Source organism: Carassius auratus, chromosome 14, assembly GCF_003368295.1.
Source record: "Carassius auratus strain Wakin chromosome 14, ASM336829v1, whole genome shotgun sequence".
Classification (NCBI taxonomy): Eukaryota; Metazoa; Chordata; class Actinopteri; order Cypriniformes; family Cyprinidae; genus Carassius; species Carassius auratus.
Window position 1 is genome coordinate 4,497,384 of NC_039256.1, and position 144,179 is coordinate 4,641,562.

The 144,179-nt window shown below is 36.9% G+C and overlaps 6 protein-coding genes and 1 pseudogene across 9 annotated transcripts; 2 read left to right on the forward strand and 5 right to left on the reverse strand.

Annotated features, from left to right (window-relative positions):
* The first annotated feature begins 262 nt into the window (after window positions 1-262).
* Window positions 263-2,178, forward strand: LOC113114450 (transmembrane emp24 domain-containing protein 11). Its single transcript, XM_026281383.1, has 5 exons — window positions 263-481; window positions 1,153-1,244; window positions 1,347-1,472; window positions 1,564-1,710; window positions 1,879-2,178. The coding sequence occupies exons 1-5, from the start codon at window positions 334-336 to the stop codon at window positions 2,026-2,028; spliced, it is 663 nt and encodes a 220-aa protein (XP_026137168.1). The 5' UTR covers window positions 263-333; the 3' UTR covers window positions 2,029-2,178.
* Window positions 2,179-3,100: 922 nt separating this feature from the next.
* On the forward strand, window positions 3,101-9,022 carry rnf212 (ring finger protein 212). Of its 2 annotated transcripts, XM_026279646.1 has the most exons (13): window positions 3,101-3,225; window positions 3,800-3,912; window positions 4,204-4,265; window positions 4,410-4,484; window positions 4,571-4,627; window positions 4,741-4,799; window positions 4,878-4,937; window positions 5,962-6,017; window positions 6,167-6,236; window positions 6,600-6,642; window positions 6,733-6,787; window positions 8,244-8,316; window positions 8,418-9,022. In XM_026279646.1, the coding sequence occupies exons 2-13, from the start codon at window positions 3,804-3,806 to the stop codon at window positions 8,566-8,568; spliced, it is 870 nt and encodes a 289-aa protein (XP_026135431.1). In that variant the 5' UTR covers window positions 3,101-3,225; window positions 3,800-3,803; the 3' UTR covers window positions 8,569-9,022. The 2 variants fall into 2 exon arrangements, with proteins under 2 accessions (XP_026135431.1, XP_026135432.1); XM_026279647.1 differs by lacking the exon at window positions 4,204-4,265 and having other exon boundaries at window positions 3,117-3,225.
* A 13,204-nt stretch (window positions 9,023-22,226) lies between these two features.
* fgfrl1a (fibroblast growth factor receptor like 1a) lies at window positions 22,227-81,798 on the reverse strand. Of its 2 annotated transcripts, none has more exons than XM_026279648.1 (7): window positions 81,331-81,798; window positions 75,226-75,322; window positions 52,350-52,622; window positions 29,892-29,969; window positions 26,562-26,846; window positions 25,548-25,901; window positions 22,227-24,026 (listed from the first exon to the last, which is right to left on the reverse strand). In XM_026279648.1, the coding sequence occupies exons 2-7, from the start codon at window positions 75,287-75,289 to the stop codon at window positions 23,620-23,622; spliced, it is 1,461 nt and encodes a 486-aa protein (XP_026135433.1). In that variant the 5' UTR covers window positions 75,290-75,322; window positions 81,331-81,798; the 3' UTR covers window positions 22,227-23,619. The 2 variants fall into 2 exon arrangements, with proteins under 2 accessions (XP_026135433.1, XP_026135434.1); XM_026279649.1 differs by lacking the exon at window positions 81,331-81,798 and adding an exon at window positions 75,441-75,633.
* Window positions 81,799-83,650: 1,852 nt separating this feature from the next.
* On the reverse strand, window positions 83,651-87,554 carry rnf4 (ring finger protein 4). The gene is made up of 8 exons (XM_026279651.1): window positions 87,455-87,554; window positions 86,803-86,899; window positions 86,544-86,670; window positions 85,877-85,953; window positions 85,742-85,754; window positions 85,401-85,524; window positions 85,186-85,237; window positions 83,651-84,764 (listed from the first exon to the last, which is right to left on the reverse strand). The coding sequence occupies exons 2-8, from the start codon at window positions 86,812-86,814 to the stop codon at window positions 84,615-84,617; spliced, it is 555 nt and encodes a 184-aa protein (XP_026135436.1). The 5' UTR covers window positions 86,815-86,899; window positions 87,455-87,554; the 3' UTR covers window positions 83,651-84,614.
* Window positions 87,555-89,405: 1,851 nt separating this feature from the next.
* On the reverse strand, window positions 89,406-94,617 carry LOC113113465 (selenoprotein T2-like; annotated as a pseudogene). Its single transcript, XR_003293590.1, has 6 exons — window positions 94,322-94,617; window positions 92,996-93,106; window positions 92,777-92,903; window positions 91,757-91,844; window positions 91,507-91,653; window positions 89,406-90,252 (listed from the first exon to the last, which is right to left on the reverse strand). The product of XR_003293590.1 is annotated as a selenoprotein T2-like (transcript).
* A 1,200-nt stretch (window positions 94,618-95,817) lies between these two features.
* On the reverse strand, window positions 95,818-99,291 carry rab33a (RAB33A, member RAS oncogene family). Its single transcript, XM_026279652.1, has 2 exons — window positions 98,731-99,291; window positions 95,818-97,915 (listed from the first exon to the last, which is right to left on the reverse strand). The coding sequence occupies exons 1-2, from the start codon at window positions 98,992-98,994 to the stop codon at window positions 97,469-97,471; spliced, it is 711 nt and encodes a 236-aa protein (XP_026135437.1). The 5' UTR covers window positions 98,995-99,291; the 3' UTR covers window positions 95,818-97,468.
* A 778-nt stretch (window positions 99,292-100,069) lies between these two features.
* LOC113113467 (matrix-remodeling-associated protein 5) lies at window positions 100,070-112,742 on the reverse strand. The gene is made up of 7 exons (XM_026279653.1): window positions 112,466-112,742; window positions 110,638-110,864; window positions 109,968-110,097; window positions 109,435-109,825; window positions 105,853-109,143; window positions 104,263-105,166; window positions 100,070-102,514 (listed from the first exon to the last, which is right to left on the reverse strand). The coding sequence occupies exons 2-7, from the start codon at window positions 110,823-110,825 to the stop codon at window positions 100,606-100,608; spliced, it is 6,813 nt and encodes a 2,270-aa protein (XP_026135438.1). The 5' UTR covers window positions 110,826-110,864; window positions 112,466-112,742; the 3' UTR covers window positions 100,070-100,605.
* Window positions 112,743-144,179: the final 31,437 nt, after the last annotated feature.

Consider the following 144,179-nt stretch of genomic DNA (forward strand, 5'->3'; position numbering starts at 1 on the left):
TAATAAATGACATCTGGTTTGATATTTTTTTATCTAATGCACAACATTTTCAAGTGTGGTTTGATAATAGATTTTGAGCCCAAGTATACAGGCTAGATTGTTTTAATTACTACATATTAAGTTATATATCTTTTTGAAGCAAGGCATGTAATAAATTGACTATTTCCATCAACATATTTAGGTCTCTCCCTAGTCTTATCATGACTTTCTATTTACCTTGTTTAAACATGACTTTACAAACAGCAGCTGCAGATTTCTCACACTAAACCTGCTGAGAACATAAAGCTTTACTAGTGTCCTGTTATTATTATCTGTAGCTTTGTTACCTTAAAAATGAACTGTTTTACAGCAATGTATATGAGGCTGACAGGCCTGCTGCTAGCCAGTTGTGTCATTTTGGCTCCGGCAATGTATTTTGATTTAGGGGAACAGGAGGAAAAGTGTATCATTGAGGAGATTCCAGAGGACACACTTGTGTCAGGTCAGTGAAGATCAATCTTGCTGTTATACATATTTGCTCTATATTACACAATATGAAACAGTTATTTGATCCTAAATAGTCCCAGAACACTTTTCCTCACATGCTGCTTAGACTAACAGGTGATTTAATATCCAGGTTGAAAATGGAATCATACTTTTAATATGTGTAGGACATTTATGTCTACTTTTTGTATGCAGTCCAAACATCAAGATAAACTCTAAAGGCAAACATAGATAAATTGTGTACATTTGGTTTATTCTTATCAAGACAATGACAGCTTGTTAACCACATTAGGTCAGAGACTATTTGGGGGCTTATACCTACTAAACTGAACCAAAATACTGTAGTTCAGTTTAATTTCAATTAAAGTGTAGTATCACAAGTAAATAAAATTTGTCATAACATGGCATTGACAATTAAAAAGGAACTGAAATATAATGGTTGTGGAACCTGCACAGACCATAGTTATTCCCTTCACAAAACTTGAATTAAATCACAACACAATGATAAAAATGATCCATTTAATTCTGTATTCCAGCAGCTTTCAATAGGGTATTCAGTTTTGTGAGTCATGGAGTAAAGGTACTGTAGTGCTCAAAGCAGCTACACTGGTCGTGGAGTACTGTAAAATCATTGTAATAAGGACTATAGTATCATGTTCCTCCCTTCAGGCGTCTTTCTGCTAGAGTACTGGGATGAAAATAAGAAGACCAATATCCCACACCTTGGTCTGACTGTGACTGTGAGAGATCCTAACAATGCGGTCTGAAGCATTCAACTCTTCATGCATAAATGAGAATCATACAATAAACTCTTAATTATTACCATCTGCAACGATTCCTCTGATACATTCTGTCACATGCAGGTGGTCTTGTTAAAACGCTTTGGGAGATATGGAAAATTCACCTTTAAATCCCATGCTTCAGGTCAACATTTCTTGTGCGTGCAGTCCAACTCCACCAGGTTCTCTGTGTTTGCTGGAGATCGTCTGGTAAGTTGTGAAATGCTGTGATCTCATATATTAAATTTAACATCCTTAAAATATCATCTAGTCATGCTCTTACTTTTCTATTTATGTACAGAAAGTGCATTTAGATGTCCAGATGGGCGAGCATACCATTGATCCTAATGCTGCAAAGGCAAAAGACACCATGAAAGCAATGGAGTACAATTTGCAACATCTCATTGACCAGATGCGTTACATTAGCAGGCAGCAAAATTTCCAAAGGGTAAGCAAACACAGGCAGGACGGTCTGACAGCAAAATGTTACCATATTAATTGCTTGCCAGGATCAGAATAAGAACCAGACCAAGTGTCATCTGTCCACATTTTCCAAGGTGCACTTACTCTCTGGTGATTATGTGCTATTTGTATCTGTTTATTTTACTGCAACCAGGAACGTGAGGAGAAGTTTCGCCAAATGAGTGAGGAAACAAATGGAAACGTTTTGTGGTGGGCCATTATTCAGACATCAATACTCCTCTCTGTTGGAATCTGGCAAATGAAAAACCTCAAAAACTTTCTCATTGAAAAGAAGTTGGTTTAGCTTTATGAAATGCCTAAATGTGTGTTTGGATTACTGTAACATTGTTTGAAGCATTTTGATAAATGTGTAAGTCTAAATTAACTCGTCTGAGCACAATACCCTGCAATGAGCATGTCATTCTAATCAGTTCAACTGATTTTAATAAATTAATAATATAGCCTTAAGAAACCTACAGATTGTATTATTTGTATTTGTGTGTGTGGGTGTGTTTTTGTGAAATATCAGGACACAACTCTGTATAATGACATGGGTATGACACAGGTATTACAAGGAGAGGGTGACTTATGAGGACATAACCCTTGTCACCATTTTTCAAAACGCTTATAAACCATACAGAATGATTTTTTTTTTATTTATTTATGTTTTTTTTTTTTTGAGAAAGTAAAAATGCACAAAGTTCCCTGTGAGGGTTATGGTTAGGTGTAGGGTTGGTGTAGGGCCATAGAATATACAGTTTGTACAGTGTAAAAACTATTACGCCTATGGGATGTCCCCACTTTTCACAAAAACAAACATGAGTGTGTGTGTGTGTGTGTGTGTGTGTGTGTGTGTGTGTGTGTGTGTGTGTGTGCTATTCCACTCTAACAGTGTGTTTAACCTTGAATGTCATAAGGGTCTCTTTTTATTATTCTTATTATTATTATACATCATATGATAGTTGAATGAATAAGCATTTAATTTATGTTTTGTTACGATAGGAAAATATTTGGCCGAGATGCAACTATTTGAAAATCTGGAATCTGAAGGTGCGAAAAAATAAAAATTTGACTTTGTGGTCAAGGGTCACATTTATTAAATTAAATAAACAATTAAAAATCTACATATTTGATTTAGTTTCCAACGAAATTTCAACCCCTTTAATTATTACAATTATTAATAATACAATAAAACTATCAACACTAAAATAAAAAATAAAAAAGAAGAAGATACAATAACAGACATATAAATTATGTTGGATTGTTTTAACAATAAATGTTCAATTCATCATGATTATGAAACTACGGTCAGCATTTGCTTTATTTATTTATTTATTTAGTCTTTTTTTAATGAGTGCGCGTGCGCGATTACGTCACCGTGACGTTGTCGTTTAAAAAGCGTCAGAAAATCTGCTAATCTGTTTTATGATAATTAGTAAACATACAATTTTAATGTACACGCGACTGATATAGATTTGGGTAACGTGCAAAACAGTTACAGGTAACGTAACGTTATGTGTTTTATTCTAGAGTTTAGTGACCACAGCAACTATGAGAGACTTTCGTGAAGTCCTCATGGACATTTTATACATTATTTTGTATGACGTTAGTTGGCTCAAACGCTATACATCCACCTCTATTTTTAGTCCCGTTTGATGTTCATTTAATCAGTTTGTCTTCTTTTCATATTTTAAATCAATCATACTTCCCTCAGAAGTAGAGAAAAAAAGTGTTTTAAACGGGAAAAATTACTCGATATTATACTAACATAGATCGGTTTGCTATGAAATAATATGTGTGACCCTTGCAACACATAGGCTGTGTCTCAAAACCGTATAAGTGGTCTAACGTTACCTAGAGAGTGTTCTGGCAATAACGGGTACATACAACATTTTACTGGCATAACTTACAGTAGGCTACATGGTGAAAGCAGCAGTTTTGGTATTAAAGGCAGCTCTACAGAAATTTTAGATATGTATAGCGCCTAATAACTACCAGAAAGGCTATGTAATGTTAGTTAGACAGTTCAGCTTAGTTTAGCGCACAGCTTTGATGATGTTGTTGTACGTAAACAGAATAATGTCTCACTGGATCTGCTGTAACTCCTGCTTCGTGTCTCCTGGTCCTGAGCGTCAGCTGGCTGTCACAAACTGCGGTCACATCATCTGTAATGTTTGCTTTCAGAGAGGTAGCACACTCAAATAACATTATGCATTATATATAACATGATTATTTACATTGTATTTATAAATAATATTATATTATACATAATTATAATAATTATCAATATGATATATGACACTATAATTTAACAGTAACATTTTATTATATTAAAATTATATATTGTCAGATTTCAAAATGGTATAAATGGTGCTGGCTTCACGTAATAGTCAGAACATCAATTAAATGTGTGCATATACTTCCCTCTGCTGGAAGTAATATCGTTCTACAGAGAGGGTGTATTTGTTTTCCCCTTTAGGAAAACAGGGTGTCTGCCTCATTTGCAAAGCAACGTGTCAGATCTCCCCACTGTCTGATAAAGTAAGATACAAGAGATTTGTGTGTGTGTGTGTGTGTGTGTGTGTGTGTGTGTGTGTGTGTGTGTGTGTGTGTGTGTGTGTGTGTGTGTGTGTGTGTGATAAAGATTCATTTTAATGAGATGTGATCTGTGTATTGTTCTCGCAGAGTAGCTCAGAGGTGCAAGAGCTTTTCTCAGATATCAGTGCAGTTGCAGTCAAATACTTCTCAGAGATAAGCAAGGTAGTACTATTCATGAAATGAGTAGATTGCAGGCTATTGTTAATCATGAATTTAAGGCATAAAGTCACATTTATTATGCTTTGTAGGTTTTACAATTCCAGGCCAGACACCAGAAAAGATTACTGGCCCACTATCAGCAGAAGGTGAGAGCATCTTGTCCTTAACAGGACTAGCTCTGAGACTTGGATAATTGTAGATGTGGTTGATGTTAATATGGCTTAGTTAATCCAGATCGAATTAATGTCAAATAAAACAGATCGAGAGAATGAAGGAGGATGGACTGAAAATGCAACAAGATATGCAGAAGATGTCCAAGTATGTATGATTACTACATTAGTGCAGCCATTTCTATTTTATTTTTGCATTATTTCTATTGTTTTCTATTTTGTGCAGGAAAATTTCAGAACAGAATGCTTACATATCCAAGTTAGAAATGACTGTTCAAAATCAAAGGTATGTCAACATAATAAATGAAAAGAGATAATATCCCTTCATATCAAATGAAAATATTCCTTCATATCAAAATGAAATCACATTTCTGTAAATTGGTATATATATGGTGTGTGTGTATATATATATATATATATATATATATATATATATATATATATATATATATATATATATATATATATATATATATATATATATATATATAATAACTATAATAGCATAAGGTGTTACATTGATTTATATTAGTATTATCTATCTCATTAAATACAAATCCTTTATGGCAGTCTAGTTCCAGTCTTTAGTATACATGGAAATTACTTGTCTCCAGGGTAATTTGAGCTTTATTCTTAATGTTTTTTAAAACATTAATGCAACTCACTCAGAAAATTAAAAATAAATAAATAAATCTACTGAAAGATGACTCACCATCAGGCCATTCAAGATGTAGATGAGTTTGTTCCTCATCAGAGCAGATTTGGAGAAACACTTCCTCACGTGCAGATGTAATGCTTAATTAATCCAAATATGTTCTGATGAAGAAACAAACACTCATCTACATGTTGGGTGGATTGAGGCTAAGTACATTTTCAGCAAATTTTCATGTTTGGTTGAACTATTTCTTTAATTATTTTATTCAAAAAATGGTACAGTAAATTGATCAATAACGAAAGTAAAGAAATTTATAACATAACAAAAGATTTCTACTTTTGAAAATGCTGTTATGAACTTTCTATTCATCAAAGAATCCTAAAAAATATTAAGCATCAGTTTTCAACTGTGATAAGAATTGTGAAGGATCATGACACTGAAGATTGGAGAAATGGCTGCTGAAAAGGCAGCTTTACAAAGGAAATATATTCAAAATATATTCAAATAGAAATTAAAAGCCAGAGGCAGCGAATGCTTTTCATATCCACTGTAAATGGGGCATGTCTTCTTCTAAGACAACATGTGATACCCGTAGAAGAGAACACTGTAAACATGTACTGTATTAATGTAACACGTGTCTCTGAAATCATTCCAGTTCAAGACTGGCTTTACAGTCCAACCGAGATTTACAGTCATCGAGTCAGAGACAAGGTGCGTTTAGCTTGCTTGTTTTTAGATTAACAGATTGTTCAGACTGTTACAGTCTTGTAAGCAGTTCAAACTATTTTACCCCTCGTAAATCGGTCAATTTTCTGAGCAGTTATACCATTTCCGAAGTGCTGTTCCTCTGTTTATTTCAGCCTCCCCAGTGACAAAAATTCCCTATTCTTCCCCACTCTCGATGTCTCGATCCTTGTCCTCTGCTAGCCTGTGAGTAAATGTTCAGCTTCCATCTCTAAAGAAGGTTTAAACTAAGTTGCCATATGTAAGTAAACATTTAGAACAACATTTAAAAGTCCCTTTGTTTCACATTTCACATGGGTTCATAATTCTCTCTTTTTATATTTGATTCAGTAACACTAAACTGTTTCATAATCAACTGTACAGAACAAAACTGACGTGATAGAGAAATGTATCCCTTTTCTGATTACATTCCAGCCGACTTTGTTTGATGGTTTCTAATTCCCATGGAATGTCTATGAAATATTATCTGTTATGGCTGTTTTCTCAGAAGAGTCTGGGCTTTAATCACTGAATTATTAATTGTGATTGATTGTGATTGTTCTTTCTCAGAGCTGACAGCATAGAAATCAACAGCAGGGGGCACTCTCACAAAGTAAACTCCATTTATTTTTCTGCATACTGTGTCATTTACTGTAGAGTATAGACAGCCCTGTTGTGATTATATATCTGTTTTTCCATCTAGCCAGAAGTCCTGAGTAGAATTTGTCTCAGAAGCTCACCGAAGGACTGCCGCATAGGTTTGTCATTGCAAAATCATTGCTGGTTTTTGTTTCAGTGTTGTGGATATTCTTGGCCAATGCTGGGGCAGGCTGTATAAACCACTTAGACTAGTCTTAAAAAGTTAGTCATCTCATTTTTTTTCTTTAAAGCTGGTCAAAAGTTATAAAAAGTGTGAATGATCTAATTTGAATAAAATAATACCATTTATCTCTTTGCAAACTACTAGTTGGTCGAATTAGTTCTTAAGACACCGTCTTAAAATAACGACTATGTTTATGCAATTTGCCCCTGATAATTAACAGCTTGTTGTGGCCAAAACAAAAACCAGTGTTTTTAATATTTACATTTTATCCATTTCAAGAAGAATTGTTAGCTAATTTATTAAAAGCAACCAACTTGACACAAAATAGTCTTTTAAAAAAAGACTTTACAATAAATATACCAATCCAACCTAGTACTATTATTAACCAAACATTTTCAGTTACTGAAAAAAAAACTTAATAAATAAACTTTGGTAAAATACATTTTCATTATCTAAAACTAGTAAAAAATAATAATTGCAACACACTATTGGAGTCTGTGATACATGATATATGATAATACCATGTTACAAAACCAGAAATCGAGGTTTAATAAATAGATTCAGTCTGTATTAAACTTGAAAAAATGGCACTATATGGGAGTGCTGAGAAATAAAAATCTAAATACTAAATATGAAATACTAAAACTAACATAAAAACAAAATAAACAGAAACTAGTAAATAAATAAAATAAAACTAACAATGATATAGTGAAAACTGTAATAAAAAAAAGGGGGAAAGTTTTATTTAATAATCTGTTGTAAGAGATTAAAACACATTAATTGGGTTATACTGTTTTGGACTGTTAGTTGGAAAATATGTCTAAAATATATCAATCAAATGTCTCTACAATAACACTAACTACAGTGAGTATTTCTATATATACATGTACACTTGTGTTCAAATGGCAACTGATTGAAACAGAATGCAGTTGTTTCAAGTTGAACTACAGTCCATTTAACTCATGAAATCTGACAAAACACACACACACGCACACACACACACACACACACACACACACACACACACACACACGCACACACACACACACAAACCCTGTGTAAAACAATAACCGAAGACATTTATCTGATGCATGTTTACATAAACCAACAATTACCTAAGAGAGCAGACAGAATGCTAATTGTTTCATGCTAAATAACTGTCATATCAATACTTCAATCCATTTAATAAAAGACTAAACACTGTATTTACAAACTTTCATTAAAAAGCAATTGGTTTTGATAATACAAATTACATTTTCCCATTGGCAGATATATTCCTCTAAAAAGAGTGGATAGCACTTTTGACATGTCATTTCTCAATGATATCAACAGCCCATTTATACAGTGTCTCTATATACTTTGTTCTGCAATGAATGGTCTCCTCCATTTAGGTTCAGTTCTTCACAGAGCATCAAGTCAGAGCCCTATGGGTAGCCATTCAGCACCATTCAGCGCCACTGTCAGGTATTTCTACCACTAAAGAATGACTCCACTGTCTTGTATCCTGGAATACTATTCTATCTAAATATGGACACCCAGAGTAACAGGAGAATTATCTCTTGCAGTAGGCAATTCTCCATTGGTCTACGGGAGCCGGTGATGAATCCATCCCATAATGTGGCCTACCGCAGAGAGTCAGCATGGGAAACGCCTGTGTTCAAATTACCCTCGGCCTACAAATACGGCTCTGTGTCCTCCCTGGGACCCCCACCATGACATACACTCCGGTCCAAAAGCAATACGGATAATCACATCTCATAATCTCATATGTCACAAAGCTGTGCTATTTTTACCGGATACTTTTAGGCAAAAGGCATCAGGCCTATTAATGTAATCACTATCCAGGCCTGTAGTCAAACACAGTGCAGTGCTGACCTGTAACTGACTCTGTTATGATGCCGCAATGCATTAATGCTAATGAACAGTGAACATCTGTGCTTTTGTTTCCATAAATGTATTGTAGTAATTAATCACAGACCCTCGTTGAACAGTTTGTGAGTGTGAATTTTAATATACCATTTTAGCGCATGACTCGCATTGTGTTAGCAGCATGTGCTGTTAATCCGATCCAGAGCGTTCTCTGCAGCATGTTTCCTCGAACACACTGATGCCATTGTACTGAGGTGTTCAAACCTTGTTCGCATTGATTAAAATGATGCATCTGATAATATGGCTTGAGTTTGTTTGGGTTTTTCTGTTGTTTCTTGTTTGTTATCTTGGTATCTCATCAAAGATGAAGTTGTGAGAGTCATCTAATCAAATCTTGGGTTCAACCAAACAAATCAGCTGGGGTTTGGAGGTGGGCTGTGTATGGAAAATGTCTGTGTACATATTTCACACTACCAGATAAATATGAGCAAACAAGGACTAACTGAAGGCCTGCTCGAAACTTGCTAATGCTAAAGTCTTTAGGATTAAAAGGTCAAAGTCCCACCTTGAGTGTAAGTTTATTCGATTTTTAAGAGAGTTTGTTAGAGCTTTATCATCCAGCAGGCAAAAATCATATTTTTTTTTCCGATGGGGCAACATTCAGTTTACATAATCAAACTGAAATAGAATATTAATGTTTTAGTCCTTACAACGATATATATATTTATTTATTTATTTATTTATTTATTTATTTATTTATTTTCACTTTTAAGCATGTTGAAATTTATGTATACCGGTTTATAACTATTAAAAATATTTTTGTCATATGTGAAACAAAGGTCAATGGGTTCCAAAATGTTCCAATAATGGACTGCACCGACTTTCATAGTTTAAAAAATAAATTAAATAAAACTCTTTTGTGTTCTACTGACAAAGGAAAGTCATAAAGGTTGAGTGAATGACAGAATTATAATTTCTGGGTGAATGATGCCTTTAAATATTTGAACAAACCCTCAACTACAAGTTTAAACAATAGTAACAGCAATGCTTGACTTGGCAAACAGCACTGTTGGTCACTCCCCTGCTGGTCTCACGGCCAGGGTGTAGGCTAATCTAATGTAACATTTGGAAAACTAGCCATAATGCCCATAGAGGAACAAGTAAATGAGGAATATTTACAGTCGCAGCGCTCCTTCCTGCTGCAGTCCCAGAGCTCTTATTACTTATGGAAAAACCGCAAGAAGCTAAATGAGTTCCAGCACCTTCAAATGTCAAATGCCACAAGGTACTCCAAATATTTTATATAGTCTAAAAAACAATTCTTATAAATCTAGTGACTGCATGCAGTAGAGCTGATGAACACTTTAGCTCTCAGTAAACCTGAAGAGCTGTGACAGCGTAAAGTGTGCAGTGAAAGAAGAGACGGTTATTCCTTGAGGGCCTTGAATGATCAAAAGACAGGAGAGATTGTTCCACTGTCATATCTGCCATGTTGCACAAGCTGCTGAGAAAGATGGCACAATTACGCTGAGTACAGCTCCTTAAAAGTTTGTCTTTGATTCGTTTAGGAAGTGAATGTCTCAAGGGGACAGGATATTAAGAAGACAAATGTTTTTAAAGCCGCAGACGCAGGTGATTACGTAATTGTATGGTTTTGTCTTATTTAAACCAACAGTTACATAGTTTCTTATTCTAAATAAACCATGTTTTTAATGCAAACATCCTTATTGTTCCTATGTAAATTTGACCAGTAGGAGTTTAATTATACATAGGAGTTCTATTATATATATGGACATTTATATGCAAGCGTGTACACACACACACACACACACACATATATAGCCTATAGTATATATGGTGCATGCTGTATATGGTGCATCCAGTAAATGCAAAATGTTCTAGTGATTTGCTGTGCACTATGCATCACTTCATATTACACTTCTTCTCACTCTACCTTTAATAGTCTGTGTTTCCTCTGGTCATTCTGCTAACAGCACATCTGGTTGCCGTTTTCTCCTGATGTGGTGGTGTACTTTCATATGGAGTACTGTGAGTGAGCGTGTGTGTGTTTACAATAATCACTTCCCACAATTACTACGACTGAAGGAGAAAAAAAAAAAACCTTGTTGGAGGCAGTTAAGTTTCCAGGCTGCTCACCTCTTTGGAATGTAAAAGAAACTCACAAGAAATCCCAGATGAAGCCGTACCGGTGTGCACAGACCCTTCAACAGTTTGATAAAGTTAAAAGTAATGAAGACAGAACTGAATTAGGCCTGCCTCACTTATTAAAGTGGCATGTTTGGATTCAGTAGGGGGAGCTTAAGGTCCCGTGCGTATGAAGTGCAGTATGAATGTTATAATAGGTTCATCTGAGACTTTGGCACACACACACACCTGGAACTCATTAGCCATCCATATGCAGAGAAACAGGCTATCAGGAGGACTCACCTCTCCCCAACTCCATCTCTGGGACTGAAACTGCAAAATTTCAACAATTGTACACAGCTTATATAGCACTAAATGTGGTGGGCTAGTCGATTTTCAAGGTGACTGGAATGGTGGTGGTTTTGTGCATTTCATTGCATCACCACAAATCAAGCAGCGGTTGGGCATAAAGTTTCAAATGGCTAACTATAGCTCGATTAAATGGCTGTAATTGAATGCCTGGTCACATATGTTTGCCTTATGAACTTTGTTAAAGCAGTGGCATGATTGAACAGTGGTCTAACTGTGTTGAACAGACGTTGAGGATGCATTATGCGCTTCATTAAAAGACATGCAGTTGTGTAATTTCACTATTAGGATGAAGTTGACAGTGAATGTGAGAGACAGTATGGAAAAGACTCACTATTTTTGGAATAGCAAACTACCATATGCTACGCATACTATAATCTATGCAGATTATGTGAATGTTGTGAATGTTTTTGTGTGGTACACTGCATCCCAAAATGCACTTACATGTGCTCAATATTTATTTTCCAGTGTGACAACTGAACCAGAAGAATCTGGACCTAGGCTTATTTTATACCACCAAAAGACACAATGTATTACACAAAAGTGAGGTAAAAATGCAGAAATGTTTATATTTCTATATTTATTTATAAGTGCTTATTTCTTTATTTTTGCATACCACAATAGTAGGTAGGCCAGTCCCTTTACAACTAGCTGTGTGTGTGTGTGTGTGTGTGTGTGTGTGTGTTTAACATCTAAGCAGGTCCTAAGTACACCTTTATATGAAATTTGTCACTGAAATATTGTTAAAGTATACTGCTGAATGTACTGAAAAAATATATTATATAACACAACAGTTACAATTATAATCAAGAATCTGATTTAGTATATTAGTCATCTTATCTAATTAACTGTACTTTATAGCATGACAAAAGAGTAGCCTATTAATAAAAACACTTATTTTAAATGTTTTAAGGTAGCACTTTTAATTTGTACTCTCTTTAAGTACACTAAGTACACTTACAAGTCTCCTTTCTCATTAATATTATATTATAACTTCTAAGATTAGCAGCACAAGTTGAACACTTCTTTTTCAGACAGGGTTTTCTGTCTAGTATATGGAAAGCAGTAAAGTCTTATTCTGAACATGTTAGTTGAACTCGGATAATGAGATACACACATAAAACATTACTGTGTTGGTACAATGGTATAGTGATAGTATCACATGGTAATATCATAGTACTTATGATATACAATGTGATTTATAAAGTACCTTTTTGTAGTTTTTTTTGAAATAGTTGTAAGTGAAAACACATTCATTACAGACATATATCAAGCAGTCTTGAGATTAGTGTAGAAAACACATGAGCTGTGAAGAAAATTACAATGAAGAAAGAGTGAAATTTTCAAAAACATGCCACACAAAAATCACAGAGTGAAAAAAGAAATGAAACTGTCATCCAGTAACCACAGAAGAAATAACATCATCATGGCAGTATGTTAGCAAACACGACACTCAAGCACCACATCAAAGACGCCGACACACGCAATGAATCGTCAGACTGACACACAACATGCTAGCCACCAGCCAGAATAAAAGCAGTGACATCAAGCCCTAATTACAGTGTTATTCTAGCTGGAACTCTCAAAAAATATCGACTTTATGTTTTACATTACAGAATCTGAATCTGAATTGAAATGGCAGTGAAGTTGAGTTATTTGCACTGAGCCAGGGTAAACGGAGGGGAATATTTAGATGTAATGCATGTCAAGAGACAAATACATTACCAACAGGAACATTAGGAAACTATGTGTCAGGCACCACTGAATCACTGAATCATTTAAACCCCTAAAGCTTGACAGAAACACATGAAACCACATGATGAGCCTCATATTTCATACCACATACCATAAACTGAATACTCCACTTAGCTGACAGGTAGATAATCAGTCCATGAAAAGACCCACATATGATCATTTATATCTTCAGGGAACATCACTAATAAAAAAAAAAAAAAAAAAAAAAAAACTATACACTATTACGAAGACTATTACTATTACTGTTTTAAATTATTTTTTCATATGGTATAAATCAAAGTCCCTCAAGTACCTAATGCATAATTAAATCACTATTACTTTTGGTTAAAACGTAATATGTGGAGAAAGATTATTAAAATACATTGTTTATAAATTATTCATAGATTAATTCATTCAATAATTATATATTTATTTAATAAATAACTAATACTTTTTTAATATATCTTTTTTTAGAACAAATAATACTTTGTTAGGTTAATACGTTTAATTATATAGGTAGATATTAGTAATTGCTAACACTTTTTGCAATTAACAGTTTGGTAGATTTGCATGTTAGTATTTATTATTATTTTGAATTACCTTTCATTCCTATATTTAAATTTTAATTTTTCCTATCATGTATTTTTGTTATTTGTATTATTTTTTTTTTGTCATTAACAATAACAAAAGTGATTAATAACTGATTATAAAAAACTAGTACTACTACTGATAATGATAATAATAATAGTACTAAATACAGTAAGTATATAATAAGAAGGTATTAATAACTTCAATAATTAGTCATTAAAACACATACTTTATTAGTAGTATTAAGTAGGCTGTTAATTGATTATTAGTATTTTAAAATAATAAAGAGTTTTCAGTGTCTTGAGTTATTTATCTATACTCCTCATTCATTCTCTCTCTCTCTCTTTCTCTGTTAGGGATTTCATGCTTCATCCAAAACATGGCAGGTGATGCATGTGAATGGAGAGCGATTATCATCACTCGGCCTGCCGTGATCTGCCCCGGCTGGTAATTCACCGTCTTGTGTCGTGTGTTTCTTGAGTTGCCCAGTGCAACCGTTTCCAACAGTACGTCTGTTTTGTCAAGACATCCAGCTCTCTAAGAGGGGCGAGGTGCGAACAGACAGTATTGTACATGTGAAATGTGCCTGAACTCCAGGGCTTCAGAGGGATTTAGGGTAATTTCCTGTACCGGGTCCAGCGAGAGAGAAATTCAGCCCTCGGGCAGGCTGTCATTGTATCACGAAGCCTGAGAAAAATATAAATCAGACTTCCTTTGTACAGCCCCAGGGTGTACAAATGAGTTGTGCTGCTTAAATGAGATAAAGAAAACAGTTTGAGAGTTGGCATAAGTGATTGTCCAACGTTAAAACAGAGAGAGTCTTTGTGCTTTCAGCGGTAATGAAGTGATTTATGTTCCATGCTTCTGACCCCAACATATTGAAACGCTTAACCAAAGCAGGTACAATATAATTTATTGATTTGTATTAGGCTAAGTTAGCTAAGCTTTTATTAGGCTAAGTTAAGCATCTTTTCTGTCAGAGTAAACACAGAAGCAATTTTCTTGAGAAACAGAATTCCCGAATTAAACTTTGGTAAGGTGTAGACTACTTTAGCCTGAAATGACAACAAAAAGATGTCAACATTTAAAATTGACCTTGTTCCACACAGCACAAACGTCAATGTTAGTTATCAACACAGTCATGAATCGGCCCCACGTCATCAACTACTCATTCTAGCCACAGCTGTGATTAATGATATTGTAATTTCACAATGCGGCCGGTCATGACCTGCTGTCCTGTGAATAATTACAGGAAATAAGTTAAACGATGAGGATGCCCTTGGATGGTCGCATTTAATGCAAACAGTGTGTGGTAACACCTGTCAAACACAATGACGGCACTTCCTCCACGCCGAATCCTCTGGTTTCTTTCAAGGTGCTAAAGGGGGTTTTATCTGTGTGAATGGCTTTATGGAACTTCCTGTTTAATTGTTGGCACGTTTCTCCCAATTGCCTAGGATGATAAGCATCTGTATTATAGATCGAGGCATTTCAGATGTCTGTTGTGGCTTCAGAGGTGGTCTGAAGGAAAAGATGGACAGGTAGGGGTTGGAAAAGCACAGCGCTCGTATGTTTTAACACACTTGCACAGATGTCCCACATGTGAATGGCTTTGATGACCCTGATTTCATCCCGGGCTTTCATGATGTCAGCGGGGCTGTAGAAAGATTCCTTTCCTCTAAGGCAGCTTGGCAGGATGTGTAAAGAAAGGCCGAAAGACAACACCGAGATTAAGCTGCTTTTGTCATGGTTCTGTGGCGGACTTTAAAGGCTTTGGCTCTGGTCCCATATCACAGACACTTTTTTTTGTCCCTCCTCTCGCTCTCTGCATCTTTTTCTTTTTGTACGCAAGGTAAACATTTAAGGAGAGCCACTGGCAACGAGAGCGGGTGTGTGTGTGTGTGTGTGTGTTTTTTACACTCTTTCAAATGGCAGCTTTGTTGTTGAGGGAGCCATTATGACTGTTTGAATAAGGAGGAAAGCAAACAGAGAGTTCATTCATTGAAAGAATCAGCCAGGTATTCCCAGGTGTTGGTCTTATAGACACTCACGGTTTCTGTGCCTCATTGAAGACGCTCACTCATCGCTATACATGAAGAACTGCAGGAGCAGAATGAAGCGATTGAGAAGCAGCGGTAGTGCTTTCAAAGCTGTGTGGTATTTTAGCTTCCTGATTACGCCAAATCCTTCCTGATCTTAAGCATACAAATGCTCAATTTGCAATGGCTATATATATATATATATATATATATATATATATATATATATATATATATATATATATATATATATATATATATTTACACTGCAAAAAATGACTCATCTTGCTTAGTATTTTTGTCTTGTTTCTAGTAAAAATAAAAAAATAAATAATAATAATTTATATATATATATATATATATATATATATATATATATATATATATATATATATATATATATATATAAATCAATAAAAATACATAAAATAAAAATTCAATCAAGATACCTTTCCTATATAAGCCAAATGACTTAAGATATTTAGTCTTGTTTCCAGGGGGAAAAAGTACAGTAAATTAAGTGTATTTTGCTTAAAACAGGTAAAATTATCTGCCAATGGGCTAAGTAAAATATTCTATAAAACAAAAGTATTTTAGTTAACCCACTTGCAGATACATTTACTTGTTTTAAGCAAAATGCACTTAGTTTAGTTTTTTTCCCCTAGAAACAAGACTAAATATCATAAGTCATTTAGCTTATCTAGTAAAAGAATCTTGAGTTAAGAATTGTTAAATATTTTGACTAGAAACAAGACAAAAATACTATGATAAGCCTTTTTTTCAGTGTATAGTATTACACTAAAATATAATGAATTAAAAATAATTCATAATACTTTATAATAATCTTTTAATAATAATAAAAAATCAACACTAGAAAAAAATATTGTAAAATTTACAGTAACTTACTGACAATTTAGGTTGTCAGTAAGGCTATAAATTAACAAAAGTACTGTGAATCATCAACTGCTACTGTAAATAACACAGCATTTAACAAAATGCATTTACAGTACGGTACAGTAATACTATCGTGTTAATGTATTTTATTTAAGGAAAATCATTGTCTTAAATTAGCAAATTACCATTTAATTTAAACAACAACAAAAATAACAACAAAAACGTCTCCGCTTACAAATGTAACCATGGTTCCCCAACGAGACACTGTGTCCTCTAGGGGTCGCTATGGGGGGAACAGATTATCGTGACCCGTGTCTGAAGCAAACATTGAAAAAACACCAATGATTTGGCCGGCGACAGCCTCTGATGTCACTACCGCCAGGGCTATAAACAGGCACAGGGAGAACACTTCATTGACTTCCTCATCTGAAACATGCGTCCAAAGCATGGCAAGGAGCTAGAGGATGCAGTGTCTCGTTTCCTACATTTGTAACCTGAGATGTCCCTTTCAAGAGAACTTCAAACTGCGTCCTCTAGGGATCGCCATGGGGAACTGTATACCCACGCCGCCATGCTGAGGGGAGTGCAGGCCAAAATCATGGCGAACACTAAGTACCAACTCTACCATTTCCATCTGAGTTGCCCCTGGAACGTTTAGACAGCCGTTTGTGACAGTACCCCTTACGGCCAAAGGCCTACATACCCAACTTAATTGTTAGGGCCTCGGCCCGGGGTAGAGCTGAAGGCTTGGAATCAGGAATGATTCCATTAAAGGGATAGAGCTGAGAACCTAGCATTCTATGCTAAGTCTTGCCTGCCACACAGGGGATACTTCTTGCTTCTGCATAAGCTTGCTGAAGGAGCTGTCTCAACAGATCTCTAGTAGCAACAACCTGTTTAGATAGGTATCTCAGGATACATAGGTGGAGTGGCGCCCAAGATGAACTCAAGAGATGGCCCGAAATAACCACGCCTCAACAAATAGGATTTTAGAAAGAATCCACAATACTAGCTTGCAAACTTACCACAGTGTGGATTTCAGAAAGTGCACAACGACATCACGTGCACACTTACCATAGCATGGATTTTCCATATACAGAAGTATATACAGTATATACAGAAAGGGTTACATACCCTGGGGGAGGAGCGCGAGTCGAGACACTAGCCTTCTGTGTCCGTCTTTGATCCTCAGATCGAGACAGGCCAGGACCCCTATGTTGTTCGGGCTCAGACCTGGACCTTAGTGGAACGAAGGGTCTGAAAGCAGTGGAGCATGCCTTCGTCTCCCTGAACTTCTCGATCACTGTCTTAATGATAATAATCACCTCTATCCTGGTCTCTTAGCAGATCAGTCTGATATGCTTGTTAGCGCGCTTCCATGGCAAGTCCAACTTTGCCGTGGCGCGATCCATAAACTCCAACAGCTCTACATACGCAGGGCAGGAGGATTGAGAAGGCTCAGCCTCAGCTTCTTCACCATCCTCAAATATCTCCTGCTTTTCCTGGGTAAAAACCCAGCAGAGCACTAACCTCAGTATCAGAAAGTGTTAAAGATATAACATCATCCTACCGAGGCTCTCTCTCGTCCACTGCCAACGATCATGAAAGGGAAAGTCCCTCTCTAAACCATTCAGACAGATCCACCTTTAATTCTCACGAGATCATTCTCCTCCATTCTCCTCCATGCCTCCTCCATGCCTCAATGACGCAAAGATTGTGTGTGTCATCGGGTCAAATAACGCTGACATGGATGCACACATTGTCTAAATGCTTGCTAGTAGTCACCATGACAGACAGAGAAAGCTCACTCTTACCAGTTCTTTCAGATGCACGGTTCAAACAGAACAGTCAGTGAAGACGAAGAAGAGAATGACGTGTTCTCCTGTCGCCTGTTTATAGTCACCACCGGTAGTTACGTCAGAGGCTGTCGCCGACCAACTCATTGGTGTTTTTTCATTGTATGCTTTAGACACGGGTCATGACGAGGTATTCCACCCATAGCGACCCCTAGAGGACACAGTTCAAAGTTCCCTTGAAAGGGCACTAATATTTATGCTGTGTTAATAATGTGAGTAGAATTGTTCTGGGAATTAATTTAATTTGAGTCCACTAAAACAGAATATATACATACATATATACATATACATATATATATATATATATATATATATATATATATATATATATATATATATATATATATTTTTTTTTACTGAATTAACTATAAAACCACTGATTTAACTCATTTAATTAATCTGATTTAACAGCATACATACATGCAATAATGAAATTAGCAAAGAACTTATCACTGCATCAGAAAGTGCCTTTACATAAAGCAACAGCATAAGATTAATGTTTCTCTGCTCATCCTTGACTTAAACACAGGCTCTTTAGCTTTATTCTGCTGTAACCCCCAAACCACAGATAACAGAAACCCTATTAAATCTAAATCCCTATTTTTTTTGTGAAAAAAACACAAAATACATAATGTAACACTTCAGTTTAACATTTACTTCACTGATCTGTCTTTGAATTTGCATAAAAAGTTTTTGTAAGTGCAATGAACTTACACTAATATTTGAGTGAAATTAGATTTAATAATTAGTTTAATATTTAGTATACATTGCTTAATTACCTGATTTTACTGTAAACTATATTGACTTGCAAATCGCAGCCTTAGATTAAATCAACTGTAAATAAAAGAACACCAAATAATTCATTAAATACTGTGCATAAAACATTTTGAGGTGTATAATTACATAATTTAAACACAGAGAGATCATTTATCATCATATTAATTTAAATACTGGTGACATAACAAAATAATAAAAATGTTATATAAAATAAAATAATAAACAACTAATGACCATAATGGTGAAGAAACAAAGCATTGTCAATTAAATGTCAACATTATCTAGAGCTATGTGCTACTCACCTACTATATATAAACTACCATTCAAAATCTTAGGGTCATTTTATTTTTTTAAGAAATTAATGGGCTACTTTAATCAGCAAGGACACATTATGATGAAGTGACTGCAAGGACATTTATGATGATACACTAAAATTAAGTAAATCTATATATTAAAGGGTTAGTTCACCCAAAAAGGAAAATTATGTCATTAATGACTCACCCTCTTGTCGTTCCAAACTCGTGAGACCTCCGTTTATCTTCGGAACACAGTTTAAGATATTTTAGATATAGTCAGGTATACTGTCCATGTCCAGAAAGGTAAGAAAAACATCATCAAAGTAGTCCATGTGACATCAGAGGGTCAGTTAGAATTTTTTGAAGCATCGAAAATACAAAAAAAGCAAAAACTATGACTTTATTCAGCATTTTCTTCTCTTCTGGTCTGTTGTGAGATTTCAAAACACTGCAGTTTAGTGATATCCGGTTCACGAATGAATCACTCAAACAAACCAATATCCCGGAGTAATTAATTTATTCAGACAGTACACTGACTGAACTGCTGTGAAGAGAGAACTGAAGACAAACACCGAGATGAACAAGATAACGAACGAATGACTGACACATTCACGAGTCAAGAACTATTTCTGTCAGACACGTCTGATTCTAGAATCAAGGAGCTGATGATTCTGCGCATGTGTTGTGTGATTCAGCATGGAGCAGACTGACACAGAGAAAAGAACTGATTCTTTTGGTGATTGATTCTGAACTGATTCTGTGCTAATGTTATGAGCGCGGGTAAACAGAAAGCTTGAATCAAGGGCAATCATTGCCAATGACGCCATTAGGTCAAGAGCAAAAGAACCGGTGAACCGTTTTCTTCAACCAGTTTATTGAATCGAACTGTCCGAAAGAAGCACTGGTGATCCGAAAACCAATGCAACTGGTTCTTGACTCGTGAACGAGTCAATGTTTTGTTCGTTATCTGGCTCGGCTCGGTGTTCATCTTCAGTTCTCTCTTCACAGCAGTTAAGTCAGTGTACTGTTTGAGTACATGAATTACTCCGGGATATTGGTTTGTTTTAACTCAGAGGGAGTGTCAGCCATATCAAAAAAGGTAACAGCTTAAGTAATTTATGGATTAATGCGTATTGGAGACGCGAAGCATTTCAAACGATTCAGTTAGATTTGGTGAACTGGTTCAAAAAGATCCGGTTACATCGAATGATTCGTTTGTGAACTGGATATCACAAACTGCTTTGTTTTGAACTCTCTCACAACAGACACGGAAGAGAAGACAATGCTGAATGAAGTTGTAGTTTTTGCTATTTTTGGACCAATATGTATTTTTGATGCTTCAACAAATTCTAACTGAACCTCTGATGTCACATGGACTCCTTTGAAGATGTTTTTCTTACCTTTCTGGACATGGACAGTATACCGTTTACACAGCTTCAATGGAGGGACAGAAAGCTCAGACTAAATCTAAAATATCTTAAACTGTGTTCAGAAGATGAACGGAGGTAAAATTTAAATGTTTTTTTTGGGTGAACTATCCCTTTAAGCAGCACAATGATTGATAATAATAAGAAATGTTTCTTAAGCATCAAATCAGCATATCAGAACATCAGATATATATCTGAATATCAGATATTTCATTTTCTCATCCAACTTCATCCGAGGTCGTTGTTTTACCTTTTTTTGTAAAGGGTATTTGACTTTCTTTGCACTTCGCTTTGAAAACATTGGGTTGGCACTTCTACCTTAGTTACGTGCAAACTTTCCAAAAAGCATATACATTTTTATTTTTTAGAAAATGACAGATCGTTTCGCTAGATAAGACAGTTATTCTTTGGCTGAGATCATGTAGAGCCATTTGAAGCTGCAATGAAACTGCAGTTAGGACCTTCAACCCACTGGATCCCACTTAAGTATATAAAATAAATTTTTCCTCAAAAACCTTAATTTCTTTTTGAATGAAGAAAGACATGAACATTTTGGATGACATAGAGGCGAGTAAATTATCAGGAAATTTAATTTTGGAAGTGAACTAATCCTTTTAAGGATCCGCTGCTAATCCAACCCGATCTCACGGCAATTAGTACATTTTTCACGAAGTGGCTTATTCGTACGAATTCGTACGACCACACTCGTACAAATTCATAACATTTTGCCAAATCGTATGTATTTTACAGGTTGCACAATTCGTATGAATTTGTACGAATGACCTACACCTAACCCTTCCCCTAAACCTAACCGTCACTGGGGTTTAGACAAATCATATAAAATCGTATGAGTGAGGTCGTACAAATTCGTACGAATAAGCCACATCATAAAATACGTACGAATTGGTCGCGAGATAGCATTGGCTAATCTTCGCAGGACATGTTCAGAGGTCATGTGCAGTCATTCCCTCAACACATCAGAGCTGTTTTGGCAGCACCTGCACAATATTAGACAGGTGGTTTTAATGTTGTGGCTTTTGTATAATATTTTGTTACTCCAAGGAAGTATGTATAAAATTAGACAAATTTAATGCTATTCCAAATAAAGATACAAGTTGTTAAATTTGTAACAGCAGACATTTTGTGACTTCCAAAGAAAATGACACTCAACACATTTTCATACCTGGTGAACAAGAGCTTTATCATTTTATGATAATTATAAAATGATTTTAATGTTTCAATGTGACAAACATATATATATATATATATATATATATATATATATATATATATATATATATTACATAAAAACAGGCCAGACTGTACAAGATTGTCCATACAGAGATAACTAATTATAGGACCATTGTGTTATTTTTTCCCCCCCACAGCACATAAATATTTAACGCTTGATATACTGTATGCTACATAGCTTACACTGCAGCTAAGGGAAGACAATGCTAAGTATACTCATATTTGGTTTAAAACATCTAGATAATGCCCAATTCAAAGCATCAAAACATTGCTTACAAATAAATTAACTATGTTAGAATCACTAAAGTTTGACAAGGTTTCCTCTTTTGGCTGGCTTTCTTAAAATAACAGGGGCAATGAATTACAAAAAAATGTTATGCTGAAGTAGCTAGCAGTGCATTCCTGTATTCCCGCAGTCCTTTCAGGATCGACCTTTTATCATGAACAACACGGTAAACACATGCACGGACAATGAGTTTCAGTCTAACGTTTGTTTTTGAAACTCTGACTCACTTCTGTAAATATTAAAGGGGAGCCATTACATGAGCAGTCAAAGGCATTTTACACAGTCTTCATTATAGTGGTCAAGCTTATGAAAATACAACTCCTCTTTCACATAAACGAAAAAAAAAAAAAAAAAAAAAAACAAGGCCATAGGGGAACTATGGGATTGCGGTACCTCTGGTTATTCAGACCAGGCCCTGAAAATAAAAGCACAAAGTTAATGAAAACACAAGGAACCCTTGCCAGTACACACAATGTCAAAATCTCATCATATCTTTAGTTACGATATAACCAGAGCTCAAGGATATTCTCTTTTCCCATTAAAGATACAGTTAGAAAACTAGATTGAACCTACACCATTTCTTAAAGTTGAAACATGGTATATACCATACCTGCAAAAACAACACGCACATACGCTCTCATGCATTCAGGCGGTCTTTAAAGATATAAACCGTTACAGGAAATAAACTTTAATGGGATCTCTCAATATCTGCAAACTATTTTCTTATGCATGCAAACGAATGTTTCGCGGAGATTTGGTGAGAATCCAAAAAAATCCTTTTGGCCCCATCCACAAGAATAGTCAATGGGCTTATGAAAAAATCGTTCTAAAACACCGTAGCATCAGCAGTTTGAAAGCGAATTGAAGAGACAATACATTTGTGTCTTTTGTCCCATACAAATCTGCAAAAGTGTTTACTCTGTCAGCAGTTTCTGCGAAAACATTTCTCCATTTCAAAACAGACTCAAATATCGTCATTTGTTCGCTAGCCTTGCCCTTTTCCACCCTACTGTTCATAATGTCTTTATGCTTGCGGTATTCAGAGCGAGGGACTGGTTAGACTGCAACAACGTGGCTCAATTGTCTTTCCATTCACTAGGTTTTGAGCAGAAATGTTTGTTTGAGAAAGCCCTTGCCCATTCTGGCCAAAATGCTGCCCTATTTTGGTGACAAAATGTTTGGTCAGAGACTGAAGAGATATGTGAAGAATGAACCAGAGTACTGTAAGTATGAAGGCTAACATTGGTAGTGGATGTGTTGGTGCTGGTGAATTTTGCCGTCCACGTGTGAGTGGGTGTGTGTGTGAATGTCTGAATAGATCTTTGGATAGACTTTGGGAGCAGCTTGGGCCAGCAGAAGCTGTTGTTGTTGCTGTTGAGCCAAATACTCCTCGTAGGTGACAGAGCCGATGCAGTCTTTATCGGCAGCCGCGAGCGCCCGCTCTCTAGGTGGCTGCCGGTGGCCATTGGGTAAGGTCTGGGCTGAGATTATGGCTCCTGAGGAACAATGCTTTTTGGACTGGCAGAACCAGAGCAGGATGGTGCCCAGAATGAAGATCACTCCTGCCGGGATGCCGATAATGACAGGCCAAGGAAGGCTGGGAGGCAGAACAGACGGGATCGGGGAGAATGGCGGCTTTGGGTCTGGATAAGGACAAAGATGAGAAAACCACAATATAAAGAACAACAAAATTGACAGTGCAATTTAGCAGTGTCAGATTAACTTTGTAATGAGGAAGAGTATCGCACGAGACATTTAGGCTGGAAACACACTTAATTCCTAAATTATTATGGTAATGTATGACATCACGACCAAGAGCACATCAACACACCTGCCCAAATCTACATGCTTATCTAGTATTGACCACTTGCAGGAATATGGACTAAAGGTGCATCTAAAAAATGTAGAATATCATTGAACATTTTTTTATAAAAAAAAAGCGAACCTTTTTATATTCTATATTCATTTCACACAACCTGAAATATGTTTTGTTTTAATTCTAATACATAAAATTAACATTTTCGATCAAATAAATATTAAACAAAATAAGGAAAAATATATTGAATAATATTATTAATAATAATATTCATACATATCAAACTACACTCTAAAAAACGCTGAAAACAGCATTTTTAAGAGTGTACTATATTATTGCTAATATAAAATAAAATACAATATTAATTGTCTTTTAGCCTAACAAAATTAATGCCAGTATCACCAATATGATACTGATAGTAACACCTCCATTAAATCAGTAATTATAGGCACTAATTTATCATTTTTGTATTTTTTAGCCCTAACATAAATCTGTCTTACCTTTATATACAGTATATATTTACACAACTGTTCAAAAGTGTAATAATAATGCATGCTTCCTGAGCACCAAGTCAGCATCTGAATGATTTCTGTAAGGACCATGTGACACTGAAGACTGGAGTAACAGCTGTGAAAATTCAGATTTGCATCACAGGAATAAATTATACTTATAACTATATTTAAAGAGAATACAGGGACCCACTTTATATTAAGTGGCCTTAACTACTAAGTACTTAAATTTTAATTAATAATTTAGTACAATGTACTTATTGTGTACATACATGTTTTTACATTGTACTTATATTTAAAAAAAAACTACATGTTATTACATCTGTATTTAATTTCTGTAATTACATTTATAATTACACTGTTGACCCATACTTTACACCTTAATCCACCCTTAAACTTACCCATACCTCCAACCCTCTCCCTAACCTTACCCCTGTCCCACCTCAATAGCAGCAAAAGTGTTTTACAATACAATATGACACGATAAGTACATTGTACTTATTTTTTTATGTAAGTACATAGTAGTTAAGGCCACTTAATATAAAGTGGGACCGAAAACAGTTATCTTAAATTGTATCAATATTGCACATTTATATATCTATAAAACATAAATGCAGCATTGGTTTTGAGATTTCTTTCAAAACATAAAAACCAAAAACATTAAAAAAAACATTACTTCAAATACGTTATTCATAGTGCATGTTTGTTCATGCTTTTAGCCATTGCTACAGCATGAGAAATGATGATTGTTTTGGAACAAGAAACCTTGACTAAAAAGCCTATTATAAGTGAACTTCAAGGAAACATTAAAATGCTACATCACAGAGAATAATACTGACCAGGAAGAACAGTAAGGAAGGCACTGCGGAAGCTGTAGCCCATGGTATTGGCCCCAAGGCAGATGTACATGCCAGCGTCCTCCTCCTTGGCTCGAGTGATAAGTAGCTTGTTCAAATAGGAGCCGTCTGGTCGTGACCACACATCACCCGTGGGCAACACAACGAAGCGATGGTCTCCGACCTCAATGGTGGAGTTGTATTTGCTCTCACCTCCTGGTTCGACCCTCTTTAGCCACTGGATAACCGGCTTGACGTCACTGCGTACTTTACACTGGAAAGATGTGGTGCCACCGTAGTCTACTGTAGTGTTTACTGGATGAGTTCCTGTCAAGATGGGCTTGGAATTTGTGCGCTCTGTAATGAAATAAGGACAATTTTATTTTCTAATCAGTATTTAACACAATTACGGGTCTATAATGCACAGATTGTTTTTCTATTTTGTGTCCTAAGATAGTTTTAGGCTATTTTGAGTATGGAAACAAAAATCACATATGACTCTACAGAAAGCAAGATTAATTAACCTCTCCCTGTTAGGATATGGTTGTAAAGTAAGCAAATGCAGCAAATTAATTTGAAGCAGCAATAAAAACCAGAAGCTGCAAAATAATTTGGTTGAAATAAATTGTATAATATGTGTGTGTGTGTGTGTGTAAACATACACACACACACACACACACATATATATAGAATTAAATGAAACAATTCCTTATCATGGATATAAAATAATAAGCCATTTACTGATTGAGACAGTTTGGCTGATGCTGCAGTGTGTTAGTGCTGCTAATAAAGAATGCTAACGTTATTTGTTAGGAATGATTGGGTCCTAAACTCTGACAGCATGCCAGACAGCTGTTAATCCCCCTTGAAGAGCCTTCAGCAACGAGAGAAATAATGTTAAACTGTTGTTAAACTGTTGCTGCATGTTCATTCTTTCAGTATACACTATATAAGTGAATCATTAAAAGCTCCATCACATTCCAGGACAACATCAAAGAGTTGAGGGGGATGACTCACGGATGACTTCCACTTTATAGGTGGCGTTGATCTCCCCAGCACGGTTGGACACATGACACGTGTACTTGCCGCTGTGCTCAGGTGTAAGATTCTTCAGACTGAGAGTCCACTTCTTCTTTCGGCCTTCGCCCACCTCCTCGGGCGTCAGAGGCCTGCTGTCTTTCAGCCAGACGATGTCAGGTCTGGGGTTGCCGCTAGCGGTGCACTTGAGCCTTACTGAGCTCCCCACTGGCCGGGCGATCACACGCTTTCTCATTTTGGCTGGCTGTGTGAAGCGGGGCCGCACTACAAAGAAAGACAAAAGGTTAGACAGCACTTTAGTTTTTTGAAATACAGTAACTTAAAATCTGATTGGAACAGTATTCTCAGGTTTAAAGCCTACTTTAATGGTGCCATAGAATGCAAAAATCACTTTTATAAGGTGTTTGAACTGTTGTGTGGCCACAGTGTGTAAAAACAACCAGCCTATAATGGTAAAAACCCACTCACTCATTGTTTTATAATTCCAAAAATCATAAATAGTCTCTCTACACAAGCAGATCCAGACTATAGCCGGTGAAAGTCCCGGCCATTTATGACGCTCTCTACTCTATTAGCATATACACAGCCCTGAGTGAGAAGCTGCGGTCTGCCATTACTGTTCTCTTGCTGTAGCTGCTTGGAGACAATGTCAGTGCCATTGAGCTATTAAAAGTGTTGTGTGTTGGGATGCACTAATGAACATAGGAGTCTCCATAAACTGCTGTGAACATAGTGGTTATCTTTCATTCTCGAAGGAAAAGTCCCGAAACCCCTCCCCGGAAAAGTCCTATACTTTGTGCTAACATTTTACACCGGACTGCCTCACAAACAAGGGTCAGTTTAGCGCTGGAGTTGTGGAAAGATTGCTTCTGAAAGAGGGATCGATACCAAACCTTTGTGCGCAAACATCCAGACTACAGACAAAGTAAGCATCACGCATAATATTTTGTTTTCCAAAATAGTTTTTTGGCTCTCTGTAAGGCTAATGTTGCTAAAGCTACCATTGTCTCTGACTGTTTTCACTTATCCTGCCTTCACGTGCTACCAGAATGATCATGAATAGGAATGTGGTAGTTAAAAATTGCTTTTGGAAGTAATGTGTGAGATCAGTAAAACAGTCACAGTGACACCGGTATATGCTCTTGAAGCTCCACACTTTTCTGAAAAGGAAGCAGGGTTGCCAGGTTATCGCAACAAAACCCTCCTGCAGACATGAAAAGCAACCCTTGGCTCATACCCTAAATGTGGCAATTTCAAGAAGTTATAAAAAACTATCTGTGGGGCATTTTGAGATAAAACTTTGCATACATACTCTGAGGATATCAGAAAACAATTTAAAATATTCTATCAATGCATTCTATGGCACCGGTGGGGAAGTCGTGGCCTAATGGTTAGAGGGTTGGACTCCCAATCGAAGGGTTGTGGGTTCTAGTCTCGGGCCGGACGGAATTGTGGGTGGGGGGAGTGCTTGAACAGCTCTCTCTCCACCTTCAATACCACGACTTAGGTGCCCTTGAGCAAGGCATTGAACCCCCAACTGCTCCGCGGGCGCCGCAGCATAAATGGCTGCCCACTGCTCCGGGTGTGTGCTCACAGTGTGTGTGTGTGTGTGTGTGTGTGTGTGTTCACTGCTCTGTGTGTGTGCATTTCGGATGGGTTAAATGCAGAGCACAAATTCTGAGTATGGGTCACCATACTTGGCTGAATGTCACTTCACTTCACTTTCACTTTATAAAGGTGACTTGACTTGACATCACAATTATGAGAATTTGGGGCAATACTCAGAACTCTTGCTCTGCATTTAACCCATCCAAAGTGCACACACACACACATTGGGAACACACACCCGAAGTCCTTTAAAAATGTAAAAAAAAAAATATTTTGATTTTGGTGTAAAACATTAATTAATATTAGTTTATTAGTGGAATAACAGTTCTATGACATTTGTCCAATTTAGTTTTAATTTCTAAGTCCGAAACTAAATAAAAAATAAAATGATCATGCCTACTACTTAAATAAATAAAAGCAGAAAGACTGATTCATCATAAGAATTTACACAACACCACTAACATTACAAAGAAAATAAAGCATAAAAGAGCGGACATGAAGTTCTTGTGTGGGCAAATTTACTGAGCAAAGCAAAACACCATGAATGCAATCAGACAAAGCAAACAGCAGCTCCTCTGCAGTTTCATTCTATAGTTCCCTGCTGACTGTTACAGCTCACAGCAGACTCTGAACAAACACCCCAAAAGCAAATACAATAGTGAACTAAGCAACTCCCACTAGCAGCCATCATAACTGCTATGCAACACAGTACAAAAACAAGCAGGTCAGGCCCTCTTTAAACACCGCTGAGTTTAGCGCTGCTCCGATATCAAATCAGATGGCAGCTGTCAGAAGCGAATGGAATGCTTCCCCCCTCACACTTCACATAAATAGCCTGCTCTTTGGCTTGTCAAACGTAATTACCAAAGCAAACACTGGGCTCCAGAGGTAGGAGTGTGTGACTCCAGGGAGTAATGAGCAACAGGAAATATTGTGGGGACCTTCCAATCCCAGACCACAGGGCTACCTGTCAGTATCTGGGAAGATTCAGACACATGTGTGCAGGTTTGGAGACGGGGATTGATGGGAAAATAAAGGGGTGACCAACTGTACGTGTTGTCCAAACCCTCTGTGACAGGCTCAGTTTCCACTGGCCACATGTTTATCCATCAGGCCACACATCAAATGTAGAGCACCAACACTCATCCAGCAAACACCATGCTGTCATATTTTGTAAGACCATGGTGCTTTGAGTACTGTAATATACTAATATGTTACAACAAAACAGCAGCGATGCTTTGCTACAACTAGATCTCATTACTACTGCACAAAATTTCATTGTTACTATACTACAACAGAACAGCAGCACTGCTATGCTTCAATTGATGTCATCGCTACTATATTACAAACAAAAAAGCAGTACTGCTGTGCTGCAACAAATTTTAAAACTACACTACAAAAGATGTCACTGCTACAATACTACAACAAAATTGCAGCATTGCTTTGCCACAACAAAAACCATCGCTACTGTACTACAACAAAACGGCAGCACCGCTATGCTACATTTAAGTTCTACAGTTCTATTTTTTCCCGCTCTTTAAATTCTAATGCAATGTAAAACTAATAGTTGCATTTCATGAAAAGCAGCTTATGAAACATCTTGGCAGCTGCAGCGCATATTTTCAGTGACTTTCTGGGCAGCAATTATAAATACCAGGAATGAAGGAGATCAAAGGGGATCAGAGGACTGTAGCACCTTACCCAGTTTTCCCGTCAGGTCAGTCGAGTACTCGGTTTCACCAGCTGGTCTGGCACCTACCCTCCCAGCACTGGAGTCATCTAGAGACAGAACGATAGAGGGAGAATGGAGTATTTACATATCAAAACAACCAAAAAAAAAAAATGAGAATCAACTCTGAGATTGTTCAATAGCGTTACTATAATTCTCCGGCCAAATCACTGCAATCCTTCACCACCTAAACCGAAATGAACATCTGTCTCTTGGTCAGCTGACTAGTAAGCAAAACATGATACTGTAGCTGAGAGCTTTTAAATACCAACACTGCATTTTAGGGATTGAGAGTAATCCGGATGTGTTCTTGTTCAAGTTTACTAGCTTGTTGATACAAGCCAAAAAGATTATTTTCACTGCTGACATTTCAAGATACATCATCTTGCAGAATTCATGATCAAATTCAAAGAGTATGTTTTAGGGCTAAAAGTGACTAACACACAGTTTACATGCATTAACTAACAGGAAATAAAAGCCTTTTAAATGAACAGGTACAAAAGCAGAAGATGTTACATCATATCTGAGGAAACAAAAAATTAAGATCTTTGAAAATTTAGAAAAGCCAAAAGGATTCTTGGTTTATGTTTCATTTGTGCATTTGATGGAATTCACAAAGATCTTCACTCACAACCCAGCATTTATTGTGAAATACCAAACCTTCTAATCTGAGAAGACATGATAATGAAAATCTCATTAATATTTGTAAAGGCAAACATCTGAAGTCACGTGTGGTGAAGAGTGAAAACCATGGCTGGAAATCTGTGGCCCTTCTGCTCTAGTTACAGCCCCTGCTCATCCGTTCACCACATGACTGGCATTTTCAGGCCTGACAGCCCTTTGAAGCTGTCGGCGGGGAGGTTTGATCCGAGAATGTACACAGTTTAACACTCCTGCAGGAGAGGTTCCAGTTCGGGCAAAGGAAAACAGCTCATTGCTGGGCTAACAGCTTAATTACTATGGCTCATACCCTTCATTGAGCCCCTCAAGTTATGGTCACTCTACACATAGCTCTTTTGTTCGTGTCAGGCTCACGCTCATTGCAACCATCAAGCGTGCATTTTCATTGGCACCTTAACAGCGGTTTTAGAACTACACCTAGGTTTTTCATTTTAACTTCATTTATAAATGTAGCTTTCAGGCAAAAAAAAAACCCTCCAGAACTTTCTTAACATATATAGCACTCTGTGAGCTCATAAAACATGCACACCTACTTCAAGACTTCAAACTGGCTATAAAGGTGTGTGAGGAAAAACTGAGCATGATTCATGGAAAGTCAACAAATCTTGGGTTGTCGGGTTTCTAAAACAAACAAACTCCTGTTTCCCTTTCATTAAGATGAAGTGACACCACAGCGTGCTGCATTTCACACATCTAGGTATGTTCATAATTTCGAACAAGCTCAATATGACTGAGATGTTTGCATAACCCTTCAGTATGTTTTCTTTCATGTCTGCAGTGGAGACGGCAGTAGAAAACATGCTTTTTTCCATAGGAAATCTGAGCACAGAGTTTCTGTTCCACTGGGTTTTCACCAGTTTTGTGGTCTTCTTCTTGTAATGTTCATTGGTGAGGTTGTGGACCAGGTACCCTCTTTTGCTCCCTGGCAAGGCTGGGATTTTCTGTAGATTTTGGCTAAGGCCACTGGTCCCTCGCTAAGAATGAAACGTCCAACTTGGCTGTGCCACGTCCGTCAGGGGCAGCAAAAACCCTCTGGTGTCCAAGATTTATTGCACTTGAATGTTCTGCTTACGACCTCCAGTGCTGTCAGAATGGTTACATCGATGAAGTTGAACAATTACCTCATGTTGTTCTGGAAGCAAAGCAACCACCTTCGCTCAAAGCAAAACAGTGTTTCTGAACACAACATGCTAATTAGGCTGTCATCCTTTACATCTATGGTGAAGTCAGCCATGAAACTGGAGATGGTTTGGAGACAATCCTCGTGAGTGAAACCTTAACAGGAGAGACAATATAGGGCTCTAGCTGATAGCTGTTACCTTGGCTTTGATTTACTGAATTCCAGCACTGGCTTATGGAAACCATTACCAACTCTGCTGCTACACAGCTCTATATTAACAGCCAGCTCTAAACTGTGAAAATTTATGGGCCGTGGTCACAGCAGAGACGTTACTACATTACTGACTACAGACTAACCCGAGAATGAATAACACTAAGAAGTTGACAGATTAACTGCCTGCCGAGCATATTTATGTTTGATCGCACCAATGTATCTTTTGGCCACTGCATACTTGGGAAATAGAAGAACTATGCTAGTGGATGTTTCACAATACGAAAAACTGTGACCTGGCCCAAATGTCTCTATTTTTACATGAGTCAACCTTTTGAATTCTGTCACCATGAACGTAGATGGCTGTATGATGGCTGAAACGTTTACACAACAACACTTAAAGTCAACATGAAATTAAAATGAAATTACTATTTACTTTTTTAATACACAAACAATGGTTTATTTTGAATGTCTTTGCAATCCTGTTCTACTTGGAAATATGTAAGTGCTGTAAAATGAGTTGTGAACATCCTATATATATATATATATATACAGTGTCTTGCGAAAGTATTTAACCCCCTTCATTTTTTTCTCATTGTTATGTTGCAGCCTTATGTTACACTGTTTTAAATTACTTTTTTTCTACATCAGTCTACACTCACTGCTGTCAATCACTTAAATCACGATTAATCATGTAAATGACACAATACATGTACGCGTATGGTGTATATTTATTAGGTATATATAAATACACACAGTATATATTTTGAAAATATTTCTGTGTATATACATTTATACATTAATATTCTTATATTTTATATTACATTTAAATATATTTAATATTCATAAACATATTTCTCTTAAATATATACATGCATTTATTTGTATTTATATATACATAATAAATATGTACAGTATACACACATATATTGTGTAAACAAGAACTTTTATTTTGGATGTGATTAATCATTTGACAACGCTTATATATATATATATATATTCAGAAGCTGACATTATGGAGCAGGCCTTTATATAAATTTACACAAATTACATTTTTTTTATTTGACCTCTAAAAACAAATTATCATTTAAATTTATTGGTCACATTTAGCTATTCTATGATGTATATATAATATATATATACACACACACACACACACACACACATATATTTATATATATATATATATATATATATATATATATATATATATATATATATATATATATATATATATATATATATATATATATATATAACAGCATATCGGAGTGTTTCCAGTAGGTAAAAGGACTGTTGAGATCATTCACCAGTTTGCTCCAGCGGCTCCAGCATTGATCTGCTCCATAACAAGCTCATAATGAGTCAGCCTGATCACCTACAGTCATTCCTGCTTTGGCACAATCCCTAACAATCCCACTCCTGAATCCGTTCTTCAGCTGCGGAGACCCAGGCAGATTTAGAGAGGCCTTCTTTCCTGGAGCTGAGGACTGACCCTGCATTAAGTGTTTCCGTTTCTCTTTTAAGGATTACCGGAGCAGAGCAGAAAGAAGAGTGAAGACTCTGGCTGAGACTGTGTCGACCCTCAGGGCTTTTATGAATACCAGCTGAATTCACATTACAAAAGGAAAAAGTCAAGGAAGACCTGGCTAGTGTCCTACCTGGGCAATATGTGGTATTACATTTATAGAAATAACAATATCAAAACAATCTCTGTTTCTTAAAACCTTCTTGCTTGCTGTGGAAACAGTGTTGTTACAAAATTGCGTTTGTGTAGAGAGAGAGAGAGAGGGAGAGAGAGAGAGAGAGAAAGAGAGAGAGATATTGAGGAAAGAAATTTGAACTGCCTTTGAAATCTACATTTTCTACTTCAAAAACAAAAGTTTTTTTTTTTTTTTTTGAAAATGTAACTTACGTCTCCTGTTTCAAATACTCTAGCCAAGTACAAATTTCCTAAAATAACAAGTATATAATTGAGGCTTAATTACTGCAGTAATTACACGTTTAAAAGGTAAACTGTGGAACTGTCATGAGCAGTTCATACACTGTCCAGTGTACTTTGGCATCATACGTGATTCTATACATTTAAAGCATCAGGGTTGTACAAACACTGAAGTAGAACACTATGAAAGAAACATCAACAGTTCAAATGTGGATCACAAAAGAATGTTTGGGTCTGAACTAACAAATCTTCCAAACTTTCCACATTAAAGGGCCCGGACCCCAAATACAGCCCCATTCCCATGATTGCCTCACAATGTCAAGAGCAAACTGAAGGCTCCCATTTGTGTGTGTCAAGATGTACATCTTTGTTCAAACTCTAAATGTGTGCAGAGCTCTAGAGCGGCTTGTAACAACAGAGGTTTTTGATGGCATACGATTGGTGGGCTCAGTGGTAATTGCGGCCACCTGTGATAGAATAAAGAGAAACCTGCCTTACAGTCTGTGTTGTGGGGTGGGAGAGCACACAAAGTTCAAAAAGGTGCTTGCGCCAATTCCCATCACCCCTTAAAAATTGATTGTGAAGATTTAGAACTTATTTGTAGTAACTGATTTACTCTTTGCCAGCCTTTGCACGGCGCACCAGTTGGACAGCACATTCCCCTCGTGTCTGCATTCAGCGTCTGCTTTATATCATGTTCACACTTCATTTATATGTCACGAAATATGAAAGCTGAAAAATGTCCAGCTTTCTATCGGCATGGATGGACTGCTGATCTCAAACTATGTGGGATCGTCACGGCATGAGCTGTGGGAGGACTAGCTAAGACAACCCTACGCCCAAAGCACGGCCCATTCAAAGAAGCATTCATTGTGCTACTTCTTACAGAACAAGCTTTTAGCAACAAGAAAGCCTTCACTGTGGCATGCTGTGAAAGAGAAAGACGTCCCATCTTGAGTCTAAAGCTCTGGTGTTTGTACACTAATTTAGCGGGGGAACAAAAGTACTTGAGAAACTTTAGAAGACGGCCGTGTAACTCTAAAACACATCTATAAAACATCCCTTTGAAATGACAGGGGCAAGCTGGCATCCATTCTCCACAGTGCCAGGTTGAAAGCAGCTTAATGGCTTCTCTCCATGCTGAGCTGTCAAGACGAAAACAAGTTTGTATGGATGGCGCTGAAGAAGATTCGTGGTACGTTTGCAGGGGGTTGGCACAGGATCCCGCTTCCACTGTCCACCATTGGCGTCCCAGCTGCCTGCCTGTAACTCTAGCAAACATCAAGGACAAGACGGAGCTTTACCGAATTAACATATCTCACATATTGATCGTGCGGTGCTCTCTTTGAAACCGACACCTCCTCCCCTGCACTTTGAACTGGCCTCGGTTCTGCCCAAATTATTTCTGAAAAAAAAAGGCTCTTAAAGGAGCAAGGCGTGGGAGCGTCAGTTACTCGCCGGCTAAATTAAAATCAAGTAAACAGGAAACTGCGCACACTCTAGAAGATGTTTGGAAACAAGCTGCATTTCACTGATAAATCAAGGAAAAAAATAAAAGTACAAGACTATTTTATCTGTTTCCAGAAAAAAATGATAAATCTGCTCTTAGTAATAATACTTTGCTAGACAGGACCGAGGTACAAAAAAGTTTTGGAATTGCATTGGGTAAATCACTCAATCCTCTTATTTCATTGCATCTAATTCATAAAGCACTTGTGTTTGCAGCCTCTTGGAAAGCAAGATCAATTGTGTGAGTCCATTTATGCCTTCAATAAATAAATTGAAGTAAATGTGCAAACTTTAAAATGCTGTTGCAAAATGCCAGAAATAGTATTGCTTGATGTTGTCATTCAACACATACTTTCAGTGTGAGACTGCAGCAACACCTCCTCACCTTTGAGGCTGTCAGGAGGAGTTGACAGATAAAGATATGGTGCCAAAACTGTTGAGTTTCTCCCTCCAGAGCCTTTTTTCTACCCATCCTCTCTCTTTCTTGAGCTTTTTGCATACTTGTACTGTGAGTTCCAGAGCACATCACATTTAGAGAGAACATAATACAGTGAAGGGTTTAAGACCACATCAAAGCACACCTTAAAAAAAGGGGGAAATATTGGCGACACTGGCTTCATTCCACGAATGGTAAATTTAACTACACAAGTCTCTTTTTGTTAACACATTTAAGGAAACCTTTGCATAAATTGTTGGTGTGTTGGTTATGGACTCAAAACAAAAAACTGTGAAAAACTACTATTCATCCAAACTAATCACGGTCATCCATCAAACATACTTCAGGCATCAGTTTCAGGTTGCTGACCTCAGTGACGGCTTTGATTGATTTAAATGTTTAAATATGACTTATAAACAGATTTTTGAAGATGTATCAACATTTGCAATGAGAGTAAAAGTACTTAATGCCATTTAAATATTTTAGCCAAAGGCTCAAGGTTTGGCTGCTTAGCATAACTTTTTTAGTTAGTTTTCTAACTAAACTTCATCATCCAGATTTGCTCAAAATTGGTTTTTGGTCTCACTGTACATACAATAATGATACTACATATTACAAACATTACACAAACTGGTAACACTTTAAGGCGCCCTTGTTACACGTTACATGTACTTACTATTATAATTTATAAATTATATAAATTATGCATAATTACACGCAAGTAACCCTAATCCTAACCATATAATAAGTACGTGTATAACTTGGTAATTAAATGTAGAACTACAGTGTAACAGGACACCTTACAATAAAGTGTAACACACAAACACATAACTGTTCAAAAGATTTAAGGTATAAATCTGTTTATATTTTGATATACTTGGTTTCCTATAATACTGACCAGATGGTAATAATTAATAAGGCATAATTAATCTGGGTGGGTTGTGTCTTTTCTTTATAACAGCTCCTTTTCCGTAGACTCCCATACCATAGAATTTATCTATTGAATTTTGGTATTGATACATTTTACTTGCCATCCTTATAATTATATTTATTTTTACTTTATTTGCAGATGCTATTCATCCAAACCAAGCTATTGTGTTATACCTTTAAATAATCTCAACTATGCTGATGTAAACCATTTGCAAAACACCAGGGCTTAACAGAAAATTCTAAATTTTCTTTCTTACAAATAAGTTCCCGTCAAGCCAAAATTATTTTTGAAAGCTTTTTAAAGTGTGAAATGGTCTTTTTATTTTTATATTTTTCCATGTCAATTCAGGATAGTCACTAGTGAGTAGGGCTGTCACTTTTTATTTGATATTCGAATATGCATTCGAACATGAAGTGAAATATCTGTAATCGAACTATAAATAAAATATCCGGGTTTTAAAATGCCATGTGTAGCGCAATTTTTACAGTCTATGATATTCTAAGTTGATAACCCGCTGTTTCAAACATTAAGTAAAAAATAATAATTATCCAGATAGTCCTGTTTATGACTCACTGGTAATACATTTGTAATTGAATCTCCATTATGCTACGGTGGTTTTTTTTCTCGTTTCTTTTTTTTTTTTTTTTTGCGGGGGGCGGGCACATAGATATTTGAATATATTCGAATACATTGCATGATATTCGATATCCGTTTGAATTTGATTTTTCTAAAAAAAGTGACAGCCCTACTAGTGAGGGATTTGGCACTGTGTGCCAGAGCTAGACATTCAAGAATTGTCATTAATTTATTTTCCTGCAGCTCCAGAGTAAGTCACATGACATTTATGGCTCAGGTGATTGGCTCTTATTACGCTTGCAGCAGAACTGAACGCCCAAGAGCACAGATGACAGATTTTATATAGCATCTATGCCTTGTGCCAGGTGAGAGGAATTAATGGGTTCAATGCAAAGAGGAGTTCATTGCAGTATGTAGTTAATGACCATATTTATACTAGAAAATGTTTGGCAATTATGATAATTATTTCTGTCACACAGAAACACATCTATTACAGTTGAAACAAGTACTTTACAGGAATAGCAATGCATAGTAACAAGATGCTACAAAGAGTCTTCAAGTTCTACTTCACGATCAAAGCAAAAGCATCATTACCATATTTCTAAAGGGACAAACATGCAGTGAACAAAACAATACCAAATAGCAGGGCACTCCAGTGGAAGAGTGGAACAAACACAAAAAAAAGATTGTGAAGACTTCAAAGCGACTTGTCTACAGACCCTGTATCCTCTCCTCAAACACATCTAAACTAATTGGTGCATCTTTTCTCTCTGACCTCACTCTACTTGTTTCATTTCTTACAGGTTGCACGACTACGGAGGCGAGGCGCGGCATTCAGTGACCGGACTTACAAAAGCCTACAGGCAGACAAATAAAGGCTATGTCTAATGAGAGAGGATTCTTCCACTACACTAGCTACCAACCACAGAGAAAAGAAAAGCTATTATGGATCTTTAAAAGAGTGGAAACTCTGGATAGGTGTGCAGACACAGGCCTCAAAAGGAGTGAGGCACCTCCCTCTGTGACAGACCTTTGGTTTCTTCTCTGGGAACAATGAAGGAACAAGCTTAATCCAGCTAGCTTATAATGAGCTATAAGCTTTCTTTTCACAGCAAAAATGTCCTCCCTTACTATGGTGCTAATCAGGGACAAATGCCCGGTCCTTTTCAGGTCTGCCGAACCGCATTTTCAAGTGTCCTAGGTTGAAGATGAGATGGTTTTGAGATCCGTGAGAATGGTTGGGCTTTGGCTCGACGTATAGAAGCTCTATGTTCAAGAGACGCCATTCACAACTCATCTTTCCAATTGCGCAGGAACAATGGAGAGTTTGCAATTGTGCATTCGGGACAGTAAAGCAGGAATGAAGTCGGAGTTGCTTTCAATGCTAAGATTGCTAAAAACAGGCTTTTTGGTTGCAGTGTTGGGGCGCTGGTGTGGCTGTTTCGACACTTAAATGCGTCCACGGTCTGCAGTGGACCAGAACAACAGCCCGGGAAAAACAACAAAGAGCTCAAACCCCATTCACACTGTGAAAGGACTAGCATCCAGCCGATGAGGCATGTAGTGAACAGGCTTTTTTCTTTCCCTCCACCACACAAGAAGCAAGAGAGGTGTATGAGGAATCTATTAAAGCAAAATGACATGTAATCGGCTTATGAAACAAGGCAAAATGAAGTATTCTGGGGCCTAAACCTCACATTACAGTTCAGCTCCTAGTGGTGCTTCCAAATAACTCCAGGGGGTTACAAAAAGACGGCCATTACAGAGATGAGGGATCTACAAAGCGCAACAAATTAATAGACCCTCTAACAGGAAGCTTTATTCAAAACAGCACCACAAGAAACATTAAACAACCCAAAACAACCTAATATCAAATGTTTCATTTTTACACTTACACGTGTTCTTATTTATTTAGTGCTTGGCATGTGAATATTTGTTTTGACAATGATTCAAACTGATTATTTACTGATTCTTCACAGTATGATCAGGATATCAGTCTCATATGCTACAGATATTATGAAAAGATTATGCATTATTTCCAAAAAATACTTTAGAACTGTAACTGGAGAAACAATTTGCATATTGAATAAAAAATAAAAATAAATCAATAATAAAAAAGGCTTTACATTCTCAGTTTTAAAATATGAACTTTGGATAAGAAATAAATGTACATAATTTATTCAATAAAAATTAAGATTAATATCATGTCGGCAAAGTATCAAGCAGATGCTTAGTTTGCATAACAGATAAAATTAACAGTAATTTACGTAAAAGATCAAACTAATAGTAAATTACCTGTCATATACAGGGAAATAATGAGTGCATTAAAATAAGCAAGGTCAAAGAATTAACTATATATTAATGGTGTGTAACACGCAATTAACAAATAATCATCATGTCAAAGCACGTTTTGGGGTATTTTCTCCAAATATTCTAAGAACATTAATTTAGCATTTGCCACATCTGTTGTAAGGTAGTATAACTACTAAAGTTATCGTAATCAATTATTAATTTTACTTTTTGTTTTAAATGCCAATTTCTATTACTGAATTAAAACATCATAGAAGCACCATTTAGTATAACGTCATTTGAGAACAATATATTCAGCATGTTTTTAAATCGTGTCAAAATGTTGCAGAACTCCTTTGACTCATCAATCATTATTTCTTATTCATCCAAGGGTTCCTCTTCATCTGAGATTCCTAATCTATGACTCCTTGGAGTCCATCATGTCTCTTATGTGACTCATATATCTGGCAGACCTATCTGAGGCGCGTCTCATCAATTCTCAACCCTGCAGATCGGAATGCACCTCCTCTTTCTTTCTCTTTCTGGTGTCTGTCTTCCACAGAAGGTGAAGCGATGCAGAACGCCCGTGCTGGCTGGATGGAGGCCCCGTTAGACTTGCCTGCCTTTGCAGGACTTTCATAAACAGGGGGGAATGAAACGTAATCCCAGGCCTCGTGCATTCAACCCGGCCTGACTGCTTCAAAGTTTTGTTTGTGTTTTTCCCTTTCCGGCTCTTTGAGTGTCTTCCTCCACCGGTGCCTTTGAAACCCAAGCTCACCCCCACCTGTAACGGGACAGGCGCCATGTTTTCATAATCGTATGTTTAAAATGGCATCTTTATTTCCTGAGCCCTATTTCCGGAGGAATTGTTCACAAACAATGAGAAGGAGGAGGATTTGCTTGTGGTTCGGCTGTGATATAAAGACAGTTGAAGGTTTAACAACAAATGTATCTCACTTTGAAAGAAATGATGCAATGGCAATTATTGTGGATAAGTATTTAGCAGTGTTTTATACACAGATCTTTTGTGAGCAAATTCCAGATAATCTCTTCCTCAAATTATTATTATTATTTTTTTGGGGGGGGGGGGGGGGGGGGGGGGGTTAAAGGGTTTGAAAGGCCACTAATCTTGGTTATGATAAACACATACTATAAACCACGATCAAAGAAAGAGATGTTTTGTATTAGATTCTATCAAACCAGACTCGACTCAATTTGTATCTTCGTTGTAAATTCACAGACTTGAAATTCGAACAACATATTTTTATTTCCTCTATGTTTTCATAAGCCACTATTTTTCATTATCTCTCTCCTTTGAACCACGCCATTACAAAAAGGCCTGTTTTTCATCTTGAAGAAAACTGTGTTGGGGACATTTTATTCAACTTCACGCATACATGTCACTTGGATGGGTCATGGTGCCATTAGTCACATGACTATTCAGGCCTTGCAGAGTACAATAAAAATCTGCTCAGTTTCTACTTTGGCTTAGAACAGGGTTTCCCAAACAGGGTTTGAGAGGAAACTGCAGAAAACCATGAATATGTGAATGTGTTGTTAAATTATTGAAATATCAACTTCTCATGGAGTACTAACAGGGGTAAGTTTTACACCTTAAGGGTTTGGCGGAAAGGAAAATTATGGGAAAAATATATGAGAAGCCTTGGTATAGGAGGCACATGAAAGATGCAGGGGCGATCCATCTTTTTCATAGTACTTCTCGTTTCGATTAGACCCGGCTCCCCGTGAAATAACAGCTATATACCATAACGGCAGACTTCTGGAAGTAAAACTTCCATTCAAAATCTCTATAGAAATTGATTTTTTGTGTGATAAAATTTCAACCAAAGTACTAGCCTGAGCTGGAACAGTTTAAAGTGATTGTGTGTGCTTCTGTATAAGCTAACTGATTTCAATAATACAGTAAAATAATGTTTTAATGCCATAATCTTTACAGTAGTTTACTGTCAAACTATTTATGGGACAGGGAATGTTAAAGCATAAAAACAAACTAACTAAAAAATACTGCCTCCCTCTTAAAAGAAATCATATAAAAAATATTGATTCCATCAAATCCAGTAAGGTTTTATGGAATGAGAATTTCATTCATTCTCTTACAAATCCTTTTTTATCTTTTTTGACATTGAAATACATTTGTCTTTGATTGATTTGTTGTAATGTACTGTATATAATTTTGGAGACCTATGGTTTGATTTAAGATCTACAGTACAACCCTTTATTGAAAAATACTTTAAAATACCAAGAAAATTGATGGAAAAACACTTCCTGAAACCATCTGTCTTTTCCTTCTCAAGCGTTTAGCAATCCCTTGGCCATAATTCACACATAGCATCCATAGGTATAAGATGGACATTCATTCTTTGGTATTATTTTTCAAAAATTTGGAAGCAGTACCGTAAAAAAATCATATATCAGTCAAACCGGTAAATCTCATTTTTTAGAAGAGTAACTGAGACTTAAGATATTACTGAAGTGTCACACAAATCTAATCTGGGAGATACCTGCTGCTGAGAAATATAACACAGCTACGTTCTTTGAGACGGGTGTTTGACGATGAGACACAGATTTTTCAATAAAACTGATGAAACCAGATACATGCCTTCTGGATCTTTGAATTTCATTCAATATTTAATAAGCTCTTTCAGATGGACTCTTATGAAGCTATCAGATCTGTTTACTTTAATTTATCCTCGAGACAGCTGTGCAATCTGACACTTCCGTCATGATGGATGGAGAATACAGATTCCAGTGCAAGTGGTGGCTCACTGACTACACAGTTCAAAAAGCAGTTTATTTAAAAAAGTAATCTTATTACAAAAATATTTTAATATTGAAGTCCTTGCTTCAATTTAACCGGTGATGGCAAAGCTGATTTCTTTTTTTTCTGGAATCTTTGATGAATAGAGTTTCAAATTACAACATTTATTTGAAATATAAATATTTTTTAACATTATAAATTTCTTTAATTAACAGTAAAAATTTTATGTATTGTTGAAAAAAAAAAAAAAAAAAAAAAAAAAAAAAAAAAAAATATATATATATATATATATATATATATATATATATATATATATATATATATATATATATATATATATATATATATATATATATTAGGGCCGGGACTCGATTAAAAATAATCGAATTAATTAGAGGCTTTGTAATTAATTAATCGAAATTAATCGCATTTTAATAGCTTATAAATATTTGACCTGAGAACAGTGAGAAGTAATTTTTTTTTCACATGGATTTATAGTATACCATTGAATAATGACTGAATACATAAGCTTAAGCAACAAAATATTGTTTATTTTTGTTCAACCAAGTCTAGCAGTGCAATTTTTGCCATTAAGTGTAGCAATAGCATATTTAGAAACAATTTAGAAATAGTACATTTCAGAAATTCAGGAAGCTTATAGGTGCTGAAACCTTCTGTTTTTTAAGTAAAACACAATACTGTCAATTACATTCAGAACATTGGAAACACTGACTATTAGAAAACATCTCTCTGTTGCTTCAGAGGCCATAACATACTAAGTCCAACTCTCAATAACCTTGGCCAAAACAATAAGGAGTTCAACATAAAGTGCCAGTTGCACCAACAAAATAATACATAGTTCAACATAAAGTGTAAAGTCCACGCTAGCTGCTATATGTTTTGCGTTGAGGTGATACTTGAGGCTCGATGTGCTGCGGCGATATGCGAATGCTAGTTGGTGCTCCAGTATAATCGGTCCGCCGAAACTCATCCAGTGAGAAACGTTCCGCAGTGCAAAAATAAGTTATTAAAAATGCAGGAATTTTTTTTCTGTAATTAATTAATCTTAGTTAACACGTTATTTTTTGTGTAATTAATTAATCTCAATTAACGCGTTAAAGTCCTGGCCCTAATATATATATATATATATATATATATATATATATATATATATATCGTTTATATGTCCAAACTTTTGGTCTGTACTGAAAAAAAAAAAAATAATAATAATTATATATATATATATATATATATATATATATATATATATATATATATTTTTTATTTTTTTTTTTCAGTACAGACCAAAAGTTTGGACACACCTTCTCATTCAAAGAGTTTTCTTTGTAGAGTCACACTGAAGGCATCAAGGGCTATTTGACCAAGAAGGAGAGTGATGGGGTGCTTCGCCAGATGACCTGGCCTCCACAGTCACCGGACCTGAACCCAATCGAGATGGTTTAGGGGTGAGCTGGACCGCGGACATAAGGCAAAAGGGCCAACAAGTGCTAAGCATCTCTCGGGGAACTCCTTCAAGGTGACTACCTCTTGAAACTCATCAAGAGAATGCCAAGAGTGTGCAAAGCAGTAATCAAAGCAAAAGGTGGCTACTTTGAAGAACCTAGAATATGACATATTTTCAGTTGTTTCACACTTTTTTGTTATGTATAGAATTCCATATATAATTCCACATGTGTTAATTCATAGTTTGATGCCTTCAGTGTGAATCTACAATTTTCATAGTCATGAAAATAAAGAAAACTCTTTGAATGAGAAGAGTGTCCAAACTTTTGGTCTGTACTGTATATATATATATATATATATATATATATATATATATATATATATATATATATATATATATATATTTACCCCAAACTGTTAAAACATATCTTTTTACATTTTAACAAATCAGCAATTTTGGAAATGTCATGAATTTGAATTTGAAAGATTAACAATGCTTCCAGTGGCTTTTTAAAAGTTTTTCTGTTCAGAATGTACACAGAAAAAAAAAAAAATACCAGGAATAATGATTTGTTCTTTTCTTCTTGGAAAGACAATTTTAAGCTTCTGGAATTTACTGGAAACCAGCAAAAGAATGGCACTTAAGCAGGGCAGATTTGATAACTTTTTTTCAGCTTTTTCCCCTCCGAGATGCAGATATATGACGCCTCATGAACATGCCATCAGCGACATGAAAAATGATCCTCTACTGATAAAATACACATGCAAAATAAATGCCAGTACTGCCATCATGTCTTTTATTTGAATTGTCCATATTTTGGTAGTTCAAACAACAGAATGCTTTATGATCTGAAGTCTTGAGATATCCAGATCAGACTTTCAATGGAATTACGCCTGAACCCACAGACAAAACCAGCAACAGTCAGAACCATCAGAATAATGTAAAACCAACACGTTAGGAGCAGAATGCTGACAAAACTGAGCAAAAACATGAGTGTTAATAGTGATGTTCCTTAAACACCGTTTCAGTAGAGTTTCACACAACAAATGCTAGGGCCTCTTGAAGTCCAGAGGGGAACCCTGCGTAGAGATCAGTAGATATCTCAAGCTCCAGATTTCCTGCACCACGATCATTACCAGATGTTGGCTGAACAGCAGCTTCTAGGGCCCAAGCAAACTGCACAAATCGCTATAAATCACCAAGCACTTCCCAGCAGCTTCCTACATGTCTCAATTCCACAATCATGTCGGCGCTGTCATTTCAAACAGACGGTAAATCTAGTTTTGATCATTTTGTTTTTCTTGCGATAGTCAGTTTATGCAGGTGAGGGCCAACAAACACAACAGTCGGGCACAGAGAACTGAAACAAAATATGAAATCTGTTCTTTCAATCCTTCTTTTCCTTGCTTCCGCTGGACGCTCTGAGAGCCACCTTTCTTCTTATTATCTCTGCCAATGACGCATCTGGTGCAATAATACAAATGTTAACAAAAAAAGCTAATAAATAAGGAGAGGAGATGGCAGTGAATGAGTAGGAGTAGGCATCCAGGGAGTAAAAAGAAACATAGGAGACCCAGCGGACTGGGAACATGCTTGGAGTCTGTAAGAAGAGAGAGCAGCTTAAAGCCAGAGCGGCCCATGATAAATGGACAGTAATGTCTTTCCCATCTGGTTTGAGGAAGGGCAAAGCCACTAATGAGTCCTATCAACACAGGTCTCCTGTTTTCACAGGGACATTTGATCACAGAGCCACACAGGACAGAAAGAGACTACACATGCTGTTCTTCTACGCAAAAGAGCCCAGATAACTGATGACTGGACCTGATGTTAGGATACAAGGGCTGAGATGAAGATAACGGCTAGATTTGGAATAGCAACACAATGCTCTATGTGATTACATTTGGTTTGTAACCCGTCCTGCACCACACGTGCTTGCAGACATAAACGATACCTCAAATCAAATGTCTTTAAAATGATTGTAAACCATAACAACTGCACAGTCAAATAATTTAATACTAACTTTGGTAACACTTCAGTATAGGGACCAATTCTCACTGTTAACTAGTTGATTATTAGCATGCTTATTGTTAACATATTGCTTGTTTATTAGCACTTATAAAGCACATATTCTACACAAGCATATTCGACATCCCAATTCCAATACCTAAACTTAACTAACCACTAATAAGCAGCAAATTGAGAGTTTATTGGGGCAAAACCAGTAGTTAATGGTTTGTTAATAGCGAGAATTGGACCTAACTTTTTTTATTTACTTAGTAAGAGAATTGACAGACGAAAGAAGACAAGATCAGAAAAAATGCTTGCCAATTTAACCACAGATTGACTAGATTTAAGTGGAAATGTGTACTCATGGCAGGATCTGATCTGAGTTTTTTCTTAATGTAACATTCTTTGTGTACACATGCCACTTGAGTGTTTTTAAGCTTTAGATCCATGAACTAACAGAACAGGATCTGGAAGTGGAGGATGAAATAGAGGTTTCAGAAATTGTCTTGTGAGTTGTTGTTGAAATAAAAAAGGAGACAGTGGAAAGCAAGCCAAGCGAAATAAATAAATAGGAATAAAATATCGGCAATGTTTTTTTGTTTAGTTTTTTTGTCCTTACAGCTCATGGTATAATGCACGATTTGGCTTCTGTGTAGAAATGTGCTCTGGTGCCATGAAACAAAAAAAAAACATGGAAAGGAAAACTGTGAAAATATTTATACAAATTAAACGCAGTTTGAGACAGATTAATTGGCAGGGTAAAAAGGCAGCCGTAATACGAAAAACATGTCAATATTCATCACTGAATCCAGGCGTGCAAATATAAAATACAAAAAAGTTCAAATGGTCTGGACTTATTATTATAACCACATCTTGAGAAATGAATACATTGCTTAAAATCCCGACATTCAAAGTTCATTACTTCCACAGCATGAAACAAGAATGTACTTTACTGTGCAGATCACATTATTTTATTATATGGAACACCATATAAAGAGCACAATGCAGATGTTATGAAATCCTATAAAAGGATTCCACTAGGGGAATTATTTTTAAAAGCCAAAGCCAATCATGTAACAATCTGACATCTACGAATACAAAAAACGTTTTATTCTAAATACAATACCAGCCCAGAGAAACCAGTAAAACATTTTGGTTTTGAAATTTCTTAGAAGCATGACAAAGACTTTTTCGATATTTTAATATCTGTATTCGCACACTATAAAGAACATCTAGGCTTTCCAAAACACTACAAAACAACGTAGCTAACACCTATCAAACTACACCTCGGCCTCCACTGGCACGGCTTGAATTACACTGAAGGTGGGATGTGCCAGCAGAGGGATTAACAAACAAGTCCAAGTTCAAGGGCCCTGACTAAACAGCATGGCGGAGATGGTTGCGGTGCATCAAAGCCGTCCTGGCACATCTTGGGCGTCCCAGCACAGTGCGTGCAGCTGCTCAACTGAGGTCATCTTGGCAGCTGCCCCTGTCGCCCCCCTCCCTACCCGCCCAAAGTTCAGGGGTTCGCTTATTGCCTTCAGCTGCAAAGCAACTTTTCATTCATGCTTAATTATGAGAAGACTTTCTATACATGCTTGTTTTCTTATTCTCATATTGCCTGCTTCAATTCTCCTCGCATGTTTCGTGATGTTTACTCTTGATTTTCAGCTAGAGAGGGGAGGGAATGGGTAGATTTCATGCAGTATATTTATTTATTATTTATTTTCCTTGAATATTGTAAAACAACTATGAGTTCATGACAACCCCATTAACATACTCAGGTAAGAATTTAGCATTTGCAGTGAAACAGAGTGACATTTCTCAACTCTTTTAAACATTTAAGGTATTAGAAATCTTGCAGTCAGAGAAAACAAGCGTCAATTGTGGACATTTTCATTTTCATTTTATTTTATAATTTTATTTTATGCTCTCCGATATTGTGACTCTTGTTTGTACTCAGAGTGTGCATTTTGAATAATATATATATATATATATATATATATATATATATATATATATATATATATATATATATTAGTGCTGTCAAAATTAGCGCGTTAACGCATTCGATTAATTTGAAATATTTAACGCGTTAAAAAAAAATAACGCAATTAACGCGGTTGCAGTTTTTTTTTATTTCCAGTTGTGGCCTATGTGTGTTCAACGTGCAAAGAAATATGGATAAGACCAAAGAAGGACTTTTAGACGGAAAGTTTCAGTATAAAACTCTGCCGGATTACTCTTCAGTCTGCCACAAGAAACAGCAACATTAAAATCATGAACTCTAATGTCATTGTTTAAAAAAAAAAAAAAACAATGACTGTAACAGTGCGTAAATCAGACCTTTCTGTAACGCTAACGTTAATAAGCTTAAACAAAAATAACGAAATAATTGTGTAGCGGAGTATATTTTGTACACAGTGCCGCGAACTGTCAATCACTCCTGTGCGCGTGCATCACTGTCCTCCTCAGCTGCAGCAACTTGCGCTCTCTCTCTTCATCAAGCTTTAAAACAAAAAGGGAACAAAAAGATCATATTGTCTTTGTGCATAGGCTATTGATTAATTAGATAAATTAATATCTAAATTTGTGCCTTGCCGTCTACGGTATTTGTTTAGAACTTAGAAAAAAGATGCTGCATCCAATGAGCAGCCAGCGGGGGCTGCAGGACGACTCAACCTCCGCGGACAGTTTTTAATGTTTATCAGACAATTAATACTCAAGATTTTGCTTTAGTATAACTCACAACGAGTTTCACACACCTTCTCCGGCCACGTTGAGTTGTTGACACTTAACAGTGGGAAGAGCGACACATGCGCTATTCACTTGTATAACTTAAGGGTGAATGGGTAATGTAGTTTCTGCTCTGGGTGGGATGAATTAGGAAGCTTGCATTGTGAAGGGCGCTCTGAAAATCGGCAGTGCAGGTAAAAGATTAAAACCTCTATTAAAACAGATGTCCAAATGAGCGTACCGGTACGCTACAAGCACGTTCTGGGCTCACGGAGAGGTGGCCGTACGCTCAAGAGCTATATTTGGAAGTGGCGGTACTGAGTATGGGTGCATACTGGCCCACTTAAAGCACTGGCAATGACTATACTTTGGAATTTTTTTGCAGTCCACTTAGAATTCAACATGGAAATCATTTTTGTTTTTTATTGGCATTGATTGTTTTGAAATTCAAATGGTACTTACATGCCTGTGTTTTTATTTCTGTAATAAATATGGCTTTCAAGCCAACAGTTAATTTGGAGGATATTGATGGTTTATTGCAGGTATGTTGTTTACATGAGAAAATCTGTGTTACAAGTTAAACAAAAATTCCAATAAACAATCATATTTTGAATTTAAATAGTTTCTTTGTCTTGAGTTTACATTAATTATTTACATTTTACATTTACATATCCAAAAAGTTTCAGTCTTTTAATTGCGATTAATCGCGATTAATCGCGATTAATTTAAAAAAATTGTGCGATTAATTAGTTAATTTTTTTTAATCGATTGACAGCACTAATATATATATATGATATTAAATATTTCACATAAAGAGAGTGACAATATCCAAAACATGGATATGTGCTTAGTTACATTTTCCATTAAATCACATGAACGCCCAAAGTGGATTTCACTTTCATTGACAAGACTGGCAAGGAATTACTGAAGACGTTTGTTTGGATTGTCATTTCGTTGTGCAAAAGTGAAAATGATGATTTAGAATAAGCTTTACTTTGTTTTTATATTTCAGTCAGATATTAAATCTGAGATTATAAATTAGCACGCACACTTTGACAAACATTATACATTGTCCTTTAACAGGAAATACAATAATTAACAGGGCAAAGGAAAATGATTTTCTACTTCCAGTTATCAGTAGGGAGACTAGGATACACAGGCTTCAACAGAAAGCAGGTTTACTGTATGCAGCCGCCACTCTAAGAGATGGACATGCAGGGGTCAGGATCACTAATGACCCACTGTATGCTACAAAACAAACAGTCCATTCACCGCTGGGGATGTTCTCTATTCCTGTAATTCAGCTCCATTGTCTTGCATTACATAGGGCTCATCTGAGAGGCAAATAAAAGGATCATTAACTTAGTCCAGCTAATATAAAACTCATCCTGAAAGAGGCACTCCACCAGGGCCTCCATTTAGACTTGGCATTGCTTTAGATGGATGCTTTTGCAGTCCCAAATTACCCCACAGGTTAACATTATCATCGTTACAGTTTAATGTGACTACACGCAGAAGTAACATTGCTGGGAATTTAGAAGGTATGGCTTTGTCGGTGTACCATCTATGATGAATGTACGTGGAGCAGGGTTCATGTCCTCAGAAATATGGAAGGGGGCTGGTGAGATCACAAGACTGGCCCAGAGCCCCTCCTCACACAAGTAGATGGATCACTATTTGGAACGTGGCCAAATTAGGCCCTGATTAACTTGGCGAGTGGCCAGGGTGCTCATTCAGCCCTCTAAACTTTAACACACAGTAGAACAAAGGTCCAACTACTGGACGGCAGGTCTGAAAAAAAAAGGCCATCGAAATTCCAGAATGATCAGTGGATTATGAGTTGAGTTGTGGATTAAGTATTTTAAGGACCCTTCTGCTCAGTTTGATTTGGCCATTTCTGGTCGGCTCAAATCAACAAAGGAAGTTGCTGTTCATGGCTACAGATGTCATATTTTATTGAAAGATGAGGCTGTTAGAGACAGTATAGTCTATTTAATATTTTTACAAAAATAACAATATATTTTAGACTGTTTCTGGTTGTTATTAGTTTTTGTGCACTTGCAATGCTACAAAACAGTATCTTAAAATGAATTAAGTTTAGGAGATAATGAGTTTTATTTACAAAGTGTGCGTCCATAAAGGCATGAATACCCTCAGTTGTAATAACAGTATACTGGTGAAAAAACATTTGTTTTTGCTCTTATTTCTGTTTACAACAGTTTTTGCAGCGTTAACAAATGTAACCATTCACAGACATATTGTGTTGATTTGGCCCCTATTTGGCGCCTAAACTCTGGAATAACCTACCTAACATTGTTCGGGAGGCAGACACACTCTTGCAGTTTAAATCTAGATTAAAGACCCATCTCTTTAACCTGGCATACACATAACATACTAATATGGTTCTAATATCCAAATCCGTTAAAGGATTTTTAGGCTGCATTAATTAGGTAAACCGGAACCGGAAACACTTCACATAACACCCTATGTACTTGCTACATCATTAGAAGAATGGCATCTACGCTAATATTTGTCTGTTTCTCTCTTGTTCCGAGGTCACCGTGGCCACCAGATCCAGTCTGTATCCAGATCAGAGGATCACTGCAGTCACCTGGATCCAGTACGTATCCAGACCAGATGGTGGATCAGCACCTAGAAAGGACCTCTACTGCCCTGAAAGACAGCGGAGACCAGGACAACTAGAGCCCCAGATACAGATCCCCTGTAAAGACCTTGTCTGAGAGGACCACCAGGACAAGACCACAGGAAACAGATGATTCTTCTGCACAATCTGACTTTGCTGCAGCCTGGAATTGAACTATTGGTTTCGTCTGGTCAGAGGAGAACTGCCCCCCCAACTGAGCCTGGTTTCTCCCAAGGTTTTTTCTCCATTCTGTCACCGATGGAGTTTTGGTTCTTTGCCGCTGTCGCCTCTGGCTTGCTTAGTTGGGGTCACTTCATCTACAGCGATATTGTTGACTTGATTGCAAATGATTTGCACAGACTCTATTTAAACTGAACAGAGATGACATAACTGAACTCAACGATGAACTGCTTTGACGCAATGCATTTTGTTTAAAGCGCTATATAAATAAAGGTCACTTGACTTGATTTTTTTGTACACAATGACCAATCAAAAGCATCAGAGGCAGGAGTTTTTGTCCAGTGCTGAGTGAATAAAAAGGAAGCACTCTTTGTGTGCTTTCTAGGATTGATAAATTTCCTTTTGAATTTGTATAAGACTTTTGGTTTCATGCTTAAAGGACCAATGGTGCCGTACACAGTGCAAAGCTTCCACCTTCAGTGGTTTGATTCTGGAACAGGGAATTGATGCAGATACATGCATTTACAGCTGGCTAATGACAGGTGTATAAAAGGTGTTGGTATAAAGATGGTGTATAAAATGATGATGATCGTGTTTGAACAAATTTTGCACACTTAGCATTGCTTGAGGATCTTGCTGTGCATCCTGAAAGAATATAATTTGCTTGCTAAAAGTGACGAAGGGCTGTAAAGAAAAGGTTGTGGAAAAGCCGATACATGGAGAGGTTTTGGCAGGTTTTATGCAAGTTATTAACCTTGAGAATGTGGTCACTCTCTCTTTTAATTTAGAATACTCTCAGTAACATTAGAACAAGGTTAAGAACATGTATTGTGAACTAGGCAGAAGTTCTCCAAGCAATTATTAGTGTACGTGACCCAGTGCCATCAAAATAAACTGATATCTTGAGAGGTTTGGTATAACTTACCAATGACAATGAGGGTGTAGTTAATGTTGACACTGCCAAAACCATTGGTGGCTTTACAAATGAATGTCCCAGCATCCTCTGCCTCCACCTCTTTGATACGGAGAGCTTGCTGAAGGACCCTGAAGCGCATCCAACCACTGTGGATGTTTCGTCCATCTTTGGTCCACATGATGAGGGGTGGTGGATCGCCCTCCACAGGACACTGAAGTTTCATGGTGCGCCCAATTCTGACGGTCTGACGGTGAGCTACCTTCTCTGCTACACGTGGAGGACCTACAGAGAACAAGATGATTATAATAACTCTCATTATATAAAAGGGAGGACACTGGTAAAAGGACGCGCTTTATATACATATATATCAATCTATCAGAATTCTACCTCACTTCGTCAGTAGGTACAATGTACAGACAAAACTTGGGCCCTTTTTGGCATGAAGAAAGGGCATGAATGTCAAAAAAAGGATCATTTAACTCAAAATCTAAAATTCATTGTGAGATTGTGTTCACATGTACCCAAACCTTTCTTTTTTTGATTCAAGTGGTTCTTCATTGCACAGCTTCAGACACACTATACTAACAAACCAACCAAATTTAAGGGTAAATGCACATCAAAACCTCTTGTGTGAAAGTGTTGTAAGATTGCCCACACTTTTGCTAGATAAGATTTGAAAGTGGCCATCAAATCATAATGGACAATTCCTCTCTTCTTCATCCTGTCACTCACATGAAATGATCGAGAAAATAGCACTTATTACAGTCAAGTGTCACACTACTTCGAGAAGCCATTACAAAATAGAAAAGTCAATTTGTGTTTCATACTTGCTTTAAGCTTTTCTATTCTAAAAATCAACATTTCACTATGCTGGGGTCTTGTATACTGGCTGTTGCACTGAGGTAAAAAACGAAAGCTTCAGTGCATTCAACTAAATCATTAGCTTTTCAAGAGATGAGACGAAGCTTTCAAGAGTCTTGGCCTGGCTGAGCAGAGCGAGGCTTCCCCCTGCCCACGCACAGCCCTACTTGCTCTCGTTAAAAGACCCAATGCAGGAAATTGATAGTGTCACTGTTTATGTCTGTGGGGAAATTGTAACCGCAGTCCCCTGTCAGCCAGCCATGTTTCGCTGGCGTACTCTGCTACTGGACTGCATTGTTTGTATGCTCCTCAGTTGGTGGCTCCTCCAAGGTTAAAAAGGTCAGAGTCTGCAAATATCGTCCGTGCTCGTTCCTCTCAAGGCTGTGTGAGTCACTCTAATAGCTGTTTACGTAAGGCTATTGCCAGATTGGATCCATTTAGCTGCCACAAAACAGGGCTTAAGAAGATCTTGTGGTGAAAAAATTGAGAAACAGATTTCCACATGTAGTCATACGTATGAAGGATATTACGCTTTACATAAAACACCATACTGGTAATTGCAGCCATCACTCGGATAAATGAAGAGGAAAGACTTTTATCTCATTGTCAGACGTCCGTCCAGCACTTAATCATTTCCAAATCCATCTCAACAAATTAAATCCTCAATCTGATGAAAGAGATCCTCTGAAAAAAACCATTAGGAAGTAGTCTGAAGCCATACGTCAGGTTAATATAAGGAACAGATCAAAATTAGCGGCTATTGTGTAGACCGGGTGTAACCGAAAGTTGTTTAAGGTTGCAACTTGCCGCAATAGTAACTCAAGTGATCACTGGTCTGCAACTCTGCGTGTATCTGCTATTTTATAATGGCCTCAAACATGGCTGAGATAATCGTATTGACAATGTATTATCGTTTTAAGTATTTTTTACTCAACTGTTACAAAACTTAACAATTTTAGCAATTTATTATGATTGTTAGTTTTTATTGTCCATTAAAAGGTTTACAAAAGGTTTTCCTCACAAAAATGTTCTTAAAAGAAAACAGTTCATCAAGCTGGAAAGTTTAGTATATAAAAATTATGTAATTTACAGTAACTCCATAAATTAATGAACACACTTTTGCTGGAAACGATGGCATACTCTGCAAAATATTACTATATACTAGTCTGTAGTTATAAACACATCTTTTTAAACATGCATTCAAAAATATTTAACTCATTTTGGCAATCTATGGCTACGTTCACACTGCAGGACTTAATGCTCAATTCCGATTTTTTGAAAAAATTCGATTTTTTTGCAATGCCGTTCACATTTCCAATTAAATGCGACATTTTGTGATCTCCTGTGTGAACGTGAAATGACCCAGAGGTGATCCGCATGCGGAGAAGAGTATTCAACAGTGAACGACGTCACTCGTTATTTGCGGAAGTACGTTAGCTAACGGTAAACCTGGATGTCAACAACAGTGAAACTTAGTCAACAGCGGAGCTCTTTTTGCAATAATTGAGTTATTTTCCCAACGGAGCAAGCACTATTACAATCTTCTCGTTTTAAGAAGAAAATTAAAAAGAAGGAGGAGAGTAAGGTTTCTGGCCATGGCGTTTTGTGGAGCAGTGTTAGCAACGTCGGTACAGAGAAACGTGTGGGTGCGGAGTCGAGTGGTGGGATACTGATGTGGCTCTTCTCTTTCCCTCCTAATTCAACGCAGAATTATTATGTTTGTAGTATATCAATGACGTACGGGTCAGATTCATGTGGCCTGGCCGTTCAGACGGAGGTCGCATTTCAAAAGATCAGATACGTATCGGATTCAGGACCACATACCAAAGTGGCCTGGGTCACATTTGAAAAGATCGGATCTGTGTCGTTCAGACTGTCATGAAAAGATCAGATATAGGTCACATAGGGGCAAAAAAATCGGAATTGGCTCGTTTCAGCATGCAGTGTGAACGTAGCCTAAGTTAACGAGCTAGATAGGATTTTCTTAGTGACGTAAAACCAGAATCTGACTGCAATAACTTAGCAACATAACAGTAAACCAAACGTTTAAGGTTGCGAGGCATGAAAATGTTGTTTCTTAAGCACAATCTTGAGATTCAAGAGCTCTGGCATTGAGAAGATTATCAGTATTACAATATAGTGCACAAGTGCGCTATTTTATGTCCTTGTTTGAAGCAACACGCTATCTACTATCACAATCTACTTTTGTTGTATGGAAAAGAGCAATGCAAAAATTCTTTAAAATCTTTTATGCTGATAGATATCAATTATCCATGAACTGTAACAGCAAAACTGTTTGATGTTGAATCAAAGGGGACTTTTCTAGTGAAAAATCTCATGCCTGGTTTCACACTGCTCTGATATGACGTGGTGCCCAGTGGGAGTGTGAAGGAGTCCCTGGCACAGGTATCAAGTCAGTCTGACTACAGCACACTACTGTGTTTCACAGACAGCAGTGGGTAGCTGACACGTTGATGGATGATGTTTGAAAGTGTGAAAAAGAAATTAGTCACAGGCAGGAACTCGACGGAGTCCTGTTTTCCCGCTCTGCTTCGAATGGCTTTCTCATCAGAGTTAAACCTTCCTGGTGAGCCGTTCCACAGATTGAAATCTCATTCTCTTTTAGGAGGCCCATACACCCACACTTTGACCAGATTTACGGCTCTCCCGCTCCGGGCCTTCTGTTCGCGGGTCAGTCCCGAGGCCTGTCCTCCTCGTGGGTCGACAGCACTGCACGTTTCACAGATCAAGAGGTGCGTGGTAGAAAACAAAGGCCCTGAACTTTCACAAGCAGTGCTCGGTTTGCCTTCCAAGTCTTCTCCCTTTGGCTCAAAGACGGCTGTGATTAATGTAACGGCTCCCACACAAGTCACAAAAGACGGAGCCAGGGTCAGGAAAGCATTGTTTTAGCCCGCCGAAAAGAAAAACGGCAACACAGAGTAACAGTATTTACACTGTGTGAATAAATAAATGCATTCCAATGCCCATCAATACACACTTCAAGAGCAGTGTGTGTCTGTGTAAATATTGGGTGTGTGAGTGAATTTGTGGGCTGAATTAGGGGAACGGCGGGTCGAACTCTTTAAAAATCAATCTGTTTTCTCCATTCAACATAAACGCATTCCCTTCTATCGCAGCACTATACAATACGGAGGCCAGCCTCTTATTCGCCTGTGCACCGGAGAACTCTCAGCGAGTTGCAGTCTTCCATATCCCTCCTTCCCTTTTACGGCTAGCTGGCTTAAGGTATCCCAACATGCATGCTTGGAATGTCGACTAATGACAGGAAGAAAAAAAATTCTGTAAGAGGCCAAGGCAAGTAGCATTCCACCATATATTCTCTTTTAACTCCAGCCCTCTGCCAAAAAGCCTCTACACAGCGATTTGCGTAAAGAAGGCTTTCCCTTAAGAATAGATCTCTCCTTGAGCCAGCAAGATAGGGCCCTTTGGTGCAAAAGACGCTGAGGCATAATATTTTGGTTGGCCTCGTGTAGGGAGCACAGGACGTGATTTGGAGCACAAGAATGTATTTGATTATAATTTCTTGAGCAGGTCTGAGCTCACGAGTGCCAATGTATTCACCTTCAGGAAGCAGGTTGTGATAGAGTAAGATAACCCTCTCCCTGCCTTCACTTCCTCTTACAGGGGGCTTCTTTATTGCTAATTGTATTCTTTTTCACCACTAACTCCCGGAAACCCTAACCCTATACTGTGAATATGCCCAAAACTAACACCTCTGAAGTTATGCAAATTAACTTAATATTGTAGGTCAGATTCGATAAGCTTTATTCACAACATCTTATCATGTGACCAACAAATGTGATGTAACTACTAAAACATTCACAGGAACGCAAAATCCATGTCTTCCAAGAAAATCAGTCACCTCAAAAGGCCGATTTGGACAAATTTAGAGATATATTATGAATAAAAATAATATATTCATGCTTCAAATTTTACTTACCAATACTCCAATAAATTTGATTAAATTGTAAGTACATTAGCAATCCAAATCTCTAAGATTTTTGTTCATCTTTGGACAACAATGTTATCTCATATTTATTTCATATATATCTCAATTTCTGTCTTTACAATAAAGCTCTACATAATCAAGTTCATAAATTTATTGTAAAAGTAATAAATATGACCTGAGAACATCAAACTCTTCTAAAGAGACACAATCACTTTATACAGTAGCGTAACTTTGTTTTAAAAAGTTGGTGGGGCAGGAGCGAGTGTCAGTGTGTGTGTGTGTGTGTGTGACAAGTTAAATATTTTACTTCAAATCAAATGTGCCAAATGCATAAAACCAAAAGTGTAAAGAACATATTAAGATTGCATTTAATTTAGTGAACCTTTCTAAATATTTAATGAACTCTATGACTGCCAATCTCTAAACACAATGTCATAAATGAAAATCAATTTATATAAAAAGTATGTTATCAGTTTGATTGTGTTAAAATTGGAGTAATTACAGTGGATTTACACCATCTTGATGGATGGATCATGTCTGGCTGAAAATGTAGAACAAGGAATGTAAACATACTCCATTTATGATGTATGGTATGGTCTCTAACAGCTGCCGTTGGCCTTGTATGCATACAAAAAATTTTCCCAAGGTGACACAATCGAGATGGAATCAAGTGACTTCACTTGCATTTACAGACCCTTAACAACTAGAAAAGACAGGAAAACAACATCAACATTTCTCATAATAATTGTTTTTTGATTGTTTATAAAGGATTTGAACATTTTGGGGTCCAGGAAATTAGACCAGCAATCAAAATCTGAACGCTCTGCTCAGTGAGCTCCAGATTCTGTTTACTAAAGCAGGCCAAGGACGGAAAAAAAGCCAATGAGAGTCGGATGAAATGAAAAACCTCCTAAAACATTTGCCGGATTGAGTACGGGTCTCCCTCGGGGAAAGCTGCAATGAGGGGGATTGTGGGATATCATATGTTGCCACCATGAGGTTTTCAGAGCCAACAGCTACACAAGGAAAAAGACCACTGGAAATGGAAGGAAATGACGTTCAATGTTCAAAACTACAGTCTTTAGTAGTTAAAATAAAATAAAATAAAATGTTCATATAGGCATAACCACAAAAACACCTATCTATCTATCTATCTATCTATCTATCTATCTATCTATCTATCTATCTATCTATCTATCTATCTATCTATCTATCTATCTATCTATCTATCTATCTATCTATCTATCTATCTATCTATACATAAATATACACACACACACACACAAACACAAAAACACACAAACACACAAACACATACACACACACACACACACTGTTTTTCTTTAATTAGTGAGACTATTGTTTGTCATGAAGGTTTATGACCCATAGGAATATAAAAACTTAGAATGCAAACTACTCTATAATCTAACTAGTTTTTGGAAAGTTACAACAAAAACTGTAATTGCTACATTTTTTTTTTGTTTTTTTTTTTTTTGGAATCTTTTCATATTTTCTATTTCTTTTGGAAAACAAACCTACATTCAAGGTCTTTTTGACTTTAGGGCATCGGCGTCTTCAGTTTTAAAACGAAAACAGAATTCAGCAACTCAATGACTATAATCAATCAATGGTAATCTATTTACACTGCTAAGCAAAGTTACACACAAACACCAAGGAAAGAAAGGCATCAGTATTCTTCTAAGATCACATTTATGTGATACTTAATCCGCAACAAATCAGGCATTTTAAGGCATGACCAAAATCAAAACTCTTCTCTGATTGTCTTGTATAACTAGGATCCTTCATTTGCAGTTTATATAAATACAAGGAATATAGCATGCAAAAGATTATGTTATTTAATTTGCATTTCCAGAAGGAAATACCAGTGCTGGAAGTGAAAATATAAATACATTTAGGCCTGGATTCATAGACGGGTCTTAGCTTACATCAGGCCTTAGTTAAATTAAGATATTTGAGCAGCTTTTATAAAAATGCCTCATAAGAAATCGTTACATGTGTGCATCTTGAGACAGAACAATGGAATCGTCATATTAAAAAATTTGTCAGAGCAAGATATTTTCAGCTCAAACATGCATTTTAGTCTGGGACTAGCCTTAATCCATGTCTGTGAAAGCGGGGGATAAGGAAATACATGCAAGGAAGACCATTCACAATGCAAAATCTCCACAGAATTATTAATTGATAACCCCGCCCCCTATAAAAAAAAAAGAGCACTACTAAAGCCTAAAATGTATCTACAAAGCTCAGCCTGAAGGGAGTTAATACGCTAAGTGGTTTAGGCCAAATTAACTGCAGAAGTTAAAATGTAGGGGTTTAGATCAAACCCTAACTACAACATAGGGCTGCAACGATTATGACAAAAATCATAATTGTAGATTATTCCCTCGAAATCGTAATTGCGTTTATTAATTACGATTATCACAATTTACATTGAATGATGTTTATATCATTGTTTGATGCAACTGCATGCAGTATGATAATAAGCAAGCTGAAACATTTTAGCTGAAAATAGTATTATGCTTCAATTGTCAACTATACATCGGATTGTTTTTTTCTTTATATTATAACAAATGAATATATGACTGAAGAATGGTTTCTGTCACACTGGTGCAAAAAAATAATATTATAATACTATATAAAATTTATATGCACTGTAAGTCGCTTTGGATAAAATGTCTGCTAAACGCATAAATGTATGTAAAACTAAAATAAAAATAATGGGAAAAACCCTTAATTACATGTAGAAAGAAAAAATGCATTTTAAGTACGCAGAATAACATAAGTGGACTTTGAATGATGAATTGCCGCTTTGAATGATTATGTAATTGTGGCATACACAATTGTAATCGCGATTAGAATTACGATTTATTGTGCAGCCCTACCACAGCGTGACAAATAACGAAGGAATGCAAGTGTTGTGAATATGTTGCATAAGAAAGACTGTATATCTCCGATATAACAGTGATATTTCTATGCTGCTTTCTCACACCTTATGGTTTCTGTCATTGCCTGGGGCGACAAGTGAAAGTGATGGGAATATTCTACTCACACAGACCGTACTCTATTCAGACAGGTAAAGAGCAGCCATTTCCCCTGCTGTCAATAGGTCAATTGCTACCAATTGCAAAAGCATGACAGTTAACGCCGCCCTAAGGCAGTGGGCTGCTCGTATTTACATCAGACATACACAGGACCTTCAAGAACTCTAAAATGCATTCTGTTTATCGCAAGTACCAATAAAGTAAAACATAGATTTACACTTAAACAGAATATTATAACACCTTACCAACCATGTGGCAACAACTTGGCAACTACCCATCTTCATACAATGGGGTTTTACAATATATAAATTAATTAATTAAGAAAGCGCTGTACAACAAGCAGTAAAACACCGCACTGGTAATGCCAAGAACACTCATATTTTAAATTACACATTGCATTGTGTTGTGTCTTCGGGCTGATGAAAAAGTCAGTAAAAATTACATGAACATTATGCATTTTCCTACAGATTTTACATTTTGTTAACATTTTTAAATGGAAAAGTCTCTACTGGAAATTTGCTTTTACATTGCACATGAAAATCAAAAAATGAAAAAAAACTATACGTGTCTAAGTGGAAGTTTCGAATAAATAGCTATGTAATGAATGGTTACACAGGCCTTTTGTCAATATAATAACATGCAATCAATAGAAAAACAGATAAAGTACAAAACAGCTCCATCATGTATTCGGCTTCCAGATGAGGGGAAAAACATGTTGTGAATGGCACAGGATCCCGCAAACTAGAGCAGTGATTGAGCGAGTGGTTTATCTAATGAACGGCTGGAGCGGTGGGAAAAGAGAGGTTTGGCTGGCTCTCCTGTTCTGCCACTGCTCTTGCCACGGCCCCAACAGAGACACACTTTTCTGGGAATCTCAGGACCAGAAGCCAGTAGGGTGTTGGGTGCCGAGCGGATAATGTTGCCATGTCGACAAGTCAGCAGATTCTTTAAAGTCTTTAAGTTCCCTTTGCTGTTCTGGCAATAAAGGAACACAACTACATAACGGAACATAGGAACATAAGGAACATAACTTTCTCAATCCCAACATATTTATATTAAAGTGTATAATAGTAGATTTTTTAAATCAGATGTCATCTTAAGAAATTATCTTGAGTAAGAATTATCTTAAGAAAAAAAAAAGTTTTCTGAACCAGTTTTTTTTTTCTTTTAAGATATGAAGTACCAAATTGTCAAATCTATTTTATATATTTTAAAATTGGTTACAAAAACTGTCAATGAGGCAAGATCAATAAAATTAATTCAAGATATATTTTCCTAAAACATGATTTTAACGTAATTAGAGCTATATTTAGTAGGGCTGGGATAAACAATTATTTTTTAAACGATTAATCTAGCGATTATTTTTTCGATGCATCGATTAATCTAACGATGAATTTTTTCAGACCGATTTGATTTCGATTATCTCCCCATTAATTGACTACTAACACTTTATACATGTTGATTCACATATCTGAATGAAAAAAAAACATGAATTCCTTAACATTGCAATATATGTTTTTTGCTCTTAAAATTACAAAATAAAAGACTGACTAAGAATGCATTACTTTGCACTTGTATAGAGATAGCATTCAATAAAACCTTGAAGCCTTGAAAACACATAGCTTACTGAAACAAGCTTACTGAACACATAGGGCCTAGCTTACTGAAAAAGTTCTTCTTTCAGATGAAAATAACAACAACTTGATGTCTAGCATTCAATAAAAAAGGTCACCCAAAATACTTGTTTAGAGCAATTGAAAGAATACAGTAACCAATGTAAACTTGAGGGCTTTAAGCTAATACAGAGAGTGTTTTTCCAAAAAATAAATAAATAAATAAATACATTAACAGTGGGAGCCAGCAGCCTGTCATGGAGAAAAAAAATCTCTTAATGCTCCACGTGAAACTTTGGCATTTCGCCCTTTTTCTATCATGTTTAATGATTTTGATTAATATGCACAAGGGAGAGAGAGAACAAGAAGCGCTCTTGTTGTTTGAAGACTGTGAGCGCGCGTGCAGTACGCGCCCTGTCAGGCGCATCAGTCATTCTATTCTACATCACTCACCGATCAAAAAATCAATGTAGAAAAACCCCTGGCTTGGTTATATAACGTTGGACAGAATGTTGATCCGGCCATCGCGTATATTCAGCACACATAAGGTAAATGTTTTGCAAACGTTTTTTAGAGAAATAAAAACAGGTCGACGAATCGATGCGCATATTTTGCGTCGACGTCATCGATGACCTCGACGCGTTGTCCCAGCCCTAATATTTAGTGGTTTTTTTGTGTGTGTTTTTTTTACAGTGCAAAAGGATAAAAAGTGTTTAGACCATTTTTTTCCATGTAAAGACTGGGGCAATATATAATTGTCAAAGTAGAAAGAGTCTTTGAAGGGAAATGAATAATGCTGGTCAAAAAACCAGACCTCAATGGGACTTACTCCAGAAACGTTTAAAGCTGTCAGTTCTGAGGAGTGTAAACCTTCATCTCACCTTATATAACGGCCACAGGTTCACTGGAAACAAAGCATGGTCTGTCCCTCCAAATTAACCCAGATCATGTTGGATTTAAACAGCACCTGTCTTCTCGGTGTAAAGGAATTAAGGAACTAAATGTTGCAGTAAAGTCTGGAAATCAGAGTGCTGAAAAGCTATGAAAAGGACATGTTCAGAAGGCGTTGTTTTCGCAGGCTAATGAGCCAAGAACCTCAAGCAGTTTTTAAAGGACGACATACTTCCACTGGTTATAAAGACTTTTATGATAGCTCAATAGAAGAAACTTGGGCCTGGATGATAATTATCCAGATGTATTGGACGTGAAAGGGGGGCCTGAAAAAATACAGAGGGAGCAGAGCATTCCCTGGGCTGTGACCTCGGCCGGGAAGCTGAAGGAAAAGCCACCTTCTTATTGCGTGCTGGCGAAAACTGTGTTAAAGGCCACCACTTCAATTACATGTAGCTGCTGTGGGGGCTTTATGTTTCACAGGGGGGAGATAAAAATGACCTCTACAGGGTGCCGCGTTAGCTGTGTGTGGACTTAGCGATGGGGACACAGAGGGGGACAACATTTGAGCAGGGAACAGACAAATGGATGAGGACGACATGCGCCAAAAAAAAGATTTGATAAGAATATTTCAATAATTTCATGACTCAATAACATTGAGTGATGTCTGTTAATGGACACATGATGTTTAAGTAAACTGATCTAATACTTTTTTTTTTAGTCAGGGTTTTGTTGGTATTTAAATTAATTTATTTTTATTATTATTTATATAATCCATAATTATTATTTATAAATTATTTACATTTTTTAATTATTTATGTTCACCAAAGGACAGAAATGTTGGCAAAAAATTAATAAATTGTTATATTGGTAAAATGCTGTTAAATTATGTCCACAGATAAATTCCTAAAAAATGGTGCGACTGAACCAGCACACATTGCATTCTCACATGAGTGTTAAACTCACATCATTTGCCAAGATGGAGCTTGTGAGATCAAGCATTTACTGTGAACTTGGGTTATTATCAGTAACTAAAACTAATACATAATAAATAAATATAATAAAATAAAATACAATAAATACAGTAACCCCCCCCCCCCCCCCAAAAAAAAAAAAACATTTATTTACTTTAATTAACTTGAATTAAAACAATTATTTTATTTCAGCATTTGTTTAGTCTCATTTTTGTTTCATTGACATACAAAAATACAACATTCAAAAACTAATAAATATACATTTTAAATATTTAAAAAACAAAAACTAAATTACTAAAACTTTACTAAATACTAGAATATACTTTATAAATAATCTTTACTAGATACTAAAATGCTGTGAATCAAGCCGCTCTGAAAACACACTATTATCAGCTGCACGCGTGTAAATGAACACAGTGCTGCTCTTCACTGTGAAACACAGGGCAATGAACTATACTTTGCTAATGAAATCAACGGCTTTCGCAATTTCATCAGATTTAATTTTGCTATTTTAATTTTTTAAATTTTTAAATTTTAGATTTTGAAGCCCGATTTTAGTGTTAGATTTGAATGAACTAATTATTAGCTTTTCATCAACTCATGGACGCCCTGCAGTTCCCTCACGAACCCTCGTTTGGGAAACTCTGCACTAGGAAAACACGCCAAGTCAGTCACACATCCTAGTGTGTGCTCTTTGGCTGGGCAGACCAGGCTAATTCCATTTTACCGCTCAGACAAACAGCTCACAGAGGCCCGGAATGCAGGGCATGAGAATATAAGGTATCCGCTCCTTCACTCCCCTCAGATGACAAAGAATAAAAACAAAGCTATGAATGGCAAGCCAACTGGTGGCTATCACAAATGTTAGGAGATTTTCAAAAAGTCATGATGTCAGGATGGCAATCCACCGGGATCAAATCTGATTTCAAAACACCAGATCTACTTATAGCGCGAATTGGTGATATGAAATTGCTTCGGTTTAAACAGTGGCTTGAAGTTGCAGTATTGGTAGAGGTACAGATTAGGGTAAGTGGTGAAAAAACGAAGTGGGGAAAAGCACAAGAACAGCTGGATGTTAAACTGTATTGCAAGGGAAACCTATTAACAGTTTGTGCTGCAGAGAAGAGTGCCTGATATCTCTATGGCTAATATTTAACGTTGGCGGCCTCCAGCTGCCTGATAAAAACGGAGACCAGCCTCTCCGATCACACTTCTGTGACTTATCTGTACTAAGGGCACTAACCCCACTTCAGACAGGCGCTCAGCACCTGCAATAGCTCACTTCTGTGATTAACTTTATATTATTCGTTAACTAGGAGCCCCATGTTTGCACTACAACATCAGATGCATGTCAAGGGCGTTTTATAAAGAGAGGCCTAATCCATATTGTGGTGATACCCATGGGATAAAGCAGAGTTTGAAACAAAAGTTTAAAGGAGTACACATAATAACTTTATTATTATTATTATTATTATTAGCGGTGCAAAATTATTATTATTGCTCACACTAGCTCAGAGTTCAATCAATCAATCAATCAAGTACATTGATCACATGTATTTGCACAACTGTTTTCAAAATAACACAACATAATAAGAAATTATTCCATGGTAAGTTATTCAACATCTAAGAATGACATCTGAAGGATCATGTGACACTGAAGTCTGTAGTAATGTCTGCTGAATATTCATGTTTGTCAAAGCAAATTTACAATTTATTTATATAACTAGAAAACCATTACCGTATTTTCCAGACTATAAGTCGCACTTTTTTTCATAGTTTGGCTGGTCCTGCGACTTATAGTCAGGTGCGACTTATTTATCAAAATTAATTTGACATGAACTGAGAGAAATGATCCAAGAGAAAATATTACCGTCTACAGCCGCAAGAGGGTGCTCTATGCTGCTCATTGCTCCTGTAGCCTACACTGTTTTCTCTTACATTTACATTTATTCATTTAGCTAACGCTTTTATCCAAAGCGACTTACAATTGCTATATATGTCAGAGGTCGCACGCCTCTGGAGCAATTAGGGGTTAAGTGTCTTGCTCAGGGACACATTGGTGTCTCACAGTGGATTCGAACCTGGGTCTCTCACACCAAAGGCATGTGTCTTATCCACTGCGCCAACACCCACCCCCTCATGAATGCGAGTTATAGTCCAGTGCTACTTTTATATGTTTTTTCCCACGTCATGACGTAGTTTTGGACTGATGCGACTTATACTTAGGTGCGACTTATAGTCTGAAAAATACAGTATTTTAAATGGCAGTATTTCACAATATTACTGTTTTTTTTTACTGTAGTTTTGATCAAATAAGAGATAAGAGAAATAAGAGACTTCTTTTAAAACACTTGAAAAAGACCCAACTCCTTTCAAAATCAAACCCCAACTTCCACTATCAGTATCTTCTCCTTCCAATGTAAGAGCGGTATTCCTGCCCTCCGCCTGAGTCTCCTCCTGCCTCGCACATTCCACACCTTGTCTCAGCCATGACTAACTTCATTTGTTCTGTGCAGGTCTCCATCAGAAAGCGTTTCATCTACACGCTCTGTGGGCACCTGACCAGGGCAAGAAGGCACACAAGACACCTCGTGTAAAGCTGACCCGTGAAAACGGAAGAAGTATGGCATCCAGCACAGAGATCTAATGTAGACTGAGTGTTTCACGAGCACGGCCCTCCATTTGTTTGGAGAGGTAGTGAGATGCACAGGAGGAAGGGGGTTGCAGGACATTCCTCTCAAAGCTCTTACACTCAGTCGACGGCAGCTGGGAGTGAACCGGGTCGATGCTCAGGCCATGTGCTACATGTGTTCTTAATGTGCAGGGTCTTTGTATCATTTTCAGATTTTTAAATACAAAAGGAAAGCAATTCAAGCGTTGTTTTTTGGTTTAAGGCTTATGGCGTGCTATTTGCATAATGGGGTCCACATGAAGTACCTGTATAAAATTACAAACGTAGCACTCCTGTAGTTTCCTGTTCCAGTCTCCCCCATCCCCCGTCAGCCTGTCCTTGTAAAGCACTTTAGCCCTGTATTCATTGTGGCGCCACAGGAGAAGAATACCCTGACCCGAAAAGCAAGGCCAGATCCGACAAAGTGTCCATTGACTGAAGGGGAACCTCACGTGGCCGGCAATCCTGCAATATTGTCTCAAATGAATCCGTCGTCATGGCACTTGTACCTGTCAGTGGACATCGAATTTTGCCCTCGCGGGCCGCTGATCTGTCATCTGCCTCGCGGTCATTTTCCTTTCCATCGCCGTCACGTGAGGGTCTTTCACTAGCGGTTCCGTCCCATGAACAACCTTAGTCTCCGTTTCCGCTCCAGCTCAAAATAAAATGGTCAGGCCCATGGGAGCCGGCTGTGAATCAGCTATCCTGCCAAATATTTTTAGAAACAGGGCCTCTATATGGAACACAGCTCTAGTGTCTGAAACACATACTACGTCTGTTAAAAGAGCATTAAAAGTGTCTTAAAGGGAGAGATCAATCAACATGCAAGAGCTGTAATCATTTACAAAACCTCACCCTCATTTCTTCTGTGAAACAAAAAAGGAGAAATTTTGAATAATGTGCTGGTTGTGCTATTTGTTAAGCAATTACTATGAAGATTGAAGCTTTCAAGCTTCAAAAAGGTTGCAAAACGCCATGATAGTATCAACTTATGTACTACATAGAGTTCAAATGAAGTCAAGCAATACTTTTTATGAGGCAGAGTTTATCTGGACCTCCAATATACAATGGATTTGAGGCTGGAAAAATGACACCCACACCTGTTACAAAAGAGCCCCTTATATCCCCATATAGGTAATTTTATCAGGCCTGATCCTTGGAGTGGCTGAGAGACATATAACAGCCAGCAGCAGATGAAGACTTCCACAGGTGCAAGCCAAACCTCTCTAAACAATACACCGATTTGACACTAAAGGCTGTTTTTCTCTCTCTCTGTATTGACCAGTATTTTAAATGCATTTGAAATATTGAATGCTATAAATTGGTAAGCTGTTCCGAAAATCTCTTTGACTCAAACAGATGCAGATTTGACTAGTGCAATGCCCGAGCACTGAAACCACTCCCACAACTCTCACACACTTCACACATTCCAACTGCTGTGTGGATTTCAACCTAACAGCTGGCTGTGCTTTTCACTCGAAATAACACACACACACACACACACACACACACACACACACACACACACACACACACACACACACACACACACACACACACACAAAAAATCCCTGCAAAATATTCAGCTGGGGCAACCACGCCATAAAATAACAATTAATAAATGAAACACATTTAAATATATTATTTAATTTAAAAAAAAGAAGACAAAAAAAAAACACTCAAGTTGCAACTTTGTCTTTATGTTTATCCAAGAATTCCATAAGAGATTTAAAGAAGATTGTAAGCATATATATTTTAAACATAACTAAGTATATTTATTTAGCTACATTAATGTTGACAGCTAATAAACAAGGTGCATGTATTCTAAAATACACACAAAATAATATATAACTAAATTAAATTAAAATAAATTAAAATAAATTAAAATTAGGCATGACCAAATGTCACATGTTCTGTATGACCATGGTGAGGAAATCTTTGTATATTTCACCAGTCACTTAATGTCAATCAACTCTGCGGCTGTTGTTTAGGCACGGAAAACCTTTCACCTTGAACAGGGGATGCCAGCAGGGGAGGCATGTCGTGATGTTCAAGAGACAAAGGGGTAGCTTGGTATTATGAAGGTCAGAGGGTTACATTCCTAATTGCCTTGAAAACAAACTGCAATGGCAAGAAGAAGAAAAAAAAAAACTGGACTGCAAATCTCCCGAGTCCTGAAAGTAGGACATCCAAATACAACAGATCCAAAAAGTTTTTGGACATTTACATCACACTTACAAAATGTATAAATGTCACTGCATTAGGTTTTGAAAGCATTCATTTGAAAGAATGAACACAAATACATTTACGTTTATTGACGGACAATTTGATGTATGCAAAAAGGGTTTAAAGGAAAAAAAAGCAATGCTTTAGATGCTCATAAAGCAGTATGTCATTCAATTCCCCACAAAATAACATTAAACGTTTGAAGATGCCGACATCTTTGACACATGTCCTAGCCTTTGCACCTCAGGATTGTACAGCGGTATTTGGTGGGCAGTGACGGCAGATTTCTTGACACGGCTGATATCTAGGGCAGGTCAAACACAACAGGCAGTATGGTTAAGTGCCCTACCTTACCTAAACAAACAAACAAAAAAAAATGTTTTCGGGAAGCTGGCGCGTTTGCGTGCCAGGGGACGGCGTGACTGCAAGATATGCCTTCCATCATTCATGCACATTGCTTTTTTTTTTATTGGAGACTGGCGTGGATTCTGCTGCACGGGGAGCATCAGAGCCCTTTCTGACATATGACATATACACAGCTGCTGGTGAAGCACAGGCCCCAACACAAACTGACACGCCAAATCCCAAAGAAAACAAGGGGAGCTGTCTCCAGTCTGAGGATTGCTTTTCAACATCTCATTTGTAATGCAACCAAAAGAACAGCTGGGGATATGGGGGCGGGAGCCATCCCAGGCAGAAGAGCGCCGAGCCAACAAGTCAGAATCGCAATACACTGGAAGCGTTTGGAAAAGTGATGCACAGCACAGGCAGACAAAACAGCAGAAGTGTTATTGTAAGACCTCTGGTGTGGGGGTCAGGCATGCGACCCAACCTGGTCCTCCATACTGACCTTTGACCTTTTCTGCTGAGCACTGGCCAAACACAGACCACCGGCCCACAACAATGAGCTATTCAGCCTATGCTATGACCAGGAAGTGCGAGTGAGCGTGCGAAACGTGTAGGACTGATTCCCAGCAGCTATCAGCGGACTGTTTAACAAACTTCCCATTTGACAAAGATTTATTGCTTTGGGACACAGCATTTGTAAATCTGCCATTGTAACGGGAATATAAAAGCTGGCATATGCGTGACATCTGTAATCGCCTTTCCAATTCCAATCTGGGACAGCCAACATACTGGGCACCATGGCTGGAAATTAACAGGGGCTTAGAGGAAAAATAGGACCATAATAAATAAAAAAATTTAAAATTACAAGTCCACTCCACAACTGAAGTCTATAATGGCTGTTGCGATTAATGTAAAATAAAAGAATAATGAAAAGTGTTGATTATGGCAAATATAATTTTTTTTTTTTTTTTTACAAAGTTTCTGCTGAGCTTATGAATGCAATGCCCACTCACTTAAGTTCAATCAACATTAATAATCATTATTACTCAATCATTAAATTCAGGAGCAATAATCAAAAAATTCTCATAATACTGCAGGCATTCCCTATAATGAAGTCTTTTTTTTATTATTATAGTTCATGCAGTTGTTAATACATATTACCTTTGAGATGATTTAAACAGTCTGTGTAAATAAACATAAATGTCATGTCAGATGCAGCTTCTGTCCCACCTTTGCAGTGTAAAGATGACTTCTGATATCATATAAATTTAATAATTTAACAGTCTATACAGTATTCTGATTGATTGAAGTAATTTGTTAAATTCAAGTATTTGACATAAAAGTTTAATAAGGCAATAATAATAATAAAAAAGTTTACTCAATTAAAATAAATAATTAAATAAAATCCCCTTACAGGAAAAGTAATTTACTGAACTTGCTGGGCATGACTATTTGGTGGACCCATGCTCCTAGTCACACATTTAGCTAAATGTTTGTACAACCCCCAATTCAAATTGGGCTGTTTTTCTCTTTTCACACTCCCATCATTACGAGCACATCCCCCATCGAGTAACAAGATCCCGCACCAGCATCTAGGCACCGTGAGGTGCCAAGGCCAGAGAAGGAACTCCCCAACCTGCACTGCTGGATCTGTGAACTTCAATTAGCCACCGCAAGATACACCATATGCCACACACCCCATGGTCAGAGACCTTTTGGTCTCTTTTTATGGTCTAATCAAAATCACATTAGCCAGACTGACATAGATCAATATTTTTTTAGATGACTGGCATCAGTTGCTAGCCATCCCAGGTGAACAAAAATGTGTTTGCATTCAAAATCTACAGTACTGAAAATTGGTCATTTTCATTTGAAATATTTGTAGTGATTTATTTTTTTATTAAACAACTGAAATCTAGCATTTGATTATGTCTCATTGATAAAACTATAAAAATGCACATACACTTACATTAATTATTTGATAAACAAAAAAGTTCAGAAAATGAACAGCATTTATATAAAATAGATGTCTTTTGTAAATTTAAAAATATCTTTCCTCTCTTTTCAATCAAGTTAATGCATCCTTGCTGAATAAAAGTGTATACATTTGAATTTAAACTAATAATGTATGCAATATACTGTACAAACTAACCAAAATAGTCAAACAATATACTCTTTGATTTATAAAGAATTAATTAATAATGAACCGAAAAGAGTTTCAATAAATCTGAAGGCATTTGATTTTTTTATGGTCTGTTAGCCTATATACTTCAGTATCACACACGGAGGTTTGTATCTTGGTAAAGCAAATGAGACCATTTATTTTCCCCAACCATTTTCCGCCTCATTACAGAACAATGTCCCTCACAGTCTATCGCAAATGGGAGTAGGTGACACAAAAATGGCCACTATGTAAACACCATTTGACTTCACAATAAGTATTTTATTGGGCACACTTAACAACCATTCCTTGAGCCTTCCTCAATGGAAACGAGATTTATAGCCTTCTTTACTCACACGGGCTATCTTCATGGTAAACCAAGCATCCAACCATCTAATTGGTACTAGTGACTGTGTTTCTAAGGTTTAGACCATGAGCAACACATAACCCATTCTACACAAGTAGAGGAAATTTGAGGATAAAGGGAAACTGATAATAATCAACCCTTCCACTGTTCTGAGACACATTAAAGTGGGATGAATGGAGTTACCAAGTGTAACACTGTGTTTCTTAAACACAGTAAATTCATTTCCTGGATGTCTGATGGACATAAACCATGATGTGGAAAAAGGAAAGGGTAAAAAGAAGAAGAAGAAGAAGAAGAAGTAGAGAAAAGTGAGGGGGGTTGGGAAAGGTGAGAAAAATCACTGTTAAGTTTATGACTCCAGGGTTTTTTCCCCAGAGATGCAGATTTAATGTCCATCAGATTGGTGTTCATAAGGGTGTTTACTTTGCAAGCAGACCATCTTACTGTTTGCTCCACTGAGATTTCGGATCCACACATCTTCACGAGTATATCTACATTTGCTGCAAGGGTGGTCTACATCAGTGTAAACAAATCAGCCCGTGCCTACAAACACTTTCAGCCCATCTTCAGAGCTCAGCCCCCACTTCCAAGACCCCATATGTTCCCAAAAGACTCCCTTAAACTCTTCTCCTCTGGAAATACCCCCCACACAAGCCCAACACTTGAGTAAAAACATGAACAGCAATGTCTGCATTACTGATAAAGAACCAGACACAAATGTGTTTTTGTTTACTGACGTTATTCCTGTCAGAGGACATAATTCATGTCGATATCATCTGAGAAAACAAAAAATGGGAAACTGTAACTAACAAGGCTTGAGGGTCTTAATTACAGCCTCTCAGTGTCTTGCATACAATGATCTCCATTCAAGCTATGAGACCATTGCATCATATAAATGGCACACTTTAAGGTTTTTCCCGTGGACAAATTGTTGAAATTCCACATGGGATTGTTAAACTCTGCTTTCTGGCATGGCTGGTGAACGGGCCAAAAGCGATTCAGATGGGATTGGATGCATATTGCATTTACAAACATTCAAAATGGCCAGCTGGAGAGAGTGGACAGTGGATGGAATCGGATGTTGAGTCGTCTACTTTGAGACGCCTAGACCAGTAAACATTGCAAAGGCTGCACAAGTGTAATATTTCTTTGGCAGCGCTGCACGAACTGCACTTCCGTTAACAACAGAAAATGTTTGTCATGTGACGTGAAGCACTCCTCTCACGTCAAGGACAAATGAACCTTACTCCACAGGTTCTGCACTAACTATCTTTCCCAAATGACTTGAGTGCTGTTGTGATCTTAAATAAAAGTGCAAAATGCTACAGATGCCGTTAAAATTAAAACTGACTTTATTTAGTTTTTTTAATGAATTTTATTGCATGTACTGCTTAGCAGTGCACATTATTCAGTGCACATTAGGCTTTTATCTGAATGCACTAGATTAGCCATTAAAACATCTTTCTTTTTGGCTTTCCTTTAAACACCACAAACAATTCTGGATGGGGAAAATGCCTTACAATTGGGTTTTCAATGTTGACTTTAAAATATTGTTCCAGATGCAGCTGTTACATAGTAATAAAGTACAGAAAACAGAGTACAGAGTATAAATGTATTTAATCAGTTCACCCAAAAATTATATTTGAAACACAAATTTTAATGAAATCTATGAGATCGCTGTGCCTCTATTTATCCAAAACTTTCAAGTTTTAAAAAGTGCATTCATATTCCCATATGAATTGATATGTCTTCTTAAGAGAAACAATCACTTTATATGATGAATACATTTAATTAAGGCATTTCACATCAAATATGCTCACAGGCAAATCGACCTCACTGGTCGTCATATGACAAGAAAACATGTCTTGATTTCCATTTACCATATTTGACGTCTTTATGCATTGATCAGTGTTTATGTGTGAATAAAGCCTAAATTAAATCTTTGAATAGAGGGGTAGAAATATCCATGGATCGAATAAGAAATGTCTTCTTTTGTGTTATGAGGATGAACAAAAGTCTTAGAGGTTTGGGACGATATAACAGTAAGTAACTGATGACAGAATTTTATTTTTTGGATTAACTAATTAGCTTGAAAACAATTTATAATAATTAACCCCCCCCCCACCCCCCACCCCCACCACCGTTTTTAGAATTTGTCACAGAGAAGGTAGTATAAAAAATTAGACCATAATACATGAACACAACTACACAGGAGTCTTTATCAAGGCCATTTTAATTTGCCTAATCACACATCTGTATACTGAGGTCTTCCTAAAGCAGAGATACATTTTGGGAGAACTGAGATCTCTGACCATTCAGACTGCCACTTCATTGCGTCTCATCAAAGAAATGAATCTATGCTGAAATGCTGCAGGACTATCATTTGAGCAATCTTCAATGGACAGATCCGATTTGTGTTCTGTCAGGTGCAAAACAAGTGGGTAACAAGCGCAACATATCAAACATACCCGCAGCTTCACGTTCAGATACGATCAAGGCGGCAAATTGTCTGCGCTTCCTTACAAACACAAATCTTCCTGGCTTGGGAGGCACACCTTCGCTATTGCACAGCAAACAAACATAATTGGCTAATCTAATCGCATTGCTTTCTGCATTTCTGTTTACTTTTGGCTAAGCGTCTCCATGAAGGCCAGGGCTATGTGACCGTGAATGCCACATTGTTCAGGGCCCCTCACAGATGCAATCTGCACAGACGTCGCTTGGCCTCTCTCTCCCTCGCCCGCCAGCTCCGGTGACAGGCTGTTGAGTCTGAGGTGTACGCTAACGCAAAAGGGAGACTCCATCACGCTTCACATGCAGCCCTGATGGAGTGGAGTCAGTGAGCTGTACTATCTGCCCATCAGCGGCCCTGGCCCCCATTCAGCCCATTATGAATGGAAATGATGGTTCGTTTCAGTCCGAAAGGAAGACCAGAGAATGGCTAATGCGAGAGGACTGCATTCAGCAAACAATGCCAGCTACAGAACCGAAAGTCTCCAGCTCTCATTCTGGACCTGAACTCAATAGACAGGTTAAAAGAATCCTTCAAGGTCCAGGATGATTGAATTCCAACTCGGCAGATGAAAGAGATGGACTAAACTGAGATGTTTTCGGGCCTTCACATAATAAAATACATTTTCAATTAAGTTTAGCCTGTCAGTTGAATATAACATCTTATTAAAAAGTCTTACACAAGGTTTTTTTTTTTTACCAACGACTGAACTTTGACCATGATTACTTTTCTATGCACCAAAACCAAACAATAAAGATAGATAAAGTCACATTAAGATAGAAAAACTTAAAAATGAAAGCAGCTTAATTTTTTTGAATGTTGCACAAACAAGATAAACAATTCTTTAACTCTAAAACGTGAGTGTTAAAACAATTTTGTTAAGCAAATATGTTGCTGAATTCATTAAACATACAGTGGGAATTAGTCTAAAGATTTGGTACCTTACAGATTTGTTAGCTAATGAGCTTAAATTTAGTTAAACGTTTTAATGAAAATCTTGAGCATACAGACAAGCACACATGACATGCATGTGACTGTAACTAGAACACAACTGTATAATGTTCATAAAATCAACATATAGTGACACAATTACTATTAAACTATGTAGTATTAATCAAGAATATAAAAATATCAAAACATTATTAAAGCATAAGAATTTTGACAGCAGGTCACCCTCATCCAAGTTTTTAAACATCTAAACTTTTTAGGACAAATATATTTGTACTCACCTCTAGCACAGTCTGCCATGAGAATAATGTCAAAAATGAAGAAAACTATCCAAAAAAGTTCCATGATGTCCCTATTAAGGTTCTCTGGTTATTCAATCTATGAAAGAAATAAAGCTGTTAGTGAGAACAAGGATTGGTAAATAAATAAACAGGGCAATTTCAAAACACTTATGAACTTAATACTGCACTTTTGTAAATGTGTGTAATTGAATTACATTTCTAACACCACTTAAGTTGTCTCATAAAAAAAGCATTGCCTCATTAAATCACAAGACGGCATAACCTGCTACATTGAAATATTTTATTTTGTGCAGTAAAAGCTACGTGCACTAAAAGCTGTTCCAAGTGGGTCCGTGTACGTTTTGATAGTTTGTTTTCCAATTTGAAATGAAATAAGCAGAAACGAGAAAACGGCCCCTTTATTCGTTTTTCGTTTTTTTGAAAAAACCGAAAAACGAGATTTCGGCTTGATTTTTCGTTTTTTAGTTCAGAGGCATAAAACGAATAAATGACTTCAAAATCCGTTTTCCACATGTGGGCGGTCCTAAGACGCCCCCTTCCGCCGATTGGTCAAGCAAATCTGAGCATGTGACGTCATCAGTTGTCGCTCAGGTCTGTTCAACAAAATAATAGTCCTCTAACGTTACTATGGCTACCGATTCTTAAACTGTGTAGGGCAGGTCCTGTTGGGCTTTCTTCTGTGCAACTTTACGCGTTTCACAGAAATCTTTACATCAGAAATATTAAATATTAGTCTGCCACCAGCCCGTTTTAATTAGCTGTGCGGAGTTAAATCTGTGTGGTGAAGCTGCGCTAGACAGCGCCGAGCGGGAGAGGATCAATGGCCAGTGTTCGGTCAGCAGTCAGAACTTGGGTACCGATGATGGGGAAATACATTTTTACTGAAAATGACCACGCGAGTATGATTGACAGGACGATAGCGGAGACAATTAAAAGCGCAATATAACGTCTGTTAACAAAAAAAAAAAAAAAAAAAAAAATATATATATATATATATATATATATTTATATATATATATATATATATATATATATATATATATATATATATATAATATATTATATAAAATATAATTAATATATTATATAAAATATAATAAATATATTAATATAATATATTAATATAATAATCTCAATATATTAATATAATTTGTCTTTGTTTTTAATAAAATAATTGTGAACCACAAACCGAGCCTTCGTTTTAAAGGGCGATTTCCAAATATATTTTATTTATTTGTTATAATATGGGTATTTTATGTCACCCGTCTTATTAGTTTGATTATAGTAGGCTATACGCAATTTTTTTTTAAAATTATTGTACTATTTTACTGTTGTTTTTTTTTTATTAACAATATATCATAACAACTTAAAAAGATAAAAATCTACAGAAGAGATTAACAAATAACATTGGTGTTGTCATAAGTTAACTAATCAATGGGAAATTTTCCTCACCGGCACAACCCTATTCTTAATGTTGGCTACATGTTACAGATTTAATGTTGAGCACATAATGTTAAAGGCTTCTTAAATACCATCACATTGAGTTGAAGAGTCAAGAAGGATGTGTTAATTTATTCAATCTTTCATTAGTTGGTGACCCGGTGTGATTATAATAGCATAAATAAAAAAAAACACGTAATAGGCTATGTATGCCAATAGACAAAACACATCTGCTTTATATATATATATATATAAAACACCAGCAGTTGGTGGCAAGTAACCCTGATAATGTTTAAATACCAATTTACTCATTTAGGCTCACAATAAGCAGATTACATAATTATACCATGAAAAAAAAATATATATATATGTGTGTGTGTGTGTGTAAAAGCAAGAAGTCCAGTCCTGGCTGTATAATCAAACAATAAAACGAGAAACAATGAATGCAATCAAGAACATTTTTTATTCCACAGGAACTTGATCCAGTTCACTTGTTAAAGGATGCTCCACTTTAAAATAAATTCTGTCATCATATACTTGCCCTTATGTTTTTTTCAATCCTTTATGAATTTCTTTCTTAAGCATGAATTCGAACAAGATCAATTAGTATTTTCAAAGCATTTTGGAACTCTTCTTGTTGTAAATTGACAACACGTTCATTTACATTTACATTTATTCATTTAGCTGACGCTTTTATTCAAAGCGACTTACAATTGCTATATATGTCAGAGGTCGCATGCCTCTGGAGCAACTAGGGGTTAAGTGTCTTGCTCAGGGACACATTGGTGGCTCACAGTGGATTCAAACCCGGGTCTATCACACCAAAGGCATGTGTTTTATCTACTGCGCCAACACCACCCCCTCATCGTTCAAAAAGAGATGCAATGTCAGGACACTGCATAGAGAACTGCCTCTCCACAGCAACCTGGTCCTCTGTTGACTGACATGGATTCTGCCCAAAAGTTGAAACTGGTGTCAATGAAGATCTTGCTTCACGGTCATACCAGCCTGCAGCCTCCACTGCATTTGGCAAAAGATCCACAGACACTCTCTTTTGGCATCCTCCATGAGCCAAAACATTAGGAACCCCCTTTTCTAATAATAATAATAATAATAATAATTAGACAAAAGAATATGTATCTTATCAACATAATTTCAGTAATTTGATAAGGAAAGGGACTTTTAACAGATGATAAAAGGTAATTTACAAAATCGGAGGCATTCTTGACTCTGACACAGTCACGGCCTGTGGCATTTACATTGGCAGTCGATTGATTCAATTACATATGCCTGTACTCTGTAAGATTTACTGCGATAATTAACAGGGCCTATCATGAAATAATATTTGCCAAAAGTGTTCAATTTTCCTGAATGCGCTGTAGAATAATTTACATCCAAAGATTTTCAACATTACAATTTTTAGAGGAAACGTTCTTGAACTAAAAATAGCAAAAGGGAGACAGACACATTAACTGTCATAAATGGTTAATGAAAAGGGTCAACTCCAGATACTGTACATCTAATTGGGTGTCAACTCTGTCAATTTTTTCTGTCATAAAATTTTGTGGTTACCATTGTGCTGAAGAGTATTGCTGTCAATTGCGATTGTCACTTTGATTCAACTCATGAGCAGGTGCACATGTGTCGAATGTGTCCATCCTGAGCAAGCATTAATGGAAATTGTATGTTAAGTCAATGTAACTCAATTAAGTTATAACGGCTTTCGCGTTTTATGTTTCAACGAACTGATTGAAGTAGGTAACGACGACATTAGAATTTCTACGTATAATCAGGTAGAAATACCTCCTTAAAGCAACCAGATTTAAGATCCACTGCTCTAGAGGTCCAAGATTGTATGTAATAAACTAACTTCCTTAACTGTATGTAGCTGTTGTGCTAGTCTAATTGTTTTCCTTTTTTTCCTTTTAAATAAAAAAGAATCACACAATTGAAAGAATATGGCCTGAAGTAAATAACAGAGTGAATTATCCAGTGAAAGGGGCACTGATGCAATTAGTGAACCAGGAGGAACTGGACATGGAAGATGACCCGAAACGTTATTGTGCGTCTGCACTATCTTGTCAGGTTACTACAGTTGGTCTTGACCGTGTGGTGCAGTCCTGGTATGCTCACCGGATTCCAGGTAAAACAAAGTTTAAGTGTGAATTATGTAATAGGCATGTGCAAGTATCAACATTTCATATCACAGTAATTACTTAAGGTTCAAGTTTTTTTATAGTATTGCAATAAAGAACAGGTTTTAAAAAAATTGTCTTTGTTAATGACAAGTTTCAATTTTTGTGATGTATATTAAAATATCATGCAATATGGCAAAAAAGTATAAGTTTCAGATTTAAGAAACAAAATTAACCTAAATAAGCTAAATGCTAATTTAAATAACCCTAATGCAAACATTAAATGAAAACAACACTTTGTAAAAAAGATAAAATTGTGGTTGCTTGCCCATTTATGATCAATCAGATCAGCCACAAGCTAATAAATTTCAGCAAAGAATTTATTATCAAAGCAAGGGAATATTCTAAAATGCTTACAGTTTTTTTATTCAACTGCTTACACACAAAATTATTATGTCACACAATTTCTAAAACCAATTTCTAAAGACACTCAGACACCAGAACCACACACTAAATCTGCAAAACCATACACAAATGTTTGGCCTTTTACTCAGTTTTCAATTTCGTTAAACACTTTTTGCAAAACACAACACACAATTTTCTATACAACACACAAAAATCTGACAGGAAGTTTCTTGATTTCCTTTTATAAACACAACCAATCAAAATGCCACACTAATTCATCAGTGCCTCACACTAACTCCTCACATGTGCAGACACTTGTTGCTTTACCTAACAACAACCAATCATAACTTTAGTAGTGGCCATAAATAGGCCAAAGGTCAAGTAATAGGTTTTGGATAATGGATGCAAACAATGCAGACAGAGTACAAGAGGACGAGTTTGACTAATAGGAGTTGGAAGGGGAGCAAGGGAAGGAAGAGGACGAGTCAGAAATGGAGGACAAGGAACAAGAAGAGGGGTCTCGAATGAGATTAGGGCTACAGTAGTCATTCATGTGATAAACCATGGTTTAACAATGAGAGAGGCTGGACTGAGAGTAGAAAGAAATTCATAAAGGATTGAAAAAACATAAGAGCAAGTATATGATGACAGAATTTATTTTAAAGTGGAGCATCCTTTAACAAGTGAACTGGATCAAGTTCCTGTGGAATAAAAAATGTTCTTGATGGCATTCATTGTTTCTCGTTTTATTGTTTGATTATACAGCCAGGACTGGACTTCTTGCTTTTACACACACACACACACACACACACACACATAAATATTTATTTTAATTTTTTCATGGTATAATTATGTAATCTGCTTATTGTGAGCCTAAATGAGTAAATTGTTATTTAAACATTTTCAGGGTGACTTGCCACCAACTGCTGGTGTTTTTTTTTATATATATATATTAAAAGTAGTGTTTCATGTTGTCACTTCACATTTAATAGTCTCTTAGAATGAAATTGCAATGTAAATTCACAGTGCCTCCTTTGAGCTGCAATAGACAGTGTGTAAAGTACATCTAAAGCCAGGTGCCAATAAAGCTGTGGTGATATACAACACGCTTTAAGAAAAGTTTATTTCCATCACACTGTAAAGTGATCTAGAGGAAAAGCAGATGGGTTTGGCCTATTGGCATACATAGCCTATTACGTGTTTTTTGTATTTATGCTATTATAATCACACAGGGTCACCAACTAATGAAAGATTGAATAAATTAACACATCCTTCTTGTTTGTTTGTATATATATATATATATATATATATATATATATATATATATATATATATATATATATATGTATATATATATATATATATATATATATTTTTTTTTTTTTTTTTTTTTTTTTTTTGTTAACAGACGTTATATTGCGCTTTTAATTGTCTCCGCTATCGTCCTGTCAATCATACTCGCGTGGTCATTTTCAGTAAAAATGTATTTCCCCATCATCGGTACCCAAGTTCTGACTGCTGACCGAACACTGGCCATTGATCCTCTCCCGCTCGGCGCTGTCTAGCGCAGCTTCACCACACAGATTTAACTCCGCACAGCTAATTAAAACGGGCTGGTGGCAGACTAATATTTAATATTTCTGATGTAAAGATTTCTGTGAAACGCGTAAAGTTGCACAGAAGAAAGCCCAACAGGACCTGCCCTGCACAGTTTAAGAATCGGTAGCCATAGTAACGTTAGAGGACTATTATTTTGTTGAACAGACCTGAGCGACAACTGATGACGTCACGTGCCCAGATTTGCTTGACCAATCGGCGGAAGGGGGCGTCTTAGGACCGCCCACATGTGGAAAACGAATTTTGAAGTCATTTATTCGTTTTATGCCTCTGAACTAAAAAACGAAAAATCAAGCCGAAATCTCGTTTTTCGGTTTTTTCAAAAAAACGAAAAACGAATAAAGGGGCCGTTTTCTCGTTTCTGCTTATTTCATTTCTAATTGGAAAACAAACTATCAAAACGTACACGGACCCAAGTGGGTAAAGGGTACTTTTTAAACCATAAAACATGCAATAAAATATTCGAAGTCAAACATGCAAGACTTACCAACAGTTGAAAACGTTCATAAATTGGATCCTTGCGACTGATAGATGAAATATCATGCTTACATCCTCCTAAAACACTCCAGACAATTCATGCCTACATAAAAACTGGGAGCTACATCAGAAATCCTCATGCACGCAACACTGGATCCAGCGAATTCAAACTGTTTAATTATCACGCAAAACTGTATTCCTGGACGCTCTTACGTCATGTATTTTCGCGCGACACTTTTTAATACACGCGCTGATCGCTCGCTGTAAACTTCTGTGGATGACAGTCACCGCGCACTTATCGCCCAAGCAGATCAAATACCATTCGAATGATCTCCATACATTCTTCAGAAAACAAATCACAACCGACAAATTATTTATAGCACCTAGGTTTGTACCAAAACTGTGTTTTAAATACCGTTAGCTAAATATTTCGCCGTCCAGACACACGCAACACACACACACGCAGGATTGTTAGACAGTCCAGCCCTACGGCCAACTTTAGACCAATCACAGCGAGCCTATTCACTCTCGCTGTTTAACTCTTTCACAATAATAATAATAATAATATAGAAAAAGCTTTATTATTTTAAATTATTACTAATAGTCTAATCGTCATATCATTAATAAATAATAGTCTTTATCAAATGAAAACAGCGTATAAGTAAAATCTCAATTCCAGTTGTAAAATATTATATATTTTTCCACGTACAGTTACTAAATCCAGTAGTAGCCTACCGTTTACTGAAAACTGACTTGGACAAATGCCATTTGAACAACGGTCTGACATTCCAAAAGACCTATAAAAATAATTACACATTTAATCACAATAGTTTGCACAAGAGTCTGAGTGGCCTAAGCGATAGTATCAACTAAAGTCAGCAAACAATACTAAAAGAGTCTTAATTTGGGAAGCCCTCGGTAAATACAGGTTGAGACGGCTGGATTAACATCTCACATCTGACATTAGTCGTTATTAATTATGATGATGTACATGGTATAGGTAACTTTAGAAGTGTTGTTTTCAAATGTATCGTTATACTCTGTTCAGCAAGTCCTGAGCATACTAATAAGCACATGCCATGCATTTTCATTTAGGGTTTATACATAGGCTACAGCCTATAAGATGTTTACATATATAAGAACGTTGTAAAGCACATACAGTATAGTTATCCACATACTCTACATACATTTAAATGGGGTTTAAGTTATTGTGGACTGAGTAGGAGTATAAAATCTACGCAGCAAAAGTCCCAGACATATAGTTCTTTGAAGCCGTGCTCATCACTGCCCTCAGCTGGGGGAGAAACGAGCCCTCTAACCGGCCTTTCATAAAACCTGCTTTACATGTGTGGAACACGTGCTGACCTCTCGTGGTGGTTTTTCAAACTGACAGTGACGTGACCAAGGTATTTTAGACAGACAAAAATAAAAATAAATAAAAATAAAGTATATATATTGGAATTATAATTATAAATTATAATTCAAATACGTGAATTATGACTGTTGACAGAAGAATAAATGATATTAAACTGAAAAAGCTAAATAAATAAATGAAAATGAGAAAAATCTCAAACTAAAATTTAAAATGAAACTGAGAAAAACTAATTGAAAATATTAATAAAAAATAAAATAAAATACTGGTATACATAACAGTAAAATCTCGTAGAAAATACTTAACCAGAAGTAACTAGTTGCACTGTAACTTATTATAATTTAAACATTGTAATTAGTAAGGTCCTAAATATGGATCACTTTTTTTTTCTATACCAGTTTAAGCTTGTAAAATATCTTAAGTTACAAAAGAGTTGTAACAGTATTTCATTCTGAAATCTGAGATTTTCTATATATTGTCTAGCAAACAGACAATATATATTGTTAACTCCCCAAAAATTAAAACTGTTGTTTACATTTACATTTATTCATTTAGCAGACGCTTTTATCCAAAGCGACTTACAAATGAGGACAGTGTAAGCAATCAAAAACAACAAAAAAAGAGAAATTATATATAAGTGCTATAACATGTATCAGTTAGCTTAACATAGTATACATAGCATGGGCTTTTAAATAATATAATAAATAAAAAGAACACAAAATAGAAAAAGAATAGAGCAAGCTAGTGTTAGAAGTCTAACCCTAACCGTTCTGGATTAATTGTAAAGGTTTGATAGAATTGGCTGGAAGAGCATTGTAATAGTCCAGCCTGGACAGAACAAAACCTTGAACAAGCTTGTTTACAATAAAGTCTCTGCACATTTAATAAAAAAATAAAAAAAAATCAAGTACTTCTCAAAACATCTTAAATCCCATGAAATAAAGCAATCAATCAGTGATTGTTGATCAAAATGTTTATTGAAATAAATGTCATGGTTTTTACATTACTAACCCCTCTTAACTTACATATCGTTTATACATTAAATATATACAAATATTGACATTTAACACGTATAAGTTGGCAAACAAGCCTTGCTAGCTGTAGTCCTCCAGTCACCTTCTGCTAACCAGTCAAGAAGTATTTACCATTCACTTCTCTGACCAGTGTGTAAACGATCAGTTGAAGAAGTCTTCAGAGATGAAAGAACATTTACAGTCAGCATTTATAGTTTCCTCAAAAACTCGTTTGAGTGCAACAATATGCTTGAAGACAAAGTAAGAATCTGAATCTGAATTCAGATCAAATAAACAGACAATGAATGCAAACAAGTTAACTGTGAGTGACAGTTAAAGCTAACAAGGCTGGTACGAAGGCTATACATTTAAATGAGAAAAGATACGGGGGCAACTTAAAAGTTACCCACCAGATGAAGGCAATGCACCCAAAAATATCATTACAGGCTTATTAATCTCACTTAACAAGAATGGAGACCATCACAGCAGGAAGCTTTTTTTGCTCAAGACTAAACTAACATTACAAGATCCAACTTGTGACAGTTGGTCATTCATTTTTTTTTATTTGAAATGAAATTTAATGACGTATTCAACACTACACACAGTACAGTTGACAAAAATAAAACAAAAATATTAATATAGCAGCCTTAAACCATAAACCCAGACTACTCAATGTCAGGATATATTCCCAAAACTCCTTCACAAAATATGTATATATATATATTCACAATTTAAAAATACTTAATTCTAAGTGCCCTTTCAGTTCCAACAGAATCCCACAAGTCAAAATAATGCCAAATATCATCTTGGCATTGATGTGTAAACTTTCAACCAGCCAGTGAAAACATGACGCTGTGAGGTTGTTTCATGAGAGTGTACTACAGGACTTTGTCAGATGGGCTATTACCATTAGATATATATTGGGTGATACTGTTTGTGTGTGAGTTTCTTTCTACACGTCGGGCAGCTGTGAGCTCTGCTGAGAGAGTCGCGGATGCACTGACTGCAGAAGAGGTGGCCGCACTTTGTGGACACCATGAGTCGACCACTGTCGATGATCTGAAAATGGGATCAAAACCAGATATCGGAAATTAACCAGAGAAACACATTATATTATAGAGTAAAATAAATAATTACAGTTCAATTAAAAAGTTGACTTCAATCCGAAATCAAAATGGTTTATCGATTTTCTCATTCTCATGTCATGACACAATGTTCATTCAGGTATAGTTCAACCGAATATGAACACTGTCATCATTTACTCGCCCTCGTGTTGTTCCAAACCCTTGAGACTTTCTTATATCTTCAAAGCATAAATGAAGACGTTTAATGAATCCTGAGAGATCTCTGTCCCTCCAAAGTTCATTCAGCCAAACGTTTAAGCTTCAAAAAGCGACATGAGTGTGAATAAATCATGACAAAGTTACAGAACTATATAAATGCACTGATTATGTGATTAATTGCACATACAACAATTTACCTCTGAATAAGCATCCATGCAAACAGGACAGCTTACAGCCCCTGGTGTAGACCTACAGACAGCACAAAACAAATCAACTCGAGAAGATGTGTAAACCTTGTAGTGCATATTAACTGTCAGATGTAAAAATTCACAAAGCTGCATCCACAAAATCTGCATACGAGGATGAAGACCTATAGATCTAACGTGTGCGATGACGGATGGACTGTGTGTACCTGGCCCGAGAGCTGGCATGTAGAGAGGACAGTAAGCCTGGACTGAGTCTAAGACTGGACTCTTCCTCTTCATCACTGCTCAGTACATAACTCTCTGTGCCCTGTCCGCGTCTGCTGTGCACACCTGCACACAAACATCAATGTAAAAGCGGCTTAGTAGGACAAAAACACACTTAGGATAAAAAATTCACTGCCACTACAATAACTGTTCCCTGGCACACCTGCCCCTAGTTTGAATTCATATTTAATTAAAACTACATTTATCTGTATTTAAGAAAAATGCTTTTATCCAAATTAACCATTTAATTACATTAATAAAAGAAAACAGAACGATACATTACCATCTTCCACAACCTTTATCCCATGGGACGATGAGAGAAAGGCCAGGCAGAAAATAAACAGAAGGCATTAAACATTCTCTTAATAAAGCACATGCTTCATTCAAACCGTTACTGCACAAAGTGTTCAAGACTCACCACAATGGAGTCATTATTGGTGAGGTCAACCACCGCAGGTTCAGACCCTTCACATGTTAAATCCACCACATCTCCACCTTTGACAAGACAACGTGAGAGAGAAACGTTAGCATTTCTTCTCAATTAAATTTACCAAAATGTTGTTATCCAAAACATAGGAATATGATCGGTTTCCTTATCTGATTGGACATATCATGGAATAAAGAGACATAATTAGTTAAAATTTGTAACACAATTAGTCACAAATTGTAATGCAATTTCTTAGTTATGTGAATTTCAGTGTACCATAATTTCCTATTCCTGTCAATCATCATCAAAGTATTCATTTTTCCAATAGGGACTTTTAAAAAGACTTTGATAAAGAGTTGTAAGCCGTGGACTGAAACATGACTGTTGTACTCTAAATAGGATTTTATTGGTACAAATTTAAACTTTCTATTGGAAAGGTATACTCTAAATTCTGAATGTCGCCCACCAAATGAGTGTGATAGACCATTGCTTGGAAGTTTCTTGTTCATTGTTTACAAATTTGCAAAAACAAGGAATTGCTGTTCGCAGGAACTTTACACCAAACCACTCCTCGTGCTGTTTGTGAGGCAATGAAATAATTTGATCTTACATCATCACTGAAGGACACGTATGGTAAAAACAAGCATATCAGACTCACCATTAGTCCTCTCACTTTCCAGCACGTCGATGGTCTCCATCGCTGTTTGAGACATCTGGGTCCGGCTCCTCTTGCTGTTTCCACGACGGGAACATGCAGCAGATGATGTTCGTCTTTTCCTCTGTGTCTAAAAACAGGAGACACAAGTGGTTAGTATTACTGTTGATGTTTGGTAGTGCACACACAGGAAAAGAGCAATACAACAAGCTGCAGTTATTTAAATGTAATCAGAACTAATCACGTGGTTATTCATACTCACAGCAGTACTCATGTTGACTTGCGTTGATCACCGAGAAACTCCAATATGCCTTCAAATATTACTGAGCCACCAGATAATTCCTCTACACGTATAATGACTGTTAAAACACAAGTTAATCATAAGACACAAACTCTATTTATGAATCTTAATCGCCTGACAGTGTGTTAATGCAAGACAGCAACTACAAATTTAATCAATCTCTGCGATTTTTAGGCATCGCGTTACAAGCACTCGTTTGAAATAACGTATAGCTTTAGTCTCACAAGTTAACACGCTGGTGTCAAATATCGTGTGTAAATAAAGGAATGAGCTAAATATCTCAGCATTTAGGCCAGCTAGACTTATTAACAGTCATAGAGACCATGCAGAAGGCATTAAAATGGTTTTGTTATTTTATTAACAATAATAAATACTGAATAAGAATTCATAAAAATAACTGTCAAAGTGTTTAAATGCCAGCTAGTTCGCTAACAAGCTAACAGGATCTGTTCATTGTTAGCTGACAGCTAACGTTAGCTTGATTCTTACTGCTCTAGAAAATTCCGTTTGATTAAATTATTGTTTAAAAAAATCAGTGTATAACATTTATAATTAAATTGTTATGTATTAAATCATCATTATCGTCAGTTTAACAGAACAGCCGGTTACATACTCAGCACTCTCCAAGCCAGTCCACAGCACACAGCACAAAAACAGCAGAACAAGACACACAATACTGAACACTGCGCCACCTTTGGGACTGTATGTATCTATGTATGTATTGTTTGAATTTTGTAAATCACCATGACATTACAAAATACAAAGCACAAGCATCTAAGACGGGCAGAAAACATCAGAAAATGAAGGAGAAAATTACTGATATAGGATAATATAACTATTAAAAAAAAAAAAAAAAAAAAAAAAAAAAAAATCTGTCTTCAAATTCCATTTCATCATATCAGAATAAAAAAGATTTGTCAATATCACGAAGAAAAAAAAAACAATTCCTGTCTCTATACATTATTTTGTAATATTTAGTGTAAATGTGTTTAATAAAAAAAACGTAAAATTAATAGATTGAATAAAGAAATAAATGCATCTAATAGTACTATGGAGAAATAAAGCAAAACATAATATTAATGTACCTGAATCTATCTTAAAACCTTCCAAATACTATTTTAGACATATTTACAATAGTATATATATATATATATATATATATATATATATATATATATATATATATATATATATATATATATATATATATATATATATTTACAATGTAAACATAGTCTTTATAGAAGAAACTATGTCTTTTAAATTTTAGGTTGGGGTCCTAAACACAATTATGAACATATTTGGGGTTCCATAATTTTATATATATATACATATATATATATATATATATATATATATATATATATATATATATATATATATATATATTGTGCATGTTTATATAAACGCACACACATGCATGTATATATTTAAGAATTCTTTTTAAGTTTATACATTTAAAATAGTTATATCAATTCAAAATATATTCTAAATATATACTGTGTGTATTTATATATACACATAAGAAATATATACAACACACAGGGGTTACATAAATAATAATAATAACAATAATTATATATATATATATATATATATATATATATATATATATATATATATAAGCAGCAAAGATGCACATAATAAGGAGTTGGAATCAGTTTAATATTCAGATTCCTTGACTAGGACTGAATAACCCTATTTTAAATGTTTATTATGCCAATATATTCATCCAATCATGTACTAATTTTGAGTACTTAATAATGAAGTAGTGTTTTTGATCTCAGAACTGGATATTCTCAATGAAAAAAAGATTCACATTACTAGTTTGACAAGCTCTATCGTCAGATGAGATCAGTAATATTAGGGGAAATGTGAACTGTACAACACTGAAGCAGAGACACTATACTACATACTGTATACAGTATTCTTACACGAATAATAGCCCACTTATATGGGCCTGATGTCATGTGACTACAGTAGGATGAAATCAGACAAAACCCCAATTCAAAGCTGAAAGATGTCTTCCAAACATGAGTTAATATATGTAGTATGTTCCTCAGCTACAGACTTTTTTTCTATAAATAAGTCTTACACAGTCAGTTGGGAAGTACAGTTTTACACGAATGTTCAGAAGTTATAAAGCAAACACATACAAAAATCAACTGAAAACACACGCACACAAAAGTTTTTGTTGTGAAGTACTGGATGGTCATATCATGCACCATGCTAAAATGTTATTACTTTCCTAAAATGATGACTATGACCCTTATTCCGAGATTAGCTTTGTCTAAGGTAGACAATAAACACTAAGGTTCAGTTCCTTGATACCACTGTGCTAACATACCCCTTACAGAATCAGTAAAAAGTCATAAAATCATAAAATAATAAAAATGGGAATAGAAGAGTAAACAGCTGCTCAGGATAAACCAGTAACTCATGCACACCTATCACAAAAGACTGGAGTACACACACACACACAGACACACAAAGAGTACATTAATCTTGAAGTCATAAATCTCAATAACAGGAAAATAGATTATGAAAATAATACATAAACAACATTTTGAAATATTTTAATCTTTATTTAACATCACTGTGAAAATTTCATTTCTTAATCCCAACTATCGCATCACTTTTGTTACAAATTCACAGAGAGGTACATTAAAATATAAGGGGTACATTGCTTATCGCCACATCTATATGGAGAGAGCTGGAAAAATAGAGGGAGTCTTTGGAAATACCATTCACATCTTCTGATATGCAACACTCACAGCAGCGATGTGAAGAGTTACGCTGATTCCACAGATTACTCTGGCAGTGCTAATGTACACGGTTCAACTTTAAGCAGAAGAGAGGAAGATCTGGCCCTAATTTTCTCCACAAATGCTGTACTTATGAATCTAACCAGCAAACCTGTGACAAGCAAGACATAAAATTACAATTTCAAGCATTTAAAAAAAATAACCTAGCTCACTCTAACAAAACTGCATGTTTCCACAATATAGAGACACATCCCACTACTTAAAAAGTCCAATACCCCCAGTACAGTACAGTCTACACCAGTGCAAACAAATAATCATGATAAAGGTCTATGTTAAGAAAACATCACGGTTGCCCTTGAGAAAGATGGGTCAATTTCAGCTGAAAGCACTTAAAAACAGAACCCTGATCAAAAAACAAAAAAAGCTTCAGCATAATTAATTGTAGTGCCTTTAGCTCATACTATGAATGCATGTAGTCTGACGCTCTGAAGAGATGTAGTCAATCCAAAGGTGTGTGTCGCTGGGCAGAAAGAGTGTGTGTGGTGGCCGAGCATCGAGCCTGTGCTAACAGCATGCTGTTTGCAGCGCAGGCCTTCATTATGCCACAGTCCACTGTCCCGCTGACCAGAGAAACAGCTCCAGAGACCTGCAGAAGACATCAGCACACTCAATGTATATATGTGTATAATTGTATAATGCATGTTGTTTGACACAGTGGTGGTGACAAAAGCTCATTTTAAATAGGTTTTACTTAAGTACATACATTGGAAACAAGACTCTACAATTAGATTATTATGTTTTTTTTTCTTAGACAGAAATATGTGGAAACATCTATGAAGAACTTCCCGCATCTCTTTTCTATGGCTGCCACTGCTGAATCTCCATGGCAAAATGAAACATATTTGAGCTGTGAATGTAATTTTGCAGTCTGAATGGGAGGACAAAAAAGCCAGTATGCCGCAGAACCAGTTCAAGGAACAAAAACTGGAAACAAACAAAATTTTGACTGTAACAGAACCAGAAAAAATAAAATCTAACATTTTTTTTTAAAATAGTGTAAGATGGATTCAACAGATCACATGCACCTGCAGCAATTCTGTGACCGGAGAAAACAGAATAAAACTGTAGGCTTACATAAAAAGGAATATATAGGCCTATACACAAAACATATTTCACTTAAATCACTGACAGAAAAAAAGTTTCGTTTTTTTGTGACACAATCTAAAAGTCCACGGAAAGGAAAAAGAGACTGCAGAAAGTCGTTTTATTTATTTTGCAAAAGCTTGACGGATTTGAATGTCTTGCTTCTAACTTATCAGTATACACAGCGTAGGATACAGCGTCTTCTCGAAATGATGTTAACCACATTACGTTGTTTGTGGGCAGGCAAGTTGGCGACCTAAAACGAGGGCGGACATTATGCAAATGTATTACTTCGTGACGTAGAGCCATAACAGAATAAGATTCAAATTCCTGCCAAATTGTTGAGGCGATTGCGAGCAGACTTTTTTTTTTTTTTTTTTTGACAGACTAAAAACTTTATCCATCATGCACTGTTGACTTCACAACTTTGCAGATAGTTTATGTTCACATACTGCTACATGACACATTGCATGAAAGGTAGAAGTCGTAAAGGCATAATAGGGGCACTTTAAAGTGGTTTAGCCTAATGGACTTCTTTCAAAAGCATTCAAAATCTTACCAACCCCAAACTTATGAACAGCAGTGTAAATTTCATTTTGACACTATTTTAGCAACAGAAATAATATTTGCATATAGCCTCTAAGCCTGGGAACAAACCTGTACTGAAAACAACAACAAAGTTATTGTTAAGCACCTGCTATGTTTGTACATGCTGTGACATACATGCTGACATCATTGTACAGGTTTTACCACTCACCTGTCTCTTGGCAAAAACAACAGCACTACGGGGAGGGAAAGTTCATCTTGTCAACCTGATTCATCTTCAGGTGGTTATCCAAGATTTGGAAAAGCTCCTGAATGTTGGGCACATATCCCGATTGCAACTTGGACCAAATTGGTACATCTACAACAGAAAGGAACAGTGATGCTTCTTTGATATTCATATATTCTTCACATAGTTTCAACAATTTTTTTCCTAAGTGTAGTAGCCATCCAAATGACATTACCATTCAATGTAACCTCGAAAGCTCCTGTGGAGAGGAAATGGGTCTCTAACATGTTACTAATGAAGAATGCCATGAGGCAGGAGAAAATCTGCAAAACAGACCCATCAAACGTGAGAAAATATCTTCCATATTATTAAAAAAAAATATGCAGACAAAATACAGTTTTTTGTTTAATGGCACACATATTCGTCTTTCGGGTATGCATGTGTCCTGAATAAATCATTCAATATGTTGCATACAATTTCTTAAGTTGAGCATTGATTAGATTTAAAAATGAATAGTAATTGAATTTAAGTTTGGGCTCTGTTGTTACTAATAACCTTATAGTAATCAGGGCTTGACTTGACATTGAGCGTTCTCATGTGGTTGTCCTTCAGACAAGTTATTTTGTCATTTACTTGACAAGAAGAAAGTAAAAAAATAAAAAAAAATTACATGCCCAGAGAGAAAAATTAATTTAAATTGAGTTATAACAATTATTTTTTGCTGTTATAAAAAACACAATAATAGTGTTTTATGTAGTATATATGTATATGTGAACAAGTCCTATTATATTTAGTTAAATGTTTCTTTTGAAATAAAATAATAAAAATAAAATACAGAGAAATCAGTATCAACAAAAGTCAAGCTATATGGCGTTCATTTTCAACGATGAATCGCCTGCGATAATGAAAGCTGTTTGCGTTGTGTAGTAAATGCTGCTCCATCTGAAAGCACGTTCTGGTTTTACTGACGAGATGCACATGAAAAATGCTTGCGATTAATCATGCAGCCCTAAAATAAAGTCAATTTTGATTTTATTCTTTAACACGTGTTTACAATCGCTACGTCATCAAACAGATTCCAGCCATTCCGGGCATGCCCTTCACACTCAGTGACGCAGTTATGGCTCTGAAATGCTACTCATTCCTCAAAACAGGATTTGCTTCAGTTTAACTATGACACAGTCACAGTGTAAGTTTATCTTCAGCCTAAACCTAATAAAATTAGGTTAAAGTCCAAGCACTTCAACAACATTACCTTATTCTCCTGTCCCCAGGACCAAATTCTTGGAGTGTCCATACCGAACATTTGGAAAGGGTTTTGTCCAGTCACAATCAAGGCAATGGCAAGCAGTTTGAAGTAGGAGATTAAATTTCCAACGTATCTGCAGACGGAGACACAAGACAAGTTAAAGCTAGGACTACACCACTGTCTAACAGAGGGCCGATTCCACAGCATCTGGAAACACACACTCACTTGTTGATGGGTTTGGGAGGGTAATTCTCTCCCTCGATTCGGATGTCCGGGTACAGCTGGCTGATGGACCGGGAGTACTCCTGGAACACCTTGCTGTACCCTCAGGATATACTTAAAACACACACACACACACACACACACACACACTTAATGATGGTGATAAATAATTTTAGAAATGGCCATTGATATGACAGTCGGTATGAAATGAAAGCTCATCCTATTTTTCTAAAAGCATATAATATCCATGCGATTGTATAATTCTTTTTTTTTTTTACCTTAAGGGTGTTAAAATCAAAATGTCAAATGTCTGTTCAAATTGACAGACTTCTCTCTGTTGATGTGTGCAGGACTTCTCAAATCATTTAGACCTCTTAAACCCAAAGTCACATTCATCATCCCATGAACAACCAATGTATATAGAACTAAGTAGAACCTTATAATTGTTATTTTCTGATAATCTATTACACTAGGATGGCACATTATAGAAGAAGATTTTAACATATTAATGGCAACATTAATATTTAAGAACCAATTCAGCATCTTCAACAGGTAGAACGAACAAACAAGTAAATTAAACTGGTAAATAATGTTAATCAATAACAAAAGACATTATTAGCATACAGGAGTATTAAAGGTACAGTAGAAATAACAGCCTGTTTAATTTTTAAGGGTCATAGAGATGATGTGAAAAAGAAAAACGCATTACTTTAAGTTGCTTTAAATCACACATGTACATTTATTAATTCAGAAAAGAAAAAAAGAAAGATATTCAGTCAAAGCCTAACAAATAGTAGTCTTCGGATAAATTGTGTTCTTACAGGGCAAAGTAATCTCACAGGAGCTTTAAACAGATTTATAATAATCTGCTTAATTCAACACGTTTCAATTAGACACATGAACGCAAGACAACCTGAGCAGTTATCGCAGCAACGATGTTAATTACGCAAGTAAATGACATAAATAAATACAAAATGTTTTGAAACAAGACGTCTTTTAATACTTCAAAGACGTCTACATTAACAAGGTCCAAAGACGTCTACATTAACAAGGTCCATTGAGGTAAATTGGGGCGGTTTTTGACATTAATTTCATGACAAAAATGGTCCAATTTATTTCAATTAATTCCATTTATAATGCAAATAAATGTATTATTCAGAATATGGATATTTAATGCATATTTATCAATTGAAGTATTTTAATACGTAACAGTTAATATTTTCACTCATTCAGGCATGCTAAATTAGCCGTATTAGCTTAGCATCCCCTGTGTGTTTAAAACAGACAGTTAAAACACTGGATAACATCAAGGCTTGTGGAGTTTCTCACCAGAACTGGAACTTGAGAACCGGACCAGTGTATAATGTGTGTTTGTTCTGTCTCTGTGTGTTTATTTCGGGTCCAGCGCTGTCCTGTTGAGTCATGCTGTTACGGCCCACGTAAATATCCTTCACGGTTACCACAGTAAACAGCAGCAGGGCCGTTAATATACCTGTTTGACTGTACTCCGCCATCTCCGGCCCCGTCCACGGCGACAGAACCGAACTCAAAGCCCTACTCGCGCTGCCGTTACCGCCGCCGCGGAACTAAACATTACCCACCCAGTGAAACCGGATAAAGTGATAAAATATGTTTCAAAATAAAAGTCTCCCCAGGCTGAGTCACGACAGAGAGCAGGAAAACAGCGACATACACTGGTGACGTGCGTCCACATCACATTTCAGGTTTTTGGCAATCAATCAATCAATCAATCAATCAATAAATAAATAAATAAATAAATAAATAAATAAATAAATAAATAAATAAATAAATAAATAAATAAATAAATTTTTAAGATGCAGTAGTTATCAAAAAATAAAATAAAAAAAATAAAATAAATAAATAAAAAAAAAAATAAAAAAAAAAAAAGGTTGCTCCCTGCTCCAGGTGTGTGTGAACTTTGGATGGGATAAAATCAGAGCACTAATTCCGAGTACCATACTTGGCCACATGTCAATTCACTTTTAAAAAACTGTGTTTTTATAGCCCATCTAGGCCTCAGCTTAGGATCTTAAGATAATGTGTATATTCATTTACATTGCATGTACATTTATTCATTTAGCAGACACTTTTTTTTTCATTTATCTGTTCATTTTTTTCCCCAGCATTTTGTACTTAATATTAAGACTTAACAGTTCAAGACAGCAAATGTAATTATCATGAGTTAAACTTTAAAATATGACATTTAAATATTTCTTTAACACATTATTCAATAGTTATGCAAATACCCACTTCTGAAATGCAATAAATACAAAATGTTTTGCAATTTTCATTAGAGAGTATATCTTAACCTTAGGCACTTTTTAATAAAGTATAATTTTACTTTTAAATTTATGACCTGTGAATGTGTGTACCAGTCTAATATTCTACAGCCTGTATTTATTTGAGCATAAAACTGATAACATAAGCACTCTTCATAAGATTTATTATTTCTTTTTGCACTGGTTTATATTTAGTACAGTCAGTGGAAAACCAAGTCTCCCACATTCAAAACTTCTATGTTTAACTCTTCTTTATTCTTAGCAAATGTCTATATTTATGACATTTATGACAGCAGGATTATTGTTGCATGCTCCTTTTTATTTAGTATTGTTTATATTATCCTTAATTAATCAATGAATAATTTCTGCTGAATAGGATTTTACAAATGCATCATGGTTAGTTTAGAACTCTTTTCAGCATATGTTAATTTACAGCATTGTGTTGTGCATAGGGGAAAACACATATGCATGTTTTTCTCTAAAACATGAAATCCAACAATTCTCGGCTATTAAAAAAATATGTGCTTCAGGATATCAGAGATTTAATTTGGTGCTCAAAATCAAACATACACACTGTAATACAAACATGTCACACAGCATATATGGGCACAAAACAAGACAAATCATAAGGCTTCAATCTCTTCAGCAGATATAAGGCTAACACTGTTGAAACTGGAGAATTCTCGTATGTATCTGAAAGCATTTGAAACCACACAGAAAACTGGAACTTCTCCTGTAGAACCAAATGTACTGAATAAGCAGAGGATAGAGGTTATACAAAATCAGAACAAAACAATAACAAGTGCACCAAATTTCACTCGCACATTCCAAAATCAACAATTCCACATTATCAGCAACCCCTTCCACAGAAACACGCATACTGTTATTCTTTGTCAAGTTAAAATCATTCTTTTCTGGGTCTTTTGAATAACAATCAGTGGCTTGTTTGATCCTTGCTTTTGTACATAAGTGTTTATGCATTTGGCAGAACAACCTTAAGCTGATGAAATACTGTGATGCTACATAAAACTACCCACACAGTTTTATTCTTTCCCAAAGTGCATGGAAATTAGCATGTGGTGAATTATGAGTGTTATCAGATTACATGAACATTAAGGTCACTATTTAAAGAGTATAGTTTCATAATATGAACGGGTTTCAAATGTATCCATGCAGTTATTGAGGGAGAAATATTAGAAATAGTTTAGCAGTGAGTAACCACGAGGCGTTGAGAAATTATTTGCAATGGTGGCAAATGAATATGTTTTAAGGCAATACAAACATTTTAAATGATCATTGTGACCCTTCAGATTCTACAGTATGTGCAGTTCCTGACGGCTAAAACATTAAGACCATCAGCCAATTATGCTGGAGATGTTATGCCATATTCCACTAAGTAATATCTGGATTGATTATATGCTGATGGATATACCAAACAAATGTGTGATGGAAACAAATGACTGTAAAACAGAAAACATCACATTTCTTCAAACCTTTAAAGATTGCACAAGTGGTAAAGTGTGCCTTGAATTAAACACAGGGGACCGAAAATATGTTACACATGGGTTAAATCGTGTGTAATCATGTCCAGGTTGCTTTGTTATTTGATAAATAAAATAAAAACATAGGGCTATCAGCATTTTTTGCACTTTGACATTATTTTTTTTTAATGGAAATTCAACACATTTCCTCACCAGAAATCTCAAAATAATGTTTTGAATGTTTTACTTTTAATGGATGATTGTCATTAAAGTATCATTTTTTTTTTTTTAATCAGCATAAATTAAAGGAAGTACATAATATATTTATATCTTTACATTATGCTAATAGGGAAAATTTTGCTTAATTGTCATTAAAATAATGTCACAATGCAAAAACAAAAGCATAAGTCTTGAAAGGCATAAGTGTTTGTTTGTTTAGCAAAATGTAATTTCTCATTTCTTTCTTTTGATTTTGCGATGACACACAACTTGAACATGTTCTTGACAGGTTTTGTGGGATTTGCCTTTTTAGTGACAGTGTAACTGAAGAAAAGAACATGAAAGATAATCACACACACACACACACACACACAAAAGAGTTCATGGAGCAGCTGTCATAAAGTAACTAAAATTAGTTGCAGGCACATTCTTGCATTGTGAATTATCAATGTTAATAATTTCACAGTTTAGGGTCCTCAACAAGGGCAGTTACTCTTAGGGTCGGGCTGATGTTTCAGCCTCACTCTGCCGTCTTCTCTCTCCACGTCTCTGTAGATCAGGTACTTTTGGGCTTTTAGACGACACGCCAGGCACATGAAAATGGAGTCCACGTTCTGGCTCTCCTTGGGGTCTTTGGCCGATGTTTCAAACAGTAGCATGTTATGGGCATCGGCAAACTTGAGGGCGGTGTTGGAAGGGACCTGGATCTGTTCAACTAGGTCACATTTGTTACCCACCAGAACACGAGGCACTGAGGATGACACCCCGTGCCCGTTACACTCCTGAATCCAGGTCTTTAGGTTCTGGAATGAGGCCATTTTTGTGACGTCGTATACAAATACGACAGCATGCACATTGCGGTAGTAGTGCTCCACCATGCTCTTCCGAAAGCGCTCCTGGCCCGCTGTGTCCCATACTTGCACCTGTCAAGAGTAGAAACAAGTCAAACAACAAATTTCAATGTTGGAGAGAAAGTTAAAATGAGAAAACGGATGCATCAGAGAGAAATGGATTATAAGGTCAACAAATAAATCTGCTTTGGACATTTTTAAAAAGCTATTTTTAAAATCAGACTGTGATGTTAAATCCAAATTCATTGCTTTGAATTTTACTTCTATATAAATAAACATTAAGATTTATTTGTTTTTGATTTAACAGATTATTAATTAACGGGTTAAATTAACTCAACTGACTGAATTCAAATCACATACACAGATTATATATATATATATATATATATATATATATATATATATATATATATATATATATATATATATATATATGACGTGTTATATCTATATGTCATATCATGCTCGTTTCAAATAAATAATGTGTTATATGTACAATGTACAATATGCTCTTTTCACCAGTCTATTATATTGTGTTGTATGAATACTAATAAATTAAAATATAAGACTACTGGTTTGCACTATTAGTTTATTGATCGTCTGAGCTGGTCTAAACAGTTCATAAGCTTTTGAAAACCGGTTTGGACCAGGTAATTAGGCCAAATAAAAATTTAACTGTCTACATCATGATACGTATTTTGTCTTAAAAGAAACTAACGTTGCGCATCTGATGCCTCGTGCGAACAGAAAGAGTCATTCATGTGATTACTCGTAATGTAAACATTGAGCTGTCTGTCACACTTCCACTGAAACACACACAATACAATCGTGATGCAACGAAGTATCGGCCTGGTCGTGACGAGACCAACACCAAGAGTAAATCCCACCTTTATTTTCTCGCCCTCGATTTCCACGGCTTTCTCCCTGAAATCCACGCCGATGGTGGCTTCAGTCTTACAGGGGAAGGCTCCGCCGGTGAAGCGGAAGGTTAAACAGGTCTTGCCCACATTTGAGTCCCCGATGACAATGATTTTAAAAATCCGCGTCTGCACACTGTGATCTAAAGACGTGCTCAAGTCTAGAGACGAGGTGAGGTTGGCATGGCGTGAGTTGGCAGTTCCTTCTCTGCTTACTGGGAATTCATTTGCCATCACGGTGAAATGATGTACCGACTCCGAGGCTGGTGTTCACTGGTCCGGCGGTGATGGTGGTGGTGGTGATGGGGGAAGGGATGGTGGATACACTCCCTTTGCAGCTGCAGGGAGTTCACATAGACAAGTGTATGCCGACTGATGCCTACTTTTAACGCAATTAAAAGTAGGCAAGTTAAAAAGAAAATAGTTTGTAAAAAAATAATTACTTTGGTATCGAATAATTGTGACAACATGGTTGCACTGGTTAAATTTAAAGGGATAGTTCACCCTAAAATGAAAATGATGTCTTTATTTACTCTAATGTTGACTTGTTTGCTAGTATTGCAGTGGAATACGAAAGGAAAAACACCCACAGAAGTATAAGCATAAAAAAAAAACAATAAAAAAAAAAAACACAATTAACCAATTGTTAATAAACAGTAAGAGTAGGCTGCATATACATATATCTTATGTGTACAAAATAGTTTCAGACTGTTTGAAGTTCTTAGAAGAAGTTAATAAGAAATGTTTTAAATAATAATGTGACTTTTTAAATTCATTATTATTATAACTTTTCTATGGGGATGCACAAATGCTATGCTATGCATATTGTTTAATTAATTGTGGTGTCTTGTATTTAAAATAAAATACACCCCAAATTCCAAAATGAATGTATGGCTTTTTGTTTGTCTGGTAATATTGTGCAATCGTGGCATTTTTTTAAACGGCTTCAAAAGTCAATTGATATTCAGTAATATTTATATTTATATATTACCCTATAAGATGAAAACAAAATTCAGAAATTTACCTGGATGATGACACTAACATTGCAGTATCAACACTGTTATTGAATTGAATCAACACTAAAATGACTTGAGCTCAATAATGATATTACATAAAGCTGCTTTCATAATTGATGTTGATTCATAACTGATGATAAGTCGTTTCATAATTGATGAATTTTACAGCATTAAATCTTTTCCTGTTTTTGGTATGTTACCATTATGTGAAGCTGCTTGAACAATCTGTATTGTATAAAGCACTGTACAAATAAATGTGATTTTACTTGATATTAAAGACTAAAGACCAGAAATCAAATATTATTATTTATTTGCCCAGTGTGGCAGTAAGTGTCTTACATACTGTGTTCTTGTCTTATTTATTTGGACAACTAACACAATGCCAACATTTGTACCATACAAAGCCCCGTTCTGCTCTGACAAGGCTATTTTGTTCTAATCCACTGAAGAATGCAAGAAATTCAACAGACCGAACATATCAGACAAGTCACAGACATTCTGGAATGTTTTATGTACAATTTATGTAATAATAATAATAATAATAAAACGTTTCTGTTTAATCTGTGGAATATATAAATATGTACAAACCAATAATTTCATAAATTAAATACTGAATACTAAAGAAATCTTATCCTCAGGTCAGTTAATGGGCAGATCCAAAGACAACAATCCATTGCTATACACCAAAAACATTAAAGATAAATGCCATTTAACAACATTGTTGGGGGTATTGTAAGCACATTGGTGCACTTTTAAAGTATTACATTTGTTTTTAAAGAAAGGTTCCCATTCATTTTTCTTAGTGACCTGATGGATTTCTGTTTGCTGCTCAGATCACTTGAAGGTATGTAGCTTTGAAGTCTGTACCCAAGGCGTTTCTAGCATTACATTTATAAATCCCTGAGTTCATGAGGCCTGGGTCCTGTATGACCAAATTTCCCTCCTCTGTCATGTGAATTCCACCCTGTGCTGTGAAGCGACTATTGGGTACAAGCGTGGTGCGTCCAGGCAGAGTCCAAGAAATGTCTGGTTTGGGTATGCCAGCAGCTATACAGTTCAGAATCACAGGCGAGCCCCTGTTAACTCTGGTTATTGAAGGCGGAGCATGAGTGATTTGAGGTGGAAACACCATAATACTTACTGGATATGACAATGTTGAGGATCCGAAGGTGTTTGTGGCTTTGCAGGTATACGTTCCTCTATCAAATTTGGATGTTTCTTTTACCTGAAGTGTGCCGTTAGATAAATATGTTACTCGTCCAATAACTTGGGGCTTGTCTAAGACCAGGCCATTTGGAAGAGTCCAGGTAATTGCTGCCTGAGGCCAACCATCAACATTGCATGGCATATTTAGCGTCTGTCCAAATGATATCTTCATTGTTGAAGCTGTACTTCTAATTTGAGGCCTCTGTCCAGGTTCTAAAGCATAGCGCTTTTCAGCTTGTCCAGCAACATTTTTAGCTAGGCACCGATACACACCTTTGTCAGTGACACCTGGCTGCATAATGTGTAAAGTCCCATTTCCCAGGTAGTGAATGAATCGCTCAAGTTTCATGCCTGGATTCAGTGCCGTTCCATTGGGTAGAATCCATAGAAATTCTGGCTTTGGTTTTCCTGTAGCACGACACTCCAAAGATATGTCATAACCATCTGCTTTGAGAGGAAGAACCTCTATGTTTGGTACTGGAAAGATTGGCTTCTCAGCAAGTGATGCAACTTCGAGGTCAACTGCGAGACTCGCTTCCCCTAAGTAATTCTTGGCTATGCACAGAAACCGACCTTCATCAGTCTTTCGAATGCCCCTCAATTCAAGAGTGCCATTCCTGTGGATTTGGAACCTGCCTCCCAAATATGGAGTGGGTAGAGACATGCCATAAGGTGTGGTCCAAGTGATCTGTGGTTCAGGCTTACCTTCTGCTTTGCAATCCAGCAGCAAGGTCTGGTAATACACTGCTAAAATTTTGTTCTCAGATCGCCCACTGTGCCCATTAATTTGCGGGCCTTTAACCTCAATCAGAAGGTTCACGTTCTTGATGTTATCTCTGTCTGGGTTCCGTGCAACACAGGCATACTTTCCCTGGTCAGCCAAAGTCAGTTTCTTAATGATCAGAGTCCCATCATTTAGTATTTGGTATTTGACTGAAGATGAGGGTATTATCTCATTCCTTGGTGAGATCCATATGATCGTAGGTGGCAGCGCACCTGTAGCATCACACTTCATTTGTGCTGACTGTCCGAAAGGTGCCCACATGGATACCTGCTCTTTAGAAGTTATTTGGGGTGAGTTTGGCATGACTTGGACACTTACTTTCATTGCATCTTCCCCCAGGGTGTTCTTAGCATAGCATGTATAATTGCCTTCATCCTTCTTTCCCATTTGTTGCAACAAAAGTGTTCCATTCCCAAAGATGATATAGCGCCGGTTACGGATTCCGCTGTCATCCGACTGGAGGGCATTGTTGATCATGGTACCATCTGGGAGGCTCCATGAAACCTCAGGGTCTGGAAGGCCAGAAGCTACGCAGTCCACCAGGAAGCTGTCTCCATTAGCAACTCTTTGATGTTGTGCCCCATTGTTCTCTATCTTTGGTGGCCTCATGAGAACCTCTACTTGGAACAGCTCCATGTCCTCACCATTTGGTCTTTGATACATGCACAGATAATTGCCTCCATCTTTCTCAGTCAGTCTCAGAATTCTCAGAGTGCCATTGGGGAAAGCAGTGATGTGTCTTTGTGGACTGAAAACAAAAAGAGAAAAACTGTTTACATCTTTTTATGACAGCTTGTATAGCAATTGACTATGATAGGATCAAAAGAGTTTATAGAATTCTTCTTAAGTACTGAAGTATTTAAGAAAGAGTTTATCACTGTGCTGAAGAGTGCAAAGCCATTACTTTTTAAATGAACATACTTATAGTCTTAATGGTGTTCGGTCAATCGTCATCCTAACAACAGGCTTTTTTTTTTTTTTTTGTATTAATACACATATACTGCAAAATATTGAAATATATAAGCACTAGTTTCTCATTTGTGGAAATGTATTATGTAATATAATATTGATTTATATTTCACAGTATATTCCCCCATATTTCTGTTTTGTAAGGGTAGTTTCCCAATTTATGGAAATGTATTATGTATTTATTTATTTATTTATTAGCCTACATCTTAACTACAGTCTTTTACAGTTAATTAATTTTTTTAATTGAAAATACAGTAATAACAAAAATAATGATTAAGGTAGGAAACAGGATGTAGGATTGCAATGTGAATTTGAATGTAAGGGAGTACAATTTAAAGGAAATCAAAATAAATTCAAATATCTGTTATTTTAAACATTCCTTGAATGTGTTGACAAAAGGTTTACAGGTTTTTTAAAAAAGCCTTGAGTTTTAAAAAGTTATAGGTCCTATACAGAACAAGAGAAGAGAAAGATAAGGGATATTTGTTGAATACTCATCTGTAAAAAAGAGCAGTATAGACATCTCTCTAACATCTCTCTTTCACACACACACACACACACACACACACACACACGCACATGGAGGCTGTACTTCTGTGAGACTCTCTGGAGGCGTAATGGTTTTTATACTGTACAAACTGTATTTACCACCCCCTTTCTGCATTTTAACATGTTTAATAAAACATTGTTAAGTATGTTTTTAATTTTAAAGTATGATTTACATTTTAATTTGAGGACGATGGGGACATTTTTCCATAAAATATGTTTATGTTTTTATATCAGTGGCCAATAAATGTATGTCCTCATGAATCACATAAACATACACAAACATCATCATCATCATCAACAACATCATCATCACCATTGTCTGTGTTTCTTATTGCTTCTTTATTAAATTATTTATTGTAGCCGAGGTCATACTGCAGGATTATGAACCAATATTTAACATTTGTGAAAATAATTAAATTTTGATACATTTTAGTTCTCGATGTAATAATGAATTCCTAATGTTAACTTTATTTGTTACCTAACTGCTCTAAGTAGCCTGTTGTATAGATTACTAAGCACCAGAATTCCTAGCAATGGCCCTGCTAAGCATATGAATTAGACATATTGCCCTTGCGTCTCGCTCAGTTACTGTATTGTCTGCATCAGCGGGGTTTGTTTGGGTTTTCCAGTTTGAGACAGACAGCTTGTTTAATCTAAACCATATATTGTTTGAATTACACAAGTGATGAAGTTGGCTAGCTGTGAGTTTGACAATGTATGGCAGACAGCATGGTGTGAACAGTGAGAACCAATATTTGGCTAAAAGAGAAAAATTAAGCTATCTTATTAAAGGACAAATTACAAAAACGCTGTGACGGTTTGACTTAAATACACCCTCTATATGGGGTGCTTCAAAGGGGAAACAAGCTCCCACATTAATAAGCAGAAAAAAACTCTTTATTATTTTGTCAAACATCGTCAGATTCTAGCTAGATAGAGGCATTCTATGTTTAGCTTGTCTTCAGAAGCAATATATACCTGTACTGATGTTCCAGAATGATTTTAGATGGTAGTCTCCAGACTGTGCCCCTGTGGGAACCTACAGACTCTGGACAATGCAGGAAAACTGTGGATCCATATGTTGCTGTGACACTGTGTTGCTGATAAAGGCCTTTCCAGGGGCCTGGAGCCTCTTGCCTAACATCCATCTGCACCGTTCTTTTAGCAAACCCCACTGGATTGGTTGCTGAACACTCATACCTCCCTGAATCACTGGGATTGACGTTCTTTATATAAAGCGTTCCATTCGGGAAAATAAATATCCGACTTCCAATAAACTGTGTGGGCATCATTTGTGAACCATCAGGGAGAACCCACTTAATTAGAGGGAATGGCTCTCCTTTAGCAGTGCAATCCACATATGCGTTTCTTCCAGCATTCATAAATATAGTCTCATGTGAAACCTCAACAATCATTGGAGGCAGAGCAGCAACACGAATGTGGTACGTGAGTGTATCAGCACCTGCTGCATTGCTGGCAATACACTTATAATCACCTTTATTAGAAAAGTTTGCTGAATGAATACTCAGTGTTCCGTTTGGAAAAAGAGATACTCTTCGGTCAAGGGTACCACTGTCTCGCACAAATGTCCTGTCTGGAAGTATCCATGAAATCTGAGCTTCTGGTTTACCCACCGCAATACAGTCCAAGCTGACTGAGTTTCCCAAAAACACGGAAACATCTCTGGCCCTTGAACTCATGATTTTTGGAGGCTGAGTCTGGACAACGAGGGTAACTACCACGCGGTCTGAACCAAACTTATTTTGAGCTGTGCAAAGGTACTGGCCTCTGTCTTGCAGCTGGACATTTTTAATCACAAAAGTACCATTTGAAAGGACCTCAAATCTTTGTCCAAGTTTTGTGTTGGTTTGAATTGTTGCACCTGTAAAAGAGTTGAAAAAATGTAAATACATCAATAGACTTATCAAATAATGTCAAAATATTATTGAACTATTTGAATCTTTCTAAAATAAACAGCACAGTTGGGGTATGTCCCACTCTGTATGTTTTGATTTGGATTATGTATATCTCTCACAATGGGGTCTTTCAGCCTTTTTTGTAGCTGTTAGTAAGCTGTTAGATTAACCTCTAGGACAATACAAATTTATTGTTATATTTTAAACAAAATGTACCTCTATGACTTGATCCAATTTATGTCAAACATGTAAGTGTTGTAAATAAAATTTCTCATTACAAGGATTACTGATTAGAGCCTTTCAACCACTAATTTAAACACAAAATTACTGTTTCCTTTTACAAAGTGATTACAAATATTTCTGAGATCAAATAGCAGCAGGTGATTTGATAATTACCATAAGCTGACAATTTTGCTTCAGTTGCACTCCAGACTCACTCAGAAAATAGAAAATTGCATGCAGGCCCTTCTAAAGAGAATAATAATGTAATAATCATAAAATAATAATAATAATCTTGGGCACTTATAAAAGATTATAGCATAGTTTGATAACTATCTAAGGTAAGCTGGGAGTGGGCACCCTAAAAAAAGGTTATTTTCCTCCATTCAGACAAATGCATCTGTAAAAGATATGTAGCCAAAAATCTCCTAACCTGTTGAAACTTTGGTCCATGAAACAATAGGTTTGGGATCCCCAGACGATCTACAGGACAAGAGCACATCTGTCTCTGCTAAAGCAGATATAGTAACAGATTCAGTTGCTGTGATCCTTGGTTTGGCGCCATTGCCCATCAGGTTTGGAAAGGGAATAGCTGTGCTCAATATCTTTGCTCCAAACTGACTATAGTGCCAGCGACTGCCATATGGTATGCTAGCTGTGAAGGTTGGTTTGTTTGTATGTGCTAGGATGGATGGGGGAGTCACAGGCTTGTAGATGCTTGGGATATTTGGAGCTCGGTGAGGTTGTGGAGTGGGACGATATGTCCTTGGCTTAGAAGTGACAAGCCTTCCCATCTGGGCTAGTCGATATGCATCAAGCTGTGACTGTCTATATCTGTTTCTGAGCCTGTTGAAAAGTAAGTGGTCACGTACACGAGATGAGCTGACATGTGGGGCTATGGTCCTCACAACGGAAGTTGTCACTGACCCCGAATTATTAGTTGTGGGCTTTGCTGTTTGAGCAGTTATTTCAGGCCGATTGGTGGCCCCTGCAACCCTGCCTCCTGTTTGTAGGAAATACCATGATTTGTCTTGCGAGTGGTGGTGCTTTGAGCTATGAACTGTGGGCCAGAGGGGAGACTGGTTGTAGGGATGTGGTGTAATTGAGATTTGTTTTTTTGGTGTAGACTTTTGGATTAACCAGGGGTGTATAGGTACTCCTTCAGGATGCATTGCCCAATTGTAAACTCTCTGCTTGTCCACATTACTTAAGGTTGGTTTCTCAGTCACATGTGATATTTTTGTCTCTGGAGGAGTTATGTAGCTGATTTGATGATTAGGAATGGCAGCTGCCGAAATCTGCCTTGTCTTATCCTCCTGGCTATTAGTTCTCAAAATGATCTCTCTGTTTTCATTTCCATACCTGTTGATCTGTCTGGGTGCAGCATGAGTAGTAGGAACTGCTTCATTTTCTCGGGGAGATGTTGTACTTACAAGCTGAACTGACTCAATGTGTTTTGTTTTCCTTTCAAGTTCATTCATGTTCTCATCCTTTCTGAACATTGTTATAGGAACTTTAAGAGGCTCCTCTGTGACTGCCATGGCAAAGCTTTCAGTTACTGGGTCAAGTTCAAGGGAAACTTCTAAAGTCTTTGATACTATGACATCTTTGTTTTGGGCTTGAGTATAAGACTTGGTGGTCATTGCAACACTACTTTTAGGCATCAGTGTCTGGACTGGAGATTGAGTGGATGGCACTGCTGTAGAGGTAGCTAGGGTGAAATGTGGTCTCTTTGGACGTGGTCTACGTGAAGGAGGCCTGCGCTGCCTATATGGGAATCTTCGTCTTTGGTTCCAGATGGAATTATTGTTAGCCCTTATTTTCTCTTCTATTGTCTGTCTGTCTACCTGTTTTACTAGCTGAGTTTCATGTTCTGGTACCGTTGTTGTGTCTATGTGTTCTAAAGTCGAATATGAAATGTTATAATCACTTGTCTTGTGTTTAGATTTCTCTCCCTGTGTAGTTTCTTGCACATGCTCATTGTGGGGTGGTGGTTCCAGCTGTTTCACATTGAAATGTTGGATGCTTGAACTTGTGCTGGTTTGGCTAGCAGTAACATAGCTTTTAGTAGTTTTAAAGGTATCAGACAACAGAGTTTTGGTGGTTGTAATCAGTGAAGACTCAGTCACTGTTTTCAGTGTTTTTGTCAAGTCTATGTGCGCCATAACTGGTGAAATGGTTGAGAGTTTAGCATTAGCTTTTGCAAGAATCTGCTCCCAGCGACTGGGATCAAGCTCTTTGACAGAATTATTAGGTTTTCTAACACTCTCTTTGATTTTCTTTCCCTTTGAATTTTGTCGGACGTGTTTTCCATCAACCCTCTGAGGTGTGAGTTTAGCAGTTGGTCTCTTGATTTCTTCGTATCCTGACCCTTCACTGTCCTCATTTTCAAAAAAGAGTAATTCAACCATTGATACTGTAACACCTCTTTGAGTGTCTTTTTTTTCACCAGTAACAACAATTAGATGAGACAACATATCAGCCCCATAGAGATTAGCTGCTAAACAACTATACTCTCCGGCATCCTCGTAAGTTACTTTTTTGATGGTTAAAGTGTTATTCTGTGATACATACATCCTTCCTTTCATGTCTGATGCTTTAAAAATCTGATTGTTTGGTAGGAACCATCTTGTCTCAATTGGATGAGGAGAAGTTACTAAACAGGGAAGACTAAGAGTGTCCCCATTCTCCACAGATATCTTCTTACCATTTAAATCACTGGGACTTAGGAGACGCATCCTGACTGTGAGTCTATAGGTGACAATATCCACATTAGTGTCAGTCCTCACAAAGCAATGATACAGACCAGAGTCTGCAATACTTGTGTTTTTTATAACTAGTCTGTAATTCTCCAGCCTTAATTTATGGGAATCAGTTTGATCCACTGTTGTTAAGTCTGGAAGCATCCACTCCACAGGCTGATACCCCGAGCTTAGCACACTGCAATCCAGGCTGACCTCAGAGTGTTCTAGCACTGACTGGATTCTCCCTGGGGCTCCTCTTTGGATCATAGCCCAGGAGGAGACTACATCCTCCTCATGCCCTCTTCCAGTGATGTGCTTTGATATAAAAGTAGAGAAGTTCAGCACTAGTTTTTTAGTTGTTGTTTTGCGTCGGTTTAGCTGAAGGGTTACCCTTGGTTGTAAAAGCCAGGCTGGTTCAGCCATTAAGTGTCCTTTGAGCTCTGTAAAATATGGAGATTCATCATGTGAGGCCTGAGAGTACTGATAAGTCACCTTTGAAGAATTCCCAAGTCTGGTTCCCCGTTCCAAAATGGCTGGGCTCTCGTAGTAGTAGGCAACCAACCTCCACAGGTTCTGAAGAGCGTCTCTATCGATCTCACACTCCAAAAGTGTCCGTAGAGTCACATTTACAGCAATCTGATCTATTCTCCTCACTGGCTCCCACTTCATGGAGGTGTCTTCTACAGGACGTGTTACATTACAAGCCACGTGTGCCCGATTCCCATGACTGTCAGAGAGAATGAATGTCAGATGGCCAAGTGGACGCTCCAGGTCCTTGATGTAGGGGGCATCTGGCTCCTGATTTTCCCACATGCTACCCTCCCCAATTTTAAGTGGGGACTGAAGGGAGGGTTGGTCACAGGTGAGCTGGCTGGTTGAAAGCTGCAAGATTTGGCTGTTGTTTAAAGGCTTTGGTGAGGCACATGCAGCACAGTTGCCAGCATCTCCAGAATCACGGTCCTTTTTGCACTTTATAACTCCTGCAAAGAGAGGGATAGAGAATGTAAATAATAATAATAATAATCTTTGTTTTCCTTGTAATTATTTGCAGTCAGTGGAGTCATTTGCACACATTTACCCTTAAATGTAATGTAACAATACAATGCGTCTAGGACTCAGATGATAAATGTAAAAATTTTGAATAAATTGTGTATAAACACTACATGCAAAGTTCTATATATTTGTGTACAATGGGATTTTATTCATTGCCATTCCAAAAACTTCTGAGTGAGTGGTGCAAAGTTTGGAAAATGCAATCAAAGAACTTTCACCCTCATGATTTTTGTCCCACTCCAACAACCAGTGTAAGTGGCAGTCACAGGCCCAGGGGTTTCCATGTAGAGAGAGGACTTCTAGCTTGTCTAAGTACTGCAGAGTTCCAGGCAGCAGGTATTCTAGTTGGTTGTCTGCCAGATGCAGATGCCGCAGTCCTGAGCTCCAAAATGTGCCCAGGACTGAGACAGTAATAAATGTGTGAGAGTGGATGTCCTGCAGTCGGTTCCCCTCCAGTTGCAATAGCTTTAATGATGTGAGTCCATTAAATGAAAAAGGCTCAATGAAGTCAATGAGGTTGTGGTCTAAGTGAAGCCGTACAAGGCTGGTCAAGCCCTCAAACAAGCTGGGATCGACTCTTTTGAGTTTGTTGTAGCTCAGCTTGAGTATCTGTGCCAATAAAGAACATCAATTACACCCCTAAGCAATTTCATGAAGTCATGAATCTTAACTATTTATAGAAAATAAGAGACATAAAGATGCTATAGTATGAGTTTAATGTGTTTGATGTGCATCTCATATGAACTTATACCTGGAGGGAACGGAGGTGGTAAAAGGATCCAGAAGTGACAGAGGAGATATCATTCCCATGGAGCATGAGCATTTCCAACTGCCGCAGGTTTGCAAAATCTGAAGACCCAACCGTGCCAATGCTGTTATAGCTTTACAGTACAAACAAACAAAAACAGAAACGAAAACAAATGTTAGATTTAAACATATCACATCAATTTTGTGAAATGCAGAGTAATCAGCAACAATTTTGGCTATAATTTAGTTAATTTTACTCAGTAAACATGCATGTTCAATGGAGCTAAAAAGGACATAATTGAATACTATGACTTTTAACCAACTGGTGTTTTGGTGATTATTAGTTGCTGTAATCCTCTAGTTCCAACATTAACCTCAGGTGTAGCTCAGCACATAAAAGTGATCGTTCACCCAAAAATAAAATATGACTTTCTTTCTTCCGTGGAACAAAAAAGAAGATATTTTGAAAAATGTTGGTTCCAGACAGTTCTGTTTACCATTGACTTCCATTCCATGGGGACACAAAAACACTAAATTTGTTCTTTTGTGTTCCAAAGAAGAAAGTCTTACAGTTTTGGAACAACATGACCAACACAATCACAAAATGTGTCAAAATACTTTTTTTCTTAATTTTATGTATATCATCTACTAAAGACAACAACACAGTATCCTACCCCAGGTTGAGTCTCTCAGTGTCCTTGGGTAGGTTTTGTGGGGCAGAGGGTAGGTGACGGAAGGTACAGTGCACCTCTTTAGGGCTGGGGCAACTGCAGGACCTCGGACACGCAAAGAGGCATGAGGGCAAGATGAACAGCAGGCAAGATGCCAACATTAAGAGAGCATGTACACCCACTGGAGCCATGTCCCTCTCATGCCATTATCTGATTTAGGAATGGTGTGACTGCAAAGCAGAGTTTTACATTGCATACGAAGTAAACAATTTGTTGATACAGCAATCATTCTAAAAAATGTTACTTGCATAAGCTAAAAATAATTTACAGTAAAAAGCAAGCAAATCATCTGAACATTTGAAATGATGTTGAATGCCTCATATAAGCTTTTTTTTTTAGATGTCATGTGACACTACTATGTGACACTATGATGACTCATCAACCTCTGAAAGTTGTGACTCGCACACATAACTTATTGCAACATATTGTTAGTCTGACATTTTTGTTTTTAAATATTGATGCCTCTTTGAGAGGATAATTCTAATTCAATAAACATATTACATATCAATTTAGTATTTCTTTAAACACTGTAAAAACACTGTGCAAGTTGTTTTCCTTTACTAATAATCTGTGGACACTGTGATGTAATTTAACTAAATCCTGTATGATAACTGCACATATTTATGAATATTTAGTGTTTTGTACATACAGCAATTATATTGTAATTTTTAAGTGTAGTATCTGTCCTTTCCCATAAAGCTGCTGAGCCCACACAAAATAAATCATTGCTTAAGTGTCTCAGGAAGAACATTGCATCAGTTTCCTACCACAAGCTGGCAACTCATCCACAGCTTAATTACACAAACTGCGTTTAAGAGGAAGAAAACAATTGCTGCACTTCCTAAATACAAGAATATTTGAATTTCAAGGCACAGAATTATGGTAAGGCCCCTGTTTTGCATTTTTATTACTTTTCCTTTCTGCCAGCTTATGTCACTCATATCTGTTGTTTAGTTCAGGGTGGCCAAAAGGTGAAACGTCAGGCATGATTTATTCATCTGTCAGAGGCCCGATAATGACCCATGATGACTCAGACCATTTTGGACAATTTTATTCCCACTGCATTCCTGTCTTTTCATACTGTTTGCAACATTAGCCTGTAAATAAACCAAGCAATTTACATCCAGTATTTGTGGATTGGTATTTTAATCCATTATGATTAACCTAACTGTTTCACAGAAAACTACTTACATTCCTCCTCTAAACTTATGTTACACATTAATATTTCTCTTTCCTGTAGAAAAATTCTAATGGTTGCTTATGCAATAAAGCACAATCATAAGTTTCCTATATCTTGCAAAGGAAATGGTCTCTAGTAATATCAAATTTTTATACAGATTGGTTCTGTTTTGACTTTTGAGAGCATAATTTATGTTAAAATTAATTCAGATTGATCTTTGGTGGCTTGAATTACTGTAGAATACTGGCTGATGATTGCCATGGACCTCAGACGGAGATTTAATTAATATTAACTGAATTCATACATAATTATATCAAAGATATTTTAAGATCATCAAACCTTAACAGTTCTTTTGAAGTTAACTCCTGCTCAGGGTTCAGTTCTGTTTAAGTCAAAATTTATGGGAATTTATTGGAATGAGATCGACTCAGATTCTAATGACCGAGGGGAACTACAGTGAACTCTTCAATATGCATTGGAATATTTATGACCAAGAAAGTCCAGAAGAAAAAAAATGGCATGCTATTTCTGATAATTAGATGCTGAGACAGATCTCAACTTGAGTATCTTGGAACAAATATCGCGTCTTACCTCAAGATTGCTGTTGAGAAAACGTTACAGGTGAAGACGAAGTGTGTAATTGTTTGCAGACGACTAACAAGAGTTCCGTAATTTTGTTTATCCCTGTACTGGACTGAGCAAGAACTGTTGGGAACGCCGAGTGATGGAGGCTTGTCTGGAGAAAGTCCGACTCCAGGAGCAGCAGTCAACTACATCTGGAGAAGTGCTTAACTCCCACCTACACTCCTCCTCTGAGCTGGCCTGTACAGGGGGAGGGAATGCTGAGAGACTTGGCTTAGATCCATCCCCTCTCTTCCTCCATTACCTGCGCTGTAGCTGAAGCTGTTTCTTTCATGATGTTTCTCTTTTTTTCTTCTGCCTGCCCTTTGCTCTCTTCTAACACCACTCATCTCTTACTCACTGTTCTGTATTCTAATTTTTAAACACATCCTATTCTGTTTCAGACATCGACATTCTGTTAATCACTTCCTCCTCTGCTCTCCAGCTGTTGTCCCGTGAACTTTTAAAAGGCCACAAGAGCTTGTTTTCTGAGCCATAATTAATGCATGAAAGATTAATTGCCAGTGACAAAACTATTGTTAGCAAAATATTAATCAGATCACTTAGTCATAAAATAATTTAATTGGAAAAAGTAACACGAAAGTTCACGTCAAAAAAGCTAAATATAACTTTGCTCATATGGTAACCTAGAGTAAATATGTTTGTCTTTTAAAGGAATGGAAGGATGCAGTATCAAAACTAGCAAGATTTTAGTTTTTGCTAAGTGAAGGACAAATCTAATTGTTTTTCTTTGGTTGTCAACAGCATCTGTGACATGCTGTCATATGCCAGAGAAAACAATTTTACTTGTCCCCAGTAATGCATTAACATTGGGAGATCATATTTTATTAAAGTGCTATATTAATTATATTAAGTGCTATATTAATTCTTCTATATAAACATGTGTATTAATCAGTTAACAAAGGCTATTTTAGTGGCATGATTTAGATGCATGGACTCTTGCACATAATTGTAGTTTTTCTTTCACATTCTGGTATTAAAATGTGAAAGTTGTTGGTTTTACATTACTGAGGCAGCAGACAATGTTAGTAAATAAGAGATGATTTATGTACAGTTCAGTGGTCAATAATGCAACAAATATCTGACTCTACATACTGTACAACTCAACAATAATAAAAATTTGACAAAAAAACTAAATAAAAAATAAATAGCGATTCAATAGTACTTTTTAAAAATAGCCCACTACAATGCAAAACAATCTGCCTGGCAACTAGATAAACACCGCAACAATATTATAATAATACACTGAATTCATCTGAGATCATTTTCACTACAACTGATAACTGTGTGAGAAACAAGATAGTGCCAGCTGCAGTTGTATGAAATAAAATAGAGTGAATTTTGACACTATGTTTCTGACAAGACGTGGGAATTTTCAACCACCTCTAAACATAACCATCACTGGGGCATAAAGAGATCATCTATAAACCTGAGAAAGAGATTATATGATTTCATATGAAATAAACATTTGATTGTGTTGGTATTAAAGGGTGATTTTGGAGTAGTCTGAGAGATGTAAAAGTATGGGAGGTTTCAGTTACCCAGATGAGTGGACTGATAAACAGCATTGCCTTTGACAACAGGGATTATTAGGAAAAATTTGACCGTTATTGATTGTATCAAGTATTCTTGCTATGGCGAGTTGAGATGAAGAAAGAGTAAAGGTGGATGATATTAGCAGTCATTTATTTATTTTTATAAGCAAAACAAAGAAGGCAATCTAACAATTATTTAAACTTAGAGAAAACTTTAACCTGTGAAACTTTACAAACATTAGCAAAGATAATACAGGACGATGAACTGAACCAAACCGAGGACTGAAATGCACACAGGATAACAAGAAACTGAACAAGACACAGGTGATCATAACCATAGCAACAATCAAGGCACTGGGAAAACAATAAACAAACACTAACAAATGAAAGAACTAAAGAAAATCTAACTAAATGTTTCATTTCCAGATAGCTTTGCAACAATTAACATATTTAATCCCACTCTTTTCTTTATCATGTTTTGCGGCTTTATTTCATAAACAGTAAGTTTTATGATGTTTAACCAAGTGCAGTGCATTTCCCCTTTGACAAATTGTAAGAGCATTACTGTAAAAAGGTATTTTTTGCTTGGTTTTACAAACTGTTGGACAAGTCAGATTTTTCTTTGTAATTGTAGAGTTTAAACTTGTACTGAACCTGGAACAATTTATTGTCAAGTCATATAAATTACCACACAATATGACAGGTAGCAGTTATCTCACGGGTCCTATTAAAACAGCCTAAACTGCTAGACCAAGCATACCTTAAACGAAACCACACATCCCCTTAAATAAAGGAGAAGATCTCAGATTAATCTATCACCATACAAATACTCCACATTAACACTATACAAGCCTGGGCTAGCAGTGCAGAAACAATACGTTGTTGGTTTCCTGTCAGTTTGTGCCCATCAATAAAACTGCATTCCTCCCTTTCTTGCACCCTGTGAGGCGCATATGGATCCTTCATTTTGCTTTCTTTTCACGATCCCCCCTCTCTCTCTTTGCTGTCCTCCAACAGCGGGAGGAAATGCATGCTTTTCATCATTCCAGCCTTGTCTCTAAGCCACAGCTGGCAAATTAATTTAGGTGCTTTCTACACTGCAGCTCAGAGTCACATCTGAACGCAGAGCATGGAGCCAAAACAATCAAATAGTCGAGGGAAACCTTGAGAAACCTTTACCTGAGGACACACAGAGCATTTGAACACACTGTCTACCTCCTGAATAGGTAGGCTAATGAGACACAACAGAAAAAAAATCATAACATAACAAAGTATAGTATACTATACATGGAACAAGTTGGTCTTTTGCCCAGTGAGTTATTATGCATTGAATTGTGATAAAGCATTGCTTAATACTGTAACTGACATTTTCCATTGTTACTGCACACTAAACGGGTTCGTTTTGGCACTTTAAATAATGTTAAATTCCAAGGAAATGTTAATTATCGAGCTTTGGATGTGAAAGCAGCACTCAATAAAGCATGTGGTCTGTGAGCACTCTCATCTTACAAAAATAAGCTTCTGTTACATTTCCCACGGCATTCTTCTCAGCACTGGTGAATAGCTTTAAGCCTCAATATTAATACTTCTGAAATACTTCAAGAGTAATCATAGCCTTGCCAAGTGGGGCCCACTAAGTTCTTCTATGGTATAGTCTATTTCCTGGGTCTGGAAAGGGGCCACATACATAAAAAAATAGGAAAGTTAGAGAAGGCCCTGAGATTAATTTACACGGCCTAAGAAGTTTGTATTAATCTCAAGTTTTAGCTACTGTAAATCTAGAAGTATTTGTGAAATGAAAAAGCATTTTGGAAGGAAGTTACATAAAACAATGCAATGGTAAATGTGTGTTATTTTTTATTGTAATAAGAACAGCTTGAAGCGCCCTGTTGGTGGCTGGAGATGTGGCTTTGCATAATATCTCATTATACAACTCATTATACACGAGAATAGAGGCAATGAGCACCGAGAAATTCAATCACAGCTTAGTCAACCGCCTGAAAACATACTATTTTGATTGCAAATTTGTGTTTGGTGGTACACACTTTTGTCGACTGGAAATGTGATGGTATAACTAAGATTATTATTATTATTTTTAATTATATATTGTTTCAGTGACAAAAGGTTTCAGAAACATTTTTTCCCCTTTATTTACAGAAATTATAGTCTCAAACATCTTGCTCAACAAATTTTTGGGTGATATTTGTCTAATGTGATAAAACTGAGACAAAAGTGTCCTTGATTATCCAACACATTCACATTCATTCAATAATATTTATGCTATATACATGAAATAGCTGAAATCATATATGAGTAGGGACTTGCCATTATTCAGTCATACAAACAGATTTCGAACCACTTTTGTTGTATGAACAGGACAATAGTAAATATGGTTGTCAATCATAAACACTGACCGTGTTAACGTAGCTGTACTTGAGTAGGGGAAATATGCAATTTTGAATCATTCAGAAACCACACAAAACTGGCAGTTAAAATGTTTAAGTTTTTATAAAAGCTTTCTTGTTACTTTAAACTTCTTAGTCATCAGTAACAAATTTTTAGTCACTGACAAAAACTAAACATGGCACATGCTGAATCCTTGGCATGAGAAAATAGGTACACACATAAGAAACAGGTGCACAGACGGGCTTTTAGGACAAGTCCCTGTTTTTTCCTCTTTTATTTACATACATCTGCCTTGAACTGTTGTATAGCCAGTGTTGCTAGTAATAGCTGTGTTATGGACATACAGGTATGTCAGGATGGCTATGATAACCTTGTAACCCTCATCATTGATTATTACATAGGTTTATTAGTATGGGTTTGCAGATATTAACATACTGATCTCTGTAGCAAATAAAGGACATTGAGAGATTAGAGCCAAGATAACTTTGAGATTTCAGTATGTGATTTGTGGTGTAGGCAGACAGCGTGGGCAGCAGGCATTGAGCCAAGTAGCCTCTGGCTGCCACCAAACACAGATTTCTCCAGGCTTCTCTGCTCATTAACTGGGCTGAACATGATACCAATGACTGCTGATCTAGCATTGTATCCTGTGCCTGAAATCCTAACAAACCAGTGAGAAATGGCTCAACAGATCACAGATATATATTATTTCCCTGAGGAAGCTGACTGTATTTGTGCTGAAGGCTTTTTAATGTGCTGGATGAAGTTCACTGTGTGTAATCAAGTGTCTTTCGGTCTTGGCTCTCTCATGTACTATCCCTTTAAGACTGGTTTTGTTGTCCAGGGTCACAAATGAGTCTTAAATTTGAAGATTACTATACAGTACATGTATGTTAAAAGCTGTCCAAAGAAACTGAAGGAAAAGTTCATCAACATTTGTCAATATTTAATCACGCTTATGTTGGTAAACCTGTTTGACTTCAGAAGAACATCATTTGAGCATATTAAATCATTCATTCAATCAATCAATCAATCAATCAATCAATCAATCAATCAATCAATCAATCAATCAATCAATCAATGTATTGTGTGTGAGCAATATAAATATAATTCTACAAATACTACTGTTGTTGTGTCACCAAATGCTGTTTTAATGAAAGCTTTTAAGAAAATATACAGTAGTTGTTTAAGATTCAAACATGCAATTGTTTTCTTTTGCAAAGCAAGACTATTTTCAGATTACTTATCATTTTTATATCTACTTGCTGTTATAGGCTACAACTTGTGACTTCCTGTAATAACGGCAGCCAGTTATTTCATCTCTGTGCAAAATTATCCAAACGGATTCAATAAAGCATTCCCCGGCCTCTAATATTCCTATTTATTCACTTTTCATTTTGCAATTATAATCGGGTCTAATGAAAGTGCAAGGACTTGCGTCAGATTCTAATTTTGAACAAAAATCTTAGTCCTCATCCAGAAGGTACTGAGAAAGACCTCCAGTGCCTGTTTGCATGAGACACCTTTCATTTTTGTCTGAGGTCTCACTTATCACCAGCAGCAGAGAATCAAGAATTGAATCAACAAATTAGACAGGAGATTGCTGGACAGGATTATTGGAAGAGACAGACTCTGAGGTTTGTCAGGACTCTGGGGTTGATGGCTTAGCTCTGGGCAATAAGCACTGATAATTCACTAGCTTCTCACTTAGGACCATCCATTACACTCCTACCAGACACTCATTAATTTCCATAGAAACGATGCATCATCAATTCTGTCCTCTCTCAAGTGTGTGGCAAGTTCATTTACAACCTGTAGAAGTGTGGAAGGGGAAACTTCTCCAAGGTCTTGATGGAAACAGCAAGTGGTATTTATAGCTGTCCAAACAAAGGGAAGGGGGATTTATGGCAATGTTGTGAGCAATTCTTTTTGATAAAGAAGATGGAAGAACGTCCTGTGAGGAGGCCAAATTGCTTGAATGCTTTGGTTAATATTTGTTTGCAGAAGACTTGAGAATGAATGCTTCTGTGTTTTACTGGGCTTCATTTTTCTCCATATTTACCCCCTTCTTACAGATTTTGTTTTCAATAAATCCCAAGTGACTTTCTTTTCAACAGCTTATTTTTATTGATCTACATTAGCAAGTTTCAAGTTTATCATCATGTATTATAATGCACTCATTACTCATGAAGAAGTTTAAAGATGATGTATAATCTTTAGATGTCTCAGTGGCCCAATCCCAATTCTACCCCTTAGCCAGATAACCCTTCAAATGAACATTTTTCGGTACCATACTTCAAACTAAGGGGTATGAATTATCTCGGCAACATGGCTGCTACAGCGAACAAAATGACACATAAATGTAAGATTTGGCATAAATAAAGATTTTAAAGAAAAATAATCATTTGTTTTATGTTACATTGATTTGTGCATTCATATTAACGGTCAACGATGCATAAACACGATGGTTGTCACGGATCACAAAGGAACTAGTGGATGGATTATGAAGAAATTAGGTCAAAAAAGGTTATTGTAGTGCTACTTGAGTGCAGTAAACTCAGGCCTCATTTGTGTAGAGTGAAGTTGGTATTGCATTTAGTTGTGGTTGTAGATTTTATTCATGACCTTTGTTTTTATGGTCTTAAAATAATCTGCTTTAAATAAACACTTTTTTGGATACCAGCATCTCTCCCATGTTGACATCTAGATGTGTTTATCTTCTTTGTGACTTCTCGTGTTGCAGTCTCTTATTTCAGTGTTGTTGAAAAAATGCACTGCATATATTCTGTTATTACTTTCATTTCAATTGAGAAGAGTAAAAAGAGCAAATGTAATCAATCAAATGAATGCTGCATGTCTATTTTAGACCCCTCATCACTTGCTTTTTATGTTTCCATGCGACCTCAGATTATAGTGAATTGAAAGCACCTGTCCTATGTGGAACACCAAGATCAAAGACTGACGATCATGGGCCTCACAATCACGCATCTCACATCTCTCATTTGCTGCAACATACATTAGCCCAAATTCAACAAGGTGGTTTGGCTCCTCTCTTGAAGAACTGTGGAAATGGAGGTATGTATAACAAAGACCAGCTGCTGGTTCTTCTCTCCTGGCCAATGGACCCCAGCCAGGAGGACAACTCTTGGCATGATAAGTCTGGACAGCTGGGGTGATCTGTCGAGCCTTTCCAGAAGAGCATAATCCATGGTCTGATGAGTCTGCTGGGCTGTCATGCTCTTCCAATCATTACTGCCTGTAAATCTCTCTAGGATCTGGGTTCTGTAACTCAGGCTCTCCATGCATGTATACATACTCTAACTTTCCATATACTCTAAATTTTGGGTCCTTAGTTGAGTATATGGCAAAAAAAAAAAAAAAACAAGCCAGCCAAGTTCACTTAAATACAATAATTTTTGCTGAATAAAAACAGCTTTCCCATCTGTCGGTTTTTATAACTCATTCATCAGCTGTGCAGTGTTTCAACATTTTTATTGCAGAGAGTAAAGGATCAAGGACAGATGGAGTTACTTGCATAGAAATTAAATCCAGTGACTTTTTTTTTTTTTTTTTTTACACGGAATTATTCAAAGCAATTTTTTTTCTATCATTAAAAACAGTGCCAACATAATTCTAGATCATTGTGGTGATTGCTAATGAGCTAACTGAAGCAGAAAGGAAACATTAATTGTTACTTTTGTGTCATGCAATCGATCAGACTCAATACGCTAATGAAGTAATCATCCATGAATATATCAAACCCAGAAAACAAAAACACAGCAAGAACCTCTCGCCACATTTTAGTATGTCTTTCCTGCCAAGGCCTCCAGGTCCTGAGGGAAGAAAACCCTCGCCTTGTGCCTCAGTAGGTGTGCCAACAGGTGTTGCCCTGCATACGGCACTTCATCACTTCAAGATGAAAACTGTGAAAGGATTTGGCAACTGCACACTTTTAATAACTTCCACCTGCCTCACAGGGGCAAGACCCCTTGTATTACCGCCTGAGCACCTCTGCTGAGTGTAATTGTCCTTGCCTGAAAAGTGCTTTGTGTGTAGTGCAAGAAGAGCTGAGGAGAAGAATCAATGATAATTGCTTCCATAGGAGAGAGAAGAGGCAAGAGAGATGGGAAATGCTGTGGAACATCTATCGAAAGGTGATCTTGAGGTTATTGTTCTCCCGAAGATGATGAAGACTCTTGGATGTGCTTGGATGTCTCTGATTTACTGTCCCATCAGCTTTTCTGAGCCTCTTCTGTATATTGGGTTGAGCAGCAGGCTATAGATAATAAGTCCCATGATAACATTGATAGCACGCATGCTAAATGACACAGCACTGCTTTAGGTGGGGTTTTATGGCTTCTGTCAGAGGACAATTGAACTAAGCAGGGTTCTTCTGGGCTTAGCATAGTGCACATGTGGAGTTTACTGGAGAATTTCTCAGATAAGCCCAGGATTCTCCTAAACAAGCAAAACTCATAAATAGCAAAGTATGTTGTTTTTACGGGCTGAATTACCCAATTTAATTAACAACCAGGCTCAAAAGAAACTGTAGACTTGGCTGTGGATTAATGTCTTGGATCAATGCAAGCAACATTCCTTAGATCAAGAAAATAGAGATTTCTTTGTCATTAGTGGTGCTCTATAAAGGGTTTGTTCTCCCCAAAATCCAATCCTGTCAATTACTCACACTAATATCATTGCGATATGACTTTCATTTACTTGTTGAGTAGAGATGTTTGTTTCTCTCATTTCACACAATACTAGACTAATGCTACCTAATATACTTCACATGAAAGCCATAGAGACCAGGCCCTGAATTCTAGAAAGTCTTCTAAGGAAAAGTTCTTAGAAAAAAATATCATGTCCAGAATGAAGGCAATTCTTTATTTTTCTTAACAAGAAAAATGTATTGCAAGTAGCAACCACATAGCAACACATTCTAATATTTTCTTAAAATGTAAAAATCAATTTTGCACCATCCAGTATATTAAGTCTCATAGTCATTTTGGGTTTGGTGGATGAATCTATATAATGAGTTGCCGAAAGGGCATGCTGTTAGTCTTCAGAGACAGGCCAAGATTCCATCTGAAGCATATGCTTCATTACAACATGAAGATGGATCCCAGTGGCTTTGGAATCTGTGTAATCAACTCTTTCTGAAATATGCTTTCAACAGACATCACACATGAAACATTTGACAAACCTCCATCAGGAACTATGATTCTTTCGCACTACCTGGCATTCTTCAATGGCTGGCCAGTGCTGTGTTTTGGCTGCTGTCCAGATGGATGAAGGTGCATCACAGAAAGGATTCTGGTGGAAGAACTGTACAGAGTAGAGAGAACATGGCAACAGGAATTTGGCTTCTGGCCTATGTCTAAATGCTGTATTGATACCTTCTACAGCAAGAAATAAAGTATAGGTGCATGGACATCTGTTTTTTAGATGTTTTTTTTTTTTGACTGACTGACTCTTTTTTTTTTTTTTTTACTTTATCACTTTTAGTGTTGCAGCTTATTTGATGTGTGCTATTTATTTTCTAAGCAATCAGTCTGACAGTATTTTTTTCTATTAAATTTTATCCCGTTTAACTACCCTTGCACTCTAAAAGTCTGTAAAAATATTTCCCACATTCCTTGCCTAACCCTAACCCTAACCTTAACCCTAACATATCCCTAACCTTAACCCTAACCCTAACCCTTGTGTATTGATCTTTATAGGATTTTACAAATATTTTAAATTGCAGAATATTACATTGTTTTTCTACTGTTTTTCTGTTTTCTGTTTTTTCTACTGTTCTTTTTTCTTACAGTGTGCATTTTGATTTTTTTTTGACTGCAGATAAAAATAACAAGAATGCACAAACTCAGTCTGTGATTCAAATCAGAAAACATTTGAAATGTAGTTCCCCAAAGTAAAAATCAGATACACAGAACACTTTATTTTTTATTTTTTTATATGTTATCTACACTTTCCAGATGCACATTCTGAGTGCGTGGTATTAGACACAGTTCGCCTCGGTCATCCTTAATATCTCCAAACTGCACTGCAGTATTTGCCTGTCAGGATGGCTGTTGACCGGATGTTCCAGGAAGTTGATGTGGAAACCATCTGATGTGAAACCCTCAGAGCACACATGTGCACCATCCTTCTTAAAGGCAGTATAAACAAGCACTGATCTCCCCCAGCACCAGCCACATTCTCCTCCTCTGCTGCTGAGTGCTTTCCACACTCATGTAAGTTCTGATCGCTTTTACAGGAACCAGTGTTTGAGATTGACATTATAGTATCTGCTAGCTGGCCCTCATTTTGTTTCTGCTGTGTCAGGAATTCTCAATCTGTCTATCATAAGTTATGCAAGAAATAATGTTGTTTTTTTTACTCTCTATTGATCTTATAAATTATTCCTCATAAATATTCCTCATCACAAATTGCAACAGTGATAATTAGGAATAGGTAATGTGAAATTTAGCTATGCATCACACAAATAAATGACATTTTAAAATATATTAAAATAGAAAATAGAAAATTGTAACAATATTTCTCAATGTTACTCTTTTTAGTGATGTTTATGAACAAGTTTCGAGAGGAGCACGATCAGATAACCAACCAATTTGGCAAAGGTGTAATTCATTTAGCTAACCCCCCTCACCAGCACATTATATATATATATTAGGGCTGTCGCGATATACTGGTATTGACGATAACCGTGATATTCAAATACACAATTATCGATATTGTGTCAATTTAGTGTATTAGGATAAACCGGTATTAGTGATAACCGCAATATTTAAAATGAACAGTTCTCTTATGATGGCACCACATGTAAATACTTGGTAACAGTACCTGGTTGAGTGCCCAGGTGGCAGTATCGTGTCTTAACTCTGACACCTGTCACACAAGAAGAAGACGCAGAACTCGCAGCTACTCCAAGGAGAGCTGTGTTCATCAGAGTAAGTTGTTATTATTTTACTACGTCCCCTTGGAATTATAAGGTTCTATCTGAAATTTTTGTCAAAATTGAGTTATTCACATATTCTTATTCTGTGACAACTTATTTACATTATGTGATGTTTTTTTTTAAGTTGTGTACATTTTGGGACTTTTTATTGAAAAAACAAAAAGGTTCTATCTACAAAGACGAACTCTAACTTGGTTCTATAAGGTTCTATCTGCGTGAGCCAATCAGCATTTTGAATTTACAGAAAAGGACCAATCAGGAACAACTTTACATATCATGTCGCCGGCTTTAGATCGCAGTGTGAGGATTATGGCATGCAACATAAAGTTTTTAAGAAACCTTAAGATCGACAATTTTATTGACGATCTTGTCAAGGACCGCAGCCCGAATTCCAGGCAAGTTCACCCTTTATTTATTTTTTTAGGTCTTGCTGAGAAGATTGTTTTCATAGTTAGACACCACACAAGTCATAGACTGGGAAATATTATTTAACCTATTAACAGTGGTTTTCTGTGTTCATATACTTAAGAAAAGGGTGATTATTTTCATAAGCACCACATTTTCTTTACTCGTCTTATTTTTGTATTTGCAATCAATACGGCCTGTGCGTAGTAACACTTTATTTCTTTCTTTGTTCAAATCTATGAACAGTTACACGATTAAAACGGATCTTGAAAAACTTGCTACATTAAACTCTGTAAAATGTTAAGTTGGTCACAGTGCCATGGACTTAATGCCTCATCTGTGGTCATTCTTCAATAAGGTTCATTAGTTAACATTAGTTAATCACATTAGTTAACATATATAAATAACATGATAATAATAATAATGAACAATATTTCCACAGCATTTATTAATCTTAGTTCATGTTAATTTCAGCAGTTACTAATGCATTGTTAAAATCACAAGTTGTGTTTGTAAACATTAATGTACTATGAACATTGAGTAACTCGATTTTTATTAACATTAACAAAGATTAATAAATTGTGTAATAAATGTATTGTTCATTGTTCATTCATGTTCGTTAATACATTAATGTTAACAAATGGCATCTTATTGTAAAGTGTTACCATTAATATTTATTCATCATACTGTTGAACTTGACATTATTTTCTCTTTTGTTATTTCATAAGAGCTTCAAAGAAGACGGAGAAAGCCAGAGTCTTGTGACCTGCGTTTATCAGTATCAATATTATGCTCGTTGGGTGAAAAAGAAAAACTCAATAAACAAAGTAAAAAAAAATATTTGACTGATATCTTCCCCACCCCAAGGTTTCTATAGATATCACGATATATCGTCATCGTGAATTCTTATGGCCACAATAACCGTGATATGAAAAATCTAATATCGTGACAGCCCTATATATATATATATATATATATATATATATATATATATATATATATATATATATATATATATATATATATATATATATGTATGCAGCTTACTTACCTCTATCCCATGACAGTTTTCTGGAATTCGGTTTGCTCGTTTGGCCATTATATCACAAGCTCAACTTTTTCTGCCCAACGATGAGACCTGTACTGGGGATTTTTCTGATACTCTGCTGCAATCTGCTGACCCTAGGATCACTCCTTCTCAACCAGTCACTGTCGTCAAATACCAGGCTTCATCACGGTTGCCGTTCTGCCCGACCAGCCACATGCTTTCCAAAACGCAGAGGCTTAACCTCGCCTCCAACAGCGAGACTTCCAATTCCTTCCCTGACATCCTTGTATCATTCAGCCATGCCAGTAATTGCTCTGATCGAAAAGTAGACAGTATTTAAGCCTGAGGCAAATGCTTACTATTTCTGATGAACCATTCTTACAGAGGGTAAACAAAGTGGATCTGTACGATCTATTCGTCACCCAGCAAATTAGCCAACCTCAATTCTAAATCCACTCCAGCCGCCAAGGCAGCCAATACATAAAGCAAAGCCCCAAACTTGCTTCACTCGACACCACCATCGTCCTGCACATGAATAGGCTCTCCTGGAGTGATGAGTCACAGCAGCAGGCCTCAAACAAGCCTTGGCCATGCCCCAGTTCTCACAGTAGCAAAACTTCACTCGCTTCCCGCTTCGGGTCAACTTTTCACCATGGCTCTTCTGGCTACAGTGTTGCGTGCAGCAGGGCCTCCAGCTCTTGTAGCAGACGCTGTCATGAGGCTGTCTCCGCTTAATTTTTAGGTAAAGTCCGATGATTATCTTTTACATGTCACTGCTTTATCTAATCCTTGTTTGGCTGAAAAACATTTAATTCAAATTTACCAAGGGAATTGGTTTGTGTATCCATGCCCCAACCCCCCCACCCCCCCAACGGATGCTATGATTCAGAAATTAAGAGCGCTATCTCTGGAAGCAGACCCATAGCCAACCATAGTACCTCACTATTCGCAACTCATATTCCCATAACTCATCCCTCTCTTTATTCCTCCACATCAATTGATCCTATCCTCCAATGAGTTTCACCCAGAACTATTCATTCATATCTAACAGCTTGGAGATGTTTCAAAGCATTTTACCTCTCCTATAACCTGCCATTTCCCAATTTATTTCTCCTTGCAATTATTTCATTGATTTCCTACCTTAATTCTGTTAAGAACCTCCAAGCCGGGTCTATTAAAGGTTGCTTAAGTGCCATTCAACTTTTTTTTCACAAACTAATCTACTTCCCATCCCCCTAAATAAATAATTCTCAAACTTGTCTTCTGATTAAAGGAATTCAGTGCTCTCAACCATCAGGCCCAGATTCCAGACAACCTATAACTTTGGAAATCCTTACAAAATGCATCCATAGTCTCTGCACAGGGTACCATTCGATCCATACTGCTCATACCCTCGACGCCATGTTTTTGAGATGCTTAGAACTGGCAATAAATTCAACCCCAATCTTCAACTGACCATTTCTGATTTATCCATACTTGATAGCGAAACTATCACTTACTTCATTAAACAAAGTAAGCCACTACATATAATTTTTTTTTAACCTCTCATCCCAATCAACCATATGAGGGTCTTTTTTTCTTACTTTCAACTCAGGGACACTCAATCTAAATCCCCTCTTGACCCTATTTTTTGTTGGAGACTCTAACCACCCCGTTACACTTTTTTGGTTCCAAAAACTCTTAACACTCCTCTCACAATCAGGCTTACCCACTGAATATTTCTCATTTTGCATCAGGGCTGCAACTACAGCAGTTCAGCCATTGTTTTAAATCTCATTGCTTATTCAGCATCGGACGTGCTCTCCCTTCCGGTGCAGCAGAGCCGCGGCTCCCTTTAAGTTGCAGTGTGACCCTTCCATCTATCGTTTGTCATTTTGAGTTACACTGCATACTCTGCGGCAGACGGGGCTCTCCCTCTCGGTGCAGAAGAGTCACAAGTTCTCTTCGGTTGCTGTGAGAGCCCTCCATCCGAGGCATCAACCCGTACCTTGTATTCAGCTGCAAAAGGAGCTCTCCCTTCTGGTGCAGGAAAGTTGCAGCTCACTTGGGACTCAGTGAGAGTCCCTCCATCAGTTGCTTCTAATCCCCTTGGTTATTCATCATCGGACAGGGCTCTTCCTTCCAGTATTGCAGAGTGGCAGCTCTCTCCGGACACAGTGAGAATATCTCTTTCAGTCACTTCGAATCTCATTGAATCTCTTACTGAGCATTGGACGAGACTCTCCTTTCCGGTAAGCAGAGCCGTAGCTCCCTTCGGTAACAGTATGAGCCATCTCTCTGTCGTTTTGAGTCACGCTGCATACTTGGTGGCAGACGGGACTCTCCCTCCTGGTACAGCAGATCTGCAGGCTCCCTTTAGACTTAGTGAGAACCCACCATCTGATACGTCAATTTTAGCTGCTAGAGGAACTCTCCCTTCCGGTTTAGCAGAGCCGCAGTTCCTTCGGTGCAGCGAGAGTCCCCCATTTGATGTCTGCCATTGTGCTCCTCTTTTAGTGGCATGTTGGGCTTGCCAGTCTGCCACTGTGATTCTGCTGCACAGTTAGTTATGTCTAAAGTGAATGTAAACAGTGTTGACAAAACATATGATATGTCTCAAAATAATGGGTCTGTGCATAGGCCTTGCAGTGTTAATGCAGCTGCAGAATTAATTTAGCATTACAATCATTGTACTTGCATGTGCTTGTTTAGGCTATAATCAGTGTTAGGTAGTGAGGCTCATTTTAACGATTTAGAGCAAGCATGTACATATGGAGGCCTCTAGGCTAGATGTGCACCACTCATACTTATGACTGTGGCAGATGGGGGACCGGGCCTGTGTAATCTGGACGTAATAGCAACAACAACAACACCACATTTTGCTTTCTGTTTCTCTCAGCTCCTGATAAATGTTACTCCCTCGTGTTTAATTTTCTAGATAACTGCAAATCTTTTCTGTTGTGTGGTAAACTGTGAATAACAAACACAAACGCAACTGTTGATGTGAGATGCCTCACATTTTAATCAGATGCACTGACTTGTTTAATTCCCAGATGCAAGGGCGTAAATTAAATATTCATCAGTTTTCACATCCACTGTCCTGCTGGTTCACAGCAAAAACCGGAATAATTCAAATTTTGTCGGCATCTTACCAGTGCCCAGCAGACGTTGAGAGGCTGTGACACTGCCTCATTGAAGGGTGTGTGATATGTACTAAATAATGTTCTTCTGGTCAATTGATGTTTTATGTCTCAACATAGCTCACGTCAAGGCGTGTCTCTCATGCAAACGCGTACAGACAGCTGCTTAGCTGTACATAACTTTGCCCTTGGCAAGAACGTGAACGCAATTCAAGATGTATATTTCTATAAATATGGAAAAGAGCTACAAGGGTCTGTGTCACTCATGGCTCCACAGTCAGTTATCTTAAAGAATCTTAAGGAAACAGGACATAATTCATGTCTTCAGAAACGCGCACCCTGATTAGTGAAGTGAACTTATCTAAACTATAATTTCAAAAGAGATAGATGCTCATGTCTGTGAAGTTGGAGAGGACGCAGAAAATAATTACTCCTCAGAGGCAAGCCAGCACAATGCTGCGTGCATTCCAGTGTAAGCTATTGGACATGCTAGTTCATGCATTTGGCACATCTGAGCTAACATCGTCTGTGACGGAGCATCAGTGAAAGCATTATCGTATGGGTAGCTTCGGGCTCAGCTTATGAGGAATCTTATACCATGTTTTTAAAGACAAAACGGTGCTTGGCACGTAAGTGTAACATCTCTGGGCTTGTACACTTTGTTTCACAAATGTGTGGACTTTTGTTTTTTAAGGCCAGCAGACTGCACACAAATTGTTCATGAATGACATTCCTCAACCAGAACCTTATCCTACTCGGTAAACATACTCAATTTGGTGCCTCTTTATGAATGACAGAAAAACATCTTTATTATTCTTAATTAATATTAATGAAAATATGTTAGTTCATGACTTGAATTTAATGGATTTAATTCTAATATTACTGAACCTAAAAATTGTTAAACATTTATCATTTTTGTGTTTTTTCTTACTACCTTAGACTATTGGCTTAAAGAAGAAGAAGAAGAAGAAGAAAAAAATATTATTAAACTAGTAACTATAGCAAGATGTCATGATAATACATAAGACACGCACGGTGAGTAAATGACTTGAAACAGAATGTTCATCGGACACCCAAGGAATAGAATGACTGGAATAGACTAGCTCACCATAACATTAACTGGTTAGGATACTAGCTGATCTTTTTAGGTGGGCAGTTCGTATGCTGCATTCCAGTTTAAGTTTGAGCTGGGATTTCCTTGTAATGTATGTACAATTACAAAAGTAATCTGTAAATTATACAGACACAAAATTATTAGAAGACAAAATGGTAAAATGACTGCCAACCCCCCCACCCCCAATAAAATTAAAATAAAATCTCCTTGTTTAAATAAGCTAACAACACAGTTAATTTACAGGTATTTCTTGCAATATTATAATCAAACACGTTAATTATTATAAAAATAAATAAATAAATATAATGACTGGCCACAACAGAACAGTAAACACTAACAGATCTCTCTAGATCTCAGCATCTTTACTTATTAAGTTATATTTATAGGTTTTTATACCTTTATTGGATAAGACAGTAGAGAGCAGACAGCAAAGCACTTGGTGGATCCTTATGCAACTAAAATATATGGTAATATACAGCAAAATATAATTTGATATATCACATAACACATTTCCATATATTGGAAGCTAGTGCTTATATTCATATACAGTAATAAATGCATTGACAACATATAGCTATATATTGATACATACATAGGCCTATATACTTAGAAATTAAGACAAGAATAAATATTAATTTTTGATCCTTTATTGAGTATATATTGCAGAAAGATCTTCCTATATAACTGTTATCTATCTCACCTACCAGATAGGTCCTTCAAAGTATCTTGGAGAGGTGAGGTGTCCAAGTCTCAACATCTAACTACTGGGGTGCCTCAGGGCTCAGTTCTTGGACCACTTCTCTTCTCTGTCTACATGGCATCAATTAGGTTCTGTCATTCAGAAACATGGCTTTTCATACCACTGCTATACTGATGACACTCAACTCTACCTCTCATTCCATCCTGATGATCCGACGGTAGCTATTTGCATCTCAGCTTGTCTTACAGACATTTCTTCCTGGATGATGGACCATCACCTTCAACTCAACCGTGCCGAGGCACAACTGCTTGTAATTCCAGCAAACCTATCGTTTCAACACAATTTCACCATCAAGTTAGGCACATCAACCATAACTCCTTCAAAAACAGCTAGAAGCCTTGGAGTTATGATTGATGATCAGCTCACTTTCTAAGACCACATTGCTGAAACTGTCCAATCCTGCAGATTTGCTTTATTCAACATCAAGAAGATCAAGCCCTTTCTTTCGGAACATGCTGCACAACTCCTTGTTCAAGCTCTTGCTCTGTCCAGGCTGGACTATTGCAATGCCCTCTTGGCAGGTCTTCCAGCCAATTCTATCAAACCTTTACAATTAATTCAGAATGCGGCAGCAAGATTAATTTTTAATGAGCCAAAAAGAATACACGTCACACCTCTGTTTATCAATTTGCACTGGCTTCCAATATCTGCTCATATAAAATTCAAGGCATTGATGCTTGCCTACAAAACTACCACTGGCTCTTCACCCATTTACCTAAATTTGTTACTTCAGACTTATGTGCCCTCTAGAAGCTTGCGTTCTGCAAGTGAACGTTGCTTGACTATGCCATCCCAAAGAAGCACAAAGTCACTTTTACTGACTCTTAAATTAAATGTTCCCTCTTGGTGGAATGACCTGCCCAACTCAACCCGAGCAGCTGAGTTCTTAGCCATCTTCAGGAGGCTTAATACACATCTCTTCCATTTTATTTTACCCTCTAACTTTAACACTCACTATTCTAATTCTATTCTTAAAAAAAAAAAAAAAAAAAAAAAAAAACTTTCTAATCTTTTTGTATTCTATTTTCTTTTCATTTATTATGCAATTTTATATATGTGTGTGTGTAAAGACCTCTAACTATCTTTCTCTATTCTCTTTTTTTATTCTATCTGTTTTCTTTTTATTTATTATATTATTTAAAATCCCATGCTGTGCTAACATAACTGAGACTTGTTATAGCACTTATATATCATTGCTCTTTTTATTATTTGCTTCCTACTGTTAAAGAAGAGTAAAAATGTTAAAATTAAGTGTTATCTCATGGCTTTTCCTCAAAATTAATATAGGGGAAGATCTGTTTGTTTAATGTTGTATTATTTTGAAATGTTAAAGGGTTTCTGTATGTGTAAGTTGACGATTGGCCAAACTACATCTAAGATATGTTACCTTATTTAAAAAGTAATGGTAATACACTGTTCAGCAAGTGTTTAGTATGAGCTGTGCTTATGCTAGCTATTGTAAACTAGCTATATTTTAAAATATGAAACAATGAATATCATAAAGATTGTTAAATTTATATTCCATACATGTGTGTGTACTATATACTGCGTGAGTAAATATATGTTTAATGTATTTTTACACAAGCAGTACCATATTTTATCTAAATATTATAAAGTGAATTACTGAATATAAAATTTAAAATTGTGTCATATATAAGCGACACTTCCTTATATATTATTTAATATATTGTAATATATTTACATAATATTAATACTAACAGAGTTAGCTGTTAGTGTCATGATCGGTGTTATGGAAAACACAGAGAGGGAACCAATTGCAGGTAAGTCGTTTATTAAGGGATAATCCAGAGGGGTAAACAGTCCAGGCAGGGTCAAAACCAACACATCAATCCACATAAACAAGACACGAACACAAGGCAAGAAAAGGTAAGAATTGACAGACATGAATAATACTCTGACATTAAACAAGGACTCCGTAACACAGACTCAGACAGACCGGGCATAAATACACAGAAGGATAATGAGGGAACAGGAGACAGGTGGGGGAACAATCAATTACACAACAAGGAGGAAGGTGACCAAATAAGGGAACAGGAAGTGATCTGGTGACAGACACCGTGAGAAATGAGGACATCTAGTGGAACCCCAGGGAACACAACCCAGACACTGTGACAATACCCCCCTCTACGGAGCTGCTCCCAGACGCTCCACGACAAGACACAACACAGAGACCAGGAGGGAGGCGGACAGGTGGAGGCTCAGGGGGAGGGACGGAGGGCCGGAAAAAAAAAAACATGGGGAACAGACACCAGAAGTGTAAACACAAAACAGGGAGACCAGGAGGGAGGAGGACCGGAGGAGGTTCAGGGGGAGGGACGGAGGGCCAGACTAACTGAGGGGAACAGACAGAAACATAACAGAAACCAAAAACACAAAACAGAAGTCCGTGAAGGACATCATGTGGCGCCCACCAGGGCGGAGCAGAAGACCACCACAGCCATGTGGTTAGGACGAGAGCCCCCCAAGGCAGAGCAGATGACCACCACAGCCATGTGGTCAGGACAAGAGCCCCCCAAGGTGGAGCAGACCTCCGTGCAGCCGGACCAACGGGACTACGGAACTCCGGTAATCCCCTGGTGTCTTTACTGGACTTCAGAAGATCGGTGACTTGACCTGACTCTGGAGGGTCAGCGGTGACTAGACCTGACTCTGGAGGGTCAGCGGTGACTAGCCCTGACTCAGGAAGGTCAGTGGTAACTAGCCTTGACTCCGGAGAGTCCACTGGAACCTGACTCGACTCCGGAGAGTCCACTGGAACCTGACTCGACTCCGGAGAGTCCACCGGAACCTGACTCGACTCCAGAGAGTCCACCGGAACCTGACTCGACTCCGGAGAGTCCACCGGAACCGGAGTCGAGTCAGGTTCCGGAGAGTCCACCGGAACCTGACTCGACTCCGGAGAGTCCACCGGAACCTGACTCGACTCCGGAGAGTTCATGGGAACCTGAATCGACTCAGGACTGCCTGTGGAGACCTGAGGCGCCTTGGCTTCGGGCACAGCCTCCGGAACAGCATCGGGCACCGCCTCAGCTTCGGGCACAACCTCCGGAACAGCATCGGGCACCGCCTCGGCTTCGGGCACAGCCTCTGGAACAGCATCGGGCACCACCTCGGCCTCCGGAACAGCATCGGGCAACGCCTCGGCCTCCAGAACAGCAACGGGCACTGCCTCTGCATCGGGCACCACCTTGGCCTCCGGAACAGTATCGGGCACCTTGTCTGGAGACTCAGGCGTTGAGTCGGCCATCTTGTGCTGTGGCGCTGGGCTGGTGGCCATCTTGTTCTGTGGCTCTAAGCTGGCGGCCATCTTGTGCTGTGGTGCTGGGCTGGCGGCCATCATGGGCCATGACTCTGGACGAGCGGCCATCTTGGGCCTTCTTGGGGCATCCCACCGACAACCATGCTGCAGGTAGCGCACGAATTCCCAGAATTCCAGTGTCTCTATCTGCGCCATCTCCTCCAGAGACACTGGATCATCCAGCCCGCCATTAAAATAGTCTTTAAGGGCCGTATCGTTGTAGCCCATGCCCTCGGCCAGGGACCAGAACACCTGAGCCAGGGCACCCAATTCATTGCCCTCTTGGCGGAGGGCGGTTAACCTCAGATACTTGGCTCGCCTCTCCGCCATCTTGGCTGGAGAACGTAAAAACGACATACCGCTGGTTCCTACGGTGACGGAGTCCTTCTGTCACGATCGGTGTTATGGAAAACACAGAGAGGGAACCAATTGCAGGTAAGTCGTTTATTAAGGGATAATCCAGAGGGGTAAACAGTCCAGTCAGGGTCAAAACCAACACATCAATCCACATAAACAAGACACAAACACAAGGCAAGAATTTACAGACATGAATAATACTCTGACATTAAACAAGGACTCCGTAACACAGACTCAGACAGACCGGGTATAAATACACAGAAGGATAATGAGGGAACAGGAGACAGGTGGGGGAACAATCAATTACACAACAAGGAGGCAGGTGACCAAATAAGGGAACAGGAAGTGATCTGGTGACAGACACCGTGAGAAAGGAGGACATCTAGTGGAACCCCAGGGAACACAACCCAGACACTGTGACAGTTAGTTTTGCATTATTTACAACAGTCTTATGAAGTTATGAATTTCAGAAATTCTATTTTATTTTAATTCTTTGTATAGGAAATGTTTTTACTCGTTTCTACTTGACTCACACAAACATAAAGAAGCAGCACATGCGACTTAAGTAGCTTGATTTGTGATGTTTAGAGTTGATCTGTTTATCTGGATTTTATGCAGTAGTATTTTAGGGCTATAATAATGGGGTATTTATCAATGTACGTAACATATGGACATGTTGGATGGCGGATGAGATCAGTGAACCAGGCCACTGTATGATAATTGAATTTGATCTTCTGATCAGATTTTTTTTTTTTTTTTTTTTCTATAACAAATGTACTTTTTAAACACACAGCTTCAACAGCTGGAGAAAAGGTAATGTTCAAAAGTTAAGGGTCAAGAGCCCAACTAAAGTAAATGCTTATCTCCACAACAGTGACTTCAAACTTTATTATTTTTATTAAAAAGTTTTGTTTGAAAGGAATAAAGTCTAGGGAGATAAGCTATGTCACTGTTTAATGTTCTGTTGGCATTTAAAGGGTTTCTGGGTTTTGTGGGTTGTCACTGTGTTGAAGAGTAGAGCCAAGAAACACGGATGTTGTGCTGCATGTTGCTTTTTTTAAAGGCAGTAACTGTGTTGCTGATGCAGTGATAGTTACATTAACTCACGCAATGTTGCTAATTACTGTTTAACTGCAAAAGATTTGAGAATGTTTAACAATAATAATACAGGAAATATCTGTAATATCTGTATACACACACACACACACGCACACACACACACACACACACACACACACACACACACACACACACACACACACACACACACACACACACACACAATAATATGAATCAGGATTTTTTTTTTTTTTACCTTAATTTAACATTTTTAGTTTGGCAGCTGCTTCTGCTAGTCATTGATCTTTTTCTGTTTTTAAATCCACTTTTCCATTAATGAAAAGCACTTGGCACCCTGTGCTGCCATGTATTTCACCTTTTTTATCGTACAGAAAGAAATGCAGACTTTCTGTGGTGAATGGAACACATTAGCCAGAATAAACTTCACTGTGGATCAGCCAGGAGTCAGACTATGAGAGTATAATACAGATTTACACATGGACTGAATCCAGACCCCAAACTAAAAATAATCAGATCTGGCCTGTGTGAGTTACAGAAGTTCAGTAGATCCTCCAGCTTTGTGCTGTTTTATGAACAAATTCTCTTACAGTCATTAGCAGTTCATGTGTGTGAGGAAATTAGCTATCGTCTTGTACCAGTTTGGCCTATATGTTTCTTAAAGTGAACTAAGATATTAAGAGATTAAACACTAGTTAAAGTAACTAGTTTTAGCAGGGTTAGTGGAGCTCATTGCTATGGAAAAGCTCCTCTGCGCTTCATTGTGGGGTTTTTTCGGGTATCCCCAGGCTAAGGCCATGGAGGAGATCTCAGTTTGAAATATAGGCCACAGTGTGGGTCCTCCACAGTAAATTAGTCTGCCTTCCTCCGATGAGGAAAACAGGCTCTAGTTACAACCCATCCGAGCAGCAGGTCAGAGGTAGAGAGATGAGATATCAGGGTCACACACAGGACTCTCTCCATGTGATGAAGAGTACAGATGCTGTGGGGGAGCAACAGGGATGGATTATATTCAAGCTTCCACACAAACAGTTCAAGTACGACTCTCAAGAGTTCAAAAGGTTCATGGTGCGTCTAACTATTTCCTCTCTGTCAGAATGCAGGTTGATTTTAGCAGCTGGGGCTGAAAGGAAGAGTTAGAGAGAAATGTTTTCAGACATCAGACATCTTATAAACCGTTAGCTTTGTTTGATGACCCAGCTATGGCATGGTCTCAATGCAATTCATAACTATTTGATGTTTTAGCGAATTGGAGGTTTGTATGCTTAAAATTAGCTTTATCCAAATTGAAACTTCATGCTTGTTTCTAAAAATTGTAAGTTATCATAAATAAATAATTAAAAAAACAAACAAATAAACAAACAAACACAAATAAATAAATAAATAAATAAAGACAACAGCTAGACCAGTTAATTAGACCATATTATTATATGGTCAAACCATATGATTATATGATTAGTTGCATTTTATTTTTTTATTTTTCTATTTTATTTTATTTTAATTCAGTTTAGTTTAGTTTAGTTTAGTTCATAACAGACCTGCCACCCATTTTTTGGGGGGTTGGGGGGATCATGACCAATCTGTTCCCAATGGCTTGTGCACTAGGATAGTTTTTATTAGAAGTAGGTCAGCATATGCAAGTATTTGAGTATACATGATCCAAAGGAAGATAGGTCAAGGAAAATGGGGAAAATCTTTGACCTCATGTGCTGTTTACTTGTAAACTGGGCAAAAGGATGATTCGTCAGTGTCCGCTGAACTTAAATGGTGTTTTAACCTTTCCAGGATCTTTTCCTTCACCCTTTTTGCTCTGAGGTCAAGTTAACAATACCTGACATAAATAAAGAATGAATCAAGGAGAGAAAAAGCGCTCAAAGGCTCCGTAGAAGGGGCAGATCATTAATCTTGTCCTTGTCTGCAGTGTCGTTTGTCACCACTAGGTGTAGCTGTGTCCCATCTTTAATAACCTCATGTAAACTCAGTAAGGGAGAAAATAAATCATTTATAGCACAGCTAGAGATGCGATAAGATGCACACATGTGTTTCTACTAGGTTTCTTTTAATGAGTATATTGATACAAAGTGACACATTTTAAATGGGAAACTTTACTTAAAGGGAAAGTTTACCCAAAAATGAAAATTGTCATCAGTTACTCAACTCAAGTTGTTTCAAACATGTATGTTTTTTTTGTCTTATGTCGAGTACAAGATATTTTTAAGAATATTGGCAACCAAACATTCTTTTAAAGTATACTTAGACAATTTTATTATTGTAAAGAGGTCATATGACGTTGCTAAAAATAACATTATTTTGTGTATTTGTTGTAATGCAATGTGTTTATGCGGTTGAAGGTTCAAAAAACACATTATTTTCCACATACTGTACATTACTGTTGCTCCTCTACGACCTGCCTTTCTGAAGCGCATTGATTTTAACAAAGCTCATCGTTCTGAAAACTGATGTGTGCTGAGATTGGGCAGCTATCCAGTGCTTTGTGATTGGCCGAGTGCCTCAAGCGTGTGACAGAAATGTTACGCCCCTCACCATACTGTGATGCCGTATCCCCCGAGTGACCAGACAAAAAGTCAAGTCAAGTCAAGTCACCTTTATTTATATAGCGCTTTAAACAAAAAAATACAAAAAAATAAAAAAACATTGGGTCAAAGCAACTAAACAACATTCATCAGGAAAACATTGTGTCAATAATGCAAAATGATAGTTAAAGGCAGTTCATCATTGAATTCAGTTATGTCATCTCTGTTCAGTTTAAATAGTGTCTGTGCAATCATTTGCAATAAAGTCAGTGATATCGCTGTAGATGAAGTGACCCCAGTTCAGTTTGGGGGGGGGGGGGGGGGGGGGCAGTTCTCCTCTGACCAGACGAAACCAGTAGTTCAATTCCAGGCTGCAGCAAAGTCAGATTGTGCAGAAGAATCATCTGTTTCCTGTGGTCTTGTCCTGGTGGTCCTCTGAGACAAGGTCTTTACAGGGGATCTGTATCTGGGGCTCTAGTTGTCCTGGTCTACGCTGTCTTTCAGGACTGTAGAGGTCCTTTCTAGGTGCTGACCACCATCATGTCTGGATACGTACTGGATCCGGGTGACTGCAGTGACCCTCTGATCTGGATACAGACTGGATCTGGTCCCTACGGTGACCTCGGAATAAGAGAGAAACAGACAAATATTAGCATAGATGCCATTCTTCTAATGATGTAGCAAGTACATAGGGTGTTATGGGAAGTGTTTCCGGTTCACCTAATTAATGCAGCCTAAAAATCCTTTAACGGATTTGGATATTAAAAGCATATTAGTATGTTATGTGTATACCAGGTTAAAGAGATGGGTCTTTAATCTAGATTTAAACTGCAAGAGTGTGTCTGCCTCCCGAACAATGTTAGGTAGGTTATTCCAGAGTTTAGGCGCCAAATAGGAAAAGGATCTGCCACCCGCAGTTGATTTTTTTGATCAAATTGCCTGAGTTTTGAGAATGCAGCAGACGTGGAGGATTATTATGTAACAAGAGTTCATTCAAATACTGAGGTGCTAAACCATTAAGGGTAAATGGTTTAAATCTATACGATGTTTGATAGGGAGCCAGTGCAGTGTTGACAGGACCGGGCTAATATGGTCATACTCCCTGGTTGTAGTAAGAACTCTTGCTGCTGCATCTTGGACTAGCTGTAGTTTGTTTATTAAGTGTGCAGAACAACCACCCAATAAAGCATTACAATAATCTAATTACAATTACAATAATAAAACCCATTATAATATAAACATAATTACGGATTATAATGGCTTATACTGTCTTTTTACGCATTGCATTGCATCGCGCAACATAAACATAAAACCCACGTCTGCATTTGTGATCGGAGAAATGACAAACAACAAAACGCTACTCTACACTGTTTAAAACTCAACAAAAGTGCAAAAAAAATTCGCTTTAACAACGAAACACACAGTGTCTCTACAACATAGTGGCAGCAGCTACAGTGAGAATAAAGGTTACACCGTTTGCGTGAACATTTGGGTGGCGTTATGCAAATCTTCCCACATCGGGATGTACTGTAGACATGTGTGGGCATGTTAGAATGAGCCCTTTTAGGAGGGCATGTTTGACTTTTAACTTTTATAAAATCTCTTTGGATTTGAGACTTTAGTCTTTGAAACTTCTTTATGCACCAGGAGCTTGTAAAACAATTTTTTTTTTGTAAAGAAAAGAGAAAGGAAAAATTTAAAACATATCATATGACCCCTTTAAAGTAAACCTATAAAATTTAACAGATGAAAAAAAACAAACAAAAAAAGAAAACATTTGAAAATATATTTGAATAATAATAATAATAATAATAATAATAATAATAATAATAATAATAATAATAATACAATCTCAGAATAACGTTTTTATGTGTTGAAAAGGTAACCAACTGGTTAAGAAGTGCATTAATGCACATGAATACATACATTTATTTTTTTCATAATTTGTCTTTATTCTGAATTGACCCAAAAAAAAAATTAAAAATTACAAAAACAGTTTTTCTACACCAAAGTAGTGAGGAAAAGTGGCCATGTATTAAGAAATAAAGCAAATTTAGTTATATTTGTCTTCTTGTATAGAAATAAAATGGTGTAGCACTAGCACTAACTATATGGCACCATTGCGTGGGGGGTGAATATACAGGCCAATTTTTGGGCTACAGTTTATAAATCAGCCACAATGTAGTCTTTGATTATGTGTTTATATATATACAGATTCTAAACCTAATAATAAATAATCATGTCTGAAATTAGTCTTTAAAACCATTAGGGAATACACAGTCCTACATTTATATGAACAAGCATTTAGGTAAACCGTGGTATTATGTGAACAAAAAGAAATGTTTTTACTGACATTTATTATTTATACATAGTTTTTTAGCTGCTGACCAAAACATATTCATTTGTGTTTCAGTTATAATGAATATGCACAGTTCTGAGTATGGGACACCATGCTTGGCCACACGTTGTTTAACTTCACTTCACATACAGGACTACCAGAAGGTTTAAAGAAGAAAAAGACCAGCAAGATGGAGGCAGCCATATTAAGTGTTACAGGCCTATACTGTAGTTCCTTCCATCATAGAGTTACGTATATACAGTTGCTAAAAGGTCATCTTTCAACTACAGTATTATTACACAGAAACACTAAAGATCAGCAACAGTGGTGTCAAAAGTACTGGCATTCATTACTCAAGTAGAAGTATAGATACTAGGGTTTAAAAAGACTTTTGTTGAAGTTGAAGTATCAACTCAAGCTTTTTACTCAAGTAAAACTGTAAAAGTACTGGTTTAAAAAACTACTTAAAGTATAAAAGTAAAAGTAATGTAAGGGGAAAAAAATGCCATTAAGAACAAAAGCTTGGGTCGCACCACAGGGGCCTATTGTGCACTACCCCACCGCCTCAAAAAACATTTTTCTAAAGGCCATAGGCCATAATGACTATAATGTTATATTAAAATGTTTATGTTGAAAAATTTGGGATGCACTAGGCTTCCTGTTTCAGCCGCATATATGAAAATACAAAAATGGTGTGCACATCCCAAACATCCAATTAGGACGCAGGTGCAAGACAACTAAATGATATAGACAAATAAAGAAGTGAAGTCTGAACACTGAAAACTACTGCTCCAGAGGAATTTAATCAAGCAACGTTTCGACCTTCAGGTCTTCCTCAGCCGCATATATGCCCATTTAAAATGAATGCACTTTAGTACAATGCAAATACATTAAAGGACTAGAGATATGATGACTAGTTGCCAATAAGTATTGTTATAGTGCAAAAAGTCAAACTTCAGAGGCTTGTCATCAATAACTTTTAATGGAATGTACATCCAAGCTTAGCTGCAGGAATCTGCGAGGGCAATGGACAAGAACATTGGTGCAGGCTTATTAAGTGTAACAATTACACTTGTATGGTTGTCTATTTACAGTAAACATTATAGTGCTGTCAAAATGAATGATTAATCCAAGTGATTGATCAAAAACTAAAACTGAAAAAGAAATACTAATCCTGATACTTTCTTGATTGATAGCTTCTTGTATTTGGTACATACGTCTGCTATGTCCAGTGTTCGGGAGGTAACAAGTTACAAAGTTGGTATAGCCTTCTTATCACAACATTGTCAATTGCATTGTCAATCGAAAACGCTAATTTATTAAAACGTCTCGCTACCGAACTACCTACAGTAGCTTAATTTGTGGAGGACGAAGAAAAAGCACTCATTTGGTAAATGAGCCAGTGAGAAATAATAACTTTTAAGTAGGGTCCAGTGCCTTTTCAATACTTTTAAAATGGTACCGGCTCCTAAACGGTGCCTGAACCGATACTTTTAAAAAAAGAACCACAAAAAAACTATGGATAACTTTAAAGAACATTACAAATATTTAAAATAAATCCATAGCTTGTTGTGCAAGTTGTGCTTCCCTTAATCTAAGGCTAATAAATGTATTTCACAATCTGGGTCATTATTTAATACAAAAGCACACATAATGTTTCTACTGTATCTCTGTCACTCACTCTGATATAAAAGTTAACATGAGTGCTGTCTGTCACTGTTTTAAATCAGTTCTGTGAATTACTGTATGGTCATTCTTTATAAAGTAGCAACAATGTCGTTTTTAAAATACAGTACTGTGCAAAAGTATTATGGAAAAATTAGTATTTTCTCCCCAAAAAGGGTTTTAAGCCAGTTATTTATATCTTTTGCTGTAGTGTGTCAGTAGGAAATATCAGTTTGCCATTAATTTTAATAATAATCTAGTGCGATTTTGAATGCACAAGCAGTCTGACAACGGCAAAATGAATGTTTGGAATTGTAAACTGATATTTTATACTGACACACTACAGCAAAATATCTAAATAACTGTCCGAACACCATTCTTTTAAGTGAAAATACTAACATGTCTAAGACCTTTGCACAGTAGTGTATGTATAAAGTACGTATGATTAAATTAAGTATATTTAAGTAAGTGTAATTAAAGTATGTGTTCGTTCATATGTGTTAAGGGCTAGATTTTCACTGGAGGAAACGGCTGTGGTGTGATGAGCGAAAAATTTACAGTTGATGAGAAACCGACTGCTCCCCCGTGGCCTTTTGTAAACTGTATTTATGACAAAGAACTGCACAGACATGGATATTCTAACAATTTATCGATAAACACATACCTTGTGTCCTCCGTTTGTTTAAGTGCGCATGCGCTGCTCCGTTCGCGGTCTGCGCCTCTGCGGATTGAAGAGCGCGCTGAAAGACGGGAGGAGACCGGTCTGACGCTGGTTTCATGTGAAATTTAAGCGGACTGACTGTGAGGCGATCGGATACCGGTTCCATACCCAACCCTACTTTTAAGAAATATATTTTTTGATAAACGAACCCAAAACGGTCTATGCCCTGGCTGGACTGTGATGTGATTTGTGTCACGTGCAGGTGCGATGGATGGATCGCCTACAGACCAATATGGTGGGTGTCGGAATGGTATATAATTATACTTATCATCCAACCACAATCAAATTCACTCCATCCGGATGGCGCGATTTATCTGGATAGGTTTTTTTTTTTTTTTTTGAATGATGACAAGCCGAAATGAAATAGCAGTAACGAAGCTTTTTTTTAAAATGTAAGGAGTAGAAAGTACAGATACTTGCCTGAAAATGTAAGGAGTAGAAGTAAAAAGTCGGCTGAAAAATAATCACTCAAGGAAAGTATAGATACACCAAATTTCTACTTAAGTACAGTAACGAAGTATTTGTACTTCGTTACTTGACACCTCTGATCAGCAATCACTGTATCAGCTCTCATGACAATGAGTAAGTGCGCCGGTCATTATTGTTTTGCTCTTGCACATGTGGCTGAATGAGAATAACTCATCATCTGTCATGATGTCCTCATCTGCCATCCACCCACATGCAGCCGCACACAGCTCTAGACTTTGTGGGTGTCTTGCGGTCCCTGTGAAGTGAAGGGAGCCGGGCCGAGGGTCTGATTGAGCCCCAGTGATTGTATTTGCTCAGCCCTCCTGCTCGGCTGAGATGAGTCTGTGATGCTATCACACACAGGCCTGTCTCCGTCACACAGGTCCATTTATGGCTGTGCAGTTATTTGTGTTTGCCCAGAGATCAGTGTGTTATATGAGATGTGTGTCCATGCATCACGCACTAACTCTGCGTCTGCAGTATTTGTGTTTACCTCTATCAGACCTTAGTCTCTTTTATCCACTCTATGTTTTCAGCTCTGTTTTTTCAGTAATAGACAGACAGATACTGGGGAACACAGGATTTTATTTCTGTATACGCAGAATAAAAAAATGTTAATAGTAACATTAAATTCAACCCTTTAAAATAAATGAGTGTTTTCATTAAGAGACATTTTCTCATATTGCACCACACTGGTGTCGGAGTTACTTTAACAATGGCCCTTTTTATGTCCCAGTGGTGGAACTTTATAAAAGAACAACAGATTTATTTTTCTGATATGATGACACATTACAGGTTATTTCAATTGATAACATCTTTTTTTTCCGATCTGTAGTCACATTCTCAAAATCCTATACACAATGAGCACAGCATCAGTCTGTTGTGACCATACCTTTAACACAATTCATGTTGTTTTCACACAATATTCAGTAAATTAACACATTTCTAAAATGCTTATTTTTTTTCCCCACATAAGCTTACCCCATACCAAAATTAATCTTTCTTGAAAAAAAAAAAAAAAACTGTAAAACTGCCTTTTGATAAAAAAAAAAAATAATAATAAAAAATAAAATAAAAACATGCTCCACTATTTAATTTGGTATTTTAAAAGCACATTTATCTCTTGGTTTTATTGTTTTATCCTTGTCACAGAGCCTGACTTTTAGTTTTACAGTTTTTTTCAACTGCTTACACACAAAATTATTACTTGTCACACAATTTCTAAAACCTGACACTCAAACACCAGAACCACACACTAAATCTGCAAAACCATACACAAATTTTTGGCCTTTTACTCAATTTTCAATTTCGCTAAACACTTTTTGCAAAACACAACACACAATTTTCTATGCAACACACACAAATCTGACAGGAAGTTTCTTGATTTCCTTTTATAAACACAACCAATCAAAATGCCACACTAATTCATCAGCGCCTCACACTAACTCCTCACATGTGCAAACACTTGTTGCTTTACTTAGCAACAACCAATCATAACTTTAGTAGTGGCCATAAATAGGCCAAAGGTCAAGTAATAGGTTTTGGACAATGGATGCGAACAATGCAGACAGAGTAAGAGGAATTGGAGGGAGAGCCAGAGGATGAGTAAGGCTAAGAGGAGTTGGAAGGGGAGCAAGGGGAGGAAGAGGACGAGTCAGAAATGGAGGAGGACAAGGAACAAGAAGAGTGGTCTCGAATGAGATTAGGGCTACAGTAGTCGATCATGTGATAAACCACGGTTTAACAATTAGGAGAGTCCAGCCTAATTTGAGTAGATTTACTGTGGCGGGTATAATTCGAACCTTTAGGAGAACCGTAACAATCTAATGTAATGTA

What these genes read in the sequence shown, in the direction of transcription:
- LOC113114450 (XM_026281383.1), top strand. Translation starts at nt 334, where the DNA reads ATGAACTGTTTTACAGCAATGTATATGAGGCTGACAGGCCTGCTGCTA. An exon ending in AGAGGACACACTTGTGTCAG is followed by an intron (nt 482 to 1,152) that starts GTCAGTGAAGAT and finishes TCCTCCCTTCAG; the next exon opens with GCGTCTTTCTGCTAGAGTAC. An exon ending in GGCAGCAAAATTTCCAAAGG is followed by an intron (nt 1,711 to 1,878) that starts GTAAGCAAACAC and finishes TACTGCAACCAG; the next exon opens with GAACGTGAGGAGAAGTTTCG.
- rnf212 (XM_026279646.1), top strand. Translation starts at nt 3,804, where the DNA reads ATGTCTCACTGGATCTGCTGTAACTCCTGCTTCGTGTCTCCTGGTCCT. An exon ending in GCAGGGGGCACTCTCACAAA is followed by an intron (nt 6,643 to 6,732) that starts GTAAACTCCATT and finishes TTTTCCATCTAG; the next exon opens with CCAGAAGTCCTGAGTAGAAT. An exon ending in CCATTCAGCGCCACTGTCAG is followed by an intron (nt 8,317 to 8,417) that starts GTATTTCTACCA and finishes TATCTCTTGCAG; the next exon opens with TAGGCAATTCTCCATTGGTC.
- fgfrl1a (XM_026279648.1), bottom strand. Translation starts at nt 75,289, where the DNA reads ATGGAACTTTTTTGGATAGTTTTCTTCATTTTTGACATTATTCTCATG. An exon ending in CATGGCAGACTGTGCTAGAG is followed by an intron (nt 52,623 to 75,225) that starts GTGAGTACAAAT and finishes TGTTCTCTGTAG; the next exon opens with GTCCTCCACGTGTAGCAGAG. An exon ending in CTACACCCTCATTGTCATTG is followed by an intron (nt 29,970 to 52,349) that starts GTAAGTTATACC and finishes TTCTGTCTCTAG; the next exon opens with ATGACTCCAGTGCTGGGAGG.
- rnf4 (XM_026279651.1), bottom strand. An exon ending in GGAAAGTGAGAGGACTAATG is followed by an intron (nt 85,954 to 86,543) that starts GTGAGTCTGATA and finishes GTCTTGTCAAAG; the next exon opens with GTGGAGATGTGGTGGATTTA. An exon ending in GCATGGATGCTTATTCAGAG is followed by an intron (nt 84,765 to 85,185) that starts GTAAATTGTTGT and finishes TCCCATTTTCAG; the next exon opens with ATCATCGACAGTGGTCGACT.
- rab33a (XM_026279652.1), bottom strand. Translation starts at nt 98,994, where the DNA reads ATGGCAAATGAATTCCCAGTAAGCAGAGAAGGAACTGCCAACTCACGC. An exon ending in TCGAGGGCGAGAAAATAAAG is followed by an intron (nt 97,916 to 98,730) that starts GTGGGATTTACT and finishes TACTCTTGACAG; the next exon opens with GTGCAAGTATGGGACACAGC.
- LOC113113467 (XM_026279653.1), bottom strand. Translation starts at nt 110,825, where the DNA reads ATGGCTCCAGTGGGTGTACATGCTCTCTTAATGTTGGCATCTTGCCTG. An exon ending in ACTGAGAGACTCAACCTGGG is followed by an intron (nt 110,098 to 110,637) that starts GTAGGATACTGT and finishes TGTACTGTAAAG; the next exon opens with CTATAACAGCATTGGCACGG. An exon ending in ATTCTGGAACATCAGTACAG is followed by an intron (nt 102,515 to 104,262) that starts GTATATATTGCT and finishes TTTTGTTTTCAG; the next exon opens with TCCACAAAGACACATCACTG.